This window comes from Narcine bancroftii, chromosome 12 (assembly GCF_036971445.1).
Source record: "Narcine bancroftii isolate sNarBan1 chromosome 12, sNarBan1.hap1, whole genome shotgun sequence".
NCBI classification, from domain to species: domain Eukaryota; kingdom Metazoa; phylum Chordata; class Chondrichthyes; order Torpediniformes; family Narcinidae; genus Narcine; species Narcine bancroftii.
This window is the reverse complement of record NC_091480.1, coordinates 76,378,661-76,522,839: the sequence shown is the minus strand read 5'-3', so window position 1 is coordinate 76,522,839 and position 144,179 is coordinate 76,378,661. Positions and strand designations below refer to the sequence as shown.

The 144,179-nt window shown below is 43.0% G+C and overlaps 1 protein-coding gene, 2 long non-coding RNA genes, 2 other non-coding genes and 1 pseudogene across 7 annotated transcripts; 3 read left to right on the top strand and 3 right to left on the bottom strand.

Annotated features, from left to right (window-relative positions):
- The first annotated feature begins 49,204 nt into the window (after positions 1–49,204).
- LOC138747331 (ferritin heavy chain pseudogene) lies at positions 49,205–53,753 on the top strand (annotated as a pseudogene).
- An 18,571-nt stretch (positions 53,754–72,324) lies between these two features.
- On the top strand, positions 72,325–79,514 carry LOC138747106 (uncharacterized). Its single transcript, XR_011347310.1, has 3 exons — positions 72,325–72,403; positions 73,812–73,939; positions 79,255–79,514. It is a non-coding gene; the product is annotated as an uncharacterized lncRNA (long non-coding RNA).
- A 13,742-nt stretch (positions 79,515–93,256) lies between these two features.
- Positions 93,257–93,328, bottom strand: trnac-gca (transfer RNA cysteine (anticodon GCA)). The gene has a single exon. It is a non-coding gene; the product is annotated as a tRNA-Cys (tRNA).
- A 12,613-nt stretch (positions 93,329–105,941) lies between these two features.
- On the bottom strand, positions 105,942–131,127 carry LOC138747105 (uncharacterized). The gene is made up of 3 exons (XR_011347309.1): positions 131,003–131,127; positions 110,120–110,235; positions 105,942–106,894 (listed from the first exon to the last, which is right to left on the bottom strand). It is a non-coding gene; the product is annotated as an uncharacterized lncRNA (long non-coding RNA).
- Positions 126,833–126,904, bottom strand: trnac-gca (transfer RNA cysteine (anticodon GCA)). Its single transcript has one exon. It is a non-coding gene; the product is annotated as a tRNA-Cys (tRNA).
- An 818-nt stretch (positions 131,128–131,945) lies between the features above and the next one.
- Positions 131,946–143,683, top strand: swi5 (SWI5 homologous recombination repair protein). Of its 3 annotated transcripts, XM_069906053.1 has the most exons (6): positions 132,033–132,121; positions 133,675–133,761; positions 135,532–135,580; positions 136,536–136,645; positions 140,785–140,879; positions 143,395–143,683. In XM_069906053.1, exons 2-6 carry the CDS (start codon positions 133,742–133,744, stop codon positions 143,457–143,459), a joined length of 339 nt encoding a protein of 112 aa, XP_069762154.1. In that variant the 5' UTR covers positions 132,033–132,121; positions 133,675–133,741; the 3' UTR covers positions 143,460–143,683. The 3 variants fall into 3 exon arrangements, with proteins under 3 accessions (XP_069762153.1, XP_069762152.1, XP_069762154.1); XM_069906052.1 differs by lacking the exon at positions 133,675–133,761 and having other exon boundaries at positions 131,946–132,121; positions 143,398–143,683; XM_069906051.1 differs by lacking the exon at positions 133,675–133,761 and having other exon boundaries at positions 131,949–132,121.
- Positions 143,684–144,179: the final 496 nt, after the last annotated feature.

Sequence of the window (144,179 nt, the reverse complement as noted above, 5' to 3'; positions counted from 1 at the left end):
CATTTGGAGCAGAAGTAAAACAAAACAATGCAGAAACTCAGCAGGTCACACAGTGTACTTTATGTAGCAAAGATAAAGATAATATAAACAACAGTTTGGGTTTGAGTCCTTCATCAAGTTATGAACAAAATCTGGGTGGTCGTCTGAACAAAATGTTGGGGTGGGGGGCACAATGACATAGGAAGGAGGTAATAGGCGGGTAAGGGAAGGCGGGCACAGCAGCAAACAAGGGGATAGATTTTGGTCCCATTCAGAAAAAATATTTTTCTCCTTTTACCTCCTGATCCTATATCGAGTACGACAGAGTTGTATTCACAACTCAGGCCATGATGCAAATTAGCCTCCCCTCCATCATGTATACCTTCTGTTCTCTCAGGATAGCTGCCAACATATTAAAGGACAAATCCACCATAGTGATACTCTCTTCTTCCCCTTTGTTATGAGGCTATTAGGATCTCAAATCTTCCCTTACTATTCTAATCACAAACTACACTGGGACAACGAAAATACTTCATTATTAAACCACCAGTTTTTGTTTTCTTGCATTAACTGTAACTGTGAATATTTATTTACAGTATCAATCTAACCCTTATATTTATAATCTCTTTTGTTCCATATGGGATAATTTAGTCTTTACTAGTGTTGTTTCTTTAAAATACCTGTTTGGCTGGAGCAAGAAAGAATTTTGTTGCATATGTGAATTGTACTTATGGCAATAAACTCATCAACCTGGTCTTTCCCTTGGGCAAAAGGCACATCACGACCAGGACCGGGTGGTAAATCTGCGTTCTGAGCATCGGTAGCTCAGATGGGCGGGCAGCCGGGGCCTGGGCGAAAGTCTGTGGCCGTGGCATTGGGAGCTCTGGTCGGTGGGTGACCAGGGCCAAAATATGGGGGTGGGAGGGGGTGGGGGCAGTTGACATATGTACACCATATATAGCAAATAACAGTTTTTGGGGCCAAATATAGCGAGGTTACATGGTGTCGACTATTGTACACATAAATACAGTAAATGATGCCCTTACACTGTTTGAACTGTACTTTTCTCTACACCTTACACTTTGTCATGTAACACTTTTCCCTGCACTCTTCGACACCACATCCTGCACATCTGGGATATTATTCTATTGATGTATTGTCTGGCTAGCACATGGAATAACACTTTTCATTGAATCCTAGGTCATGTGACAACAATTCTCTCCCTTGCTTGGAGAACGCTCGGCTTTCATATAAAATTGGACTGTGAGCCTTTGTTTTTCAATCATATTGGTTTTTAAAATAAATAGAGTATAATGAAGAAAAGGGAACAAAAATGAAAATACAATATCACACACACACTCAACCCATCTAACCTACTCTATTAAAAAAAAAACTCACCCCAAAAAAACCATCTGAGCATCTTATCCTGAAGGATACATAAATTTTGTAGCTTTTGATTCAAACTGTGAATCAAAAAACAAAGGTAAGATTATATCTCATCTGGAAGAGTGAGTACATCTAATCACATTAAAAACATTTACATTAAATGAAAATAAGACATAAAAGGTTGCCCTGTATCTTCAAATTTCACCAGTGAATCAAATATATGATATCTAATTTTTTTCTGAACTTAAACAGGGCATAATGAGAAAACAATTGAAACCCTGTTGGAGGGCTCGAGTTTTTCCATTTGAATAAGATGGCTCTTCTAGTCAACAATGTAGAGAAGGCCACAACCTGTTACACAGGTACAGAAAAACTCCTTATGTCTTGGTCAATAACCCCATAAAGAGGAGTTATTGGACTGGGTCATAGTTCAACCTGAATTACAGTTGAAAAAATATTAAAAATTTATTTCCAATAGATTTCTAAGGATGGACTAGACTAAAACATATGTGTCAATGTAGCAATAACAGATTTGCATCTATCACAAGTAGGGTTAATATTAGAAAAAAATACAAGCCATCTTGGACATGATGCACCACTTTGAATTGGATTAATGAATGCCGGGAACATATTGAAGATGTATTCACCAGTTTAAGAATCTTATCCCTTGGTTCATAACTAATATCTAACAAGTACAAAATGACCATTTCCCTTTTTCTCTGCTCACATGGAGGCTACTTGGGGTCCTGTAGTCTCCAAAACAAGGAAGGCCAACACCACACCTTCAGCCAGAGAATGGTAAACCTGTGGAATTTGTTGCCACAGGCGGTTGTGGAGGCCAGGTCATTGGGTGTATTTAAGGCAGAGATTGAAAGATTCTTGATTAGCCAGGGCATCAAAGGTAATGGGAGAAGGTCGGGCTCCTGGGACTGAGTGGGAAGATTGATCAGCTGAATGGCCTATTTCTGCTCCTACATCATTATGGTCCTTATACAAAGCATGCAGCTAAGTCATAGAGCGACACAGCAAGAACCAGACATTTTGGGCCACCATGTCCATGCTATTGAACTTCTATAAACCAATTCTGTTTTTCTGCAGTTGGTCCATTTCCTTCCCTACCTACATTCTGACAACCAGCTTGACTATTTCTTATTCCACAGATGCAGTCTGAGTGCTTGAAGTATTTTCTAATTTTATTTCAGATTTCCAGCATCTGCAGGTTTTGATCTTTGATTTTCAAATACTATTTTTTAATTTAAATTTTAGATATACAGCACAGTACCAGGCCATTTCAACCCATGAGCCCACGCTGCCCAATTTACACTCAATTAACCTACACCCTCTGTATATTTTGAATAGTGGGAGGAAACTTGAGCCCTCAGGAGAACGTACAAACTCTTTACAGACAGTGTGGGATTCAGACCCAATCACTGGTGCTGTAAAGGCATTGCACTGTCTGCTATGCCAACTGTGCTACCATAAATGTGGTTGAAATTAAAATAACAGAAACTAGTGGAGATATGGAACAGGTCAGGCTCATGTGTTCAAGCTCACGTATCTTCTATCCGAAGGAAATTAATATTTCCAGTCCCTTCATCAGAAAGGGAAAGAGAGGAAACAAGGTATACAAGAGATAAAACAAGTTAGATCTAGGTTCCAGAGAGGGGAAGGAGAACTTATCAGAAATAGCTATCTTCCAACAACAACCATAACTTTTATTTATTCATAACATCTTTAACATACTCAAATCCCCCAAGGGGTTTCACAGGAGCATTTTCTAGACCAGAATTCCAGGGCTTTTGGAGAAACAGTCATAATAAGACCATAAGACAAAGGAGCAGAAATAAGCCATTCAGCCTATTGAATCTGCCCCGCCATTTAATCAGGAGATGATCCATTTTCCCACTTAGCCCCACTGCCTCGCCTTCTCGCCATAACCTTTGATGACCTGGTTAATCGAGAAATAATGTCAGAGCGATTAAGTTTGGGGCTGATCGTGAATCCATTAGCCCAGTTATTTTCCCCAAAGGTTTATTGGACTGGATGAGGTTGTGAAGAAAGACTGAGACAAACCCTTAGAGAGATGTGTAAACAAACATAATTTTAAAATCAGGGCACTGTTTAATCGGCAGTCAGTGGAAGTGAACAAGCACTGGAATGAGGTGAATGAGACTCGGAATGAGATGACCCCAAGCAGAATTTTGGATGACCCTGTGGTTATAAATAATACTTTGAGGGAGGCCAGCCAGGGGTCCATTGGAATGGAAATCAAAATAAAACTGCAGATGCTGAACTCTAAAGTGAAAACAGGATTTGCTGGAAATACTCCAGACCAGGTCTGACCATGCTGAGTATTTCCAGCAGGTTATGCCCATTGGAATGGCTAGGCCCGGAAGTGTGCAGGGACTCAGCAGCGGACAAACTGAAGTACAGAGAATTGGTCGAAGCAATCGAAAACCAGCTGGAAAATGAACAGCTGAATGGGAATCTCATTCATTAATTATGTAACTTTGTACCAATGCCTTGTAAACATCACACCCACACACAGTGTGACAGTCCTTAGACAACTGGCTCCATTAACAGTGTTACCTAGTAAAACATTGAAAACTGCACTTATAGTGACAAGGGAACGTGAATATTTTTTGAAAAGTTACAAGTCAAGTCATTAATATCTCCCAATGCTTTGTATCCACCCACACGGCACTGGAATAAATCAAATATATAATTCACTGAAAATGTTTGTCAAGTTGTGGGAAGCAATCAAAATCAAACACTCTCGTGTGCTCGTCAGGCCCAGCCTGCTGACAGTTTTGTGGCCCTGCTTGCAATGATGATGTTGGGAGATGTGAGGAACGCCAGACTTGCAGCCCCTCACCAGCCACTGTCAGTTGACAGATTTGTTAAAAAGAAAGACTGGACCATTGATCTCCTTGGGCATACATTAGACTGCAGCCAAAACCCAATCCAACTGGGGCTAGTCCAAATTTAACCCAGCCACAGACAATCTAAGCACGACTCGACCATGGCCAAAGCAAACATGACCCACCCACGGCCAATCCAAACTCTACTCAGCCACAGCCAATCCAACCCAGAGTCCACCACGGCCAATGCAAAGTGACCCAGCGACAGCCAATCCAAACTCCATCCAGGCAAAGTCAATCCAAACTTGACCCAGCCACAACCAAGCCAAACGTGACCAACCTACAGTCAATCCAAAGGTGACCAAGGGAAAGGCCAGGCTGGAATGCCGAATCCCCACTCCTTCGGGTGATGAAAGGGACAAATAAGGTGTCAGGAGCCTATGACCTAACAAAGGGCCAAGTGACAACACACCACCTATTCCATATCTGACCTGCCTATCTTCATAAATATTAGAATCTCAAGCATGTTGGTGAGTTAAAAGAAGAAACTTCAAACATCCATAACGAACAAATGGTGTAATTCAAGAAATGGTTAGCAGGCCCAGGCAGAATCTACATAATGTAGATCTGATCCCGACATCCAGGGCCAAGTCCTGCCTGGCTCAGGTTGGGTTCTCCCACTCTAAATAAATGTTCAATAGGATTATTGTCTGGAGGTGCTGCCCTTTTTACCTCTGGCCTCTTGGCTGTTTCAGTAAGATTCAATGCAGGCTTGAGGAACTGCATCCCATCTTCCATCTAGGAGACTTGCAATTTGATGCCTTTGATACAAAGTTCTCCAACTTTTGGTAACTCACTCTTCCTTTCTCTCTGTATCACAACTGGTGATTTTGCTGGGCATCAGTTTGGTTCAGAGCTTTTTAAAACAAAATTCTATTAGTATAGCCCACAGCTTTGCCTTACTGACACATTACGCACTGGAAAAGCTTAACCTTGATCCCAACCACAACTCCAATTGTTACATGACTTTATTTGGTCTCAACCTATCAAAGATATTCCCTTCTCCTGCCTCCTGAAAACTAACTTGTTTTCTCTTTCAGTTCTGTTGAAGGGTCCTCGACCTGATTGTTAATGATTTCATATTCCCCACAGATACTTCTGGGCCTCATATATTTCCTGTTTTTCTTTTGCCTGGCCACCAAGCACTCTGAGGGAGAGATGGGTGCATTCAATATATTATCATGAGTTGTGATAATACAACAGGACACAAGTTAAAAGAAAGCAAACTTAGGACAAATTGCTGGGACCTTCTACATAATACAAAGAGCATAATTTTGGACACCTAATGTGCTCCCCACCCCATCACCACCATCTCTCAACCAGCAGCACTTCTCCTTCCCATGTTGATACAATCATGAAGAAGGCTCGTCAGCAGGTATACTTCGTGAGGAGAAGTATACCTCACACCCATCCTTCATTCTCCACCAGTGTATGCTCAGTGTTTCTCTGGTCTGATTAAGAAGTTCAAAAGATAAAACTTCTGGTCTGATTTTTTTTTAAAAAGTTAGAGGAAACATGCTCATCCACTGAATCAATTCAAGGAGACATTCCCACTGATGGTCATCCATGGAATTAGTTGAGGAGACTACCCATGGTTATGGACTGAGAAAGAGGCAGATGTCCAGAAAATTGGGTTCACTGATTTTGACCAAGATATTTGAGAGAACTCCCCTTGTCTGCAACCATGAACAGTGAGAGTTAAGAAAGCCTCAACTTAAAACTCAGGATCAGAATTCATTGTGATGAACATGTGCCAAGAAATTTGTTGTTTTATGACAGCATTTTTATGCATAACAGGTGCAAAAATTGCTATAAATTATATTTCCATAAATGCCCTTAAATATATTAGTGCAAAAGAAGAAAAAAGTGAGGTAGAGTCTATGCTTCATTGTCCATTCAGAAGGAAAGAAGCTATTTTTGTAACGTTGGGTGTTCGTCTTCAGGCTTCTGTACCTCCTTCCTGATGATAGCAGTGAGAAAAAGGGCATGGCTTGGGGTGAGTGTCCTTGAGGATACAAGTTCTTTTCTTGAGATGCTGCCTCTTGAGGATGTTCTTAATGGAGTGAAGACTCATGCCCATGAAAGAGCTCACCAAGTTCACAACTCTCTGTAGCTTTTTCCCATCCTGCGCATTAGCACTTCCAGACTAGACAGTAATGCAACCATTCAGAATGCTCACTACAGTACACCTGTAGGAATTGGCAAGATTCTTTGCTGACACACCAAATCTCCTCACGAAGTATACCTGCTGACGAGCCTTCTTCATGATTGTATCAACATGGAGGCTCCAGTATAGATCTTCAGAGTGTTAACACCCAGAAATTTAAAGTATTTTACCCTTTCCAGTTCTGAGCCCTTGATGAGGACTGGTTTGTGTTAGCCTGGTTTCCCGTTCCTGGAGTCCACAATCAGTTCCTTAGTTTGCTAACAATTGAATGCAAAGTTGTTATTGTGACACCACTCAACCAGCTGATCTATCCCACTCCTGTACGCTTTCACATTAGGGCATAACTTAGTGCCCTAATTAAAATCCCTCTGTGCAGCTCAGTACTCCGACAGAACACTGAAACTGCACCTACATAATCTATGAACTGAAAGAGAAGACTGGAGTCTTGGGCTGTTTGGAAACAGAAATTTGGGGTTCAGTTTGATTCATAGAACATTACAGCGCAGAAACAGGCCTGTTCGACCTTTTAGTCTGTGCTGAACCATTTTTTTTGCCTAGTCCCCTGACCTGCACCCAGTCCAAAGCCCTCCATTCCTTTCCCATCCATGTGCCTGTACAAATTCCTATTAAATGTTAAAATTGGGCCCACATTCACCATCACACACCCACCACTGTGAAGAATTTTCCCTCATGTTCCCCCTAAACTTTTCCCTTTTCACTCTTAACTTATGTCCTCTGCTTTTTATCTCACTTGCCCTCAGTGGAAAAGCCAACCTACATTTACTCTGTCTATCCCCCTCATAATTTTAAATACCTCTGTCAAATCTCCCCTCATTCTCTATGCTCCAGAGAATAAAGTCCTAACTTGTTTAACCTTTCCTTGCAACTCAGTTCTTGAAGTCCAGGCAACATCCTTGCAAATCTTCTCTGCACTCTTTCTATCTTATTGTGTGAATTTGTTTCCAAAGTCAATATTGGAGAATTTGAGCAAGTGCGAGACTGTGAGCCTTGATTCATTTGGGGAAAAAAAAATCACTGTCTAAACTCATGGCTAAAGAATGATCAAAGATAAATAGAACAGAACTAATTAACCTCAGTTCAATAGACCTAGGTTTGTCCCAATCAGGTCAATGCTCTGAAAGATCATTGGTGTTTGGATCAGTTTGTGCCCTCCATTCTTCATCGATATTTGTTTGCACAATTTTTTCTGCATGTGTCTTCCATTTGGGTTGGGTTTGGAGAAAACTATAAATATAAAAATAAATAATGCAAAACTGTAAAGGATTTGAAGAACTTTTGGAGCTGGAGGATGGTTAAATTGTGGAATTCATTACCTGAGGGAGAGGTGGATGAAGTAGATACTGTCATAACATTTCAGAAGCATCTGCAAAGCAATGTACTCCTGAATGTGATTAATATCGATGGTCAGCATGAACATAGTGGGCCAAGGTGCCGGCTTCCACAGCGTGGAATATTTATGACTAAATATTTTGGTCAGATTCAGATTGAGTGTGGTTTTATGCCCAAGAAGGACTCTAAAGGCAAGGGATCAAAGCTTGGTCCAATTGATATCTGATTATTAGGAAAGTATTTACTAGAGGTTTCAAAAGAAAAGCAGAAAGAGCAGCCACTGGTGTCTGTCACCAGTGTTCTGGAAACAGGAAACAATTTACAACAGATTCACAAATGACTGTGTTTTAGCACAAAGTTAGTTTATCTTGCACAATCCTTCTAAAAGCATGTTAAAATGAACAGTATACAGAGTTTTTTATAAATCTGAAAAATCCAATAAATGTCCAGGTTAAATAAAAACCAACAGAATGCAATGAGGAGAGGCATATTACAAACAAAATTCAATCTCAGCCACTAACGTTGGTGTAATTCCCTGGAAATCTGTGATAAACGGGGGACTTACACAATTATCTCTACTCTGACCAGAAGTAATGGGATCATTCTCTGCAGGCAAACATTCTGCTGAACTTTCTGCATGCTCTAGCTGATTCCCATCCCTTTTCCCACTGGCCACCTCTTTCTAACAATGCATTGACTCTCCTACCTCGAATTCTGCCTTTTACACTCAGATTTGGTCATTTCATGGTTATGGGTCTGCAAATAAAGTTAACTACATTTCAGAAAAGCTTTCAAATAACCAAAAGCAAGAGACTAGACTATAGATGCTGGAAATACTAATTTAATACTGTAAATTCAATGCATTTATGATTGCCAAAATCCCTGATTCGTACTGGGATTACCTTGGAAATTATTGGTGGAACATGGTTGTGCATAATATTTGGATCTCCTGGGGGCAAGCTGTTTGCTTGCATGAATACAGCTCCAACAAAACTCAGTTTAGCACCTTCCAGAACAAAGTGGGATTGGCAATTCTAAACAATCAGTAACCCCACCGCCTGCACACTATCATCCACATCGAGTGAAACATGAAGAAATTTTTGCAGTGCATCTGCCTACCAGACTGAGACAATCCACGAATTGGAGGAGCAGCATCTCATCTTCTGTCTGGGCACCATTTTACTGGATGGCACTTAACATTGAATTGTCCGGTTTCTGCTAAACCCTTCCTCTCTCCTTATTTCCACCCCCCCCCCCCGTCGCCTTTTCCTCAGCTCTCTCTCTCTCTTTTACCCCGTCTCCTTTCACAAAGCCAAAATCAATTCTCACCTTTCCTCTCATTGTATCCAATTGTGGACTCCTCCCCCAGCCAGTCTTCAGTCTTTATTTTTACACCTTTCTGTTCTTTGCTTATTTTTGAAGGGCTCAGACTTGAAACCTCAGTAATGTATGTATCATTGCCTCCTTCGGATGCTGCAAGACCGGCTGAGTTTCTCCAGCATTTCTGTGTGCTTCTACTATCCAACTGGAGCACTGCAGCAACTAGATGAGGCACCTTCAGTAGTACCTCCCAAACCCACCAGTTCTGCAGAGTAAAGGACATAGGAGAAGTTGCAAGATGCAAGTAATTCTCTACTCTGACTGAAACACATATGGCCTTCCTTCCTGAAACTCCCTCCTAAACAACACTCCGGGACTAACTTCTTCACAAGGACTACAGTGGATCAAGGTGACAGCTCACCTGGAAGACAGAAAAGAGCAGTGAAGTTGAAATCCTATGGTTGGGTGAGAAATGTTGACTGACCATTTCTACCCATGGCTGCTGTCTGATTAGAATCAGAATTTATTGTCATGGACAGGTCATGAAATTCATTGTTTTGCAGAAGCATCAAGGTGCAAACATTTATAGAAACTACTTTACAAAATAAAAAATAGTGCAAGAAAAAAACCTAAATAAGCTATGGCAGGGAGTGCAGGCCATTACAGCCGACAAAACGGCAAAACACTATAGATGGCTGTGATCCTTCTGAAGTGCCAGTTAATGAAGAAATTGAAGGCTCTGTAGTTAACCAGGAATCATGGCTTTTATTAGAAGAAAGTAAGTAGTATAATAATGAATGATAATGGGTGCATACACAGTTATAGCCAAGGGGAGTGTCTTTAGTGGTAGAGAAAATACACGTCCAATGTCAGTAAAGCAGACTAAGCACAGTGAAAGACTGATAGCATGACACAGATTCATCACAGCTTCATTACCTGATGAGAAGATCCACCAAATAGTGCCTACTAGAATCACTGAAAAGGCTGAGGACCCTGTGAAATCTCTCTCTGAGGGTGACATCAGAACATCATTCAAGAGGGTGAACCCTTGCAAGGCATCAGTGTTCATGGACATTTTCAACCTCTCATTGCAGTAGTCAAAGGTTCCCACCTGCTTCAAAAGGGCATCAATCATCCCAGAAGGCAAGAAGGGTAGGGTGAGCTGCCTCAACAACTACTGCCCAGTAGCACTAACTTCTACTGTGAAGAAATGCTGTGAGAGGCTGGTCATGGCCAGAATTAACACATACCCAAGCAAAGATCTGGACTCTCTACAATTCACCTATCGTCACAATAGCTCCACAGCAGATGCAACATTGCTGGCTCTCCACTCAGCTCTGGATCACCTCGAAAAACAGCAATTCATACATACAGCTGTTCTTCATCACCATCAATACCATTATTTCCTCAATTCTGATCAAAAAGCTGCAAACTCTAGGCTCCTTTACCACCACACCCCACACCCACCCCCATGCAACTGGATCCTTGACTCATTGAAAGACCACAGTCGGAACGAATTGGAAACGACATCTCCTCCTCACTAATTATCAACACAGGCACACCTCAAGGATGTGTGTGTAGTGTAGATAAAATCTCACACTGGACCAGAGGGAGAACTAACACTTTAGTTAGCTTAAAACACAGGTAGGGTTCATGAACAGGCTTCAGAGGGGTTCAGGGTTTAGGCAGGAAACCAGGGTTATATGCAGGCTCCCGGGGGAGGAGCCGGGAGGCAGGGTTAGTTTTCAATACAGGACACTTGTAGTGAATCCCAGTTCATTACAGCGTGCTTATCCCACTGCTCTACTCATTATACATCCATGACTGTGTGGCCAGGCACAATTCCAATACCATCTACAGTTTGCCAATTGCACCACAGTTGTCGGCAGACTCACAAACGACAATGAGTAAGTGTACAGGAGGGAGATAGATCAACTCGTTGAATGGTGTAAAACAACAACATTGGGCTCAACATCAGCAAAACCAAGGAGATGACAGTGGACTTCAGGAGGAAGTCAGGGGAACACGACCCAGTCCTCATCATGAGCTCAGTAGTGGAGAGGGTCAAGAACTTCAAATTCCTGGGTGTCAACATCTCTGAGGATCTGTCCTGGAGTCTCCACGTTGATGCAATCACAATGAAGGCATGCCAACAACTATACTTTGTGAAGTGTCTGAGGAGATTCTGTATGTCACTGAAGACTCTCAAAAACTTCTACAGGTGCATTTTGGCTGGTTGCATCCCTGCCTGGCAATGCAGGCACCAACTCTCAGGATAATAATAAACTCCAGAGGGTTGTTAACTCGACCTCCGACATCACAGGCACCAGACTTCACTCCATCGAGGACATCTACAAAAGGCGATATCTTAAAAAGGCAGCCTCTATCCTCAAAAGCCCCACCACCCAGGTCATGTCCTCTTCACTCTGCTACCATCGGGAAAAAGGTCCAGGAGCTCAAAGATGAGCACCCAGCGGCACAAGGACAACTTCTTCCCCGCTGCCATCAGATGCCTGAATAATCAATGAACTAAAGACACTGCCTTACTTTTCATAAATTGTTATTTTTATTTTTTTAATAGTAATGTTGCAAGATGGTTATATTATGGATGTTTGCACTTTGACGCTGCCACAAACCACTGAATTTCATAACTTGTTCATGACAATAAATTCTGATTCTGTATCTCCTTCCTTCCTACCTTCTTTATTTCCCACCCTCCCACCCTATTGGCAATCCGAAGTATCCTCACACAACTACGCAATTATCCAGCTAGCTTGCAGCACGATAAAGTTTGTTCTGAAGAGATCAGCTGAACTGGCGCTGGACCTCATGGAGACCCATAGAAAGATAGCAGTCAGGTCAGCAGTGACGTCTACAAATGGTCTTTGGCTTTAGAAACTGAGGATAATTAGGGTAAATAATAAATGCACATCATTCACTTCTGGTCAGATGCTAATCCTTGACTCATGGCGCATTTTAGAAAACTTCTGTCTGCATAAAGAAGCTGCAATGTTAGATTTCTCCAAAGGCAGCTTTGCTCACAGAGCAGCCAGCTGAATGATCCTTTTCGTATAGCAATCACTGTGGTTCCGAAGAATGAGCAAAGATACCAATGAAACCTTATTTATTTACATGTAGGTTGAGGTGCCTGGATAGCATGCAAAATAAAGCTTTTCACTGTACCTCAGTCGATGTGACCGAGAGCAATTCAATTCAATAATTGGAACCAGACAGGCTAGAAACAGGGATGAAGTTCCTGTCTCGAAGCGAGATTGTAGTGCCAAGATATGGGGCGTCCCTTTTGAAACTAAGATCAGAAGAAGAGCCCGTGGATTCGTGAGCAAGTAACTCAGGTGGAAAGCTCGACTGAACTTTCTACTTCTGACAGCGAGAAGCTTAGTTGAACTGAGTACTTCTCAGCAATATCCATTTTGTGTCAGGTTTTGTGCACCTACAATATTTTGTATAGGTTTCACGGAAGCGACAACAAAGTGATTCTGGTAACAGTGGCTCTGTTGGCAGTTTGTGGGTTGGTATAATTTGGATGTGACCTTTGCTTTAATTACATTACTGTATATTTTACTTCTGAACAGAACCACCTGAATATTTAAACTGTGGGGTTTATTTTTTCTCTCATAAAACTGGGCTAATCTGTTGGCTAATACAACGTCTATGACGGGAAAGTCTTGGGCTTAAAAACATTGAGCCAAACATTAAGCATCCGTCAATAATAAACATACAATGAATCACCCGAAGAGCAGTTGACATTGGATCATTAGCTGAATCATCAATTCCCTCTCCCTCTTTATCACTCAATTTGCTGCTCTGTTTGTGTGCAGGGCACTGCATCAAAGCTGCCTTTTGGAGACAGCTGTGCCACAGGAAACAGCACCATGCTTTGCAGTTTGCCAGAGTTGACATTTCTGGGGAATTTCATGTTGTAGTGTAAATGCCTGTCTAATCTCATAATTGAAGGGTATTGAGTACCCTTCAAATTCAAAAAAAGGGTTGCATGTGATGCCATGCATGAACTCTGACAATAGATCGGAAATCTGAACCCGGAGTATCAGAAGTTTAACCCATCCCAACCACAGCCAGTCCAAACCCAACCCATGGTCAAACCAAGCCCAACAGCACAATGGCCAATCCAAATGGGGCAACACTGTTGGCATAGCGGTTAGCACAGCGCCATTACAGCACCAGCGATTGGGTTTCAAATCTTGCTCTGTCTTCTCCCTATGTCTGAGTGGGTTTCCTGCAAGGGCTCTGGTTTCCTCCTAATGTTCGAAACATGCTGGGGATATAGGTAATTGGGGGACACGGGCTTGTGGGCCGAAAGGGCCTGATACCGTGTGGTATGTCTAAATTTATAAATTTACAAACACAGCCAATCCAAACCCAAAAACGACCACTGCCAATAAAAACCAAGAGCCACCATAACCAATTCCAATGCAACATGACCAATCCAAACCCAACACCACCAAGAGCAAAATGGTGGCACTGCTGGAGCGGCAGCGCTGTTGCTGACCCACAGGAAGTGGAGACACAGCTCCGTACAGGCTTTAAATGGAGCGGATGGCAATTTTATTTAAAAATTCTGCAACCGTAGGGGTCTGGGCCCAAGATGACAGCGCCTATGATTGGCAACAACCACAAGGGGTTACAGACTCTGGGGAAACAGAGGACTGTTGCAGGGCACCACAAAATGTGGAGACCACCTCCCATTTGAGGAGGAGAAGCAGAGGAGACAGCCCATGGGAGAGTAACCATGGCGACCGAACACTGAAGAACACATATGTGGTGGGCTGAAGCGAGGAACCCACGCAGGCTGCGGACGAGGGATTCACACCTGGCTGCTGACTGCTTCAAGACTGGATGAAGGGGCACTAGGTATTGGATCTGAGATGCGGGAGGGTGCTGAGGGCTTCCTGATTGTGTCAGAGGTTCAGATCAAGAGCTCAGGCTGCTGATGGTTTGGACTGGACTCTGTGTGGCTGCAGGTGTGCTGGAGGGAAATCCACAGACACTCGGTGACTTTGGGGGAACTTTCTTTTGCTTCTCTTTCTCTGACTGTCGCAGGCAATCCCAACTTGATCAAAGCCCCTGCACTGATAATTAATTCTATACTCAACCTGTCCTTCACCAGAATTATAACAATATCTAATATCTTAGCAATCTGTTTGAAAATAGTACTCCAACTATTGATCAACGATAAATGGGATATGCAGGGGCATTAACGAAATGATCTTGGTCTGGATGTCAGGTGCCGATTATTGTGGGCAGTTCTGGATGCCCAGCTTTCGGGAGATGTCATTAAGCTGCAGAAAAGTTTAATGAGGATGTTACTGCGATTGGAGGACCTGAGGTACAGGAGAGGCTGGGATTTCTTTTCCTGAAGTATAAAAGTTTGAGGGGGACTTCACAATGGTTTATAAAATCATCGGAGTCATCGCTGCCGCGAATGGTCACAATCTTTTTCCCAGGATAGGGGAGTCCAAAAATGGAGAGGGGAAACATTTAAAAGTGACCCGAGTGGCAAATTTTTTTCCAAATAGATGGTGGTGTGTGTGTGGAATAAAGTGCCAGAGGATGCTCAGGCAGTATGTACAATTGTGACATTTAAAGGACCTTCGGGGATAGGGAAGGTTTAGAAGGATATGAGCCAAAACACAAAGCAAATGAACCATCACGTTCGGGAACAGCTGCTACCCCTCCACCATCAGGCTCAAACTCAGGCAGAACTCTTATTTTTGCACTTTATTGATTTTTTTTCCTCCATATTACAATTTCTTTACGTGTGTAGTTTTAGTTGGGTTTTTTTGCATTACAAGGAAGTGGTAATTCTGCCTCACCTGCAGGTAAAAGAATCTCAGGGTGGTATGTACTCTGACGATAAATCGGAAATCAAATTAGATAAAATACTCAACTCTATGAGTCTGCACCACACAAAAGATTCTCTCTGCATTTCTAGTCTCAGTTTGAAAAACCTATCACTTCCTTGTCACGATAACCAGTTTAAATTTCAGTCATTTTAACTATATCAGTAATGTACATTTTTTAAAAAAAACTCTCAAAGTCTCTTTTTTTAAAAAAAAATTTCCTGATGAATATCTGCATCCCACTTGAAAAGGTCACAAGCAATCTCAGGAAGGGATATAACACCTTCCTAAAATCTGGCAGACTTATTTAGAGAAAATAGGTACCTCACTGGTACCAATCACTACTGGCTAGCCAGTGGACCTCTGTAAAGATCCTAACACTGTGGTATTATTGCGTTTTACTGATTCACTGACAATGGGATGATTTTTTTTGTGTTTCTTTGTTCTTTCTCTGTTTAATAGGATATATAGAGGGGAGGGGTGGAGGGAAGGGTTTTCTTGATGTATTTGGTATGATTGTTAAATATGTTAACAATGATAAATAAAATATTACAAAAAAAACCATCTTCCCTGCTGATTCTTGGAAATCTTTCATCTTCCAAAGCTCAAAGTAGTGTTGAACACAGCCACAGGCTCCAGGTACTGGTCCCAATTTCAGAGACGAGAGCACAGCCTGGAGGTTGCAGCATACCATTGATCCTTTTCCCCCAAGCACTGCAAACCAGAACGATTCATCACCATGTTGTCTGTGGGAACTTGGACGCAAATTGGATCCAACCTTCTCAGCAACAGCTGCTGCGTCTTGGAGATGAAATTGGGCACCAGGCATCCCAGTACAAACAATGCGAGAGAAACTCAGCAGGTCAAACAGGGTGCTTTATACAGAAAAGATAAAGACACAACCAACATTTTGGGCTTAGCCCTTCACCAAGGTACCTTGATGAAGGACTAAGCCCAAAATGTTGGTCATGTACCTTTTTGCTCACACCTTGATGAAGGGCTAAGCCCAAAATGTTGGTTATGTACCTTTTTGCTCACACCTTGATGAAGGGCTAAGTCCAAAATGTTGGTTATGTGTCTTTATCTTTGCTATATAAAGGACACCGTTTTACCTGCTGAGTTCCTCCAGCATTGTGCGTTGAAGTAAAACTTCAACCACAGTATCTACGGACACAGGTTGGAAGAGCTGGCCCTTTGGAGATGACGTTTAATCTGGGTTTCTTCCGATGGGTTGCAAAAAAAAATCACTCGATACTGTTTCGAGGAACAACAGGGGCTATTCAGATTGGTGCAAGAGAGAGAAAATAACACGAGTCCAGCTGCATTTTATTCTCAGCCCCCAGTCCACAGTCTCGTGGATAAAGAGGGTCCCCGTGTGCATAGCACGCCCCCCCCCCCACCTGGCCAATATTTATCAATCAACTAGCATTGATTTTTCTGATGATTATTGTTAGTGGGACCTATCGGTGCACAAGTCGGCTGCCAACGTTCCAGCAGTAATAACACCAATTAATGATTCTTGAGTGAGCCGAAGGGACGTGACAGGTGCGACAGAAATACAAGCTGAAGAAGTTGCTGTGGATAAACTCGGTATTCTTCATTGCACGGGGTGACAGCAATGAGCCAAGATCGAATACAGGACCCCAAATTATTGACACACTCCATACATGTTTGACGACCTACCTTGAAATGTGATCAGGGACAGCCTCATCTCCGCAGACTGTGGGTGTGTATGTGGGGGGGGGGGTGGGGGTGTCTGGGGGGGGGTGGGGGTGTCTGGGGGGGGGTGGGGGTGTCTGGGGGGGGTGGGGGTGTCTGGGGGGGGTGGGGGTGTCTGGGGGGGGTGGGGGTGTCTGGGGGGGGTGGGGGTGTGGGGGGGGGTGGGTGTGTCTGGGGGGGTGGGTGTGTCTGGGGGGGGTGGGTGTGTCTGGGGGGGGTGGGTGTGTCTGGGGGGGTGGGTGTGTCGTGGGGGGGGTGGGTGTGTCGTGGGGGGGGTGGGTGTGTCTGTGGGGGGGTGGGTGTGTCTGTGGGGGGGTGGGTGTGTCTGTGGGGGGGTGGGTGTGTCTGTGGGGGGGTGGGTGTGTCTGTGGGGGGGTGGGTGTGTCTGTGGGGGGGGTGGGTGCTCATGCATATATACGCACATGTTTACACACACATACATGTACACCCCCCCACCACCCCACCCCGGGGAGTGTGGACCGGCCAGTCCCACCCTATACAAAAACCTCGGGGAATTCATTTTCCGCCTTTTCAATCATTTCCAAGGCGGTCTTAAAGATTCAATGAGGCAAAGCCCCCACCACCCCCAAATTCGTCCTATGCCCTGAACAAGCCCTGCAGCCGTTTCACCCCGAAACCGTGAGCCGCCCGGTCCCTTCCAACAGACGCAGCAACTTTTCCGACGCGGGTGTATCAGTCGCCAAGCCGGTTCCCTTGAACGGAGCCCGAGAGCGGGCGGGCGGGTACCGGGGGAGGCGAGCACCCCACTTGCTGAGCATCTTCGTAAATCCAAATGAACCGCTCCTTACACGAGCGGCTCATCATTCCTGCATCTGTCTGCAAAGGGGAGAAGCCGGTGTCTCTCCGCGATCTGCCCAATGCAGTAGGTGATAAGATGATGGGAAGAGGGAGTTGCTCTGACCTGACTGCTCTCGTCCAGCTGCAATTGCGAAAGGTAGAAGAAGGAACACCGTCCAAAGTTCCATGTCGCCCCCGCTCCGGCCGGGACTGTTTTGCAAGCTCCGACAGCAAATCCCCTGGAATCTGAGGCTGAACTAACTGCTTTTCTGCTCCACCTTCCTTGTAGGATTTCCGCCGACTCTCATCAGAAGCAGATGGCAAGGATTTCTTGCGAGACTTTTGGTCTGATGCTGTGAGTCTCCAGATGATTTATTTCTGTTTCCCCCCTCCTCTCTTTTTCTTTCTCTCTCTCCTCTGTTTCTCTCCCTCTCTCGCTCCCCAGCTCGCAGAGAACGCCACACTCTGACTGCCTTTCAATATAACACCAGCAAAGTGGGACACAGACTATCACACCTGAACCAAGTCTTGGAATCAACCTGGTTTCAAAATATAAATAATTGGATTTGATTTAATTGGTGTGAAAGGAATGATCCTAAACTCATTACCTTTTAAGTACACCTTAACTCCTCAACAAATCCCAAAATATGATGTTATCTGCGCAACAAAACAAATCTGATATCAAAACAGAAAATCCATTCAAGGGAAGAGAAGGCTGGTTTGGTCTCACCCTATCAGAGATATTCCCATTGTTCTTACTTATCCCTCCCTCCCTCCCCTATGAACCTATGTTCTATCTTTCCCATTTCTGGGAAAGGTGGGTGAATCTTTTGAACCTGCCATTGTTTTATGTCAGCGATATCAGGACAATTACTTAATGAATGATCCTAAACCCATTTTCTGATTGAGAGCAATCAGTTGGACTACATGAAAAGTCAAGCTGCCCTTAGAAATAGAAGAGTTTGAGAGCTTTTAATCTCATAATATATAGAAGTGCTGAATCCAATATTAGATTTCTTAACCATTGCAGTTCATTCTTGTGGTTCATCCATCTGGGACGAGAATATCTTTCCAGGTTAAGAAAGGACACCGTGGTTAAAAATAAAGACTGGAAATTGGAAATAAAAATGCAGAATGCTGGAAATAGGTGAGGAGGGAAAAGGTTAAGTTTCAGGTTGATCTTTCAGCCCATTGAGGGAATTTTAGAAAGCGGGAAGGTTATAAGTGGCAGAAAAAGGGAATGTGTGATATTTGTGGCGTCAGAGAGAAACTCATGGTGGTGAAGAGAACGAAAGCTTGATAATTGCACCCAATTGCAAATGGGCAGTTCGGATGGACGGTGATCAACTTGTAATGTTAACCAAGCCTTTCTCTCCAGATACCCACCTCACCTGCTGCCTATTTGCTTTGCCCTGTATCTCACGGTTCTAGCACTCTCCTCCAGAACATAAGAAATAGGGGCTGAAGGAGGTCACTTGGCCCTTGCTCCATCACACAAGGAGATTGTGGTTGATTTTTCTTTAGGTCATTCTCTTCCCCTCTCCCAATATCCCTTGATTCAGTGAAAAGTGGAAAATAGGAGCAGGCGAAGGCCATTCAGCCCTTCGAAGCTGCTTTGCCATTCAAAACAATCATGGCTGATCATGTGATTTCAGTGAAGCTCCGAAGGCTCAGTGGTTAGAGCGCTGGTCTTGTAAATGTGAGGTCGTGAGTTTGTTTCTCACTGGGGCCTCATTTCTGTGAGGGGCGCAGGACAAAGTGGCAGCTCTCCGTCTTCCTTACAGTAGACAAAGTTAAAGAATTTCATTATGTTACATTCTAAATGTAGTATTACATGACAATAATGGAACCTTTACCTTTTTACCCTATTTTTGCTTTCTCCATACTGCTTGATCCCTTTAGCCAATTGGGCCACATCCAACTTCCTTCATAATATATCTAATGAACTGGCCTCAGCAATTTTGTGGCTGGGAGATGCACAAGTTCACAATCTCTGAGTAAGAATTATATTCCTCATCTCAGTCCCATATGGCTCCCCCCCCCCCCCCCCCCCACATTGTTGGATCCTTCTGTTATTAACAAATTTATTGATCTCGGTTTCAAATCAGCTTGGCTTCAGTCTATACCTTTATATCAACATGAAGTGAAACATGAAAGTCTGCAGATGCTGTGATAATAGGAGAGGGGAAAGATATATAATCGCCGTTTCAGACCTGAGACCTTCGTCATGGTAAGAAAGAAGGTACAACACAAGAGTGCAGGGGAAACTCAGCAGGAAACTGGAAGAAGCGCAGACCTTCTGCCATCTGAAAGGAGATACCATAGCACTTGGGCCCACACATCCAGATTGTGCAACAGTTTTCCAGGCCATCAGCTCTTCAATTCCTAGAACATACACATACTAGTATATCATGGATTTTATTGTATTGTGTTTTAATATTTAACTCTTACTGATGTAAATTTCCTCCTGGAGAAACGTTATCTCATCCTTACTGTGCACTGCATTAGCACTTCTGGTATGATAGATAAATATTTGTAACTTGAACCACCCCGGGCAATGCATTCCAGGCACTCACAACTCTCTGTATAAAAAAATCTCCCTTAAACATTTTACCTTTCAGGTCTCCACCCATGTCCCAAACATGGGTGAGGTTGGTAGGTTAATTGGCCTGTGTGACTTGCCCTGAGCAGACAGGGGACTGGAGCAGAGGGGCATGTGAGAGAGGGGATGTAAGTAAGTGAGTGGGATGGTTCTGAGAGCTGAGAGGCTCTAATGGGATGAATGGCTTCCTTCACAGAAATTTGAGAAATTTCTTGAAAGTAAAAAGAGATTACTTCTGACAGCGTTATGCAATCAAAAGTAATATGCCAGATCACATCGGGCCTGATTTACTTTATAGGCTGCCTCCCACTTGTACCAGGTGATCTTCAGCACAGCTACAAATAGCTATTACTTCAAGATTTAGTGAATTCCCATCCTCCACATGAAGCAGCAATCTCTGGAAGAACCAGCCAACATCCGGTCTATAAAACATACAAAACATGCTCGTCTGAGTTCAGTAATCCTGTTAACATGCAGCCCACCTCCCAAGCTAATCTATAGAAATAAGTGGTTGCATAAACACAGTCTAGTCCCTTCGTAGGTTAATAAACCTTGAACAAATGAATCCGGGCATGAATGCTCCAGGCTGTAATTTTATCAATTTTAATGCAATTTTCTGGTGTTCACTCCTGCAACCAGCAGAGGTCAATTGATCAATGTTAATAATCCATTGATTTACTTTCCAGTGACCCGTGAGTTTCTCCTGTCCTCTCCCAAACATACATTACCTGACCACCCTGGGGTACACTCTACAGTGCCCGACCACACTGGGGTATACTCCACAGTGCCTGAACACATTGGGGTACACCCCACAGTGCCTAACCACACTGGGGTATACTCCACAGTGCCTGAACACACTGGGGTTCACCCCACAGCACCCGACCACACTGGCGTATACTCCACAGTGCCTGAATACACTGGGGTACACCCCACAGTGCCTAACCACACTGGGGTATACTCCACAGTGCCTGAACACACTGGGGTTCACCCCACAGCACCCGACCACACTGGGGTATACTCCACAGTGCCTGAACACATTGGGGTACACCCCACAGTGCCTAACCACACTGGGGTATACTCCACAGTGCCTGAACACACTGGGGTTCACCCCACAGCACCCGACCACACTGGCGTATACTCCACGGTGCCTGAACACACTGGGGTACACCCACAGTATCTAACAATGCTGGGAGACACCCTACAGTTCATGAGCACACTAGAGTACACACCCCAATGCGTGATCACAGTGGGCTAAACATCACCATGCCTGACCACACTGGGGTAGACCCTACAGTGCCTGTTCACACTGGGGTACATCCCCAGAGCCTGACCGCCCTGGAGTACACCCCGCAGTGCCTGACAACGCTGGAGCACACAGCCACAGTGCCCGACCACTCTGGAGTAAACCCCACAGTGCTTGATCACACTGGAGTACACCCCACATAGGCCCTTCCACTGCAACTCAAATTCCCTTCCCAACTGAGTACTTGCCAATGCCATGGAGCAAATAATGCACAGTAAAATCCCCCAAATGGTACTGTCTTCATGAGAAACTAATCTGCTTTAGTGACAGGGTGAGGAGTCAATCAGGCCAAGAGGAACAGCATTGCCACTATTCAGTACAGAATTGTAATTGCACGGAGTCAAGCGCATACAGAGAGAGATAGCATCCAGTCCAAAAGAAACGTGCAGCTCTCCCACAGCACTGCTCTGGGGTGTCAGCCTTATTTTCATTGCTCATCTCTCTCTCCAGTAGAATTGAACCCTCACTTTTCTCAGTAGAAAGGGACAGAGCCGGGCAAAGCAAACTCGATGGGCCAAAGGGCCTACTTCTGCTCCTATACCAGTGGTTCTCAACCTTTGTTTCCCATTCACATACCACCTTCCGTAATCCCTTACTAACCACAGAGCACCTATGGCATAGAAAGATGGCGGCACTGCCGGAGCCGCTGAAGCAGCAGCGCTGTCGCTGGTGCAGACCCGCGGGGAGCGAGGCAGGGATGCAGCACTCCAACGGGGTCCAGCCACCCAGGTGACTGCTATCGGCTCTGTACGGGCTTTGAATGGCCCACTGAGGGAGCTGACAGTGGTTTTACTTGAAATCCCATGACTGTGGGTCTGCGTCCAAGATGGCGGCGCCTATAAATCAACAGTGGTCATGAGGGGCTGCAGACTCTGGGGAAGTGGAGAACTGGAGCAGGGCACCAGAAAATAGGGAGAAAACCAACTCCCCCACCCTGTCTGAGAAGGTGAAGTGGAGGTGACAACCCATGGGGACAGTGAACATGGTGGCGGGCCAGTGAGGGAGCTCTGCGGGTGAGGGACCAGTGCAGGCAGCGGGCTGCTGGCGACTCGAGGCGAGGAACCCATGGAACCTGTGGGCTGCTGGAGACTGCTGTTGGGAGACTTGCACCGGGCTGAGGACGGCTGGAGACTGGCTCGAACTGGCTGGATGGGTACCCAGTATCAGAACCGGGATGTGAGGGGGTGCCGAGGGTGCTGAAAGGTTCCTGACCGTGTCAGAGGCTCGGATCTGGAACTCGGGTTGCCAGTGGTTTGGACTGGACTTTGTGTGGCTGCGGGGGCTGCGGAAGTGCTGGAGATGAATTTATGGACACTCGGTGATTCTGGGGGGGGGGGGGGGGAATGGTGGGGAGCTCTCTTTTGCTTCTCTTTCTCTGACTATAGGGCTGACTGTAAGACTGTATGAGGCGCTTAGGCAATTCCTGCCATGACAATTCTGTCTGCCTTGTAGCAGGCAAAAAGAAATTTGATGTAATATGACACTGTTTAATTACTATGATAATAAATTGAATCTTGATGCTTAGTAAGGGATTGTTTAAGGTTGTACGAGAGTGGGAAAAAAATGGTTGAGAACCACTGTCCAATATCTTATGGTCTAAACCAGACCTCAAATGGAATGATTGTGTGAAGAAACACAAACTTTGCAGACACTGGAACCTTGAGTAAACATAGAAGCTGGAGGTTCTCAACGGGTCATAAAACTGGTGTGCAAATGTTTCTGGTCAATGAAGGATGCCAATCCGAAACGCTAACTAACAATTGCTAAACATGGATGCTGTCGGAGTTGCTGAGTCCCTCCAGTTTCCCTTTGTGACTAAGACTATGCTTAATGCTATGTTTCTAAATTGAGAGCATATTAAAATGAAACCAGAGGAAGAGAGGGTAATCTCTTCACTTGTGAATATGTACAAGGGATTAACATAAACACATTGACTGATTTGAAGTTATTGAGTCCAGTTGCTGTGTTCCTTTCCTTCATAATTTTGGCAGTAACCTCTGTTAAAACTGCAGCAACTAAGGCAGGAGAAACCCTAATAATATTCATGCCTCTCGAGCCAAGAACTAATATCACTGGGTCTAATCCCAAGATGAAGCTTTATTTAGGTTTTCAACCTCTAGTGATGGATATCTGGGAAGAAATTGCTCATTGTTAGTTGAGCTGTAGACAGAGGTAAAAGGGGCCAGATTTACAATGCAATGTGAAAAATAAGGACATGCTGGAAATATAAAATAAAAGCAGAAAAATCTGTAAATACTCAGGAGGCATCTGTGGCAAGAGAAACAGCCCTAATGTTTGTTCATTAATCAGACCTTTCTGCTTTTCTTTTCTGTGTAATGCTATGACTGATCCTTCTCTGCATTACAAGTTCCATTATGTTGAGCTCCACATGTACATGCACATGTGTAAACTTGATATATACGTGCGTATGTGTGTGTATATTTATATACATATACATATATGTGTGTGTATATCTATGTACAACCGGCATATACAGATGCGTGCGCGCGCGTGTGTGTGTGTGTGTGTGTGTGTGTGTGTGTGTGTGTGTAAACATACATACACGCAGATAGGTTCAGATGTACATATATAGATGAAAGTGCAGGTGGGCTGATTATTAAGTTTTCAGACACCACAAAAGTTGGCAGTGTTGTGGACAGTGAGGAAAGTTGTGAAAGGATTCAGGAGATATGGATCAGATGGAAATATCGGCATGGAATTTTCAGATGAAGTTTAATCTGGGTAAGTGCAAGGTGCTGGTCTTTGGGAGGTCAAATATAAGAGGAAGGTATACAGTAAATGGCAGGGGCATTAGGAAGTATTGATATACGGAGAGATCTTTGGGTGCAAGTTCATAGCTCCCCAAGTGTGGCCACACAAGTAGGTGAGGTTGTAAAGAAGGCATACGGCGTGCTTTCCTTCATTGGTTGGAAAATAAAATTCAGCAAGTTGCGTTGCAGTTGTACAAAATGTTGGTTGGGCCACATTTGGAATATTGTGCAAACTGCTGGTCGTGACATTACAGGAAGGATGTGAAGGCTTTGGAAAGGGTGCAGAAGAGGATCACCAGGATGTTGCCTGGATCAAGGCTATAAAGAAGAGGAGATTTAGAAGGCAAAATTTGTTTTCCTTGTCATATGTAGGAAAGATATAAGCAAATCAAGTAAATCAAAAAAGGATTTGGGGATAAAAATTAGTATTGATTGGAAAAGATACAAACATTTAAGTAAAATGTTCATTTTAATAGAATTAATACATCCAATCATGGAACTAGATAAAGGTGACCATCTTGATAACAATAATTTAACCTGATTAAATAATACAGAAAATTTTTCCTTAAATAGGTGTTTATAACTCCTAGTAATTGTAATACCAGGATAGGTAAATTGATCCTTCACAATCTTAAAAGGAAAATTAGAATATCTGATATAGAACCATTTAAACGTAATAGTTCACTTTTATCCAGATTCAATACCAATTTTTATCCCCAAATCCTTTATTGATTTACTTGTTTTGTTTATATCTTCTTACATATGGCAAGGAAAACACCCTCGCTTGAATAAAGCTCATCTTCAAAATAACTAAAAGGAATGGTAATCTTTCGTTACATTTCTCTTTCAATCTTTTTATTAAGTTTTATAGATTTTTTGTTACATTTCGATAAATTAGTTGGCTGCCCTTCATGAGTGGAAATAGAACTGAAAATTTTACAATGTTGGCAATTTTTGGGTCTTTTTTTTACCCTCTTCTTTATATAAACTGACTGATAATCCGATAATGAGACATAGTTTGAGAATATGGGAACAATTTAGAAAGTTTTTGGGGATTTCAGAGTTTTTCTCTTGCCAGTTCTATTACATCTAACAATCTTTTTCAACCTTCTTTACTAGATACTGTTTTTAAGGACTGGCATAGATTGTGTATTAAATGTTTTAACGACCCTTTTATTCAAAACAGTTTTGCTTCCTTTGAACAGTTTTGGTTTACATAGAGAGTGGTTGGTGTCTGGCACACTTTGGCAAGGGAAGCAGTAGGAGAGGATATGATACCAACTTTTTATAAGCAGGGAATAGAGGGCTATAGACCACATGCAGATAAATATGCAATTTAAATTAGCATTGTGTCCAGCACAGATATTATGGGTCAAAGGATCTGTTCCTGTGCTCTACTGTTCTGTTTATGATCTCTGAACACTAGCCTACCACAGGCATCCAAATTAAAGCAACCATTTCCCCATGTACCTGAACTGGCCCATCCCTGTTTTAGACTCACTCTCTGAATCTTAAAGCTGAGCTGCAGAGCCCCTTTGACATGAACTATCGACGGGAGGGCACCTGCTTCATCTTTTGCACAGGCTCCCATGCAAGAAGTTGCTAAGAATGACAAATTTCCCTCGAAATTCTGAAAAAGAACCTGCACACATACCAAGAAACAGTAAAGACCAAAAGAACAAAATAATTTGCCAACCTAATTTCCAACAACTTCCAAAATCCCAAGGCTCAATACCATCAACTCAAACATTGGTCCCGCACCTAACACCAACTCTGATGCTTCCCGTACCAAATGAGAAGAATGTTAAAAATTCTTCAGAAACAAAGTCGAGAACATCAGGACCAACGTTCTCCCCTCCACCCACAACCTAACTGCACCACAGCTCTGTTCATCCAACCTGGACTGTTTCAGCCCAATCCCACTGCCCACCCTTAGAAAGATTGGGTTCGCTATGAAGCCAACAACCTGCCCCTTCGACATTATCCCCACACACCTCCTGAGGGATGTTTTTGATGCAGCGGGTCCTATTATCCTCTATTATTAACCGTTCCTTAGCATTGGCATAGTTCCAATTTGTTTCAAGCATGCTGTGGTCCAGCCCCTCCTGAAAAACCCCAACCTGGACCCCTCCACACCCAAAAATTACAGACCTGTTTCTAAACCTCTATTCCTGTCAAAAAAGTTGTTCTCAGCCAATTGTTGCCCTACCTACATCAAAACAACATATCTGAAAAATTCCAGTGAAGTTATAAGGGCCACCATAGCACCTACTTGCACCCCCCCAACCCCAACCCCACCAATGAGGGTGGCAACTTATCCAGCCTCATTAAACCACACATCAAATCCCTTGGTGTGATATTCGATTCCACCTTCGTTTGACAAACAAGTTAATGCAGTAGTAAAAGCTTTTTCCAGCTTTGCACTATGGCCACAATCAAATCATTCCTGTCATGAAGGACCTCGAGAAAGTTATCCACATCAACATTTTCTCCTGTTTAGGCTACTCTAACTCTCTTTGCATGGGAATTAGTCAGTCGTCATTATCCCATCTGCAACTGGTGCAGAATGTTGCAGCCAGACTCCTGACAGGAGCCAAGAAAAGGGTCCATATCACCCCTATTTTTGCCTCCCTCCACTGGTTAACAGTATGGCTCAGGATAGATTTTAAAGTTCTCCAGTTTGTTTACAAAGCCATCAATGGACTAGCCCCCTCTTACATCACTGATCTCTTAACTCCCTACAAGACCCCTCAGATTGGCCAATTTAGGGCACTTGGTTGTTCTGTGCTCAAATCACAACCTCAGGGGAGATCGTGCCTTCGCGATAGCAGCCCCCAAACTGTGGAACAATGTTCCTCCCTCCATCAAATCAGTCCCTTCCTTTAACTTTTTCAACTCCAGGCTGAAGTTGTATTTTCACTCACTCGCAAGAGTTTGGAAGTAATGGTTGATTGTTACCGTGTTGTACGTACAATTCTAAACCTCGGGTGCCCATTTTATATGCACTTTAAGTAGCTTAAGTTAAGATGTAATTTATGATTTGTACAGCACTTTGGTCAATGGGAGCTGTTTTAAATAAATAAACTAAACTAAGAACAAAAAACAAGGAGAAAGATTTGAGAAATGGTCAAACCATGGGAACAAGATTTTCAACAGCCATTTTCTGAAACTACGTGGAATTCTACTCTGAAACAAGTGCATTCATCCTCTCTTTGTGCCCGACGCTCATTATTACAGTTTAAGGTCGTACACCAGGCCCACTATCCCAAAGTCCAATTGGCCAAATTCTCTTCTAATCTCTCTTCTAAATGTGATAAATGCATAACTGAAGAAGTTTCGCTGGATCATATGTTCTGGTTATGTTCTCTTTCCAATTTTTGGGAAGGGGCATTTTGTACCTTGTCTTTAGTTCTTAATATTACTTTGACTCCAAATCCTTTTCTTGCTCTTTTTGGGATAAATGGGGCCAACGGGTCTGATATTAATCCCATGTCATTGTCCTCACCTCCCTCATCACTAGAAGGGCCACATTAATGAGATGGAAAGATGCCGACCCTCCCACTCACACTCAATGGGTGTCCGATGTGATGGCATGTCTGACTTTGGGAAAAATTACATGTTCCACGACTGAAATGAATCTTAACTTTGTTTCTTTATGAGCTTCATTTCTTAATTACTTTCAAAATGTGTAAGATTAATTAGTTTTTGGTTTTTGAACCCAATGTTTACCTTCCTTTTTTTATTAGTAGAGGACTGTTTGTGTTCATCAGTCGCCTCCGAAGGAAGGGGATTGAATTAGTTATTTAGTGTCGTGCTTTTCTTTTTAATGTAACATAGGTTTCAGTACTATTTGTATTGCTGCACGAGATTTGTTAATACTTTATTTTATTGTTATATACCTATGGAACATTTATTTGATAAAACCAATAAAAAATATTGAAAAAGAGGAATAGTTGAAAAATTAATGGAATTCGTGAAGAATGAAGAGGAGAGAGCTGAGTCACTGCCACGTGATGGGATGAAACTCATCCGTTGAGCATTATCCATCCTTCTTAGCACCGTTAAGTCACTCTTACCTGGGCTACAGATCACATGGGTTATTCACCACAGTTTGTGGTGACATTTTCTGCTGAGTTATGAGGATATGGGTTCCATTCCCACTACAGAGACTTGAAAACGAAAAGATCATCTGATAGCCCAGTGAAGTTTTCATATCGTATTCCCTTATGATATAAAAGCAGGCCATGCTGCCCATCGAGTTAATGGTGGTAATCCCATCAACTTCACCCTAATTCTCTTGCCACTCACCCACACTAGGGGTTATATACAATAGCCAATTAACCTATCAAGCCTTTGGGATATGCGCGTAATGTGGATCACGCATGGGAAACCCACATGGCCACAGAGAGAACATGCAAACTCCATACAGCTAGCCTCAGAAGCCAGCTTCAAGCCCCAGTTGAGGCAGCAGCACTTCCTGCTGTACCACGATGCCTCCCCATGCAGAGGCAGGAGTGCTTGCTTTCACATGCTGCTCTGTGCTCTCTAAAAAAATGTCCTATGATGCCATTTTAAAAGACAGCACAGTGTCCTAGTCAATATTTATATCTCATCTGATTTCTAATACCTTGAATTCTGTGGGAGTTTACTGTATACAAATTGGTTGCCACATCTGGGACATTTACAAGGAGATATGGAAAGCGCTATATGAATGTAATTCTTTCCTTAGTTCTTCAGATCATCCCAAAGTCTGCAGGAACTAAAGACTAATCCAAATTACATCCTGGAGAACAATCATGGCAATTGCTATGGAAGAAAAACAGTTGTGAACATGTTTTTGTCCTGGTTAAAACAAATATTGCTCGGTGGTAAAAGCTGTTTGATAATATTCAGGCCTCATCTAATAAGATACAAAGAGCCTTGCAGCTTTCTGATTGGCTGTGGGAAGCGAGGAAACAAAGATGGATATTTGCAGCAATCAATGGAAAGAACTTGGGGGCGGGTCTGCTGGAGGTAGCTGGTCACTAATTCAGATTTTCCTTATGTCTCCATCACTGCTGCAGTTAAGGAAGCAAAACAGATTTGAAACATTTGGGTTAAAATTGCTGTTTAAAGGAAATTGGAGAAAATGTGAAGAGAAATCATTTCAATTGCAATTTGTACAAATGGATTTTATGTGTAGCATTTATAACATTTAGGTTGAGGGAAATCAAGGTTATATCTGATGCATGCAAATTATCAAATGCCTGCAGAAATCTTACCAACAAAGTGGTTTGACAATATATAGACAGATGAATGAACAAACTGGTGGTTTACAGTGATTGATTAGCTGATGGCAATAATAGTTCGACGTTGGCAGTGTGGCTTCGATTTAAAAATAATCAAAATGAGAAAATGCAGAAGTAATGACCTTTTCTGTCAGAATTAGTAACAAATGGGAAAAGCTGATCTCTTAAAAAGAAAAATCAACCTATCCTCAATATCCCCTTCATGCATAATACAGCCAGGCAAGTTTTCTCCTTTGATGCTCGGAATGGATGCATGCTCAACATTTAATCAGGATCTGAAGGATTCGTTCTTTTGGCTGGACGTGGGAAATCAGGCAACCATTTCATAGAGACATAAGAATAGACCATTCAGTCCTTCAGTCCTGCTCCACCATTCAATACAACCGTGACTGAGCTTCTACCTCAATACCATATTCCCGCTCTCTCCCTACGCTGCCTACTTCTTCCAAAAATTGATACATCTCCTCCTTAAATATATGACTCCTCCGTGAATCTGACGCAATTTTCTGGTTTCCTGGTTAGCAAGGGATGGGTCCATATAAGAACTCTGCGATGCCACAGTTCATTAAATGAATCCTTGATGTCAAGGGCAATTCCTTACTGTTTGCCTCTGGAACTCAGCTCATGTCTATATTTTGATTAAGGGTGAATGAAATAAGTTCTGCAGCCAAATGGATCTGCTATCACCTGACTGAGTAGGCTATGGTGAGCAATTGAACGTGTTGACAGTGCCTTCCATTATCTTGCTGCTGTTTGGAGAGTAATTACCCCAGTTTCTCTGGCTTTGATATGGACAGACATACCTGAACAATCTCCACATTCCTAGACAGTTGTAATAATAATAGTGTATGAAAATAGTGGATGAAAAGTAAGGCAGAGTCTTTGGTTCATTGATTATTCAGGAATCTGATGGCAGCGGGTAAGAAGCTTTCCTTGTGCCGTTGAGTGCTTGTCTTTAGGCTCCTGTACCTTTTTCCTGCTGGTAGCAGAGTGAAGAGGGCATGGCCTGGGTGGTGGGGGTCCTTTGAGGATAGAGGCCACTTTTTAAGACACCGCCTCATGTCGATGTCCTCGACGGAGTGGAGTCTGGTGCCGGTGATGTCACAGGCTGAGTGAACAACCCTCTGGAGTTTATTCTTGTCCTGAGAGTTGTCTCCTTCATGCCAGGCAGTGATGCACCCAGCTTGAAAGCTCTCCACGGCACACCTGTGGAAGTTTACGAGAATCTTCAGTGACATTTCAAATCTCCTCAGACACCTCACAAGACAGATCCTCGGAATTTGCCACTGAGTGCTTGTCTTCAGGCCCCTGTACCTTTTCCCTGATAGTAGCAGAGTGAAGAGGGCATGGCCTGGGTGGTGGGAGTCTTTGAGGGTAGACACCACCTCATGTAGATGTCCTCGACGGAGTGAAGTCTGGTGCCTGTGATGTCGCAGTCCTCAATAATTCCACAGAATCGATGGAAATAAGTTTCCAATCCTTTGCTCCTAATGAAAAGTTTGTGCCTGTGTGCCCAACTACAAGCTTGCTTGGACATTCTATTAGGTATTTCAAGCTGCCAGAGCTCACAATCAGAAATTCCAGTTTAAGTGCCACCTACTGGAGAGAATAAATAAGTGTTGTTACAGCCTTCACAAAGACCGGCTTAACACCTCAACAGGAAGCAATATTATTCTGACAGGAAAAGTGTGGACTATACTGCTGTTGTTCCTGAATCTCTGGAATAGTTTATCCCAGAGGTCTGTGGAGGCTAGATGATTGATAGCATTTGAAGAGGAAATAGATATCTTTTTGAAATGCAGGGAAGTGGACAAAAAAGTTGCGATGAGTCAGCCTACAGGAGGGAGATTGTAAACTTGGCTGAATGGTGAACCCTGTACTCAGTGTCACCAAAACTAAGGAGCTAATTGTTGACCTCAAGGAAGGGAAAACCAGAGGGGTATGATTCAGTGATCATTGTGGGAGCAAATTTAGGTTCTTGGGAGTCACTATCTCTGAGGATCTTTCCTGGACCCAACACACCAATGACATCGTGAAGAAAGCACGTCAGCAGCTCTACCTCCTGAGGAGTTTGTGGGGCTTTGCTATGACATTGGAAACTGGCAAATTTCTACCAATGTGTGGCGGACTGGCTGCATCATGGTCTGGGAACACCAATACTCCTGAGCGTAAAGCCATGCAAATCGTAATGGACACAGCCCAGTACATCTTTTCCCACCATCGAAAAAAATCTGCCAATGGAGAGGCAGCATCAATCATCAAGGATCCACACCACCCAGCACGAGCTCTGTTCTTGCTGCTACCATCAAGAGGTATCAATGCCACAAGACTCACACCACCAGGTTCAGGAATAGCTGCTCCCCCTCCACCATCAGACTCCTCAACGACAAACTCAATCAGGGACTCTTACTTTTGTACTTTATTTATTTTCCTCTCTGCATTGCAGTCGGTTGGTTTACATTTCTTTACTTGTTTACATATGTAGGCTGTGTACTGGTTTATCTGCACTACCAACCAGTGGTAATTTTGCCTTGCCCACAGGAAAAATAATCTCAGGGTTGAATATGATGTTGTGTATAACCTCTGACAATAAATGTGAAATCTGAAGACAAGGGGAATTGGTACAAGAGAGGAATGAGGCACGGGGCAGATCAACTGTGATCATATTGAGCGATGGAGCAGGCTTGGTGGGTCATATGACCTACTCTTGCCTCTATTTTCTTATATCCTATATTCTTAAGTAAGGATATATGGTTGGTCCAGAGGGTTTGGCTCTCAATCCTTCCAACCTGGGACAATCAGGCAGAACAAGAAAGAATTAGTCCATACAAACATCATCTCCTTCTCTTTTATAAATGTAAAAGTTTAGCTCAACAAATAAAAATAACAAGTTTAGAGTAAGCAAAAGTAACAACTCAGAAGCAGGCCATATGCATGCTTGAGTATATCAAGGCACCCAGCAGAGCAATCCCATAGGTCCAGTTTCCCAATGTCCTCTTTGTAGCCTGCACCCCATTCTATCTCCTCTCCCCATGAAACATTCTCCTTGCCACTTATCTACAAGGGGAACTTACAATCAGTGGTGAGAGAAATCTTTTGGCACCCACTACTCTCTGTGTAAAAAAAAACTTACCTCCATTATCTCCCCTAAACATCCCTCCCTTCACTTTGTGTGTGCGTCCTCTGGTGTTTGCTGATCCTGCCCTGGGAAACAGGTGCTGGCCGTCCACCCTATCTATGCCTTTCATAATCTTGTAGGCCTCTATTAGTAAAGTATTTAACAAGGTCCCTCATGGTTGGCTGGTTCAGAAGTCACGAGGTACCCAGTGAGTTGATGAATTGGATCAAAATTGCCTTGGCCACAGAAAACAAAGATTGGTGATGGATTGGTGTTTTTCTAACGGGAATTCGATCACAAATTGCATTCCACAAGGAGCTCTGCAGGGTTCTTTATTGTTTTTAACACATGTTAATGATTTGGATCAAAATGCGGGTGATCTGATTAATGTTTGCAGATAACACAAAAGTTGGTGGAGATATGAGTAGCATGGTAGGTTGCAAAAGGGTGCAGTCAATTGGAAATTGGTTAAAAAAATGGCTGATGGAGTTTAATTGTATGTGAGAGGTAATGTTTTTTGGCAGGTCAAATGTAGGAGGAAAGTATCCAGAGAATGGAAGGACCCTGATGCTTTTGATACAGGGACAGATCTTGAGGTACATCATTTTCTCCCTGAAAGTGGCAACACTAATGGATAGGGTGGTAAAGAAGGAGTACAGCACACCTGCCTTCACTGGTCAGGGTATTAAGTATAAAAGATGGGAAGTCACACCATAGGAAAGATGAGGAGGTGTTGGACATGGCTCAACTTCACCGAGATGTTGCCTGGACTGAGATGTATTAGCTATAAGGAGAGGTTGGATTGGGATTGTTTTCTCTGGAGTGTCAGAGGCTAAGGGACAACCTGATAGATGTATACAAAATTATAAGAGGCACAGATAGGGCAAATAAGAGCTTATTTGTGAGGGCAAAATGTCAGATACTAGATGGCGTAGATTTAAGGGGCAGGGAGAGGAGGGGGGGGGGAATAGAGAGAAAAAAATGAATATGCAAATAGGTGTCATTGACTTCGATACCCGTGTGGACAAGTGTGTGCCCATATGCAAATACTGGGTGTTCCCCAACCAGAGCCCTGGATGAATTAGAGAATCGGCAACCTGCTGAGGCCAAGAACAAGGGTGTTTAAGGCCAGGGATCAGGATCTTTACAAGAAGTCCAGGTACAACCTGTGGAAGGCCATCTTTGAAGTATAGTGCAAATTTCGGAGAAGCTAGATACAGAGACAGATGCACACTAAGCTATGGTAGAGAGTGCAGGACAAAGTGAGGGTGCAAACCATAGATGGCTATAATGCTTCATTACCTGATGAGCTGAACATTTTCTACACCTGCTTTGAGAAGAAGAACCAAACAGTCCCTTCTAGAATCCCTACAGAGGTTGAGGACTCTGCGATATTTGTCTATGTGGGTGACATCAGAACATCATTCAAGAGGGTGAACCCTTTCAAGGCATCAGTCCCTGACAGTGTACCTGGCAACTAACTAGCTGGAGTGTTCATGGACATTTTTGACCACTTATGGCCGCAGTCAGAGGTTCCCACCTGCTCCAAAAGGGCATCAATCATCCTGGTGCCCAAAGAAGAGTAGTGTGAGCTGCCTTAATAACTATCGCCCAGTAGCATTAACTTCTACTGTGATGAAATGCTTTGAGAGGCTGGTCATGGCCAGAATTAACATGTACCTAGGCAAAGATCTGGACCAACTGCAATTTGCCTATTGTCACAATCGCTCCACAGCAGACACAACATCGCTGGCTTTCCACTCAGCTCTGGATCACCTCGAAAACAGCAACTCATGCATATATGCATATGGCTGCTCTTCATAGACCACAGCTCAGCCTTCAATACCATTATTCCTTCAGTGCTGGTCAAGAAGCTACAAGAAGCCTCTGTACTCACCTCTGCAACTGGATCCTTGACTTTCTCATCAGAAGACCAGAAGTACAAATTGGAAATAATGTCCCTTTTTCTCAATGATCATCAACACAAGTGCACCTCAAGGATGCGTGCTTAGCCCACTGCTCTACTCGTTATACACCCACGAATGTGTGGCCAGGCACAATATCTACAAATTTGCCAATGACACCACAGTTGTCGGCAGAATCGTAAATGGAAAAATGTTGAAGTGTACAGGAGAGAGATAGATCAGCTCATTGAATGGAGTAATGACAACCTTGCACTCAAAGTCAGCAAAACCAAGGAGATGATTGTGGACCTCAGGAGGAAGTCAGGGGAACACGACCCAGCCCTCATCAAGAGAGTCAAGAACTTCAAATTGCTGGGAGTCAGCATCTCTGAGGATCTGTCCTGGAGCCTCCACGTTGATGCAATCACAAAGGCTCACCTTTGTGAGGTATCTGGGGAGATTCAGGATGTGACCGAAGACTCTTGTAAACTTCTACAGGTGTACCGTGGAGAGCATTCTGGCTGGTTGCATCACTGCCTGGTATGGAGGCACTAACTCTCAGGACAAGAATAAACTCCAGAGGGTTGTTAATTCGGCCTGCGATATCACAGCCACCAGACTTCACTCCATCGAGGACATCTACATGAGACGGTGTCTTAAAAAAGCAGCCTCTGTCCTCAAAGACCCCCTACCACCCAGGCCATGGCCTCTTCACTCTGCTACCACCGGGGAAAAGGTACAGGAGTCTAAAGACAAGCAGCACAAGGACAGCTTCTTCCCCGCTGCCATCAGATTCCTGAATAATCAATGAACCACAGACACTGCCTTACTTTTCGTCCACTATTATTTTTATTTTTTATAATAATGTTGTAAGATGGTTATAATATGTATGTTTGCATTATGATGCTGCAGCAAAACACTGAATTTCATGATCATAAATTCTGATTGAAAGAGAGAGAGAGATTGAATGAAGGAGAGATTTAAAAAGAGAGAGAGATTGAAAGAGAGAGAGGAAGATTGAGATAGAGAGAGGGAAAGAGTGAAAGAGAGAGATTGAAAGAGAAAGAGAGAGAGAGACAGAGAGTATGCAGGGAAATGGGATTAGTTTACACAGGCATCATGTTTGTTGAGGACAAAGTGCCTGTTGCTGGGTTGTACTGCTCCATGTACTACAACAGCCCAATATTCCAATCAGCACTACCTTGATATATGAGATGGAATCAGAACCCCCACATGGTGACAGGGAGAATGTGCAAACCAGCACACAGACAAGAAGTCAGGCAAGAGGTCAGGAATCAGGACCAAACCCTCATCCCTGAAGGTGCAAGGCAGCAGATCTAATTTGTTTGTATTTCCAATGTAGTCAGAAAAGAACCACCCAGTCCAATCGCACGTCCCAGCGAAGGGTCCGAATTCTGTCACTTATGGCTCTTCAGATGCACATCCAAGTACTGTTTAAAAGTGGTGAAGGGTTCCCCCCCCCACCCCCACCACCCTTCCACAGGCTGGACATCTGGGGGAAATCCACATAATCACAAGGGGATTGAACACTCAGCACCAGAGTTCAGGGTCATGGTCCTTGGAGCTCCAAGGCCACAGTGCTCATCGGGCTCACAGTTTCCATTCTGGTTGAGAAAGGGCTGTTATCTCTATTCAGGTCTGTGACCTTCGGACAGGTATTTCATTTTGCCTTATTGCATCCCACAAATGCACTACCTCAAGTATAAACAAATTAAATTCCACTTTACTACTTTTCTGCTCAGCTGACTAGACTATTCTATCTTCCTGTATGCCAAAGCTATCCTCCCTCACCATCAACCACACAGCTAATTTTGTATCATCTGCAATCTTCTTTCTTTTACAATCTTTTATATTGGTTTTTATAATAAATACAGTCCAATGAAGAAAAGAGAATGAAACTGAAAATACTATATCACATATCAAGATAAAACTTCAAATAGTATAAACCCAGTCTCCACTGCTCTGGGTGAAGACAGAAAAGACATCAAAAATATTATATAATATTTTTTTCTAAACTTAAACAGGACATAATATTAAGTTAGACTATTAATATTGTGTTACAATTAACAGGGGGGGGTTATTTTGTGTAGTTTTCTGATGTAATATTGTAATCATACCTTTTTAAATTCTTTTTTTCTATTTTTATTTAAATGTAATTCTTTATTGTATTCATGTTATAAAATTTTAAATAAAGTCTTTAAAAAAAAAACAGGACATAATATGAGAGAACTATTGTAACACTGTTGGAGGGCTCGAGTCTTTCCATTTGAATAAGATGGCTCTTCCAGCCAACAATGTAGAGAAGGCCACAACCTGTTGTGCAGGTACAGAAAAACTCCCTACGTCTGGGTCAATAACCCCGAAAAGAGTAGTTAGTGGATTGGGTCATAGCTCCACAGTTGAAAAAAATATTAAAAATTTATTTCCAATAGATTTCTAATAATCTTCTTTATTACGCACCCTAGGTCTAAATCCTTAATATATTCTACAAAAAGTGAGGGCCCAAAGCCTGAGTTTTAAAATTCTGACCCAGTCATAAAATTCCAACCTATATGGGGATATAGTGATCGTGCTCTCTGCACCTAAGATCACAAAATCCCTAATTGTGTGACTTAATAGAAGTCTTCAAGGAGATGACTTAATAGAGGTCTAAAAAATTAGGAGAGCCATAGATAAGGTGGAGAGCCAGCATCTTTTTCCCAGTGCGAGAGTGGCAAACATCTGTACAAAGTGAAGGGAGGAAGGTTTAGGGGAGACATCAGGGGTAAATGTTTTACACAGAGAGTTGTGAGTTCCTGGAATGTATTGCCAGGAGTAGTGGTGGAAGCTAGAACAATAGAGGCATTTAAGAGACTTAGACAGGCATATGAATGATGGAAAATAGAAGGTTATGAGGTATGATTTTTGAGATATATATGCACAACATTGTGGGCTGAAAGACCTGTACTGTGCTCTGATGGTCTATATTCTATGGTCGTGTCCTGTTAACATAGTTAAGCTTATAGTGCTACAAGGCATTTATGTTGGAATTTCTGTATGCATGAATCTACTTAAAAAATCTGCTTAATGAATAGACAGAAGCCACAAGAGACCACAGATGCTGGGAGAAAAAAAACCAGATAATAACCATTTTGGGTTAAAACCCTGCATCAGGACTGAGAGTGGAAAGGGAAGATAGCCAGTGCAAAAGAGTGATGGGGAAGGGAGAAGCAGGATCCCTCCACAGATGTGGCCTTGACTTGCTGAATTCCTCCTGAAGTTCGTTTAATCGCTGATTATTGAATAAATCTCTCAGGTCCGCTTGACAAGGTACAAGCTATGGACTCAATGTCCTATGAAGCTTTCAAAATGCAGGATGCTCAGCTGCACATCTGTGGAAATATCAACATCAGGAAAATCCATTCCAGAACTAACATTTTTTTAAAAAGAAACTTTTCTTCAAATAAACCACAGGATCATTGGGCTGTTTAATTTAGCGATGAGGAGATGGGAACAAAGATACATTTTAAATGAACTTGAACCCAAAACTGGCCTCAACATCGAGATGAAGAACTTGTTCAATTATTTGTTTTACTGGCAATGCATTTATCTCCACTCATCTCTGGTTTTTGCCATGGATATGCCTAATTTTAATTTTGTGAGAATCAGCCCCTCTTGAATTTAAGGTAGAACATAAAATGTTACATGTCAGACAGCATCTGTGGGGAGAGAAACAATGTTTCAGGAGGAGGATTTTCCTTTCATCTGATCTGAGAAAAGTTAAGCTCAAAATTCAAAGTTCATTATCAGGTAAAGGATTAGCAGACAAGAGCTTCAGCACAGAAAACAAAATTGAGACTGATAATCTCCATAAAAAACAGCAGGGTAACGAAAGGCAAATTTATAGCCCTTTTTCCACAGGACAGCTTTAGCTGAATTACGGTGTTTAATCACAGCTTGACTCAAATCAGCATTAAAAAAACCCCTGTTATTCTTAACAAGCCGTGGTCCCTGATTATTTCTCGCATTCTGTACCGCAAGTCTCAAAATCAATTCTCCGTCCTGGTAACACAAACAATGAATCAAAATAGAACATGGCGCTTGACCAGAAAGCGGCTTCCTTTGCTTTGCCCGATGAACCCTGTCCAACTCCAGACCATTCGTAAAATACATCATTCTCAAAACCTCAGGAATCCACTTTTGAAAAAACTGGACTGCGTCTGGACCTTCAAGATCTTCTGGAAGACCAACTATCTTTACATTATTCTTTCGACTTTGCTCCTCCAAAGCATCAATTTTCTTCAACAAATCAATCTTCTGAATTTCCCAACCAGTAAATGAATCCTCCATCTGTCCCACCTTCTCTTTGCAATGATCAACATCATCTTTACAGTCAATAAATTCTTCTTCAATCTTCTTAAATTTGTCCTGAACTTTATCAAACATTTTGCCACATCCATTTTAATTGAAGCTAATTCCCCCTTCCTTTCGGCAAAGTGATCTTTCATAATTGAAAATCCTTGACTTATTTGCAAAGCCAAATCAGCAGTTGAAGGCAAATCTGACTGGTGAGGATCAGACTTAAACTTAGAAATCTGCTTCACCATAGGCCTACGCTGAAATATTGCCTCTTCCTCTTTCATCTGATATTGTTCTTCTTCCTCCTTCACTCCAATGACGTCCTCTTCTTCCTCTGTCAGTACAAAGACCACTTCAACCCGACTGCGGGTGCAGATGCCCTCCCCCACCAGCCCAGAATTACTGGGCCGAGGGAGATCGGGACCCCCCGCAGCCTGGACAATTCGGGTGATGTGTGTGTGAATAGTTTCCTGAGATGGTGGAAGACATTAGTCAGTAAATTCTCTTCTGTTATTTGAATCTTGCATCTCTAGGTTATTTAAGAAGCTTCCCAAGTGACCCAGAGACGTAACATGGTGGCAGCAGTATAAGAGAAGAATAATAAAGCCATTCAATTGATTGTAAGTCACTGAAATACAAAGGGGAAAAGGAGAAAAAACATTACTGAAAAAAATGGCTGGAGCAACAGCAAGTGATGGGCAGGGAGGCTGAAGACATTGTTGAATCATTTAAAAAGTTTCAGCAAAAGTACAATTTAGCATTCAAAAGCTATTTTTAAACTGCAACAGCAGGAGAGAAGGTCATTTATATACCTCTCTGGACAACTTTGTATTTCCGCATTCCATCAGGCTACGTCCAGAAGAAAATCAGACTTCCGAGTAACCGCGATACATTTCCTGGCCATCGCCAGTCCAATTTAAGGAAATTCTAATTGATGTTTGGACAGTTCCATTTTAGATTTTATGTCCACAGTACTTCCTAAGACAATTATTGGACCATTCCCAATAATTTAATTTAATAAAATTCTTAAATTTTCCCAAAAGGGTTTCACTTTAATGCACAACCAGGTGGAATGTAAAAAGGTTTCTGTTTCTTTACTGCATCTAAAACATATATCTGATATATTAGAATTTAATTTTTGCAACTTCTGCAGGGTAAGATGTAGCTGATGCAAAAAAAAATTGTATTGCAGCAATCTATATCTTACATTAATTGTACTAGTCATGCAGTCCTGACATAAATCGGACCAGTTTTTATCACCAATATTAATATTCAAGTCAGATTCCCATCTTGTTTTTGATTTATATATCTACTGCTTAGGGAGTAAAAATGCATTACAGATGTAAACTTCCATATGTTCCCCCTTCAAATCAGAATTTCCATTTCACTGCACTCTGGCAACATCATGGTTGGTCCTAATTCATCTCTGAAAAAAGCTCTTAATTGAAAGTAGAAGAAGATTGTATTATTAAGACAATATATATTTTTTAACTATTCGAATGTTACCCTTGCATATAACAATCTTCCACATATCTGACCCCTTTATGGGACCATACATGTAGAATTTTATTATCCATTGTGAAAGGAATTAATCTATTTTGAGTCAAGTGCATTTTTGGAAATATTTTTGATCCAATTAAATTATTCAATTTTTACCAAACATTCAAAATATGCTTTGTTTAAGATGCTTCCTTTTCACCAGAGATGGATTTAATATCTCATTCATATATAAAATCTTCTACTATTCTCTCTGACTTTGTGCAGTTCAATTTCCATCCCTAAGGCTTGTCTCTTCTATCAAAAAGGGAAGTGACAAATTTCATCTGGGCAGCCCAATAGTAAAATTTAAAATTTGGGAGTTGCAACCCTCCCCCCCCCCCTCCCCCCACCCACCCCACCCTCATATGGTATTTTTCCATGGAGATTCTGACTAATTTACCATTCCAAAGAAACTTCCTAATTAACTTATTCAAATTTTGAAAAAACTTCTGAGGTAGTGGTATCAAAAGAGACTGAAAAAGATAATATATGCACGGAAATACATTCATTTTAATACAGTTAATTCTTCTGATCAAAGTTATCAGAAGAGTTATCCATTTATTTAAGTCTTCCTCAACTTTTTTTAAGCAAGGGGAGGTAATTCATTTTATACAATTTTTTCAGGTCATTATCCATTTTGATCCCCAAATACTTAATCCCATTCTTTAGCTATCTAAATTGCATATTTCTTTGAAAATTTGTATAATCCCCATCAATTAATGGCATAATCTCGCTCTTATCCCAATTTATTTTGTACCCAGAAACCTTCCATAATCTTCCAGTTGTAAGTGCAACCTTTGCAAAGAAGTCTCAGGTTCTGTCAGATATATTAATACATCGTCTATGAACAGACTAATCTTATGTTTATCTTGGTCATTTCTGAACCCCTTAAAATTTGGATCCTGTCAAATAATTTCCACTAAAGGTTCTATAGCTAATACAAAAATAGCCAGAGATAGTTGACATCCTTTTCTGCTAGATCTGGATTTTGGGAATTTTAGAGATCCTTGATTATTCGTCACAACTCTGGCCTTAGGTTCATTATATAGGGCTTGAATTCAGTTTATAAAATTTTGACATAATCCAAATTTCTCCAATACTTTAAATTTAAAAAAATCCCACTCCAATCTATCAAAGACCTTTTCTGCATCCAAGGCAACTGCAACACTTAATTCACCACTTTTCTGGGCCAAATGAATTATACTAAGCAATCTTGTTACATCGTCTGCTGATTGCCTTTTCTTAACAAATCCTGTTTGGTCCTTATTTATCAATTTTGGAAAAAAAATTCTCCAATCTGTTTGCCAAAGCTTTGGCTAGTATTTTATAGTCTGTATTCAACAAGGAAATCGGCCTAAATGATGACGATTTCAATGGATCCCTACTTTTCTGGGAATTACTGTTATTGCTGTTGAGAAAGAATCTGGAAAATTATGTGATCCAACTGCTTGATTCATTACCTCCATTACCTCCAGAAATCCTTAAATTCTCGTGGAAAATCATCCTTGGCAGGAGATCTATTAACGTGCAATGAATTCAAAGGTGTTTGATGCCATTCCAAACCTCTAGAAACTCCTGAGGAAGTTTTAGAGCTAAGTTTTGAGAAAGGGAGGAGGGAAAGGAAGAAGGTAAGATGAAGTGTAGAAAACTTAACGGGGGCCAACTGATAGAAGGAGGTAATGGGTTAGTGAATAATAAAAGATATGTCTTCAGGAAGACATAGGAGTGAGGATATTTCACCTCATCTCAGTCCTAAGTGGCAATTCATTATTCAGAAATGGTGTCCTCAGTTCTTGACGCCTCAGCCAGGAACAACACCTTTCTTGCATTCAGTCTGTCAAAAATCTTGATTGTTTCATTGAGATCCCTCATTCTTTGGAACTCCAGAGAATACAATCTCATTTTGCTTGGATCAATGCTTTAGAACTCTGCTTGCTTTTCCAATACATTTGCCACTACACTACTGTAATCCATTAGATCAGGGGTGGCCAAATTTATTTGGTGTGGGCCTCATGCCGAAAAATATAAGGAGTCATGGACCAAACAATATTGAGCCCGGCAGTTTTCAACCAGTGCAAGAAAAATGGTGTTTTAGACCAGAAACACCCTGTATCATCAAAAATTTATTTTCAGTCAAAACAATTGTACAACATTCCTGAAAAATTTAACTATTGACATAAAATTTATTGATGTGTTCACATATTATCGTCGGCATTTCTGGATCTGTTGCTCTCAAGTTTAATTTAAATGAATACAATAAAACTCTTTAAAATTCTCATTCAAAAAAGCAATGCAAAATAAAAATTTGGGTGCAAAATAAGAACAGGAGAAAAGATCAAAAAAAGGGACAAGGGCGTGTCCAACATTCTTCCACATCTCTCAGTGAACATAGTTCATGGGCCAAGTGTCAACCTTTTGATTTTGATGCAATGTGTAAATCTGTAGATAGGCTCTTAAAGTGAACAGATTCTTTGCAAACCAAACAAATGCACTTCCCCTTGACTTTTGTGAAAAAATATTAATTTTTCCCACCATATCTGAAATTTTCAGCACTCCTTTGTTATTTTTTGGTTTAATCAACAGAGGTGTGATAGTACGGATTCTATCTCTGATGTATATATGTGTATATTGTAGTATAGGATGGCTGTGATTGGGTGAGAGCGTAGCCACGCCTACTGGTAGGTCTTAAAGTGTTGCTCCTAGCCAGACCCAGATCATTTTGGGTCGACCTACTTGTGATACGCTCCAGTCTTTTGTTAATAAAAGCCTTGGTTTGGATCAACACGTCTTTGATTCTTTTGACGTGCACTACAAGAGTTAAACATTTTTTTTAGCTGAGGTAAACATTTTCATCGATGAGTAACATTTCAGAAGTTGTTCTGGTAGTTGTTCAAAATGGCAGCGACATCTAGTGTTGAAACCAATGTACATAGAGTGTGATTTATTGTCAGAGACTATGTTCTAATGGCCCATATTCCATTTTATGTTTAAAATTCACCATGTGCCACTTAATAAATGGCAACGGCCCTCAGTCAGCCCAGGGCTGTAGTTTGGCCACTCATGCATTAGATTCATTGCAATACAGCCTGTGTATTTAATTTAGACATAGTCATCTCTCTCAATATTGTTGAGTTTGGAGGAAAGGTCCCAAATCTGAAATGTTATCTTTTTTTCCTCTTTCCACAGATGCAGCCTCACGTGCTGAGTGTTTTCAGCATTTTCTGTTTTTATTATACGAGAGTTAATTTGCAGTTAATTTAACAGAAGCACTGAATGGAATGATCTGTTCATATGTTCAACGTATGGTTTGACCACAAACATCAGGCAACCATTCAACATAAGCTGATGTACATTCTGAAACACGATATTACCAGCATTATTGTGTGAAACCTTATTGGGGTTATCTGCAGAAATGGTGTTGTGACTGTGGGACTAATATTCAGCAGATGGGAATCTGCCAATGGTTGGTTTGATTAAAATTTTATACAGTAGCTATTTCAAAAAGGTTTAATCCTCTTGGTGATATGATATGAGATTTGTTTATTGTCATATACATAAGTACAATGGATGACAACTGGTGAGCGTTGGGAGCTATACTTTGTTTCAGGGGAATTTAGAAGGGAAACAAATTGAAAATTGGTGGGAATCTGTGCTACAGAGAGATCCAGCAGGTAATAAAACGAAGGGAAGCTTAAGTGGAGAGGCCAGCAAGGAGCAGCCCAGTGGAGAGTTAGAGGCTTTGGCTCAAGAGGCTTTGGCTCGAGAGGCTTTGACAAGCAGAGGCTAAAGACGTGCTACAGGTAAGATCAGGAAACCTGTTAAAGTAGTAAAGATGGATGCTAGAGCAATGGTATGCTGCAATTGCAGGATGTGGGAAATCTAGGACAGCACAAGTGTCCCTGATGACTACACCTGCAAGAGGTACATCCAGCTCCTTCTCCTGATAGACTGTATTAGGGAACTGGAGTTCCTTCAGGAGGCAGAAGGGGGTGATAGACAGAAGCTATAAGGAGACAGTCACAGCTAAGATGCAAGAGGCAGGTAACTGGTTGACTGTTACTGTTGCTAGAGGGGAGAGGAATGCGTAGTCAATGCAGATGCAGTGCCATTCCTCTCAGCAACAAGTATACTCCTTTGGATATTACTTGGGGGGTGGGAGGAGGAGGTAATGAATGAACTATCTGGGCAAGGTGGCAGTCAAACCAATAGCACTGTGGTCAGCACTGAGCCTGAAAAGGGAAGAGTGAAGTCAGGCAGTGTGATAATCATAGGGGATTTATATTTCAGGTTTCAGATCTATTGACAGAGTACATACATGACATCACATACACCCCTGAGATTCTTTTCTCTGCAGGCAAGGCAGAATTATCACTAATTGGGAGTGCAAAAAAAAACTGTACACCGTGTATACATGTAAGCAAATAAAGAAATGTAAACAGATAATGAATGTAAACAAACTGACTGTGCAATACAGAGAGAATTTTTAAATATCAATAAAGTGGACAAGGGTCCTTAAATGAGTCCCTGATTGAATTTGTTGTTGAGGAATCTGATGGTGGAGGGGGAGCAGCTGTTCCTGAATCTGGTGGTGTGAGTCTTGATTGTGAGGAGAACAGTTAGGAGATTCTGCAGCCACAGATTTGGCCAGCATGGTTAGTGTAGTGGTTTGTGCAATGCTATTACAGTTCCCACAACCTGGGTTCGAATCCAGTGATGTCTGTAAGGAGGTTGAATGTTCTCCCTGTGTTTGTGTGGTTTTCCTCCAGTGCTCTGGTTTCTTCCCACCTTTAAAAAACATACAGGGGTTGTAGGTTAATTGGGGTATTTGGAAGGCGTGGGCCAGAAGGGCCTGTTACTGTGCTGTATGTCTAAATTAAAATTTTAAAAGAGAAATACAAAATAACATTAAAAAAAAAGATTTCAAGACAGTGTCCCCAAGGTTCTTGGGTCCAGGATGTTGCAGAATATTCTTAAGGGGGAGGGGGATCAGCCAGAGGTCGTGGTATATATTGGTACCAATGACATAAGCAGGAGGTCCTGCAAAATATGTTTAGGGAGTTAGGAAAGATTTGAAATACCATGGGCTAGGTCAGAACAGGAAGACAGTGCAGACAAATGAGTAGCTGAAGAGATGGCGCAGGGGGTAGGGTTTCAAGTTCTTGGATTATATAACCATATAACAATTATTCTAAATCAATGGAACCTTTTCTAGGGAAGGGGTGACCTGAACCGGAGGGGAACCAATATCCTGGCAGGGAGGTTTGCTCTTGCTGTTGCGGGGTGAGAGTGGGTTTAAACTAGATTCATGGGGGGGGGGGGTGGGAACCAACTTGAAGAGGCAGAGGAAGAAGCAATTGGGGAGTATGTGTGGAAGGACAGACAGATAGGGCAAAATTGCACCCATTGGGAGGAGTTGCAATGCAACAGGGACACAGAGTCAATAAAGGTAACAAATACAGGGCTAAAGGATTTGGATTTAAATACATGCAGCATTAAGAAATAATGTGGATGATCTTGTAGTTCAGCTACAGATGGTCAGGAATGATGTTTGTAGTAATCACAGAGTCGTGACTAAAGGATGGATGTTATTGAAAGTTCAATGTCCAAGGATACGCAGTGTATAGAAAGGATAGGCAGGTAAGCCGGTGGTGGTGGAGGGGGGGGTGCAGGGCTCTGTTGGTAAGGAATAATATTAAATAATTAAAAAGAGGTGACATCCAGAAGAATGAGGCAGGAGGCAGGACCACAGTTATAGGGTAGGCCGTCCTGTCTCACGCCCAAGCTCCATCCCATCCCAATCCAAAAAAACAAAGCCATGGATAGGAAACTGAGCGGGTCACAGGCCCGCCGGGGAGTAGCAAATCTGCATATCTCTGATTTATGTTTTTAACTTTTGTTGTGTCTGTCTTGAATGTCATATGTAATGCAATCGGTTGTGTGTAATAAGGGGGGAGGGAGGGGTAGAAAAAGGGCCTGGACTCATTGGTGAACCTTATACAGGAATGATGACTGTAAGCTTTGATGTAAGCTGACCACTGTATGAGTTTTGAGTTTGAAAACTGATAAATAAAATATTTAAAAAAAAGAATGAGGTGGGACTTCATAGAAGAATTTTGAATGTTGAATGGTCTGGACAGAATAGATGTGGCAAAGTTGTTTCCCATAGTAGGGGAATAAAGGGCAAGAGGACACACTTCATGATTGAAGGGCATCCATTCAACACAAAGATGCAAAGGAATTTCTTTAGCCAAGAGTGAGGGAGCCTCTGTAATTTACTGCCACGGGCGGCTGTGGAGGCCAGATCATTGGGTGTATTTAAGGCAGAGATTGATAGCTATTTGAATAATCAGGGTATCAAAGGTTATGGGGAGAAGGCAGGGGAGTAGGACTGAGTGGGAGAATGGATCAGCTCACGGTGGAATGCCAGAGTGGACTCAACGGCTGAATCACCTACTTGTACTCCTATATCTTATCATTTTATGGTCTTAACGTACAGATCCACGGTGGGGGTGGGGGGGGGGGATTCTTTCTGTGGCCACACAGTTGCATGAAATACACCAACACTAATAGTATAAATTAACACAGTATGCTGTAAGACTGAAGAATAAGTATAAAAGGATAAATAGATAGACAGGATAGATAGAGAGATAGAGATAGATAGATCGATCAGTAATAAAGTAGCAACAAGAAAGGAAAGAACCCACATGAATTAATCAGAAAGTGACAGCCTATTGAAGACTAGTTGTGATTTTTGGGAAGTTGGTCATGAAAGGAGAGTGAAGAGAATGCTTGAAGATACTCAGAGTCCAAAGCTTTGATTTCCCTGGGGCTATTTGAAGGATTTGCAGGTGAAATTTTCATCAGGGAGTAAAGGTACAAAGAGGGAGAAACTCATTTTCCAAGGGTTGAGGACAATATGCAAAGGAACATCGATAACAACTTAAAACCAAATATTCGAGGAGTGAAATTAAAAACAGTGTACATACAGAGGCAGAAAAATTTGGAACTCTTCCACAAATGGGAAGTATTATTCTGTCAACTGTTCATTTGAAATCTGAGAAGGATGGATTTTTGTTCACATGAACCTTCTGAGAGATATGGGAATTTAGAGGAAGGTCACAAATCAACCATGGTTTCATTTTTGAATGGGTGGTTGGCTCAAGAAGTCGAATGTCCTTTGTTCCTATGCCTCAGGATGGGCACCCTTCCCAATTTATAGATTTCAATTTTGTCACCCCTTGTGTTGATGCTAAAGAACTGCCAATACAATAGCATATTAATTCCTTTGTTTTGAAAGATTAATGAAAGATCTCTTGATGTAAATGAATATTTTTGATTACAATTTGAATTAATCTTTAGTAATCATACTTCCATTACCTTTTTAATTGTAATTCCATGAATAACAGTACAATTGAATGTTAATTGTTTTATAATTGCTTTTTATTAATAGTGAAACCTGGAAAGAATTATTGCCTAAAATTAATGAAACATTGGAAGAATAAGCAATCTTTAAACCTGATGTCATCCTTAATTTTGACTCCAAGGTACTGGAACTCATTCCATTCAAAACCACAGGATAACTGACTCCCTGACTGATAAGATGCTCTCAGTTTCTGTATTCAGTATATAATTGATCCTGCCCGGTCTTTGTATAACAAAATCTATCTTCGATGCATAAAATAGAGCTGAATAATTTTGTGAAGAAGATAAATGTCCCTTAAAAATATGCAATATTTTTCAGCCATTAACAAAAGACACAGCTGGAATGAGATTTAAGGAAAGGAATTAATGTTCAGATGAGAAAGATCTCATCACTTGACCTGAAACGATCTTAATTTACAAGATTGAGGAAGTAATTAATGAAGCAATCAGGTTGGCACTGATACAGATTCTAAATATAGAAGGAGCAACATTGAAGCTTCGGGTTTAATGTTTCTTGTTCCTGGGAGATATTTAACAAAGGCCAAATAGAGAGACTATTTACAACACCAGTGACCCTGAAACAAACTTGAGTCTAAAATCACTCGATAACTTGAGAGAGAAGTGACAAGAATGCTTTTCCACCTTGATGAACTGATGTGTCTGCCTCTCAAGGCAATTAATTTTCTGTAATTATATCATGTGAATAGCTAATGTACCATTCAAGGTGGTAAAGGTTTGCAATTAAGTTAGAGCCCAATTGAACCCAAGATACAGGCAGTGAGTTGTATTCGAGGGCTGCATAATAAGATTTCAGGCTTATTGTCAAAGTGCATACAGGTACACAAAAGTGCATACAGGTACACAACATCACATACAACCCTGAGATTCTTTTTCCTGTGGGCAAGGCAGAATTACTATTTATTGGTATTGCAAAAAAAATCTACACAGCATACACGTAATCAAATAAAGAAATGTAAACAAACTGACTGTGCAATGCAGAGAGGAAAAAAAAATCAATGAAGTGCAGAAGAAAGAGTCCTTAAACGAGTCCCTGATTGAGTTTGTTGTTAAGGAGTCTGATGGTGGAGGGGGAGCAGCTGTTCCTGAGCCTGGTGGTGTGAGTCTTGTGGCATCTCTACCTCTTTTCTGATGGCAGCAGTAAGAACAGAGCATGTGCTAGGTGGTGTGGATCCTTGATGATTGCTGCTTCCCTCCAATGGCAGTGTTACCTTGATAATGGGGAGGATTTTGCCTGTGATGTGCTGGGCTGTGTCTACTCCTTTTTGCAGGGGTATTGGTGTTCCCACAGTAGACCATGAGGCAGCCAGTCAGCACACCTTAATAAACACCTATTAAAACAATGATCTCTTCAAATAATAATGGGTTCTGATGTAATGCTGATGTTCCAAAGTCCCATGGATCATCAGAAAAGTATTACTAAAGACAAAACAAAATGGGCACTGGACCACTTAAGGCCATAGACTGGTAAAATATATGTTACAAAACAGAGAGGCTTAAAAAGGAGTGAATTCCAGCAACTGACTGAATGACCACGTGAATTAGGAAGGCTAAGAGTGTTCCTGCTTTAACAGAGTTTGAATGGAACCTTCATTCCCAACTGCTTTATCTGGCCACTCTGCAAGTACCACCATGGCATCTTCTGCTATCTACTCAACATCCCCCTCCTCCCCCACCCACCTTGCCAATTGAAATAAGCTCACAGGTAGACAGAACTACCGCCCCGACTGCAAGGCAGCCATCAGTCGCCAGATCGATGTGTCCTACATCGACCTCTCCATGTCCTACTATTTAGACCGTGATGACATTGCATTGAAGAACTTTGCCCACTTTTTTCTGGAGCGGTCTCATGAAGAGCGCGAGCAGCCTGAGAAACTGACGAAGCTGCAGAACCAGCGAGGAGGTCGCATCTTACTCCAGGATATCAAGAAACCAGATTGTGAGGAATGGGGAAGTGGCTTGGATGCATTACCCTGCTCTTTGGAGTTGGAGAAGACCGTGAATCAGTTGCTTTTGGAGTTGCATAAACTGGCTACAGATAGGGTTGACCCACATCTCTGTGACATTTTGGAGACCCAATACTTGGATGAACGAATCAAGTCCATCAAGCCACTAGGAGACCACGTAACCAACTTGTGTGCGGAGAGTGGGTGCCTGTTGAAAATGGCACGGCAGAATATTTATTTGACAAACATACCTTGGGTAAAGAAAGCAGTTAAAACCTTGAATTGTTGTCCATCTGCTGTGCTTTCAGCTCTGTCTATGATCCACAGTACACATTTAGCTTATCTGTAATCTGTCCAGTTTTCGCACTATTATGTAATTATGTAAACGAATGGATTTTATTAAGATGCATTCTGGCAGATTTATTGGAGTGTACTTGTTTTAAAAAAGTTATTTGATCTGAATAAAGCAACCCAAAAGTGAAAAAAAAATTGGGGCTTGAATTTTTCTTTTTTTTCCAGGCTGTAACTGTAGGGGTTGGGGGTAGTAAAATATATTAAAAATGTCACGAGAACTCTGCACTACTAATGCCTTTTAAAATGTAGTCAGGCATTTGCTTCAAGAATGCAGCTTTTAAAATAAGGACACTTGGCAGAAGGCATAGAATTATACTCCACAGAAATGGGCCCTTCAGCTCGCCAAGTCCATGTTGACTTTTTTTGCCCACCTACACTAATCCTATTGGCTTATATTTGGACCATTTCCTTCTATGGCTCACCTATTTAGGGTGGCACATTTAGCGTAGTGATTAGTGGGTTTGAATCTACCGCTATCTCTTAAGGAGTTAGTTACCACACTTGCAGTATTGTGTTCAGTTCTGGTCACCTCATTATAGGAAGGATGTGGAAGCTATGGACTGGGTGCAGAGGAGATTTACCAGGATGTTGACTGGATTGATAAACAAGTCTTATGAGGCAAGGTTAGCAGAGCTGAGACTTTTCTCTTTGCAGCGTAGAAGGATAAGAAGTGACTTGATAGAGGTCTACAAGATTATGAGTGGCATAGATAGGGTGGACACCCAGCACCTGTTTCCCAGGACAGGATCAGCAAACACCAGAGGACATAAGGGAGGGAAGTTTAGAGGAGATATCAGGGGTAGGTTTTTTTTACACAGAGAGGTGTGGGTGCCTGGAATGCCTTGATGGGGATGGTGGTGGAAGCTGAAATATTGGGGACATTTAAGAAAAATAGAGGGTTATGGGGTAGGGAAGGTTTTGTTCAGTTTTTTAAGGAAGGAATATATGGGTCAGGCTCAACATTGAGGGTCGAATGGCCTGTACTGTTATTGTTCTATGAGTTTGTTTGTTCTCCCTATGTCTGCGTGCATTTCCTCCGGAGGCTCCGGTTTTCTCCCACCATTCGAAATGTTGGTTAATTAGAGTATTTAAGCAGTACGGGCTCATGGGCCAGAAGGGCCTGTTATCGTGCTGTATGTTTAAGTTAATTTATGAATTAAATTTAAGTGTCTCTCTCTAAGTGCCTCTTAAATATTCGAATTGTACCAGAATTCACTTCCTTCTCTGGCAGCTTGTTCCAGATACCAACCCTGCTCTTGGAAAAAGACTTACCCCTCAGTTCCCCTTTAAATCCCCGACCTTTCACCTTAACACTATGCCCTCTTCTTTTTGATATCATTACCATGGGAAAGATTTTCTTCTCACTTCTCATGCTTCAATGCTGCTCATAATCTTATGTACTTCAATGAGATCTCCCCTCAAGCCTCCTTTAAATGTTTAAAACTTAAATTAAATTTGAATTGAGACATATAGCACAGTAAAGGGCCATTTCAGCCCATGAGTCATTGCCACCCAATTAACCTACAACCCCCGGTACGTTTTGAATAGTGGAAGGAAACTGGAGACCCCGGGGGAAACCCATGCAGACACAGCGAGAACATATAAACTCCTTACAGGCAGTGCAGGATTCGAACCCCGGTCCCAATCGCTGGTGCAATAAAGGTGTTGCGCTAACTGCTACCCAATTGTGCCACCCTTTGGTCCAGAGAAAATTAAAGCCTGCTGAACCAGACAAATCATAATTCAAGTAAAGTTTGCACAAGTACAACCTGACGAAACATTGTTCTCTGGTCCTCAGTGCAAAACCTGCAGACACAACCAGACATAACACACACAGACAAACAATACATATGCTGGACAAGTATTCATACACATGAACAAATAAATATTGTTTCATGAATATGAAAATCTCAAATGGTTAGTGGGAACAGTTCCTTTGGTCGTTCGACATTCTCACTGCCCGTGGGAAGAAGCTATTCCTCAGCCTGGTGGTGCTGGCTCTGATCCTCTTTTCTCTTTCCCAATGGGAGCAGCTGAAAGATGTGCAGGGTGGAAGGAGTCCTCAATGATTTTGTGCACCCTCTTCAAACAACGATTCTGGTAGATCACATTGATGAGTGGGGGGGGGGGTGGTGGGGGGACGGAGACTCCAGTGATCCTCTCTGCCACTCGTGGTCCTGTGGATTGACATCCAATCCATTTCTCTGCAGCAACCATACCACTCCAAATTGACTCCAGATATCAGAGAGAAAATTCAACTCTGTTACATGACTGAGAAACTTGTTTACCCTGATTGTTAGTTGAGAATCTAGGTTGATGGAGTTGAGAGGTGACAGCTCCTCATCCTTTCAGCCAAGCTTTCTGATTGCCCTCATTATTGTTAAGCTTTATACTTTTCAAGGACCGTTTACTGATTAAGACTCAATAAACACCTAACTGAACACCAACATTGTCGCTGGTGTTCTTTGTGAATTGTGTAATAAATTAATTTGGAGTGGGCCCTTATCGTGAGACAAGGAAGGGAATTGTTCATTGATTTAATAATGGCAGACTGTTATGAGCTGTGCAGAGAAATTATGGCTTGAGTTTCAACAAAGGGATAAAGTTCTTCACCACTTTGTGGAAATCAATAAGATTTGAAAAAAAAACTGAACGATTAGATTATTCTTGGCTCTCTGATCCCAGCATTTCTAATCTCATTTCAGGCTCGTTCTCACCAATCTTATTGTCCATGAGCAATGCTGTCTTCTGACACGGTACACTGAAATGAACCTGTCTGTAATTCTCTTTATTTTATTAATGGAAAATAAACTCTTCCTTTTTGCAGCAATTTGTTCTCTGAAAACAGATTCTTCCATTATCTGACCAAGTAGCAATAATTCTCAGAAAGATTTTAAAAATATCCTTCTTAAGGATCCATAAATGAAATATTCTAATTCAACAACCACAAAATGAAATTGCTGTGCCCTGATTTAAAAAAAAATCTTTCAAGTTTATCAAAGTCATAGATTCTCGAAGGAGATTTAAATTTTTTTAAGTGACCCAATTGCCAATTAGTTTTGGAATAGGATTCTCGACCAGAAACTCATGGCCCTATTGGGAATTGTTTCTAAGTCAAAACACATAATGTAGCAGTGATGGGTTTTACTAATTTATGTATAAAAAACTGGGAAAATGTTGATGAAATATATTTGTGTCAATCTTTACACCGATTGTTTCACGTATGACTGAATGTGTATGCCTGCTGAGTTACTTTACCCAAATAAGTAAATTCAGTTTTAAAATTCTCCCCTTTGATTTCACATTTTTCCATGGCTTTGGAATCATCAAATTACACAGCATGGAAATGGGCCCTTCGGCCCATCTTGTCCATGCCAACCAAGCTGTCTACCCAAGTTCGTCCAATTTGCCTGCATGTGCCCCATATCTCTGAATCTTTCCTATCCATGTACTTGTCCAAATGTCTTTGTGTACCCATCTCTACAACTTCCTCTGGCAGCTCATTCCACATACCCACCTCCTTCTGTGCAGAAAAAGTTGCCCCCTCAGATCCCCTTTATATCTTTACTCTCTCATTTTAAATCTCTGCCCTCCCGTTTTAGACTCCTAGGAGCATTCACCCTCCTATGTCTCTCATGCTTTTATAAATCCATATAACGTCTCCCACACTTGAGGATTTAAAAAATACATTTGACCCAGAGTCCCTTTACAATTCAGCTCTCCCATTCTGGAGACATCATTGCCAATCTTTTCTGTACTGTCTCCAACTTAATGATGTCCTTTCTACAGCTGGGTGACCGGAAGGACACATGGTAGTCCAAGTGTGCTCTCGCCAATGTCTAGTACAGTTACAACATGATGTCAAAACCCCCATAATCAATGCCCTGACCCTGACCAATGAAGGCAAGCATGCCTTCTTCAGCATCCTCTCTACCTCTCTTCTTGTTGCCTTGTAGATGCCTCCAGCCCTAAAAGTCTCCATGATATTCCACAATCAAAGGAAAATGCAGATGCTGGTTATCTGAAATAAGCACAGAAAATGATAGAAACACTCAGCAGTTCAGGCAGCATCTGTGGTGAGAGAAGCAGTTAATGGTCCAGATTGGAACTTTTTCCAGTTCATATAATTTTCCTATTGTGAGGATCATTCAGGAGTCTGATAATGGCAGGAACATAGAACATTACAGCACAGTTCAGGCCTTTCAGCCCACGATGTTGTGCTGACCTAGATATACCTACCAAAAAATACTAAACCCTTCCTACCTCACAACTTACCTCATCCATGTGCCTGTCTAAGAGTCTCTTAAATGCCCCTAATGTTCCAACCTCCGCCACCACCCCTGGCAAGGCATTCCAGGAGAGGAAGGGGCATTGAAAAGATGTGCTCTTAAAGCATTTTCTCAGATTAGTTACAAATGCAGATGAATGTACTATTTGACTGGCAGTTATGAAGCAATCATTTGATAAGTAGTTTCTGTTTGGGCGCATTGGCTGGTGGGAGGTGAGATGGGGTGAAGAGAGCACGGGCAGGGTGGGATGAGTCTTTAGATGCTTTTGGAGACAGGATTCTTGAATCAGAAACCTTTTCCATTTATTAAAATTAGGCATTTAGATGAGCATTTGTAGAGAAATGATCTGCAGAACTATGGACCTGGAGTTGGAAAATTAAGCTAAAGCCATACTTGGTAGTCAAAAGATTGTCTTTTCTGCCTCCAGTTTCAACAATTCCATATTGCAATTTCAGGTCAGTAATGGAAATGAAATAATATTTGGCTTAAGCTTCTGTGAAATTGCCTTTTAGTCATTTGGTTGGAGTGTATCGAAAAGAACACAGAAAAAAAAGACTTGCGTTTACATCTGTATAACCTAAGGATATTTCAAAGCCCTCTGCATCCAATTAAGTATTTTTTTCCAGTGCCCGGTGCTCATGTTGTGGCCTCCTCTACATTGGAGAGGCTGGGCGCAGATCGGGAGATTGCTTAGTTGAGCATTTTGGCTCAGCCCGCTGCAATAGCATGGATCTCCCGGTGACCACCCATTTCAATTCCCCATCCCATTCCCTTGCTGACATGTCTGTCCATGGTCTCGTGCACTGGCAGACTAAGACCCCTGGCAAATTGAAGGAACAACACCTCATCTTCTGACTGGGCATCCTCCAACCAGATGGCATTAGCATCCACTTCTTCACTTTCCATTAAACACACCCCCCCACTTCTTCCCCCTGTTGCCTCTCCCCCAGCTCTGTCTGTCTGTTTGTCTCTCTCTCTCTTCCCTTCTCTCTCTGTGTCCTTTCACCTCTCCTCATATCACATCCAATTAACACCTTTTATTGGTCTGGACTCCTCCCCCCTCCCAGTCTTGTCTTTATTCTGATACCTTCCTGTTCTTTGCTCAGTCCCAAAACATAGGTAATATTTTACATTCTATGGATGCTGTGAGTCCAGCTGAGTTCCTCCGGCATTTCTATGTATTTTTTTTCTAGTTAACCACCATTTTATTGAATGGCACTGTGGCTACATGGAAACTTTGGGAGCACGGAGAACAGATCTACAAGGATGGCACTAGAACTGAGAGAGCACATTGAACAAGTGGGGCATGTGAAAGGTCTAGTTCTTTATGTGACTTCCATCATGTTAGGCTGGACCACATTGACAAAAAAAAGGTTTTCAGATTCACATTTCAAATTTATTGTCAGAAAACTTACATGACATCACATACATCCTGAGATTCCTTTTCCCGCAGGTGCACAATTACCACTAATTGATAGTGCAAAAAATAAACTGTACAGTGTACACGTGTAAACAAAGAAGTGTAAACAGATAACAAATGTAAACAAACTGACTGTGCAATACAGAGAGAACAAAGAAAATCAATCAATAAAGTGCACAAGTAAGAGTCCTTAAATGACTCTCTGATTGAGTGTCATTGAGGAGTCTGATGGTAGAGGGGTCAGGGTAGTAGTTTGGGGAAATTTCCAGGTGAGTCATTTGGAAATGTTTCCACACATCAAAGAGAAGCTGACCCTTCATCTAGTGGGGTCACTGGAACAATATTCTGTGATATATCAGGCCCAAAGACGTGTGCAAGAGACAAGACTCACACATGCCTTGTGGAGCTAGGCCAAGAAAAGAGATGGGCCAAACTGGCTGGGGAAGTGATGGAAGGTGGTAATGTGGAGAAATGGGATGTGAGGGGGAAGAAGGGATGATGCATTATGGTGTTCATAGGAACTTAAAATAGTGAAGGATTTGGCTGAGTTCAGCCCAGGGTCTCTGAAAGTCGGGTGATTTCAAACAACAGTAGCAACAGAAAGAGCATATCAGGCAGTAGCAGGCTCCGCCGTTTCATAAGACTACAGTTGTTCTATCTTATCCCAAACACTGTTTTCCTAGTCATTCTCCCAAACCCCTTCACCCCCTTGTAGTCCAAATATCCATCAACTTCACCATTGAATATATTCAATGACTCCACCTCAACAGCTCCCTGGGGAAGGAATTCCAGAGATTCAGGAGGCTGGTGGGAGGGGGTGGGGGGGGGTGGTGGAAGAGAGGGAGGGGAGAGAGAGTGGGAAGGGGGGAGAGAGGGGAGAGGTGGGAGTGGGAAAGAGAGGAGGGTGAGATAGGAGGAGAGAGAGTGAGAGTGAGAGGGGGGAACAGAGAGAGAGGGAAGAGAGGGGAGAGAAGTTTGTATTTGTGTCTACATCACTTGATAATGACAATAAAGTTCAGATGCATCAAAATTCTTACTTGCTGCAGCCACACAGATATGTAAGATACACCAACTAAAATAGTAAAAATTGAATTACAATATAGCAAGACAGAAAGTGTCATCATAAATATAATACATATTCAGGGTTGCAATTAGTGGACAAAAAAACTGTGACATTTCATAGGCTTCCTCTGAGGGAAGAAATTCCTCCTCATCTCTGTCTTAGACAGGCAGCCACTTATTCCGAAGCAGCACCCCTGAGTTCCAAATAACCTCATAAGGGAAAGATCCTGTCAGATCATGTCAATCCCTCCTCATAACATCTCATTCTTGTAAACTCCAATGTTCATCAGCTCAACTTTTCTTCCCACTCATTCCAGGAATCAACCAAACTAATCATTCCTGCATTCCCACCCATGTAAGCCCACCTTCCCTTAAATAAGGAGCACATGCAGACAAGAAGAGCAGTACCACAGGACGTGAACAATCTGGAGGGAGATTTCCTGATGCAGTGTTTATTATAACATGTATCAAGATACTGATTTCAGATTCAGATTTCAGATTTATTGTCAGAGTACATACATGACGTGACATACAACCCTGAGATTCTTTTCCTTGCGCAGAATTACCACTAATTGGTAGTGCAAATAAACTGTACTCAAAGTATATGTGTAAACAAATAAAGAAATGTAAATAAACTGACTGTCCAATACAGAGAGAATAAAAATCAAATAAAGTGCAAAAATAAGAACCCTTAATTGAGTCCCTGATTGAGTTTGTCGATGAGGAGTCTAGTGGTGGAGGGGTCGCAGCTGTCCCTGAACCTGGTGGTGCGAGTCTTGTGGCACTTAAACCTCTTTCCTGATGGCAGCACCGAGAACAGAGATGTGGATGCTTGATAAATGCCACTGCTCTCTGACAGTAGTGTTCCCTTTAGATTTTCTCGGTGGTGGGGAAGGTTTTGCCTGTGATGTCCACTACCAGGGCTTTATGCTCTGTCCCCATACCAGACTGTGATGCAGCCGGTCAGCACACTTTCCCCCACACTGTGTGAGCTTCCTGGCTATTCAGACATGCAAACCATAGTTAAATATACTCTTAATAATAAAACAATAGTGCAGGGTATAGTGTTATAAGTCAAAGAGTGCAGGGTACAATATTATGCAAAGAAGAGGGCATTGAGAAAAGTACAGTTAAGCACTGCATTTTTACTAATGAGAGGTCTATTCGAGTATCTGCTAACAGCAGGAAAGAAAGTGTTCTTGAATCTGGAGTTCACTTTTACAATTTCACGTACCTTCTGCCCGATAGAAGGAAATTAGGATATTTGTATTAGATTCAATGGCCATCTGCAACATTAATGCAGGTCAAAATGGTCCTGCTAAGAGTTGCATCTATGCAGAACTGAAATAAGCAGAAACAATATCAAGACATGCATTGCACATGATGCTGAGTTTGCTCCATAATGCCCAATCACCTCTGGGCATTGTATTATAGTCAGTTGAGTACCAACTAAGTGCCCCACACTCTAAGAGCAAAATTGGGCTTACATTAACCAGCACTCTTTGTGTTCTGGGGAAAGGAATTTCTATCACTTGTAATCCATAAGGGAAAAGTGACAAATTTTCTTTCCTCAGTATTGTTGGAAGGTGGAAGCTGTTTCAATAATAAACAGTTTGAGGGAAGTAGTTCTTCAAGACACCAGATAAAATTTAATGTGGAAGTGTTACTGCCCGAAATCACTGATTTCCCAGAAATAGGATTTCTCAGAAACGGTTACTGGTAAATTCACCGAAAGCAATTCACCGACGGGAAATTCACTGACGTAATTTCACTAAGCAACAGAAAAGTCATTGACTTTCAAATTCGCCCCAAGAAAATTAACCGGCTATCAAATTCACCAACAGAAAAATCATCACCCATCAAATTCACCGCCTTAATATATATTTGTAAGTTATTGTGAACTGTTGTTTAATAAGGCTTTAAATTAGGGGTCATTGCCCCTGTGGCTGTCCATGCTAATTCTATCCCCTCGTTGTCATGATAATGAATATGTATGAGATGTACCGGAAGTCACGTGGTATGAGAGGGAGATAAGAGCACAAGCAGGAGAACAAAGGAAACGGGAGAATAAAGACACTGAGAAGTTTACCTGATAAAACTTGTGTTCGATGTTTTATTAACTTCACATTTCGGGCCACAAATGTGACATTGGCGACGAGGATGAAAGAAGCTTGAAGAAAATTAAAGACTAAAGAAGATTACAGAGGATTACACAGAACTTCAAGGTGATAAGAATTTTCTCTTTGACTCAGTACTTTTGGGGCTTGAATATTTCCTCATGGCTGGGGCAGACGGTGACTTTCTAACACAGAGTGGAATTGCTCATTTTGACCCAACGGGTGATGCAAGCTCTGTAAGTGTGAAGTGGAAGGCATGGCTGGAAGAATTTGAATCCTACGCCGACAGTCGTGGCCTATTTCTAGATACCGGTATGGTTGAACAAAAAGCGCAGAGAAGGGCGTTACTTCTTTTCACTGCTGGACCCGCAGTACGGGAAACATTTCAGACACTTTTGAATACTGGAAGAAAGGATGAGTACCGGAAAGCAGTAGATGCATTAAATGCACACTATGTAGTGACACCGAATGCTACATTTCAACGCCATTTGTTTCGGAGAACGAGACAAGAATATGGCCAGACAATTGCTCAGTACGTGACGAGACTACGCCAGCTAGCTGTTGGATGCAATTACATGCCAGCTGATTTGGACAACCAATTATTGGATCAAGTCGTACAGCACTGTAGATCAGATAAACTCAGAAGACGTCTACTGGAAAGAGGGAGTGAGTTGGATCTCACCGATGCTTTAGCCATTGCTGCTGCATTAGAGGCTGTTGAAGGGCAATTTCATACCATGACCCTGAAAGACAACTCAAGCCAGCAAATTAAGAGGCTCTCACATCGCCATAACCAGCCAAGATATACATCGACACAGGACGTGGAGTGTTATCGATGTGGAAACCGAGGTCACTTTGGAAAAGACCCATATTGCCTGGCCAAAGGCAAAGTTTGCAGAAAGTGTGGAGGTAAGGACCACTTTGCAAAGAAGTGCAAAAGCAAGTCCAATGCAGACCAGAAGAGGAAGAGTACAACTTCCAAAGGCAAAGCCTGGGGGAAAGGAAAGTATCCTGGAAAGAAAGATACCATTCGCCAGATAGACGGTGACGATGATGATACCCAGGAGGAACAGAGTTGTTACCAATTTACGTTGAATGAAGTACATCATGAGAAGGTCCCAGTGATCATTGGTGGATTGACAGTGCAGGTCATTGTAGACTCAGGTAGTGACAGTAATGTGATTGATCGACATTTATGGGAGAAGTTGAAAAGGAAAAAGATCATCTGTACCTCAAAGAAGTGTTCCAAGAAACTGTATCCATACACAGCAACCAAGCCATTGCAGACCATTGGATGTTTTACTGCAACTGTTGAAGCTGGAGATAAGTACACCGAAGCAGAGTTTATGGTCATAGAAGAGAGGGGAGAACCATTGCTGAGTAGAAGCACAGCGCAAGACCTGGTAATACTTCATATTGGAGCTTGTGTCAATTCAATTCAGTCATACGAGGATATGAGGCAAGAATTCCCCGCAGTCTTCCAAGGAGTAGGAAAGCTGAAAGGTCGACAATTGAAGCTAGCGGTAGATGAAACGGTCAAACCCAAGGCACAACCAGTGCGCAGAACTCCGTTTGGACTTCGTGGGAAAGTCGAAGCCAAAATTAAAGAATTGATCGAACAAGACTTTATTGAACCGGTGGAACATTCGACACAATGGGTCAGTCCGGTAGTGATTGTGCCCAAACCAAAGGGTGACATAAGACTATGTGTTGACATGAGAATGGCCAATGAAGCTATAATTAGAGAACGACACCCTATACCAACAGTGGAGGAAATACTTCAAGAACTAACTACCAGCAAGGTATTCTCAAAAATTGATCTGAAATGGGGCTATCATCAATTAGAGCTGGATCCAGGTTCCCGAGATGTAACAACATTTGTGACTCACTGTGGATTGTATCATTACAAGAGACTATCATTTGGAATTAATGCAGCTTCGGAGATCTACCAGTATGAAATCCATCGAGTGATTCAAGGCATTCCTGGAGTTGCTAACATTTCTGACGACATCATAGTCCATGCACCAACAAAGGAAGAGCATGACAAACGGTTGAGGCGTGTACTATCTAGACTACAGGAGGCAGGCCTTACTGTGAATGGAAACAAGTGCCAGTTCGGTGTGTCAGAAATGGACTTCATGGGACACAGACTTACACGAGAAGGACTAAACCCTGCAGAGGCCAAGGTGAAAGCTATTGCAGAGGCATGTGCACCTCAGAACGCAACAGAGGTGAGGAGTTTCCTGGGATTGGTCAATTTTTGTGCAAAGTTCATTCCTAATTTCGCTACAGTGGCAGAACCGCTAAGGAAACTAACCAGGAAAGGTGTACCATTTCATTTTGGATCTGAGCAGAAGAAAGCGTTCACAGCGCTGAAGCAAAGCCTGACAGATGCAAAAACTCTTGGATATTACGATCCGGCGGCATCAACCAAAGTCATAGCGGATGCCAGCCCAGTTGGTTTAGGAGCCGTGTTGGTCCAGATGCATGATGGAGGACCAAGAATCATTGCCTATGCCAGCAGATCGTTATCAGATGTGGAGAGAAGATACTCTCAGACAGAGAAAGAAGCACTCGGACTTGTATGGGCCTGTGAGAGGTTCCATGCATATTTATACGGCATTGAATTTGAACTCATCACAGATCATAAGCCATTAGAAGTGATCTATGCACCTAGATCCAAACCATGTGCCAGAATAGAGAGATGGGTACTCAGACTACAACCCTACAAATATAAAGTAATCCACATTGCAGGGAAAACAAACATTGCAGATCCGCTGTCCAGATTGGTGAAGGTTGGTGGTCCACAATCCAAGTCAGAATTGGGAGCAGAAACAGAGAGCTTTGTACGCTTCGTAGCTATTCAGTCGACACCGAAAGCTGTGACTACGAAGGAAGTCGAGAGAGAATCCGAACGTGATCCAGAACTCATGGAAGTAAGAGAATGCATACAGAGTGGACAATGGGACAAGTGTACTCACAAGGCTTACATTCCCATTCGAAACGAACTTTGTTGCATCGGACAGTGTGCATTAAGAGGTTGCAGATTGGTGATACCGCAAAGATTGAGACCGAAGATCGTATCCTTAGCTCATGAAGGACACCTAGGTATTGTTGGTACCAAGCAAAACCTCAGGACCAAGGTATGGTGGCCAGGTTGTGATAAAGACGCAGAGAGATTTGTTAAAACTTGTCACGGATGTCAAATCACAAGTAGGAGTAATCCGCCAGAACCGATCCGGAGTACGCAACTCCCGACAGGACCATGGATCGACGTAGCTGTTGATTTTCTTGGACCTTTACCGACGGGTGAATCAATTATGGTAGTGATAGATTACTACAGCAGATACTATGAGTACGTGATGTTGAAGTCCACAACCACTGAAAAAACAATACAAGCATTAGCAGAGATATTCGCAAGATATGGATTACCTGTTACATTATACTCTGACAATGGTCCACAATTCATTTCAGAGACATTTGCGGAATACATGAGGACCACAGGTATCCACCATCATAAAGTAACCCCGAAATGGCCGCAAGCCAATGGAGAAGTAGAGAGACAAAATCAGTCCATTGAAAAACGATTGAGGATTGCACACGCAGAAGGACAAAATTGGCGAGAAGCATTGCTATCTTATGTGGCTGTCTATTGAGCAACGCCTCATGCAACCACTGGAAAAAGTCCTGCAGAAGCATTTTTTGGGAGAAAAATCCGCACAAAAATGCCAGAAATAAAGGAAATCCGAGATGACCAGGAGATGAGGGACCACGATGCTGAAAAGAAAGGGGCAGCAAAGCTGTACACAGATTCGAAACGTGGAGCCAAGTACTCAGACATCATGCCAGGAGATAATGTTCTAGTGAGGCATGAAACTGGTGGTAAGCTAGACACACCTTATTACCATCAACCCTATGCTGTCGTATCCAGAAGTGGCAGTATGGTGACAGTCAAGTCTCCGACTGGCGTCCTGTATAAGTCTCCGACTGGCGTCCTGTATAAGGTGTAAAAAGGTACCAGTCCAGAGATACATCGAGCGAAGAGGTTGAAAGGCCAATACGAGATGCTGAAACTGAGAGACCTGATGATGTTCCAGAGGCAGTTACCAGCACTCCTGATGAAGTGACTAGAGTGCCAGAAACACCCGAAGCCGTGGCGAACAGTATTTCCGACGCTGAGAGTTAACAACCGAGAAGCGACGACAATATTGCAGGCAGGCCGAAACGAAACCGGAAAGCGCCCAAACGATACAAAGACTTTGTGCCATAGTTTTAATAAGAACTTTGGGACAGTATTTTAATCTTATATCATAAAGTGCATGTATGAGTGCTGTAGGAAGTAAATTTTATGTAGTTGAGTTGTAGTATTACCATTAGTTACGATGTTTGTAGGTTTCCGAGGGATATTGGTAAGTGAAGGTAAAGTTTATTTCTGATTAAAGGAGGGATGTCATGATAATGAATATGTATGAGATGTACCGGAAGTCACGTGGTATGAGAGGGAGATAAGAGCACAAGCAGGAGAACAAAGGAAACGGGAGAATAAAGACACTGAGAAGTTTACCTGATAAAACTTGTATTCGATGTTTTATTAACTTCACATTTCGGGCCACAAATGTGACACTCGTGTCCCCACCCCCCACTCTTCCGCATGGGGAATTCGCCCCTCCTGCTCCCCTCCACTTGGGGATGCACAGTTGGACACCAGATTCGGGCTGATTTTGTGCTGCGGTCCTGGTCTCCAACAATCCCCCTCCCTCTCGTCTCTGCAGTCTGGGGTTGGAGGAGGAAATGGAAGCCAAGCCCATGGAGGAGCACCCTGCTGGAGAGGTGGTGGTGCGAGGGTGCACCGAACACAGGGTGGAGCTGGCATACTGTTGGTGAATTTTTCAGTGGTGAATTGAAGCCAGTGAATTTTCTGTCGGCGAATTGACGTCGGTGAATTTACATTTCTGCAGCACTTTTATGATTCTACTAAAAGCACTAATCAGTGGAAATTTCCACTTGTTTCTGATATTTCACTCCTTATAACAAGAGGATTCACTAAGAGTTAAGCACAAAAGTTACATTTGATTTCTGTTCAGGTTAATAGGAAGGAAGAAAAGGCTGGATTTTTTTTTGGAACCTAAATGATTACTCCCAGTATTCTGTTTTTTTTTTTAGAAATGGTTTATGAGATTATCCAAACAATTACACTCCTGTGGCTACAGTCCCAGCCTCCCAGATGTGTATTTTCCCTTGGCATTTACTGAGATTTGTGTTTGAAACATCATGGAATATGATATCAACCCAACAGAAAGAAAATCAAGGGCCATTTTTAAGCTACATCAATTCATTAAATGTACTAACAATCCGTCAAAACCTCAGCACATAAAACACTGTTCTCTGGGTTTTGATGTCAGGTAATGATGTATTCACACTCCAGAAAATCCGTTCATCAGCGCAGAATAGATTGAGCTTCATCGAAATGGAAAAGAGCCAAAAGCTTTCAGCTTGTTGCTTTCTTAACTCTCACTGTTAGAATACAGCGCAATGATCATCAAAACTGACCCATTCAATAATCCTCCTCTCATCCCCACATCTCCAATCTCTCTCCAAGGAGACCTTGATGTCTCTTTCAGTTTACACTTTGTGACTTAATGTATTTTCTTCCTGTCTCGGATTCAAAGCCAGTTTCTCAAGATTCCAAGTCCCCTAATCCCTTGACCATTCCCTTTCTATTATAGCCCATACCGATTGAATTATAATTTACAATAGGGTCATTTTTAACTGAAGATGTAATTGGGCAGATGCCAGGTGTAATTCAGGAAGGAACACTACCCTATCCCCTTACCCATCCCATTTCTTCTCAACACATCTCCCTCTCTCAATCCTAATGATCACCACACAACTCTCTTGAAAAATCAATATTTAGTCTTTGCTACTGGGAGAAGAAATTCAAAAGATCATAAGATTACAAGATATTAGCGGCGGAGCACCCACACAGACCCAATCCCTGGCTTTCTTCCTGCAACCTTTGATGTCCTGACTAATCAAATGCCTGCCTTAAATACACCCAATGACCTCACTTCCATAGCCACCTGTGGCAACAAGTTCCACAGACTCACGACTATCCGATTAAAGAAAATTCTGCTTCTCTGTTTTAAATTGATGCCCTTTTATCCTGAAGTTGTGTCCTCTTGTCCTAGACTCCCCTCCCATGGGAAACATCCTTGCGACATTTACTCTGTCCTGGCCTTTCAGCATTCAAAATGTCTTTATGAGGTTCCCCCCACAACCCCCCCCCCCCACCCCCCACATCCTTCTGTACTCCAACAAATGTAGTCCAAGAGCCAACAATCATTCCTGGCATCATTCTTGTAAATATTCTCTGAAGTCTCTCCAAAGCCAGCACGTCTTTTCTCAAATACGGCACCCAAAACTCTACACAGTACTCCAAGTGAGGCCTCACCAGTGCTTTACAGAGCCCCAGCATTACATCCCTGCTCATGTATGCTAATTCCCATACAGAAGATCATTGCACGCACAATTGTAACACAACATGGCGTACTGTATACCCAAAACAGCAATAATATGAAGCAGTTTGTTGTTACAAGGCATGGTGGGAGAGGGGCAAAATTCTGCCTGGGTTATCCAGGGGGAGGGGTATTCTTTTCTTTGCAAAATGAGAATATATCATATATGAGAAGTATTTCTACAGCCTGGGCTGTTTATTTCTTGATACATAAGAACATGATACATACAATATGGTGATTTTTTTTCAGAAATAGTTTGATTGAAACTTCACTTTAAAAAAAGTCAATGAAATTACAAGGTACACTTAACAACTGGAAGGATAAAAATGGTTTTATTGCAAGAACATTTGAGGGAAAAAGGGTTTGAGTAGAAGACGGAGACATTGTGTTCCAATTACATAGGTCAACCTCGTTGTGTACAAGTCTGGACTCCCTACATAAGGAAGAACAGAATTGATAGAGGGAGTGCAAGAAAGGTTCATCAGATTGATTCCAGGGATGGCAGGTTTATCAAACAAAAAGGATAAGCAGACTAACCCTGCATTCTCTAGAGTTTTGATGAATGAGAAAAGATTGCAATGAAACAAACTAATCTTCCAGAGCATGACTGAGTAACTGAATTTATATTTCCCCTGGCAAAGGCATCTAGAACCAAGGGTCACAGTCACTAAATAAATACTCGGCAACAGTGAACCTGTGAGATTCTCTACTGAAGAAAATGGTGAAGGTTTACTCATTGAGCATCAACATGACAGATTTTTATGAGATATGAGGGCATGTGGGGCTAGTGTAGGAAGTTGAGGGAGATCAGCCTTGCTTCATTTTCTACTGTCCTCAATTTCCCTTCCCTCACAATCATACCGTTTCTCATCCCCACAATTGGTCTCCTTCGAAATCTTACCTCTCCACTCTCCTTCCCTATATCCTATCTCATTCTATTCCACAAATCAGCATTGTCAACTCCCATCCCTTCTTTAAACAAATCATGGCGTTCAACAGCCTCAATGGGGATTCTGACCCACAAGGAACGAGCACAACAGGTGAGTTGAGGCCTGAAGCAGATCATGCTAAGTGATAAGACAGATTCGGCGACCAAGTGACCTACCCGGTTCCTATTTTCTCATGAAAATCTGCAGACACCATGATTGAAGTGAAAACACGATGCTGGAGAAACTCAGCAGGTCAAACATTGTATGTTATGTAGCAAAGATAAAGATACATGACTAATATTTCAGGCTTGAGCCCTTCATCAAGGTCTGAGCAATGTAGGCAGGTGCCTGAACAAAGAGGTGGGAGGGAGGGACGGGGGGAGGAGCACAGATCCGCAAGCAGGGAAGGAAGTGGATAGCTGGAGGAAAGAAGACAGACGGATGGGGAAGAGAGGAAGAAAGGGGGAGTAGGCTAGTAGAAACCAGAAAAGTCGATGTTAATGTAATGACACTAACATCGAATTCTCCGGTTTTGGGTAGACCACTCCCTGATTTCCCTCTTCCCCAGCTCTCCACCCCTTCCTTCATTCACCTAGACCCTTTCTTCCAGCTCTCCAGCCTTTCCTTCTCCATTCACAGAGCTATCCCCCCCTCCCTCTATTTTCTGGTGAGCCCTCCCTCCCTTATCCACCTATTACCTCCTGCCTGTGGGCCTGTGCTCCACCTCCTTCCCTCCCCCCCCCACCATTTTGTTCGGGCACCTGCCTACTTTTTGCCCACACCTCGATGAAGGGCTCAAGCCCGAAACGTTAGTTATTTATCTTTGCTATATACATTGTTTGACCTGCTGAGTTTCTCCAGCACTATGTTTTTATTTAGAGGAGTCGTTAATGCCCAACTCAAGCCACTTTTAGATGTTCCCAGGAAGATTATGTGCCATGATTTATTTAAAGAAGAAATGGGAGTTGACACCGCTGATTTGTGGAATAGAATGAGATAGGATATAGGGAAGGAGAGTGGAGAGGTAGATTTTCGAAGGAGAGCAGTCGCAGCTAGGGGAGTTCAGCTGGCACATTTAAGTGGCCACAGAGTGGATACCTTTTTTGCACTTGAACGTGCTAGTTGACTGATAGCTGTCTAGCAGTGAAAGCCGGCTATTCAGGACAGTGGCCTAGTCCTGCCCACATTGCCTTGACATTATTTACAGCGTGTCAAGGCATGACTGACAAATAACTCAGGCGTGACTCGACTCTCGCTGCCGGTCTCCCACCCGCCTGACTCCCGCTGCCGGTCTCTCCCTCCTTGCCTGCCAGACTCGCGCTGCCAGACTCCCCCCCGCCCATCCGACTCGCGCTGCCTGTCTCTCCCCCCTCACCCGCCTGACTCGCGCTGCTGGTGCCTCACCCTCGCTCCCCCGACTCACTATTTGAACCAAGAGTCGATGGCTGACAACGTCACCAGCCCACCCCCTGGCAGTCCAGCTGCTTTTAGCTGCAACAGAGGATACTCCAAGCAGGATATTATACCTCCTGGAGAAAGGTTAGGTGAGTAGACCTCCTGGCTGGCTTCTCCCATTTCAGATGGCCACAATACAGCCGCACAGGAATATAATGTGTGGCTTTACAGTGCCGTCAGACTCCACAATAGTGCACCAGGTCAGGTCAGAGACAATTCATCCAATCCAAAGCTGTCCTCAACTCCCCAGAACGTGGCTTCAAATCAAGTCTATGGTATGAGCCATGCACCAACGACCAGATAACAACTGGCCACAAGGTTTTAGGTAAAAATCCATGTGCACAATGTGGGGTGGACAGGGTAGGGGGGTGGGGGGGGGGTCCATTCCAATCAGGCTAAGTCGAGATGAATGTAAGAAGCCTGGAGGATGGGCATTGAGCTCCGTCAGACCCAGTGGTTAATGCATTTTTCTTTTCTAATTTGTTATTTGTCCTCAGTCAGTGGTGTCTTGTTTTTTTTATGTTAAATAAGTGTTTTTGCCTTTTAATGTAAGTTAAGCTTCTTTATTTAAATCGTTAATGTGTTCTTTTTTATTTATTTTGTGTTGTGGGGGTGGAGGGGGGGGAGGCTAAAACCAGACGCAGTAGAAGAAATGTAAAATATACTTGATGATGGTTGTACTTTGAATTATTGGAACTGTCTGAGTTTGGAAAAATCATAAATATATTTTTTTAAAAATACATGTACAAAATCTTACATTGCACAAGAGAATTTCTAACTACATACTTTATCCTGACCATACCTCAATTGCTCTTAACCAGCCTTTTTAGTTCTCCATCACATTTAAAATGCTGGTCCAACTTTAATGGAGATCCTGTTTGAGTGAGTTGGATTGAAATCTCATCTCATCCATTTGCTTTCAGCTTTAGTGGTGCATTTTTTGGTGCTGCAATCTCCATGGTTAAAGACGGGGCTGAAATCACTGGGCAATGAGTGAAATGCACCAAGACTTGCCTTAGCATTCACAAAGCAACAAAGCAACCTTCAATTTGGATGAGGCTAATCCAATCTCTCTTTCTATCACTGGATAAAATGAAGGAATTGAATTGGAAGGAATTGAATTTGAAGGAAATGTATCTTAGACAAAATAGAATATAAGTAATGGTGATGAATGACCAGATCTGTGGAGTTAGAGGAGATTTCTTGATCTGAGTGAGTATGGCCTCTGACAGTCAAGCAGCCTTCTTTCTCAAAGTATCCACAATGTTTAAATGAAGCCTCTGCCTTCAATTTACAATTCCTAACAAACAATAGCCTCTATCTTGAGCCCTTTCTACGGATTTATACAGGTCATTCAACAGTAGACTGGCAAATACCAAACGTGCTTACATGGCTGTACAATATTTGTAGAACCAGTCATGTTTCCAGCCACGTGACCTGACATCAGTAGCCATTGCCCAGAGGTTTCTGCTAAGCCCTGCTTTTAGTGGATCTATGGAGTTGCACCACACAGGTAGAGACCATTTACCCTTCATCCTTGTGAAAGCTCCATGGTAGAGTTGCTCAGTTAATCCCTGCAGGCCTTGTGTAGCATTCGCTCATGCATTTTTATTCAATTGCCTCAGTTGTTGATGAATTTGTCTCCACTGCCCTTTCAGGTAGCACATACCAGACCACAATTTGTTGCAGAATTATTTTTCCAATGTATCTGCTCTGCTATTTTGGTTCTTGATCCTTGAAGCCCAGTCCTCTGGTTAACAAGATGTCTATTGCAGCAAACAGGACCTTCTTCATTCCACTGCAAATATCGTCCATGACTGAACACCTCTTTTGAATCTTTTCTGAACTTCTACTTTCAAAAGACTAGTCCCCTTGTGTCTCCAATCTCTCTCAGGGCAACGAGAGATAACCGACAAAACTAACAGAGTCACAGTAACAGACACATTCAACGTACACGCTCTAGGCGATCGTACATGCCCCCACCCCTTGGTCAGTATGGGCGCGGCTCTTGCTACTTAGCCCCGGGACTCACCCCAACCCAGAATGAAAGGTGATACTCACGATCCACGAGGAGCACATGGTCCTTTTATGGTTCTGGGGCCAATCATACGGCTAGTATGGGCCCCGTTGGTGGCTGCGTCCAATGGCTCAAGGCCAAGTGCAGGGGTGAACCGAGGTGATTCACCTGGGCCAATCGTGAGGGTCACCTTGATGACTTGGGGTGAGTTTGTGACCTTGATTGGCAGGTAGTGTGTCCAATGGTGGACGCTGCCTCTCCATTACAATGCACAAGACAAAGGAGGTGATTGTGTACTTCAGGAGGACCAGGATTGACCACCCTTAACTAGACATTAACTCTGTCGTGGAGAGAAAGGTGTTCACTTAACTAGTGACCTATCGTGGACACTAGTTACTTGTCAGGAAGGTGCAACAGCGACTACACTTCCTGAGAAGACTGAAGCGGGCAAGGCTACCAGCCACCATTATGCCATCCTTCTACAGGAGCTCTATCAAGAGTGTCCTGGCCAGCTGCCTCACCATGTGGCATAGTGGGTGAAGAGAAATGGATCGGAGGTCAATGAACAGGACCATGAGTGCCAGAAATGATCAATGGAGTACACCACACCTCCCCCCTCCCCCCACGACCCATCGACATAATCTACCGGGATCTTTGTCTGAAGAGGGTGCACAAAACCATTGTGGACCCCATCCACCCTGCACTGAGCGGGAAAGGGAGACAGGAGTAACAGAGCCGCAGTTGAGTCTGCCTCAGCCTCAGTTACAGGGTGAATGTTCCACATCACATCTCTTCACTATAGGAAACATCTGTTCCTCACATCACAGCTGCATCTCATCCCCATTGGCAGCTCCGGTATGAATCACAGATGTGTCACTGGCAGTGATAACCGCTCTTTGATCTGCCCACATCACTCTGGAAAGTTAATCCTCTTTCTCTCTCCACAGATATTGCCTTATTAGTTGAGTTTATTCAACAACATCTGCTTGAATTTGCGCACCACTTCTCCAAATACGCAACTAAGTTAAATTTATTGTCATCTGATTGCTCAAGTCCAACCTGACAGAAAAGCGTTTTCCGGTCCTCGATTCAAAACACTCAGACATACAACAGACATAACGCACATACATACAGCCAAACAATACATACATAGGACAAGGATTCACCTACACAAATAGATAAGTACTATTTCAGGAAGATGAGAGCCTCAGGTGGTTAGTGTGAGCTGCAGGTCGATCAACATTCTCACTGCCCGTGGGAAGAAGCTGCTCCTCAGCCTGGTGGGGCTGGCTCCTGTATTTCTTTCCTGACGGGAGCCGCTGAAAGATGTTACGTGCAGGGTGGAAGGGGTCCTCAATGACATTTTCCACCCTCTTCAGACCCCTGTCCCGGTGGATCACGTGGTTGCGGGGGAGAGAGACTCCAGTGATCGTCTCTGCCACTCTCATGGTCCTGTGGGTTGACCTCCAATCCAGTTCTCTGTAGTAATTGTACCACACTGTGATGCAGCCGGCTTAAATGGATTGGTAACCAAATATTATCATATTTAAAAAGAATGAGGAAATGATCTAGAAAGCATTGTCCGTAAAGGTAACTGAACTAGGATACAAAGAATTTTTCCAAAGTCAAATACAGTAAACCTCCGATATTATGCTATTCAATTGTTTAATAATCCTAATGGTTTATGATCTGTGTGGTAGTGTCATACATGATGTAAACAGGCCCTTCAGTCCATCTTGTCAATGCAGATCAATTTTTCCACCTGAGCTAGTCCCATTTGCCTCCATTCACCCATATCCCAGTGGTTTTCAAACTGCCCCCAAACTCACATTCCACTTTAAGTAATCCCTATGCCATAAATGCTCTGTGATTAGTAAGGGATTACATAAGTGAGTGGGGAAAAAAAAGGTTGAGAACCATTGCTCTAGACCCAATTGTTACTGAAATATTTGCTTGAGAAAAATTGTCATTGGCCCATTTCCTTTGGAGTTATGAAACCGTGCACATAACGAGTCAATTAGGCACAATTAAAACAGTGATTTTCAAACCTTTTCTTTCCACCTTAAGCACTTTGTTCTAAACTTTTCCTATTCATTTGTCTAAATGTATTTTAAATGTAACAATTGTCCTGGCCTCTACCACTGCTTCTACCTGCTTATTCCTTATACCCTCTAGGATGGTGAAAAACTTACTCCTCAGATGCCTTTAAAATCTATGCCCTCTAGTTTTAGCCTCGAATATCCTGGGAAACATACTGTGACTATTTACCCTCATGGTTTTATAATCCTCCAATAATGTCCTCTTTCACTCTAGGATAGAAGTCTCAGCCTATCAGAATCAGAATTTATTGTGATGTCATGATATTCATTGTTTTACAGCAGTATCACAGAGCAAATACTGTATTGCTATAAATTACATTTCAAAAATAAATAAATAATGGAAGAAACTAGGATAAGGTGAGGCAGTGTGTGTGGTTCATCGTCCATTCAGAAATCAGATGGCAGCGGGGAAGAAGCTGTCCTTGTGCCGCTGGGTGCTCGTCTTCAAGCTCCTGTGCCTTTTTCCTGATGGTAGTAGAGTGAAGAGGGCGGTGGGGGGTCCTGAGGATAGAGGCTGCTTTCTTTAGACACCACCTTTTGTAGATGTCCTTGATGGATTGAAGACTGATGCGTGCAATGAAGCTGGCCGTGTTCGTAGCTCTCTGGAGCTTTTTCCAGCCTCTCCTTACTTCAAGCCTACCAGTCCTGATAGCATGTCCATGAATGTTTTCTGCACCCTTTCCAGTTTAATGGGATCATTCCTGTGGCTGGGTGTCAAGTGTATTCTCACCAAGGTCGTGTGCAGTTGTAACATGTTGTCTCAGCCCTTGCACTCAATATGCAATCTGTTCAATGGGTTTGGTTTCTCTCACCTCATTGAAACTCAACAGGGCCCTAGTTCCAATGCTTTCTTTAAATTCAGTGGGGTTTCATCTCCCATGTTCCCTTTTAGCTTACCATTCATTGGAAAATTAATTTCATACAGAGTAATAGCTCAAAAAATGAATGAAAATGCATTGAGTGTTAATAAGAAAAGCATCCAAATATCCAGAGGAAGTGCCAGTTTGGCACCACAGAAGTCCTTCGGGTGACAATCGGAAAAACACAAATGAAGGAAAGATTGGGTCATGGGATTAAATTTCAAATCCTTCCAGAAATCAGACACTGCCAAGTCCATCATGGGCGGCAGCCTCCCATTCATCAAATACATCCACGTGAGATGCTGCCCCATGAAGGCAGTCAACATGATGAAGGAGGCCCCAGCAACCCTGTTCACAACCTCTTCTCGCTGCCACCTTCAGGTAGAAGGTACAGAGGCCTGAATTCTGGCATTTCAACGTTCAAGAGCAGTGATTTCTTCCAATGTTATCAGGCTGGAGGATCATGTGACCTCCCTAGCAGGAACCTGATCGATCAAGGCCACCCGGGCTGAGCACTCACTTTGTCATTGGCCTTTGCGAAGGGTCACACACATTGCCACTGGCTCAGTCAATCACCTGGGCCGACTCCACTGACCAGCGGGGCGGGGGCGAGGGGGGGGGTGGGTATGAAGCCCAACGCGCAGAGCAGCTGGGTCTCTTTCCCCTGAGGAATGAACCCGAGCTTTTCTCCAGCACACGGGTCAGAGGCGACGCGGCAGAATCGATAACAAGGTAACGGGTGCGGGGCTTTGTGGTGCATCACCTTTTCTCAATTAATGTTAGTGCCGCACCTGCACTGGATGGAGGGGTGGTGGACACTGTTGTTGCATCTTCCCCTGCTTGATATCGAGCGTGGTTTATAGCTGGTGTTTGTTTAGTTGGGTCTGATGTGATTTCTCTCGCAGGCAAATAAATGTTGTTACAATCGCTCTGGGTCCAGGCTCGTTGCTTCTCAGGCCCATCAAACTTGCTCCTCGCACGACAGGCTCTTGAACCACCTGAACCAAATCACAACTCCAGGACCACCAAAGAGGTGACCGCACTCTATTGAAACACTATTGCATAGTGAACATTTATCCATCCTTTTATGTCTATTATTTTTCACACGTTGCGTTAATTTTAATTTATATTGGGGTTGTTTTAAGTCTGTTTCACGTACGTGTGTAGGTGCAACAAGAAAAAAAAATGCCATTGCATCTGTAAACATGATGATAACTTCTCATCTCATCCCAAAATCGAGCAGCGACATATGCTGCAAGCCGTCCTTCTGTCCGTGAACAAATTGAATTGTCTTTCCCAATAATCAATATGTTGGGTGTAGAAGAGGGAGAGGGGACTCAACCTTTATGGCCTGGGTCACATGGGAGGAGACCAGAGAGGAGTCAAGGAGAGGATGTCATCAGGAGGCCGGGCCAGCCTGTACACAGAGCCATAATCACTACACAATACCTTTGTAGTTTTGTTAGAATAGGAAATAACTTTCTGCTCAGCCCGACAAAATCAAGTCCTGGTTAAACCACTGGTCAGAGCAACAGTCGGCTGTCAAAGCGTGTGTGTAAGCAATATCACAGCGCTCGATAATCTGTAAGATGGATGTTAAGTATCATATCTGGCTTATAAGCAGCTGTCCATGTCAAACAGAATGTAAACTGGCAGATAAGAGTGCAGAAAATGTGTTCCGGGGTATTGTGTTTTACTTCTCTCTGAATTTGATACGCTGAATAGATTTCACAGCTCAGAATGCTGTCTTCAGCTGCTGTCCCACATGAATAAAGTTGCATGGGCAAATCAAGAACTGTGTGCGCTGTACCACCAAACACTAACTTTTGCAGTAATGTGGCCTGCAAATGAGATGCAGGGCCTGGTCCACAGGGAACCCGACAAATTTAATGAATTAATTTGATTAATCGATCTCAATTAATTCTGACTTCATGGCGACACGGTTAGAGCATCAGCGACCAGGGCTCGAATCCACCACTGTCTGTAAGTTCTCCCCGCGTCCGCGTGGGTTTTCCTCGGGTGCTCCGATTTCCTCCCAAGTTCCAAAAAAAGACTTACTGGGTCAGGAGGTTAATTGGTCACACACGTATATTTGGGCCCATGGGCCAGAAGGGCCTGTTACCGTGCTGTATCTCTAAAAAAAAATGCTTTAAAGTTTCCTGAACCATGCTTAATCAGGATTGAATAGGGCTGTCCAAATTGTCAAAACTGTGACAGAGAAAGGCATAGGGAAGGTGCCAAGCTTAAAGTTGGTTGTTTGCTGTATTGAGTTAAAAATTAAACTTCAGCCGCAGGTGCCAAATAGCAATTTAGTTACATTTGTAGTAAAACACAGAAGTCTGCAGATGCTCTGATTGTAAGTAAAAATATACAGTAAATGCTGGAGGAACTCAGCCAGTCTTCAGAGTCCATAGGAGGTAAAGATATATTGCTGACGTTTCAAACCTGAGCCCTTCTTCAAGGCATAAGCAAAATGTAGGAAGTCAACTCATTGAGAGAAAAGGGGGGAAGAATGGGAGGGGGAGAAGTCCAGAGTAACAAACCAAAGGTGTTAATTGGATACATAGGAGGAAAAGTGAGATTGGATTTTGGCTCTGAATGAGACAGAAAGGGGGAGAGTAAAAGAGCTACAGGAAAGGAGAAGGGAACAAAGAAGGGAGGAGGGGAAGGTTTAACAGAAAGTGGAGAATTCGATGTTAATGCCATCTGGATGGAAGGTGCCCAGTTTCCAGGTGGTCTCAGTCTGACAGTGCATGAGACCATGGACGGAGATGTCAGCAAGGGAATGGGATGTGGAATTGAAATGGGCGGCCACTCTGAGATCCACAATACTGCGGCAGACAGAGCCAAGGTGCTCAACAAAGTGATTTTCCAGTCTGTGACCAGCCTCACTGATGGAGAGGAGATCACAGCAGGAGCACTGGATGCAGTAGATAACCCCTGCAGATTCACAAGTAAAATGTTGCTTCACTTGGAAGGAGTGTTTGGGGCCTTGAATGGTGGTGAGGGAAAAGGTGTGGGCAGAAGTGTAGCACCTCCAGTGGTCACAATGTAGCTGCAATGAGAAAGATTTTTTGGGGAGGGAGTCATGGAGGAGTGGTCCCTGCAGAAGGCAGAGAGGGGAAGGTGTCTGGTGGTGGAAATGGTGGAGGAGGATATGTTGGACATGGAGGCTGGTGGGGTGGTAGGTGAGGAAAAGGGGAATCCTGTCCTTGTTATGCATGTGTGTGGAGGGGGCCAGGGCAGATATGTGGGTAATGGAGGATAACTTGGCGAGAGTGGAGTTGGAGATGGTGGTAGAGGGAAAGACATCTTATTTGAAGAAGGAGGATATTTTTTAATAATTTGGCATGGAAGACCTCATCCTGGGAACAGATGTGATGGGGACAGAGGAATTGAGAGAAAGGAATGGAATCCATACAGGGGGAAGGGTGTGAAGAGGTGTTGTCGAGGTAGCTGTGTGGGTTGATGGGTTTGCAGAAGATTTCTGTCAAGAGTTGAGATTTTTCCCGAGATGGAGACAGAGAGATTGAGAAAAGGGAGGGTGTTGCTTGAGATGGACCATGTGAATTTGAGGTTGGGGTGGAAGTTGGCAGCAAAGTGGATGAATGAAACTGGAATGAAGCATTCTGCTTTTGAAGTAGGGCTCAGGCTGAAACGTCTAAGAGCTGTCATCTGGCTTTGGCCAGATAGAAGTCAGTGTGACAGACCACCTTTGTCTGAAGGTTTTATGGTAAGGTTGGGATTGAGTGGAGGGCCAGGCATTCCGAGGGCGGTGAGATTGGAATGAGTGAGAGGAGCGGTGGAGTTGATATGGTTGATGACTTAGCAGCAGTAGGTAATATGAATGTCTAGAGCAGGCTGAAGACCAGAGCAAGGTGTCCAGGAAGAGGAAGAAGGTTTAAAGCAAATGATTCAGGGCCCCTAACAGTCCTTCTAAGTGATGCAACACTTCATTCGTCATCTACTTCATCCAGTGCTCCTGTTGTGGTCTCTACTTCGCAGAGACTGGGACATTGCTTCAATGAGCACCTCGGCTCTGTCTGCCACAAAAGTGTGGATCTCCCAGTGGCCACCCATTTCAATTCCCATCCCATTCCCTTGCTGGCATGTCTGTCCATGGTCTCAGGCACTGCCAGACAGAGACCACTCGCAAATTGAAGGGACAACACCTCAACTTCTGTCTGGGCTCCCTCCAACTGGCTAACATTGAATTCTCCGCTTTCTGTTTAAATCACCCGCCCCAATCTTTATACCCCTGTCTCTTTTCCTCTAGTTTTCTCTCTCTCTCTCTCTCTCTCTCTCTCTCTCGCTCTCTCTCTCGCTCTCTCTCGCTCTCTCTCTCTCTCTCTCTCTCTTCCCTTTTCACTCTTATATCCAATTGACATTTGTTGGTCTGGACTCCTCTCCCTTCCATTCTTCCCACTTTCTCTCTGCCTTTATTGGGACACCTGCCTGCTTTTTGCTTAGCCCTTGAAGGTCTCAGGCCCAAAACATTGATAATATATCTTTACCTCCTATGGATGCTTCGAGTCAGGCTGAGTTCCTCCAGCATTTCTATGTGTTTTACGTCTATTTGCACATCGAATGAATGGATGAGAATGTATTGCCATTGTACACAAGTACAATGTAGAGATAAAAGGAAAGTATTATTTGCCTCAGCTTTTGAGTTGTGAAAGACACAGACACAAATTTAATTGAGATGTCATGAGAGAAAAGATACTCAATATAAAAGGAAGATAAAATTAAAAAAACAAATATTAATAGTTGGTTGATAATGTAAAAATGTGATGTCAGTGATCTTTAGAGGTCTTGGAGTAGTTTTATGGTTGAGATGAAACAGGAAGGTTCAAGATCTTGAAAGCTGTTGGGAAGGAAAAAAATTGTCATACACCACCTCTGAAACTTGGTTCTATTTGCCTCATGGAGTGAGCAGGGGGTGGGGGGTGCGGGGTGGGGGTGTCCTGATCACAGGAAATGAAATACTGATCTATTGTGTTCCAATTTCTGAGGCTCTTCACTCATAAAACAGCAGCTCCTCGTTGCCACTGTTCAGCCCTACATCTACAGCAATGCGTTAATGTACAGCCAGGCAATTGTGTGTCCACTAATATGCGTGTCGCAGAGTTGTGTTCAGTCACAAGCTTCAGTGCTGAGTTGTTGCACACATCCTTTTGCAGTCCGTGAAACAAGGGGCTGGTGAGAACGGTTACGGAGGGAGAGAAGAATAGAAAGTATAGAAACTGAAAATGTTGGAACATGTCAACAGAGCTGATAGTTATGGTTGAAGATTGATGTTTATTTGTCACATTATTACCTGGTATGGTGAGAAGGGTTCATATGAGAAAAGCTGGGAGCAGCCTCATTTCAGGAAAGACATTTGAGTTGAATGGCTTCTTTCTGTGCTGTACATTCAACGTGACATGGAGTCTTATGTTTCAATTACTTGTTGCATTGAGATCTGCAATCCGTGAACAGAAATCTCTTCTGAATTTCCCATTCGAGTCACAGCTGGAAACATTTTCTCTGTCTAATCTGCCAAACTCTTTTATTGTCAAAGACAACAATTATGTCACCCTTCAAAGTTGTGTTTTGTAGATAAAATAGCCCTAATCTGTGCAATCTTTTGTAATAGTTATAACCTTTCAGTTCCGCTTTCACGCTTGTGAATCTCCTTGGCACTGTCCACATGGCCTATGGGAGTTTATTTTAAACTGGAGACTAATCTGTGTTCCAAGAGTAGGGAACCAAAGTTTCTGTGCTTGTTTACCAAATCTTCTCTGCTTTTCTGGAATTGTCTGGAAATGAACCCAATGTTTGGCTTTGCTTTTTTTTTAGTGAACATATTAAACTGTAGAGCCTTGTTTAATAATTTGTGAATGCTAATCCTGGTACCCTTTTGCATTTCTGCTGTATCTCAGTAACTGGCTGATGCTGAGGTGAGTGGGCCAGCAGCGATCCACGGTATCCCGCGCATGTGGCCTTTTATTCCCATACTGTGATAGTACAGACCTATCACCAATGTACATAGTTACAGTATCTGGAGTGTAATGACTGTGCTTACAGCGATTGGCTGAGAGCTTAGCCATGCCTACTGTCTGGGCCTTAAAGGGTTGTGTCCCTAGCCAGGTCGGATCATTCCGGACTGGTCGGCCACCTGTGAAGAGCTCCTGTCTTTTGTTAATAAAAGCCTTGGTTTGGATCAACAAGTCTTTGGTTCTTTCGACGAGCTCTACACATACATTACAGAGTAAATCCTGTTGAAAATCACCTGTGTGACTGTGATGTGATGATGCTTGAATATTCTTATTTTACTTTTATGGGCTGCCACTGGAACCTGAAATTAAGATGCCAGAGATTTGAAATAAAAAAAATGATGGAAACACTCAACAGGCCAGGCAGCATCTGTGGGGAGAGAAAGCAGCTTCACTGAAAACAAAAGAGTCAAGGTGTTGGAATCTGGAACAAAAAACAGAAGTTTTGAAGTACTCTGTGGGTTAAACAGCATCTGTAGAGGGAAAACAGCATGAAACAGACTGTGGTTGTCATGGATCAATTACCGGTTTTCTTATTTCAGCGAACTATTAAAAAGATAATTGGTCTGATAATCGGAGTACCATCATTGACCTCCTCTCTCTCATGTTGTTTGCTGGACCTGCAGGGATTTTGAGACCTTATTTTTTAGACATACAGCACGGTAACAGGCTCTTTTGGCCCATTTACACCCAATTAATCTACAATTCTCAATGCTTTTAGCGGGTGGGAGGAAACTGGAGTCCCCCAGGGAAAACCCACACAGAGAAACGGGGAGAACATTACGGACCATGCCACCCCAATGCTCCCTCAGCCCTGTTCATAAAGACAGAGGTTGTTCTCATTCATTTTGATTTTTGCTCTTAACTTGGCTTGTTACAAATAAATTTAGAACAATACAGCACAGTACAGGGCCTTTGGCCAGTGGTGTTGTGCCAACCAGTGTAAACCGGGTCCACAAAAGTTTTCCTTACCTCATACCCATAACCCTCTATTTTTCTTACATCTATGTGGCCATCTAGAGTCTTTTAAATGTCCCTATTGCATCAACCTCCACTACCACCCCCAGCAATGCACTCCAGGCACCCATCACCCACCAAAAACCTACCTCTGACATCTCCCCTAAACTTTCCATCACTCACCTTAAACAGAGGTCCTCTGGTATTGGCTATTGTCACTCCAGGAAAAAGGTGTTGGCAACCCACCCCATCTAAGCCCCACATAATCTTTTACACCTCTATTACAGTGGTTTTCAAGCATTTTTCCCCGTTTACATACCACCTTGAGTAATCCCTCAGAAATCACCAAGCACGTATGACATTGCTGGAGTTGGTGGTGGAGGCTGATACAATAGGGACATTCATAGGTGCTCTGTGGTTAGTGAGGCATTATTTAAGGTGGTATGTCAGTGGGGTGGTGGGGCGGGGGGGATAAAATAGTTGAGAACCACTGCTTATTAAGACCTTCATTTTTCCAAAGAGAAAAGCCCCAACTCTGTCAACCTTGCTTCATAGCTATGTGCATACAGGTAAAAAGCTTTCAGTTTTACCATTTTTCCTGGCCTGACTCTAATTAGAGACACACTCTTATATTAGAGCACATTAATCCTTCTTTAGAGGATCTGGTTATCATTTTTCAATTTACTTATCCTAAATTATTGTTTTGTTTTCAACTTTCTAAATTTACCCTGGCCCAACTCTGCCCCACTAATCCCTTACTATTTAATTTTAAGTCTCATCACGATTCAGTTTGTCATCAGCCCACGCCCTACTCTGGAAACTTGAACATAAAACTCCAGGCCGATGCTCTGCCTGTGTATCGAGAGGGCCATGATTTTTAAATGCAACATTAAGCTCTACTCTGTCTGCTCCCTTGACAAAAATGTGAAAGATCAGGATTCATCCTGTGTATTCACTTTCTGTAGTTATTATTACATTAGTTTTTGGAATTTGCAGGACAAAAACTGGCTGCTATATTTGCTCACATGACTATGCTGTTTTATATCAAGTCAAGTTGAGTTTATTATCTTATTGCACAAGAATAACGCGATAAAAAAAATGTTCTCTAGCCCTCAGTGCAAAACATGCAGACACACAACCAAATGTAACACATACAGACAAACCGTACATATGCAGGACATTATTAATATGTATAAATAAATAGTTTCATAAATAAGAGAGTCTTGGATGGTTAATGCAAGCTGTTCCTTTGGTGGTTCAGCATTCTCACAGCTCGTGGGGAGAAGCTGTTCCTCAGCCTGGTGGTGCTGGCTCTGTATCTCTTCCCTGAAGGGAGCAGCTGAAAGATGCTGTGTGTGGGTGGAAGGGGTCCTCAGTGATTTTGTGTGCTCTTTTCAGACAACTATCCTCATAGATCACCTCGTGGGTGGGGGCAGGGGGGAGGTAAAATTTTGGACAGTCATGGTTCAGTGGCGTGGCCAGTAGAGGTGCCATGGCCCCAAAGACAAAGGTTCAATCCTGACCTTGGCTACTGCCCATGTGGTGTTTGCACGTTCTCCATGTCATCACTTAGGTTTCCTATGGGTCCTCCGGCTTCCTCCACATCCCAAAAATGTGTAGGTCGGTCGGCTAATTGGATGGTGTAAACTCACCCTAATGTGTAGATGAGCAATAAATTCTGGGAAGAGTTGATGGGAATGTGGGGAGAATTTTAAAAAGGGGATTAATTTAGAATTAATGTGACTGGGTACTTGATGGTCAGCACTGATTCGATGGGCTAAAGGGACTGTTTCCAGGCTGTATCCCTCTATGACTATCATGTTACTCTGCATTGTATAAATACAAGTTTTCCTTTCAAATAATCCTCAGCAAAACCAGGAAGCACTCAATGGGCTGAATGGCTTTCTATATTGTAACAATCAAGGTCATTTATCCACCCACTTTTTAAATTATTCCATGTGGACATAATTTCCACATTTTATTCACACAATGGGTCAAGAAATTTCTATGAATTCCTCATTGAATTAGTTTTGATCTCAATCGTACGTCTCTTGGTTTTGAACTAAAAGGTAATTTACTCAGCTAACAGTTAGTATAGCGGTTAGTGTTACACTATAACAGCGCCAGCGACCCAGGTTCGAATCTGGATTTGTCTGTAACGAATTCTCCCAGTGTGTGCGTGGATTGTAGGTTTATTTGGGTGTAATTGGGTGGCAAGGGTTTAAATGGCCAGAAATGGCTTCTACGGTGCTGTGAATAACATTTTAAATGAAAATTTAATTTAAAATTTAAAAAAATTAAATGCCTACTTGCATGATGTGTAAAATGAGACTTGCTTAGAACAATATAACAACCTGGGAATCAGTATATTTTCATGTTACAAGCAACTGATCAAGAACATGTAATGTCTTTGGCCTAAAAAGCAAATAAAATCAAAAGAAGATTTTGCAAATCCAGTCCCAGAGCATGAAGGAACACAATATCCAGTGTTAACACCGGAGAGTATTTGGCTCCAGGCCAGCTATCTCTGCTAAGCTAATCACTTAATGAATGGAACAAATCCTTTCAGCACCAGGCTTTATCTTGCCAAGAACGTTGGAAAATGTAAGGCTTCACCTGTGAGGTGAGCTCGTACAAGAAATGGAAAGGTTTATTTGCAGTGATAGTTAAGGACAACCCTTTGACATGGCTTAAAGCATTTCTGTTCTGGGCAAGAGGATAACTGGACCTGAATCTCTTTATAGACTCCCATACGAAGCTTATTTGATGGCCCATTAAAGGTATAACTTTAAGTTGCAGCCAACAATGGGTCACATGGTTGGCATAGTGGTTAGCGCAACGCCTTTACAGCACCAGTGTTTGGGACCGGACCGGGGTTCAAATCCTGCACTGCCCGTAAGGAGCTTGTAGGTTTCCCCTGTGTCTGCATGGGATTTCTTCAGAGGTTTCAGTTTCCTCCCACTGTTCAAAGGTTAATGGGGTGTAAATTGGCTGGCATGGACTCATGAGTCAAAATGGCCTGTTACTGTGCTGTATGTCTAAATTAAGGCAGGTCACAAGAAAGCTCCAATTGATTTCACACTTCAGAGGTGCAGGGTTGAACTGCAGCACAGATGGTATAGCTGCTCCCTCAAACCTCCACCACCCCCCCCCCCCCACATTCAATCCTGACATCTGGGGCTGCCTGTGTGGAGTTTGCATGTTCTCCCTGGGTGCTTCAGTTTCCTTCCTGATCCCAAAGATGCTTGGCAGGTTAATAGTCTACTGTAAATTACCTCCAGTGTATGTGAATCAAGCAGGAGATGCAGGAGAAAAAAAAAAGGGATTCACATAGGATTAGAGTAAAGGGTTGCCTGATGGTCAGTACTGACATGAGGTTGGAAATGCATGATGCAAGGAGGGAAGGCTGTGCTTACCAAGTCAGAAGGCAAGGTGCTGATTCTCAAACTCACATTGCATTTCATCAGCTAGAACAGAGCATGGGAAGTCAAACCTTGCAGGGTTAAAGGAAGTGCAAAACCTACTCAGTGAGAGTAAAAGAAGCTGAAAACAGAGCTGGTGGATTTTAAGGGAGTGGGAAATGGACTTGGTGAGTTTAAAGGGTGTGGGAAGCAGTCTCTGAATTTAAAAGGAGTGGAACCAAACAAACCATTTGCTGAACCACCGGCTTTACCAAATTGGATCACAGATACTCAGAGATTTACTTGTAAACTCTCTCCTCTTAGACTCCAGACATTTTCAGTTGTTCTCCAACTTTTTTGGCAAGGAAGTGCTCTGGCACACTCTGTGTGAAGAAGCACTTCCTGTCATCGCTCTGGGAACCTGCCCTCTTACTTTAAAGGTGAGGCTTTCTTTGATTTCCAGTCTCTCTCTCTCTACCTACCTATACGATCTCTCAATCATCCTAACAAGCTAAAAACATCCACTACTGTGAGCTCTAAGTGTTAATGGGTGATGTACTCGCTTCCAAGGTTCAAGGTCCTATGTCTGGTGTATAAAGTAGGCAACAAATTTCTACCTCCTCAATTATTCAATACATCCTTGTAAATCTCTTCTGATTTGTGTAACTTTATAATAAAAAGGAAAGTACATAAAGCCTGCAGAAAAAGATCCCAAACACAGTCCTTGATGATCTGTTACAATGTTGAGTAAGAAATAAGGAACAGCGAAGACGTCAGGGCTTGTGCTCTTACTTTTTCTGATAATTGTTTTGCCAGATTTGTTTATTACCATTCAAGACAGTTTGATTGGTACAACTGGACCTCTAAAAAGGCTGTCAAAACACAGAAATGCTGGAGGAACTCAGCCGAACTTGCAGCATCCATCGGTGGAAAAGATATTTTAATTTTTTCTAAATTTTAGACATACAGCACGGTGTAGGCCATTTTGGTCAGAGCGGCACAATTACAGCGTAGGTTCGAATCCCGCGCTGTTCTCCCCGTGTCTGCGTGGGTTTTCCTCGGGGGCTTCTGTTTCCTCCTAACATTTGAAGCGTACTGGGGGTGTAGGTTAATTGGGTGGACTCGTGGGCCAAAATGACCTCTTACCGTGCTGTATGTCTAAATTTAAAATTCAGAGTAGGGACTTTGAAATATGATTCAGTGTGTGGTAGAAACCCATCCTTTTGTTTCCAGTCATAGTAGAATGGGTTTTACTTCCTAAAAGGATGGTTGTCATTACATTGTTTGGTCATGCTGAACACTGAATTAATCTGAAGGAGCATTGGTTTATAACATGAGCTTTTCTTCCACACATGTTAAAATATAGATCCATTCAGAAGAAAACCACTGGCATTGTCTTCTCTGATTCAACTGCGTCAAGAATTAGATTTCACAAGGTCGAGGTGCAACAGAATTCAGATCACAATCTGACTGTGTGATTCTTTCTGTGAATGTAATTTTACCCATTTTCAATCTAATCCCCAAAGAGCCACAGATGAGGTAGGTCAGTCACATTGTCAACTTGCTCCATTCACTCCCCAGCCACCTCTCAGCCGCTTGTCCACACCAACTAGCCAGGAGCTCACTGTCCACATGCTGGTGGATACTGGCTCTCATCAGTAGCAGTCACAAATCCTATCATAGAACATAACAACACAGTACAGGCCCACGATGAGGTGCCGACCTACTCCAAAACAATCTAACGTTTCCCTCCCTCACACCCATAACCCTCTATTTTTCTTGCAACCATGTATGTGCCTATTTTGAATGTCCCTATTGTGCCAGCCTCCACCACCACCCCTGGAATGCATATTCCAGGGACCCACCACCCTGAGTGTATTTAAAAAAAACTTAACTCTGACATCTCCCCTAAATTTTCCTCTGCTCGTCTTAAACAGATGTCCTCTGCTATTTGTTACTGTTGCCCTGGGAAAAAAGATGCTGGCTGTCCACTCTATCACAGGCCTCCTCAACGCTTCTGAATAAAGAAGGACATGTATTTATTTATCACCTCATTGCAGAGTACAGGCTGAGTCAGGAGAATGTCCATGAAGTGCTTCTCCATTCTGCAGTGATGTTTTTAACAGAAGGAAATTCAGAATTACTACCCCGTTGCCCAAGATGTATATCACTCATGTGGACCAAGGATCAGTTTCCAGAATAAAGTGCGATCCAGGCTGTAGAACATCTCCAAATTTAAAAAAGAACCAACAATATGTCCAGAGTTATTGTATGTTCAGATTTATTGTCAGAGTAACCCTAACCCTAACCCTAACCCTGAGAGTCCTTTTTCCTGCGGGCGTGGCAGAATTACCGCTAATTGGGAGTGCAAACAAAATAAACTTTACACAGCGTAAAACAAATAAAATAACTGTAAGCATAATGAATGTAAACAAATTGACTTCAAAACAGAGAACAACAGAAAATCAATAAAGTGCACAAGTAAGGGTCCTTAAATGAATCCCTGATCGAGTTTGTCGTTGAGGAGTCTGATGGAGGAGGGGGAGCAGCTGTTCCTGAACCTGGTGGTGTGAGTCTTGTGGCGCCTAGACCTCTTTCTTGATTGCAGCAGTGAGAAGAGAGTGTGTGCTGTTTGGTGTGGGTCTTTGATTGCTTCTGCCCTCCGACGGCAACTTTTCTTGTCGATGTTCTCAATATTGGGGAGGGTTGTGCCAGTGATGCCCTGGGCTGTGTCCACGACTTTTTGGAGGGTGTTCCCATAGAAGACCATGATGCAACCCGTCAGCATACTTTCCACTCTGAAGAAATTTGCCAGGATTTCTAGTGTCATACCAAACCACAAACTCCTGAGGAAGCAGAGGCGCTGATGTGCTTTCTTCACCATGCCATTGGTGTATTGTGTCCAGGAAAAATCCTATGAGATGGTGACTCCCAAGAACCTAAATTTGCTCACCCTCTCCACCTCTGATCCCCCAATGATCACTGGACTGTACACCTCTGGCTTTCCCTTCCTGAAGTCAACAATCAGCTCCTTAGTTTTGGTGACATCGAGTGCAAGGTTGTTGTTGGTGCACCATTCAGCCAAGTTTTCAATCTCCATCCTGTACGCTGACTCATCCCCTTTCTTTATACAACCCACTACTGTGGTATCGTCAGAAAATTTGTAGATGTTGTTATTGCCGTACCGAGCCACAGTCATAGGTGTAAAGTGAGTAGAGTAGGGGGCTAAGAACACAGCCTTGTGGTGCTCCAGTACTGATGGAGATTGTGGAGGAGATATTCTTACCAATCTTCACTGATTGTGGTCTGGAGGTGAGGAAATCCATGATCCAATTACACAGTGGGGTGCTGAGTCCCAAGTCTTGGAGTTTGTTGATCAGTTTTGAGGGGCTGATGGAGTTAAATAATGAACTGTAGTCGATAAAGAACATCTTGATGGAGCAGATGATCCAGGGCTTTGTGTTGAGCCAATGAGATAACCATATAACCATATAGCAGTTTATGGCATGGAAACAGGCCATCTCGGCCCTACAAGTCCACGCCAGTTTACTCAAACAACTCCGCTAGCTCCCCCCGCCTATTCTCCCCCCCATAACCCTCTAACCCCCTCTTATCCATGTATATATCCAGCCTCCTCTCACCTGCCGTAGGCGAACTGGAATATTCTTCCTGTGTCCATGGCTTTCATCCAGGTTTTCTGGTTTCTTCCCACATTCCTTTCTTTTTGAAATATTTTTGAATTTATACATACAGTCTACTAATATAGCAAAAAAGCATGTCACATCATATACATATTACAAATGAATATAAATGTAACTCAAATCCATAGATAATTGTTGATTAAACATCATTTCTTTAAAAAACTCTGAATAGAAACTGAAAGAGTTACAATATACAGTACAACTCCAATTATCTGAAATCAAATTCTCCAAAATCCTCATTTAGCTGAATTTTAAAAAAAATTTCAGATAAATGAGCATATTCAAAACAAATCAGAAATCCTCATTTATCTAAAGTTTTTTCAGAACCGAACTGACCTCACAGATTGAAAAAAAATTCACTTGACATTAGAATGACGATTGTTCTCATTTCAGGTAGCTCCTTCCCTTTTCTCTTTCCATTTCTTCTTTACCTTCCCCTATTGACTTTTCTCTCCAACTCTCCCTCTCAAACTGCATTCCACTATCTCCCAGCCACAAGCAGTCGGAAGAACCCTTTGTCCTGGTGTCATCAAGGAGAGCAGCCTCCTGGGCAGGAGCGGGACCTCGGGCAGTGGCATTCCTTTCCCTTCCAGCCTGCCGATTCGCCTCGGATCAGCGGCAGCGGTGGGTTTGTGTCGGGGATTGGTGGCTGTGGTTGGGGTCATCTCGGTGGCGGCATTGGGCTCGTCTTGGGGATCGGTGGCGGCCAGCATTCTTTTGGTGAGAATTAAACATTATTTTAATGCTTAAAAAGCCTTCCCTTGCTGTTTAAACATTGATACAAGAGATTTGCTGTTGCTACTGGGTTGTGTTTTTTATATAAAAATGACCAGCTATCCAAAAAATTCAGTCATCCGAAATAGGCCCAGTCCCGACCACTTCGGATAATGTACAGGGTTAGTACATTTAAATATTTTTTTAATTTAAAAAAATCGTATTTGCATCTTTAATGATACAACACAATAGAAGGCCCTTCCAGCCCATGAAACCTGTGCAGCCCAATTAGATCCTACCAACCCCATACATTTTGGAGGGTGGGAAGAAACCAGAGTCCCCAGGGAAAACCCACACAGGTCACAGAGAGAACATACGCTGGATTCAAACACTGTTCACGGGTTCTGTAAAAGTGTTGAGCTATTACGTTAATTGCTTGGCACAGGCTGTGTCTGTAAATTAAATTAAATGTGGTGTAAATATAAATTTCTTGAAATGTAACCAAATTGTGCAAGTTTACAAGTAACTAACTTAGGAAAAGTACATTTGTTGTTTTATTGATGCAAATCTTCAACCCCAAGGGATTGCCTGAGAATCAGATATAAACCTCCAGTGTAATTTTATTTAGCATATTGTGAAGCATAGTTCAGTTTTTATTGCTTCAAGGGGAAGTGCAAGGATGAACATCAGTTGCCTGCTAATAAAACCTCTAACTTCATGCTCTGTAAACTGTGATCTTCTACTTTATTCTGTTGTATGAATGTTAGTAATAACTGATCGACTCTTTGCTGAAGGACCCGTCTCACTGTACAATGCAACAAATAAACTGTGCTCTCCAGTCCTCAGTGTGAAACGCGCAGACACACAACTAGATACAAAACGCATACAGACAAACGATACACATGGAGGACAAGTATTCATATACTGTATAAAAATAAATATTGTTTTGTTAATATGAGAGTCTCAGATGGTGAGTGGGAGCAGTTCCTTTGGTTGTTCTCCATTCTCACTGCCTGTGTGAAGAAGCTGTTCCTCAGGCTGGTGGTGCTGGCTCTGAGACTCCTGGATCTCTTTCCCACCAGGAGCAGATGAAAGATGCCGTGTGCAGGGTCTTCAATGATTTTGTGCACCCTCTTCAATGGGGGGAGAGGGAGGAGGGAGACTCCAGAGATCCTCTCGCTGCTCTTATGGTCCTGTGGATTGACCATTTCCCTGCAGCAACCATACCGGAGAGTGATGCAGCCCCAGGATGCTCTCGATAGGCCAGCATCATTCTGTAGATGCTGCCTGACTTACTGAGTTCATCCAGCAGCTTGTTTTTTCCCAACCATGGAAAGTTGGGTTGACCTGATGCTCCATATCTAAATTAAGTAGATGATATTCAAAACAAAATCCTAACTGGCAACTACATGATTTCTTGTCCAACCCTCACCCATTCTAACTCAGGTTTTCCAACTCTATAGAAATTGACCAATGCAAGTGAAACTGGGGAGAGATGTGAATCAGGGCTCTGACACCCAACACCATCTCCCTGTGTGACAGAGCCCAAGTGTAACTGTGAACCCAAGTGCATCTCAGAATTGTATGTGCAAATGTGCAAAGAGTTGTATGCAAATTAAGAAAATACATGTGTGTGTCCACATGACAATGAACTGACAAGTGTAATCGTAAATGTGCCGGTATGTGTGCAAATGAGAATTGGCATTAGTCAGTTTACATTCATTCTTTTTTTTTAAACTTTATTGATTCGTTCAAAAAACAAACATTCTTGAATACTCTTGATATCAATTATTTGGCATCATACATGAAGGAATCAATTTCATCTGTTGTACAGGGAACCTGCAGCTGATGAGTAATTTCAAATGCACTATATCATCCCACTTTCAATGGTGGCTGAGATGGATTGAGACTGATGACCATTTTTGCTGCAGTTAATTTTTCCTGTGCACATCAATGCTTGAATCGGTGGGGAGTTGCCAACTCAAGGACTTCAAGGATAATGGCAGATAAAGGAAGTTTTACAAGCATGAAACCTTTCCCATAATTTAATTCTGAAGATGCCAGCAGCTGCTACAGTTCCAGCTGGCTCATTTTGAAGCATTTTCTGCTCTTCACACCCTGACAGGTTTTTGAAGGATGGTTTCACACAGAGAAAATGTTCAGTGACATTGAGCTTGTCAGCTGGGAGTGGGTCACTTCAGTTTTGGCTCTTGTCACTGATTCCCAGCTCAGTCATGTGCATTAAATCATTTTTCCATACAAAGAATGACACAGAAGGGGATTATTCAGCCCATTAGTCCAAGCAAATCCCTTGTTGAACAATCTCATCAGTCTCATCCCCCTTCCTTTTCCCCACAGCTCTGTTCATTGTACCCACTCAAACATCCATCCAAATCCCTTCCAAACGTCCATCCAATTCCTTCTCAAAGGCTCTCATTGATTCTGGCGCCATATTCTGCAAGGGTGTTGGGGCTCATAAGATATTTGGACACAATCACATCTCACTGCTCTCTTCAGGCAGAAGGTGCAGAAGCTAGAAGTCCAGCACCTTTGCATTCAATTATGGTTTTTCCCCCAACAGTTATCAGGCTCGAATCTCCCTGAACTACACTAACCCTAACCATAAACTACCCGGGAACCACCAAAAGAATTTAAATCTCACTAACTTCAACTGAATATATATTTATCCTTTTTATTATCTATTTTATTCTTGTGATGCATTACATTTACTTCATATATATTTTTATTCGTATTTTACATCCCTGTGTAGCTGCGGCAAGGAAGAATTACATTAAATCTGTGCATGACAAACTCACAGCAACATCATCTTGACTGGATTGTCTCCTTGTCATGGTGGAGAAGCTTGTCCTGAGATCCCAAGAGTGATGCCGTCTGGAGCTATGGTCCTGGTAGGGCCACCCTTGTCGAGGGTGAGGTCCCTGACAAAAGAACAATCCAACCAACACGTCAATGGTGGAACAGGCAGGTGAAGTTACTTTGAACTCGATGGCCATGAAGGCAGATGAAAGCTGCAACAAATCCATCATGCCATTGGAACTAGTTGGGTGATTTGTGAAGTATCATGTGCTTCTTGGAGTGCAACATTAAGTTCACGTCAACAAATGCATGCACAGGCGTCTTTGCTCTGTGGAAAATGGAATTAAGTCCATTGTCCTTGACCTTGAAGAGATAGCCACGACCGACCAACTAAGAGGCACTTCAGGCAATTTCTGCCAATGGCAAATGTCTGCCTTACGGCAGATGAAAACAAATTTCTTGTAATATTGCACTGTCTTTATTACATGATAATAAAATGAATCTTGAATGCAATGTCAATTTATTCTTTCTTAATTCAGCATGGCTTTGTGCATGGTAGGTCATGTTTAATGAATATTATGGAGATTTTCAAGGAGGTTACCAAGAAAGCAGATGGAGGAAAGGCTGTGGATGTTATCTACATGGACTTTTGTAAGGCCTTTGAGAAGGTCCCACGTGGGAAGTTAGTTCAGAAGGTTCAGACACTAGGTATCCATGGGGAGGTTGCAAATTGGATTCGAAATTGGCTGAATAGGAGAAGGCAGAGTGGTAGTGGATGGTTGCTTCTCAGACTGGAGGCCTGTGATTAGTGGTGCGCCTCAGGGATCAGTGCTGGGACCATTGTTGTTTGTTGATTATATATCAATGATCTGAATGATAATGTGGGAAATTGGATCAGCCAGTTTGCTGGCGTTGTGGACAGTGAGGAAGGCTTTCAAAGCTTGCAGAGGGATCTGGACCAACTGGAAAGGTGAGGCAAAAAATGGCAGATGGAGTTTAATGTAGACAAGTGTGAGATGATGTATTTTGGAAGGACAAACCAAGGTAAGTCATACACAGTAAATGGTAGGGCACTGAGGAGTGTGGAGGAACAAAGGAATCTGGCAATTCAGATACATAATTCCCTGAAAGTGGCGTCACAGGTAGACAGGGTTGTGAAGAAAGCTTTTGGCATCTTGGCCTTCATAAATCAAAGTATTGAATACAGGAGTTGGGATGTTATAGTGAGGTTGTATAAGACATTGGTGAGGCCAAATTTGGAATATTGTGTGCAGTTTGGGTTGCCAAACTACAGGAAGGATATCAGTAAGATCAAAAGATTACAGAGAAGATTTATTAGGATGTTACTTGAGTGTTGAGTTACGGGAAATATTAAACAGGTTGGAACTTTATTTCTTGGCTCATAGAAGAATGAGGGGAGATTTGATAGAGCTTTACAAAATTGAGAGGTACAGACAGAGTAAATGCGAGTAGGCTCTTCCCACTTAGACTAGGAGAGTTAATACAAGAGTGCATGGCTTTAGGGTGAAAAGGGAAAGGTTTAGGGTAACATTCTTCACTCAGAGTGGTGAGAGTGTGGAATGACCTGTGGTAAATGTGGGATCACTCTTAAGTTTGAGGAATAAATTGGATAGATACATGGATGGGAGAGGACTGGAGGGTGATGAAATGGGTGCAAGTCAGTGGGTCTAGCAGAATGATGTTTAGGCATAGACTAGAAGGGCCAAATGGCCTGTTTCCTGCTGTATTGTTCAATGGTTCTAACTAACACTGTGCATAGTATTTGCTCTCATGGTATGTACATGACTATACGACTCTTCCTTCTGCATCATGTGGAACCATGATGAGAAACATGAGATAGGCCACAGGTCAGCAGTGGTCTTAGGTGAGGCAGGAGGGTACATTTAAGGGGGACGGGGGACAGACTGAAATCATAAAATATTTTAATGTTATTTTTATGTACTTGGTAGGAGAGGAAAACAACTAATCAACTGCTTCACAGGGAAGGGAGCTGATACACTTTGAACAGAGAAAAAAAAAGATTGAGGATAACTGTTCTAGAAAGACTGAAAATCCTACTGCTCAAATTCAGGTTTATTGTCACGTGCAGACTGGTTACCTTTTACTTCCCACGGATGCTGCGTGACCTGCTGAGTGCCTCCAGCATGTTTCGGTTTTGCACTTGATCCCAGCATTGCAGATTGTCTTGCTCAACACCATTCTACAATGTTGAGGGGCATTCAGGAAAGATATTGTGCTTGAATCTGATGCTGTGTGATCTCACACTTGCAAATCTTCTTTCTGACAGGAGAGGAGTGAAGAAAGTGTGGCCAGGGTGGGATGAATCTTCCAAAACATTGGCTGCTATTCCGAGGCAGCGGGAGTTATTGATGGAGCCAATGGCCTGAGCTGCATTCACATCCTTGTACGGTCTCTACCTCTACACAGATAAAGAGTTTTATTTTTGGAATTATATTGTCTGGTTGGGTGATAGTCCGTCTTCATATCGATGTGTGAGAAGACAGCCTGTGGATCCTGTTGACCTTGAGCAGTGCTGGAGATTGTCTGCGTGCAGACTGAAAGTAAATTATGTGAAACATTAGGATTTCACCGAGTATGCTGAAATGCTCACTGAGCCATGCTCCCTTTCAAAGACTTTTTTAAAAAACCAAATGTCATAAACAAGGAAAAATAAATAATCAGCATTGTGCATGGATTAAGAAAGAGGGGGCACCTGGATTTGAACCAGAAACCTCTTGATCTGCAGTCAAATGCTCTACCACTGAGTTATACCCCCACATTGGGAAGAGTATGGGGGGTGTAGATGTTTTTTTAAAATATTATTGGATATTATTAATATTCCTGTACAATTTTTACAGATGTTATACAGTAGTATAATATATATATAAGATAATAGTATAATAAATTTTCCAATCAACATCATCTATTTAAGGGGAGGATGAGAACCAGAGCCCAGGTGTGTTTATAGGGAGAATGGGAAACACGGCTCCAGTGAATTAAATACCAAACCATTGAAGCAGAGAAGGTTGGAAACATTCATCAATTAGTGCTTGAAGAGAGGAAACAGGATCATTGTGTCAGTAGTGAACCTACCATTAGAGCTGAAGAAATGGACTTCGGTTTGGTTGGTTTTATTTCCTGTGCACTGAGAGTGAGTGAAAAGGTTCTTTTTTGCGCTATCCAGGCATAGCAAAGTGTTGCAGACTGGCAAAGAATCACAGAAAGGGTATGGAGAATGGGACGAGATGTTTGACGCAGAGTAGATAGGCTGAAGGGCTTGTTTCTGTGCATTATTGTTCTATAGCTTGGAAGGATGGCTATTTAGCCCACTGAGACCATCCTAACTATAAGCAAAAGAAATCCAGAGATTTTTCTCTGGGTCCTCTTTCCAGAGCCCCATCTTTCTTACTCTTTATAGTACATTGATCCTCTCACCTATCACCCACTGCAGCTACTCCCAATCTAAACTCTAACCTCAGGGTGGGTAAAAGTGTTTATTTTCCTGTTGAAGATGCTCCCTGACTTGCAAATGGCTTCCACAACGGTTTGTGAAATTCCGTTACAGCACCAGCGACTTGGGTTCGAATCCGGTGCTGTCTGTAAGGAGTTTGTATGTTCTCTCCTGTCTGCATGGGTTTCCCCTGGGTCTTTGGTTTCCTCCCACTGTTTGAAATGGAGCGGGGATGTAGGTCAATTCGGCAGCACGGCCTCGTGTTGTTACCATGCTGTGTGTCTAAATTAATCTTCGCTGCAACTTCTGGCCCAAGTGTCAATATGTGCCACTCTGCGAGAGGAAGGCAGACAGTCGGGGAACCACACAGAGAAAGTGACCATCACCACTCCACAGCCCCCCACCCACAGGCAGCACTATCATTGTCAGGTGTCACCCACTCCCTCCCTCTTGATGGCTGAGGAACAACAGCAGCTACTCCTAATTGCCGGGGGTGGGGGGGGGGGGAAGAAAGTATTCTTTTTTTATAAATGTTGTAACTTTTTAATATCAATTCAGACATACAGCATGGTAACAAGCCATTTTGGCTCAAGAGTCCATACCACCCAATTAATCTACACCCCTAGTACATTTTGAATGGTAGGAGGAGATGGGAGGTCCCGGGGACAACCTACATAGACACAGGGGAGAACAGACAAACTCCTTACAGACAGCATGGGATTCGAACCTCAGTTCTGATTGCTGACGCAGTAAAGGCATTGCGCTAACACCACGTCAACCGTATTGTTTCCACTGCTCCAGCGCCACTAGATCAAGTTCATTATCTCTATACATGACTGTATAGAGAGGGATAAAACCAGATGAAACAGAGTTTATCTGGACCACGGGACACAGCTATTGTTCCAAACAGGATCCTATCATCTCCACATCACAAAGCGTTATTTCACTCCTACACATCTTTTCTGTACTTCATAAATCTATCAACTTAGCTCCTTCAGTTTAAAGTATGAAGAGTTTATTCAACTTGCATTTCCCTCATGTCTAAAAATCCATCAATAGATTTCCCTCCCCCCCCCACCATTGACGGAATCATTGTCTGAAGAGGGCGCACAAAATCATTGAGGACTCCTTCCACCCCGCACACAACATCTTTCAGCTGCTCCCATTGGAGATCCAGGAGTCTCAGAGCCAGCACCACCACGGGCAGTGAGAATGTTGAATGACCAAAGGAACTGCTCACTAACCAAATGAGACTCTCATATTCATGAAACAATTTTTATATATAAATACTTATCCTGCATGTGTACTGTTTGTATGTGTGTTTGCGTGCTTTGCACTGAGGACCAGAGAACACTATTTTGTCGGGTTGTACTTGCACATCAGATGACAATAAACTTGACTTGACCCTAGACTCAGTCTGGTCTCTCCTAGAGTCACAGTAACATAAACCATGGAGCTTGTCCCTGTAACCCAATTTGTCCATGCTGACCATTGGGTTTCTGGGCTAGTCCCATCTGCCTATCCTTCATATCCTTCCTTTAACCTTCTCTGCTGATTGTAAAAGATTCCACAAAGCTCATTTGTCTTCAAAAATGGTTCTTCCAGCTGCCTTGGCCAACATATACCCCTGAATGCAAACCACTAAAGTAAATTATATTGTCATTGCTTTTGGTAGCCAGGCCTTGAATCCCAGCAAGTTGACTTATGCGTTTCCTAACCTACAACACTTACAAATCTGTAAAAACATTAAATTGCCCATAAAATGTTGTGCAGTGTCCTGAAGTGTGAAAGGCTTTTATATTATTTTCTTCTTTCAGCTTTCATTATTATTTGTCTTTATTTTCCAAAAGATAGAAAAGGGCTGATTTGGAACAATTAAGAATTCTAGGCCTGACAGCAAGTTTTGAGAAACAGCTTGGTTTTGAGAGGCATAATTTTTATTCTGGACCCGACCTCCTCCAGCTAGTTTGACACAGTAATATAGTCCTGGCAGAGGACTGTCTTGTCAAAGAGGCTGTACTTTGAAGGAGTAATTAAGCCTTGTCTTCCTAATGGCTGTAATGAATGGTCCCATGCCACTATCTGAGAAAGACAGCAAGGTTTTGTGGCCAACCTTCTCCCTCAGACAGCTTCATTGAAAACAGTTTAATTGATTATTTGTCATGTTTGCTCTTTCTGGAACCTTGCAGTGAGCAAGTTCATTGTCAATGTGCATGCACATCAATGAATAGCCCTTCATTAGGCAGGGGTTCATTTGTGTTGATCTGAATATTTCTTTATGTTCTGTGTAAATTTCCCTCCAAATTACACAATGCCCTAACTTAGAAATACATCACTGTTTTTTTATGGTTGAAACCCCCCCCCCCAGAGCTCAGCCATGAAAATGGAATTCCTTCTAGGTACTCAGTTGGTCAGCCAAAAGATGTGGATACACCAGCAATGTTTTAGGTTAATGACAATTCATCAATGTTACAACATTGAGGCAGCAGGTCACCATCACTTTCTCTATGGCATTTAAGGATAGAATGCGGAACACAGAATAGTACAGGAATGGCCCTTTGGCCCACATGTCTATGCTGAACATGATGCCCAAGTTAAGCTAAAACTCCTTGGAAAGATGTATTTGTGCCACAACTCTTCAGGAAAGGGATCTAGGTGCCGCAAGGCTCGCACCACCAGATTCAGGAACAGCTGCCACCCCTCCACTATCAAAATCCTCAACAACAAACTCAATCAGAGACTCATTTAAGGGCTCTTTCTTGTGCACTTTATTGATTTTCTTTGTTCTCTCTATTGCACAGTCAATTTGTTTAGATTCATTATCTGTTTACAGTTCTTTTATTTGTTTACATGTTTACACTGTGTATGGTTTATTTTTTGCACTACCAATTAGCAGTATTTCTGTCACGTACGCAGTAAAAAAAAATCTCAGGGTTGTATGTGATATCATGTATGTATTGTGACAATAAATCTAACATAATCCACATTCCTTGCACATTCACATACCTAACTCTCGCCCTCTTAAATGCTACTGCTGGATCTATGGCCTGTTCCAGATTCTGTCTAAAAAAAAACTTGCCCCCCCACATCTACTTTAAATCTTACCCTCCCTCACTTTAAAAGCGTGTCCTCCAGCATATTGACATTCTTACCCTGCTATACAAGATTCTGACTGCCTACCCATCAATGCCTCAAAAAAAAATATTTCAGGTCACTCCTCAGCCTCTGACCTTCTAGAAAAAACAACTCAAGTTGGTCCAACCTCTCCTTGTAACTCACACCCTCTATTCCTGCCAACATCCTGGTAAGTCTCTACAGTACCCTCTCCAAAGCCTCCACATCATTCCTCTTTTGCTTCTCTTCTCTCATTATTGGGGAGACCAGGCAATACCTCCTTCTGTGCCTTTTTAAAAATTTAGACCAACAGCACAGTAACGGATCATTTTGGCCCATGAGTCCATGCCACCCAATTTACACCCAATTAACCTCCACCTCCAGTATGTTTCAAACGGTGGGAGGAAACCAGAGCCCCCAGGGAAAACCCATGCAGACGTGGGGAGAACATACAAACTCCTTACAGAGAGCGCGGGATTCGGACCCAGGTCCCGATCACTGGTGCAGTAAAGGAGTTGTGCTAACCACTACACCCAACTATGAATTGGATGAATTTTGTGGACTATTAAATTTTGTGTATTAGTACATGACAATAAAAGCAACCTCATCCAATCTAATGGGACAACCAGAATTAGCCACCCTAAATGCTGACTTTCCCGAACAGCTGATACATTTCAGCTCTTTCCTGTGATTCTCAAAGAAGCCAGTCTTCAGTAAATTTGACTCACACCATGAGAACAAAAGAACATAAGAAATAGGAGCAGGAGTCGGCCGGCCGACCTGTCAAGCCTGCTCCGCCATTCAATGAAATCACACCCAAACTGATGATAGGCTCATGTCTACCTACCTGCCTTTTCCCCATATCCCTTAATTCCCCTTGTTACGTCGCAGACCAACAGCAATAGAAATTCACCAAGAGACTCTTATTGCTTTTCTTTTAAAACAATATATTTATTTATAACTACTAATAATATAACATCTCACTTAAATTAACCCCAACTATGCATGATTATATGTGTGTGCATGCGTGTTCGTGAGTGTGGGATACTCAAACCATTATAGCTTAGGTACAATTCTGGGAAGTCATACCAAAATTCAAGTCTTAAAAAATCCTGTGTTGAAACTCAGACATAAGTAATCCTACTGGTGGGCCACAGCATGTCTCTGACATCACAGAGACTTTCCAGCTCAATGAGGTCAGGGTGGGTCTGAGGTCATGTCTCGGTTCTCCCAGGTAACCTTGGGTGGGATGGTGAGAAATCTGCCACTGAGGTCAGTGAGGTCATCTGGCCATCTCTCAATATAAGCGGCTTAGCGCTCAGCACTCAGTCACAGTTCCTATCAGACACAAGACAGATTCAGTCTGATTCAGAAGTGTTTGCTTTCTGTCTTCTTGCTGCTTGTTATTTTCCATTTCAGTCAAGACTCAAGAGGCTCCTGTTTATAAGGTAAGACACATGACATATTTCTCCTCTAAAATTGGATAAAAGTTTTGCAAAAATTTTTATCGAAGGTTTACCCTGGATAGGATTGTGTAACTGTTGGATACCTTACAAGTTTACTTGGCTATTGCGAGAATGAATAACCTTCATCGTTCAAGGAAACATCCCAACACCATAGAAATAAATTAAACATAAACGAAAGTGTATGCATGCTTAATTATTCAGAAGAGTAGCCTTTGACTTGAAAATATTGCTCAGTCATTGCCACTAGGGGGCCATGACATGTTAGGGTGGAAGCCAGGTGAGCCTAGACTGAGAAAGGTTGAGAACCAATAAACTAATCAGCAAGGTGATGTAAATTGTCATAAAAAGTGCAAGTAAATGGCACAACAACAGACTTGCTGATGCTCACTTTGGGTCTCACTGGGACATCTCAGCTCCAGAGCTCATCATAGCGTTGGTCCAAAGATTGGGTTCCAGAGGTGAGGTGAGAGAGCCATTATATCAAGGCACTAATGAAACGTGACATCAAAGAGCGAACATTCCAGTGCCTGGAGTCAGACCTATCCTTACAGAAGGTAATTGTGGTTGTTGGAGATCAATCATCTCAGATTTCAGATTTCTTGTCAGAGTACATACATGACTTCACATACAACCCTGGGATTCTTTTTTTTGCGGGCCAGGCAGAATTACCACTTATTGGTAGGGCAAAAAAAAATTGTACTCATTGTACACATGTAAACAAATAAAGAAATGGAAACAAACTGTGCCATACAGAGAAAGAAAAAATAATGAAGTGCAAAAGTTAGACTCCTTGATTGAGTTTGTTGTTGAGGAGTCTGAGGGTGGAGGGGCTGCAGCTGTTCCTGAACCTCGTGGTGTGAGTCTTGTGACACCTGTACCTCTTTCCTGATGGAAGCAGCGAGAACAGAGTGTGTGCTGGGTGCTGTGGATCCTTGATGATTGCTGCTGCTCTCCAAGGGCAGCGTTTCCTTTAAATATTCTCAAAGGAGGGAAGGGTTTTGCCTGTGATGACCTGGACTGTTTCAACTTCCTTTTACAGGGCTTTCCTCCCAAGGGTATTGGTGTCCCTATACCAGACCATGATGCAGCCAGTCAAAACACTTTCCACCAAACATCCATAGAAATTTGCCAGGGTTTTTGATGTCATACCAAACCTCAACAAACTCCTGAGGAAGTAGGGGCGCTGAAGTGCTTTCTTCACGATGCCATTACTGTGCTCGGTGTAGGAAAGATCCTCAGAGATAGTGACTCACAACAACTCTCAGCTTCAGTAAATCACTGTAGGAGTTTCTCAAGGCCGTGTCCCAGTACTAACCATTTTCGGCGGCCTCTTCCAGGATCTTTCTTCCACCACACACAGAAATGGGCTTATTGGCTAATGATTCGTAACTCCTCAGCAGGTTGAGGGCATGCTAATGGTGGGCTCTAATGCTGGAGCAGACCTGAAACATCAACATCTGAAGGACCCAGGCCCAAAACATTGACTGCTTTTTGCTTTCCATGGATGCAGATGCTGCGTGACCTGCTGAGCTTCTCCAGCACTTTTTGTTCTCCTTATCAGATGAAGCAACACTGAGACAATCAGGAATGGGCTGACAAGTGGCAAGTGGCATTCACTTCACAGAAGTGTACAGGAAATGAAAAACCAACTCCATCCACCAAGGTAGAATTAATTACTTCTGCTTGACATTCATCAGTACAGCAAAAGCCCTTGCATCCGGCTCCTCTGGGGATTGGTAGATGCTGGATACAAGTTTTCCAGTTGCTTGAGACTCACTCTTACAATTTCAAATGAATATAGCATCATAGGGAATAAACAGTTTAAAAGACAAAAGACAGTGTAAAATTGTATTGTAGTCCGTAATTATGTAAAGTTCACTTTAATCGGGTAATTCCCGTAATTTACAAGAGTGAACAGGGAGAACGTACAAACTCCTTACAGACAGCGCCGGATTTGAACCCCAGGTTGCTGGCTCTGTAATTGCATTGCACTAACCTCGACATGGACCATACCACCCCACCTTAATTAGTTTTTTCAAAATCAATGAAATAGAGCATTTTCAGTTTACACTGAACAAAGTGCACTTGCTACTGAAAAACTCTTTTTCGAAAGAATGAACCTGAGTAAAAATAAAAATAAGAAACATCAACGGCAAGGTCTTCAAGGTTAGCAGCTGATGTGGATGGGTGTGGTTCTGGAGGAGTTGATGTGGATGGGTGTGGTTCTGGAGGAGTTGATGTGGATGGGTGTGGTTCTGGAGGAGTTGATGTGGATGGGTGTGGTTCTGGAGGAGTTGATGTGGATGGGTGTGGTTCTGGAGGAGTTGATGTGGATGGGTGTGGTTCTGGAGGAGTTGATGTGGATGGGTGTGGTTCTGGAGGAGTTGATGTGGATGGGTGTGGTTCTGGAGGAGTTGATGTGGATGGGTGTGGTTCTGGAGGAGTTGATGTGGATGGGTGTGGTTCTGGAGGAGTTGATGTGGATGGGTGTGGTTCTGGAGGAGTTGATGTGGATGGGTGTGGTTCTGGAGGAGTTGATGTGGATGGGTGTGGTTCTGGAGGAGTTGATGTGGATGGGTGTGGTTCTGGAGGAGTTGATGTGGATGGGTGTGGTTCTGGAGGAGTTGATGTGGATGGGTGTGGTTCTGGAGGAGTTGATGTGGATGGGTGTGGTTCTGGAGGAGTTGATGTGGATGGGTGTGGTTCTGGAGGAGTTGATGTGGATGGGTGTGGTTCTGGAGGAGTTGATGTGGATGGGTGTGGTTCTGGAGGAGTTGATGTGGATGGGTGTGGTTCTGGAGGAGTTGATGTGGATGGGTGTGGTTCTGGAGGAGTTGATGTGGATGGGTGTGGTTCTGGAGGAGTTGATGTGGATGGGTGTGGTTCTGGAGGAGTTGATGTGGATGGGTGTGGTTCTGGAGGAGTTGATGTGGATGGGTGTGGTTCTGGAGGAGCTGATGTGGATGGGTGTGGTTCTGGAGGAGTTGATGTGGATGGGTGTGGTTCTGGAGGAGTTGATGTGGATGGGTGTGGTTCTGGAGGAGTTGATGTGGATGGGTGTGGTTCTGGAGGAGTTGATGTGGATGGGTGTGGTTCTGGAGGAGTTGATGTGGATGGGTGTGGTTCTGGAGGAGTTGATGTGGATGGGTGTGGTTCTGGAGGAGTTGATGTGGATGGGTGTGGTTCTGGAGGAGTTGATGTGGATGGGTGTGGTTCTGGAGGAGTTGATGTGGATGGGTGTGGTTCTGGAGGAGTTGATGTGGATGGGTGTGGTTCTGGAGGAGTTGATGTGGATGGGTGTGGTTCTGGAGGAGTTGATGTGGATGGGTGTGGTTCTGGAGGAGTTGATGTGGATGGGTGTGGTTCTGGAGGAGTTGATGTGGATGGGTGTGGTTCTGGAGGAGTTGATGTGGATGGGTGTGGTTCTGGAGGAGTTGATGTGGATGGGTGTGGTTCTGGAGGAGTTGATGTGGATGGGTGTGGTTCTGGAGGAGTTGATGTGGATGGGTGTGGTTCTGGAGGAGTTGATGTGGATGGGTGTGGTTCTGGAGGAGTTGATGTGGATGGGTGTGGTTCTGGAGGAGTTGATGTGGATGGGTGTGGTTCTGGAGGAGTTGATGTGGATGGGTGTGGTTCTGGAGGAGTTGATGTGGATGGGTGTGGTTCTGGAGGAGTTGATGTGGATGGGTGTGGTTCTGGAGGAGTTGATGTGGATGGGTGTGGTTCTGGAGGAGTTGATGTGGATGGGTGTGGTTCTGGAGGAGTTGATGTGGATGGGTGTGGTTCTGGAGGAGTTGATGTGGATGGGTGTGGTTCTGGAGGAGTTGATGTGGATGGGTGTGGTTCTGGAGGAGTTGATGTGGATGGGTGTGGTTCTGGAGGAGTTGATGTGGATGGGTGTGGTTCTGGAGGAGTTGATGTGGATGGGTGTGGTTCTGGAGGAGTTGATGTGGATGGGTGTGGTTCTGGAGGAGTTGATGTGGATGGGTGTGGTTCTGGAGGAGTTGATGTGGATGGGTGTGGTTCTGGAGGAGTTGATGTGGATGGGTGTGGTTCTGGAGGAGTTGATGTGGATGGGTGTGGTTCTGGAGGAGTTGATGTGGATGGGTGTGGTTCTGGAGGAGTTGATGTGGATGGGTGTGGTTCTGGAGGAGTTGATGTGGATGGGTGTGGTTCTGGAGGAGTTGATGTGGATGGGTGTGGTTCTGGAGGAGTTGATGTGGATGGGTGGGGATGAGGATCAGTAGGTGGACTGGCTGCCTTTTGGGCTGCCTTCTTGAATCCCGTTTGAGTGTTAGCTTGCTTGAAAGCCATTCTCCTCTCATGCAGAGTCATGTTCTGCATGATGTACAGCTGCATAACATGTTGCGATTTAAGCAGCATAGCATTTTTTCATCCTCTTCCACCTCTTCATCACTTTCCTCCTCTGCTTGATTTTCTTTTCCCCGATTCTCAGCAGCGTGAATTATGTCATCCATATTTAATGAATGTGTAACAGGAACATCATGATCAAGGTCACTTTGTGACAAAGGCATCTTTTCACGAGCAGAATCGACCAACTCACACACTTCATCACAAACTTATTCCATGAACTGAAAACCCTCATCAGCATCTCCTTAATGCTTCACAGTATCCCAAGCACAACAAACACTGTGAATAGCATCCTCTGAAATGCCAATACTGTGCCGTCAAAGTCAGAATGTGAGTCTTAAAATGTTGACTGAGAGAGAGGAGGCTAACCGCATTGCATTCTCTTGTTTTTAATTCAGCAAAGATAAGGCTGATTATGAATTTATTTGGCAAAGACAGTAAAAGACTATTAACCATTGGGTAAGGGACACGACTCTGGTTTACGAATCCCAAGAGAATTTCAAGAAACATGCATTTATATGGTGGAAGCTTATTTGATGGTTCTGTAAAATTGGAAGTTTGCCTGAATATATAACTTATAAGCAATGAGGTAGATTCTCTTGGAGTGAGACTATCTGCTTGTGGCAGTGCTTCTTGCTGTCACAGAGTTCTCACACTTTGCAAAGTGGATTACACAAAGTTTGCCGCTGTCTTTTGTTTGTTTATCAAGCAACCTCCGGTCCACTTTAACAAAAGTTTGTCATTTTTCACAATGAAATCACGTCTACAACATTTACACATTTTGGATCTCCTCGTGATCCATGGGTTGAATTAGGCTTGTCACATTTGGAGGGAGAGAGCACACAAAAATGCTAACATTTATAAGTTCCTCAGCAGGAAGATGAACATGATGGACGGCAAACTTTACTGTTTTTTGACATACTTCCTGTGTAAATTCACTTTGACACTGGGGTCAAAGATGTGATGAAACCACTTGGTAAAGATGTCAACATCCATCCAAGCATTGATCTGCGACTGCTAACCAACAGGAAGGTGAGTGATGCCTTTAAAGCACCTTGGTTCAGCAAATTTCCTAACCACGGTCAGTCACCTTGTGGCTGCCAGAAGCATTTATTCTTTATTCTTCTTGAAACCTCAAGCAACGTTTTCATCAGCTCTATCCAGAGACATGTTAGGCAGACATTTCCACATTAACTCTGTTTTGTCATCTTTGTAAATTTGGTCTGGGGTTAAGCCATTTTTGGCAACTAGCTCACTAAAAACACCATTAACCTATCCTCATGAGCCACTGATTTCTGCTCACCAGACGTCTAGTATATAGATACTGTGACGGATCTTGAATCTGCTAAGCCAGCCGTTTGAAAAAGAACATTCAATATTTATGGAACACCTTTCTTTTTTTCTTGCCTGATATGCAACCACCTTATGACATTTTCAAACTAAACCATACAAAAAGAGCCCGGTAGAGTAAGTCCATCTTGGAGTGCATAATTTTTCTCTCTAATTCCTATCTAATTCAATCACGATTTTCAACCCTCTTTAACAAATAACTATATACAGCACAGAACAGGCCAGTTTGGCCCTACTAGTCCATGCCAGAACAAATTCCCACCCTCCTAGTCCCACTGACCAGCACCTGGTCCATACCCCTCCAATCCTCTCCCCTCCATTTACATGCCAATATTTTTCAGAGAGGGTATTCAAAGCTTTAAGGATCTGTTCATTCTTGAATATTTTATTTATTTGACATATATAATATCAAGAAATTAACAATAATATATCATAGTGACATAATAGAATGTTAACAAATATATGCTGAAACTATATATAAAAACAAAAACTAAAAACTAAACCCCCTATTAACCCCCCTCCCCCAAAATGACTCTAATCCCAAAACTAAAATATATGATATTTCGTTATAAAATGATTACAAATAATTAATTTGGATTGCATCAGTTGACACTGAGAGACCTCAAAAACATCATGAAATTATTAGACCTTCACTGATCAGGAAAAATAAATTAATGAAATCATAATTTTAATTTCATTATTTTAGCATATAGACCTCAAATTTGCAAAAATAAAGAATATTTAAGTATTTTTTTCTAATGGAATACAGCTTTGAATCTCAGTATGCCATCTGTCTAATGTTAATGAAACATCAGATTTCCATGCTGCAGTGACACATTTCCTTGCAATTACTAAAACCAACTTACATTTTAATTGAAAATCTGACAAAGATAATTTAGGAGTGATACTTTGAAAATTTCCTAATTCAGGGTTTAAAGGAAAGTTCACTCCTGTTATCCATTGCAAACATTTACTGATAGAAACCCTAAAAGGGTTGGCCTTTGAACAAGACCACATAGAATGAAGAAAAGTTCCAATTTCTGTTCCACCTCAAAAGCATTGATCCAATAAATCCGATCTCCATCTACTCAATTTGTGAGGATTAAAATATATAGTTGATTAAAAAATTATAATGAAATAATCTATATCGTACATTAATAGCATTTGACATAACTTCTTTACACAAATTTTGCCACTTTTGTTGATCTATTATCGTGTCCAAATCCCATTCCTATCTTTCTTTTGAATTAAACAAGCCTACTTTAGGTGTCTGTTCTTGTAATAATATATCTGCAATTGAAATAAATTTTTTAATTATTCCATCAACCATAATTTGTTCCAAATTTGAAGGATATTTAAAAATCATTTCCAATCCTAGTTTCTCTCTTAAAAAAGGTCTCAATTGAAAATAACAAAATAATGTATTACGAGGTATATCATATTTAATAATTAATCGATCAAAAGACATCAATCTATTGTTATAAAAATCCCACAATTTAGAGATTCCCTTATAATACCATATATTTAAAAAAGGATTATCTTTTGAAAAAATCAATAAGGGATTAATTAATGGTGATTTTAGTGAAAGAATATTTCCATCAGTTTCTAATTTAACTTATTCCAAATGTTTTCATATTTGAGCTTCCTTAAATATTACACTAGATTTAAAATCCCATTTATAAATAAATTCGTCTGGTCTAACTTCTCCTATCTTATCTACTTCAATATCCACCAATGATGGTCTAATTTTAACAAACATAAAAACTAAAAATCTTAATTGTGCTCTGTAATAATTCTTAAAATTGGGGAGTTGTAGTCCTCCTTGTTCATATTTCCATGTTAATTTTTCTAATGACTTTCTTACCATCTTTCCTTTCTAAAGGGATCTGTTCATTAATGGATATTTTGCATTATTTGAACAGAATATTACTAAATTTAATTTGACCAAATCTAAATTCTTTAGATATTTGCAAGTCCAGCATTTTCTTGAATCACATTTCTAATTTCCCAAGAGAATCTGAATCAAATTTTATAGATGAGTTTTTTTTTATAGCTTAATGCCTTCTTGTAAAGGTTTAATATCTATTATTTATGAGAAATTACGTTTAAATCAGACTTTGTTCGTGAAAATCAAAAATGCTTGGGAACAGGCATTTTAAATTTGGATGTGGATTGGGGTACAATTCTTAAGCTCGTTAATAATTTTGCTATTGTCTATTACAATTCAAGGATGTACATAGAGCAGATTTATCCAAGGCTAAATTGTCTTGCTTTTATTCCAGTATGACTCCCTGGTGTGACAGGTGTAAGAATGGAGAAGCATCATTAATTCATATGTTCTGGACTTGTCCTAGTCTAGAAAAATACTGGAGAGAGGTTTTACACACTTTATCAAAAATTTTCAATATAGATTTAACACCGAACCCTTTGGTGGCCTCTTCGGCACAACAGGGAGGAATGATTCTTCTTTGTTTTTGGTTCAGAGTCGCGCCATTTCTTTCGCCTCTCCTTTGGTGAGATGTGTGATTTTACTTAAATGGAAGGATTCTGCCCCACCTACTCATGGTCAGGGGTCATGTGACATCATGTCCTGTTTGAATATGGAAAAGATTAGTTATTCAATTAATAATTCAGATATAGGATTCCAGAAGTTATGGGGGTCATTTATGACTCACTATCTTACTTTATAATTTTACTCCAATGTAATTAAATTGTTTGACTTGTATCTTTTCCACATTCCTTATAATAATTTTTTAAAATCTTGTGTTTTCTTTTAACACTAATCATATGTAACATCTGGAAACGTGGTGAGGTAAGGGGGTTGAGTTTTTTTCCTTTACTATTTTCTTATTTTCATCTTTTTTATATTTATTCAAGATTTAGAATATGAATTATGGAAATTATTTACAATTTATGCATGTTAGTGATATACAAAATATCTTATTTAGTTTGTGTAACTGTCCATGCTATCTTATTGAACTGTACCTTTTTTGTTTGTGTAATTTCTTTATTAAAATCAATAAAAATATTTTAAAAAGAAAGTGTAACTTTGCTCCAGATTTTTATTGGTGCTGGACTTCATATAAAACTGCTTAATTTTCTGAGACTGGGCCTCAATGTCGTAGGCTGTTAATGAGCCAACGTTAAATTCCTCCATAAGCACGGAACAACTTTCACCATTTCCAGTCTCTTACATATCTCCTTCTTCTGCTTAAGGTAAGCACTATACGCTACGTCTGCCTGGTTATTTTTCTCTCATGGTGGGGGGGGGGGGGGGGGGGGGGAGGGGGGAAATGTCCAAAATAATGTCTTGCAAAACAGAATCTCTGTTTGTTTACATTGGTCACAAGGTAGGTTGAAGGTGTCGCCTGGCGCGCGAGTGGTGGATTTGGGAACTAATGGCGAGGCGTGCCAATTTTAAACTTTTGGGTTTTTTTTACCCATTATTTTATTCTTATTTAATTTATTTTTTTTTTTTCCTCAATTTTTTTTGCCAGTTGCTTGAATTTTGGATTACAGAGGTTTACTGTATTTCTGAGTCCTGTTCCACCAACTAGAAGTTCAGTTGGATCAATCATGTACAGTGCTCTCCATAATGTTTGGGACAAAGACACTTTTTTTTTCCTTTATTTGACCCTGTGCTCCACAGTTTTAAATTTGAAATCAAACAATTCACGTAATTAAAGTGAACATTCCAGATTTTATTCAAGGTCATTTGCATACATAGTTGTGCATTGGGTGCTCCCATTATGACCTTCTCTACATCGGAGAGACTGGGCGCAGACTGGGAGATCGCTTTGCTGAGCACTTTTGCTCTCTCCACACCAGTGCCAGGGATCTCCCAGTGGCCAAGCATTTCAGTTCTGCGTTCTACCCCCATTCTCACATGACTATCCATTGCCTCATGTAATATCCACCAAGACCACCCATATATTGGAGGAACAACATCAGATTTTCCAGCCAGATGGCTTAAGATCAAGTTTTCTGGTTTCTGCTAACCTGCTCTCCCCCTCCCTTTCCTTCCCCCTGTCTTCTTTCCCTCAGCTCTCCACCCCCATCCTTCTCTATTCACTGAGTCATCCCTTCTGCCCCTGCTTGCTGCTGTGCCCTCCCTCCCTTCTTCACCTATTACCTCCTGCCTTGTGACATGCTCCTCCCCCCATGCCTCCCCCATTACCTTTCTATTCGGATGCCTGCCGACATTTTTTCAGACCTCGATGAAGGGCTCAAGCCTGAAATGTTGGTTGTATTTTTATTTTTGCTATATAAAAGACACTGTTTGACCTGCTGAGTTTCTCCAGGATTGTGTTTTTATTTGCACACATTTTGGTTTGCAAATAAAAACACAATCTGTAATTGCCATTTTTCAACATGAGGACCAGAGTTGTGCCAGCAGAGGAGTCAAAGAAGCCATTATGAGGCTGAAAAACAAGAATAAAACAGTAAGAAACATTTCCCAAACCTTAGGATGACCAAAATCAACAGTCTGGGACAGCATTAAGAAGAAAGAACGTACTGGTGAGCTCAGTAACTGCAAAGGGACTGGTATTCGAACGAAGATCTCTACTGTTGATGACAAAAGAATTCTCATCATAATGAAGAAAAATCCCCAATTGCCTCTCCAACAGATAAGAAACACTCTCCAGGATACGTATGGATGTATTAACGACTAGTATCTGCAGAAAACTTCATGATCCAAAATACAGAGTCCACATTGTTAGATGCAAACCATTAGTTAGCCACAGAAAGGTTGGCCAGATTACAGTTTGCCAAGAAGCATTTAAAAGAGCCTGTAGAATTCTTGAAAAATATCTTGTGGACAGATTAACGTGTATCAGGGTGATGGCAAGAGCAAAGTGTGGAGGCGTAAAGGAACGGCGCAAGATTCAAAGCAGACCACCTTGGCCATGGTTTGCATCTGTATTTATGTTCATGAAGTCTCCTGTGAACAGTGGTTGTTGACATACACACACCTGTCTCCTGCTTCTGATATGTCGGACATACACTTGGGGATTTTTCTTCATTATGATGAGAATTCTTTTGTCATCAACAGTAGAGATCTTCGTTCGAATACCAGTCCCTTTGCAATTACTGAGCTCACCAGTACGCTCTTTCTTCTTAATGCTGTCCCAGACTGTTGATTTTGGTCATCCTAAGGTTTGGGAAATGTCTCTTACTGTTTTATTCTTGTTTTTCAGCCTCATAATAGCTCTTAGTCTGGCAGTGCATGAGACCAAGGACTGACATGTCAGCAAGGGAATGGGATGGGGAATTAAAATGAGTAGTCACTGAGAGATCCACACTATTTCAGCTGACAGAGCTGAGATGCTCAACGAAGCGATCTCCCAGTCTGCATCCAGTCACTCCAATGTAGAGGGAGACCACAACGGGAGCACCAGATGCAGTAGACGACCCCTGCAGATTCACAAGTGAAGTGTTGTTTCACTTGGAAGGACTGTTTGGGACCCAGATTGAGGAGATGTGGGCATGTTTAGCACTTCCTGTGGACCCAGGGTAAGTGCCAAGGGTTGATTGGTGTGAAGGGAGGAGTGGAGGAGGGAGTCACGGAGGGACCAGTCCTTGAGGAGAGGGGGAAGAGTGGGGATACATGTCTGGTGGTGGGATCCCATAGTAGGCGGCAGAAATGACAGAGGATAATATGTTGGATTTTCAAGTTACTGACTCGTTTAATCTTAAGTTCTGTTACCGATTCTCTTCAATCTGTGTTCTCTGGTTATCAAGGTTTGAAGTACAATGCTTCAGTAACTGGTTCTGGTAAGAGCTCAGGCCAAAAACATTGGTTATATATCTTTACCTCCTATGGACGCTGCGAGTCCAGCTGAGTTCCTCCAGCATTTCTGTGTTTTGACAGCCTTGTTAGAGGTGCAGTTGTCCCAATCAAACTGTCTTCTCAAATGATAATAAACAAATCTGGCAAAGGGCAATTGTAAGAAAAAGTAAGAGCACAAGTACGACTGTTCCTCAGCTTTTACCCACCATCATCAGGCCTTTATCAATGACTGTCTTTGGGATCTTTTGTGTTTTTACTACAATCACAGCATCTATAGACTTTCGCGTTTAACTAACCGGTTCTAAATTAGTTTATGCATTCATCTTGCCAACTGGTTGCCTATTGTGTGAAGCCATGTTTGCATGTGGGTGCAGGTAAGGTGATTCATCTGAGCTTGAGGAAGAATAAAACAATTAAAGAAAGCCTGAAATGTACGGATCTCGACCTGGTTTATAAACCCATCTCGGTGGCCCACTCTGAGAGGATAGGAATTGAAAATCAAAAAGATCATTGATGAATGACCATGATTCGAATACACCACAGAGTTCCAGTCACCACAGTCTGAAATAATTATAGAGTAATCAGGAAAGGTGGAAGTAAAAGTTTATATCACTAGAATTGTGATATAATTAGGTATAGGGACACCAATACCCCTTGCAAAAGGTAGTGGACAAAGCCCAGGACGTCAGAGGCAAAAACCCTCCCCACCATCGAGAACATCTACAGGGACCGCTGCAGTTGGAGAACAGCAGGATCCACACGACCCAGCACATGCTCTGTTCTCACTGCTGCCATCAAGAAAGAGGTATGGATGCCACAAGACTCGCAGCACTAGGTTCAGGAACAGCTGCTCCCCCTCCACCATCAGACTCCTCAACGACAAACTCAATCAGGGACTCGTTTCAGGACTCGTACACTTTACGATTTTTCCTCTCTGTATTGCACAGTCAGTTTGTCTACATGTATACAGTGAGTACATATTACTTTCCCCTACCAATAAGTGGTAATTCTGCCTCGCCTGCAGGAAGAAGAATCTTAGGGTTGTGTGTGATGTTATGTATGTACTCTGATAATGAATCTGAAATGTGAAATCAGAATTGAAAGTTTACACCCCTCCAGAGATGACTGAATTGACAGGAAAAAGCTTAAGGATCACCTAAACGAGGTGAAAGGATTTTACAGGTAGACACAGAAATTTTGTAACAGTAAACTCAGGGAGAGATTCTTTACCAAGTGAGTGTTTAGAAGGTGCTGATAAACCTGGATATATTTAAAAATTAAATAGGTAAGGGAGAAATGTAGCTGAAATTGGATGAAGAGAGGTGAATAATGTGGAAAATAAATACTTGCACAAGAAAATGCGTACATATATATGCTGTACATACAGCACGGTAACAGACCCTTTCGGCCCATGAGCCCGTGCCTCCCAATTACACCCAATTGACATACAACCTCCAGTGCATTTTCAATGGTGGGGGGAAACTGGAGCTCCCGGAGGAAACCCACGCAGACGTGAGGAGAACGTACAAACTCCTGACAGACAGCGCTGGATTCGAACCCAAGTCGCTGGCACTGTAACAGCATTGTGTTAACCGCTACACTAACTGTGCTGGAATCTTAAGTAAAGAATGAAAAGCTGGAGGGATTCAGTGGGTCCCGATGGAGAGAAACAGACAATGTCTCAAAAAAGGGTCCTTACCTGAAACATTCTCACTATGAATCCTGTCGTACATGAAAGTCTGCAGATGCTGTGATTGTTATATAAAAAAAAGGGAAGAATGGGAGGGGGAGAAGTACAGATCACAGACAAAAGGTGTTAATGGGATATGATGAGGACTGGAGAGTGGAAAGATGAGGATTGATTGGGGAGGGGGCAGTTTTGTGCTCTGTGGATGGAGACAGAGGGAGAGAGGATGGAAGGAGACATAAGGAAAGATGGGGAGAGGGGTTAAGAGAAGCCAATGTCAACGATATACAGTTGGAAGTTGCCCAGATGGAATACGAGGTGTTATTCCTCCAATTTGCGGATGGTCTCAGTCTATCGGTGCATGAGACCATGGACTGACATATCAGCAAGGGAATGGGATGGGGAATTGAAATGGGTGGCCACTGGGAGATCCAAGCTATTGCAGCGGACAGAGCCGAGGTGCTCAATGAAGCGATCTTGCAGTCTGCATCCGGTCTCTCCGATGGTGAGGAGACCACAACGCGAGCACCAGATGCATTAGATGACCCCTGCAGAATCACAAGTGTTGCTTCACTTGGAAGGACTGTTTCGGGGCCCTGAATGCTGGTAAGGGAGGAGGTGTGGGGACAAGTGTAACACTTCCTGTGGTCACAGAGGGGTAGGTGTCAAGGGGAGGGAGGAGTGGACGAGCGATTCACAAAGGGAGTTGTCCCTGTGGATGGCAGAGTGGGGGTGTGGTGTAGGGGAAGATGTTTCTGGTGGTGGGATCATGTAGTTGGTGGTGGAAGTAGAGGAGGATGATATGTTGGATGTGGAGTCTGGTGGGGTGCTTGACCTACTGAGCCCCATTGTTGGCTCGTAAACAAGTGTACAGTTCAGATGAATAGATGGCCTGTTTCTTTCTTACACATCTTTTACAAATTTGTGGAAATTTAGTACCTGAAATAAAAATGGAAACAGTCCATGGTGTGAGGATCAGAGTTAACTTTTCAGATCAACAGAGCAGATTTGTCGAGACCAGAAGCCCATGGGTCACTGCCTTCACCATCTACAGGAATGTGTCTTGGGGGAGGAAGGGTGGGGAGACAGCATCAATTTAAGCTTGGGTAGCACCATTAGTGTAGTGGTTAGTGGAGTGGTTAGTGCATCACTGTTACAGCACCAGTGACCTGTGTGTAAAGTGTTTTATGTTCTCCCTGTTTCTGCGTGGGTTTCCTCCGGGGACTCTGGCTTCTTCTCACCCTTCAAAATGTACCGGGGGGGGGGGTAGGTTAATTGGGTTTAATTGGGTGGCACAGGCTTGTAGGTACATAGGGCCTGTAACCGGGCTGTAGGTCTAAATTTAAATTTTAAATTTAATTAATATAGATCTTGAAAGCAACACTTCTGACAGTAGAATATTGTCTTAGTTCTGCCGCTCCAATGACTCAACACTCCCTCAGTAATAGTTCAGCTGAGGATTTTGGCATTGACCTTTCTGGACCTCAATTCATTACTTCCTGATTTGGGACAAAAACTTCACTGACTAAATCACAGCTGAGAACAAGTGAAAGATCAGCTTTTGAGAAGGACAACGGAACTGATGGGGAGTGAAATTAGGAATCTGCAAGCCTCGAGGTCCAGTGTTAGACACACCTGTACCAAATGTTGATTAATTATTTCATTGCTAGTAAATGCTAGATATTTCAATGATGTGAAGACTTCCTGTTTTACTAGACCGTAAATAAACATTGGTACATCTCTGCAAAATAATTAATAACCACTCCATTCAAGATGACATTAATGCTTGGAAATGAACTATCCCTTCTGTAAGTAAGAGAAAATTTATTTAAAAAATAACTATTTTCTTATTACACTGTTTCAGCTCTTCATAATTTTTCCCAATCAACGTTGGCATGGGGAATTGTATATCTACATACGCCCTTTAGTTTTATCTACTGAAACTGGATAGAATTGGCACCATCAGCTTTAAAAATCTCATAAACGTGTGTATCCAATATTCACTTGAGCCAGCATTTCCCACAATCTTTTACCATGATTCATTTATTCTAATTCCAAGAACTACAGATGCTGGAATCAATGTGGAAACAAAGAGAAGTGGAAGGAACTCAGCGGATCAGGCAGCATCCAAGGAGAGAAACAATCAGTCAACATTTTGGGTTGGAACCCTTTATAGAGGTTAAAGTGGGAAGGGAAGATAGCAAGCATAATAGTGTGGGGGGGGAACAGAAGGGCCGTGAGCAGCCGAGGTAAAGGGGTACTAGGTAGAAGAATGTGAGAGAGGTGGTGAGAGGGAGGGAGAGTGAGAACGGGATTAGGTAAAATAACAATTGGAAACAGTGGGGGGGGGTTGCTCGTAATTGGAAAATTCATGTCCGTCATTGGTCTTTATACTACCCAGGAGGCAATGGATGAGGCTGAGGATGGATATGATAAGTGGAATTAAAATAGCTGGCAGCTTTGAGTTCCAAGTTGTACCTACAGACAGTGCACCTGTGCTCTGGGTGAACCTGTCATCCAATCTACATTGGTCTCAGATGTAGAGGAGGCTAATTAAATGGTAGCTTGGGTTCATTAGTGTTCAAATTGTGCCCACATTCTGAGGGAACACGTCACCAATGGACATGCTTGAAATCTCCAAATGAGAATTGCTTTTGATGGTTCTGGCTTGAGTTGACTATTTTACTGAACGTTTTAAGTTGCGTCTCCCAGCTACACAGCAAGCACATTTAAATTAGGGTTCCACCGTGCATTATGTGAGGCTTATGGCAACTGGACTCATCTAGGCACTTTCAATCTGCTGCATCAATCAAGCTGCATTCCCTGTTTACATCTGATTGCTTCAAAGGCAAAGAAATTGAGCTGAAAAACATAGAAGTCAGGGAAGGCATGGCATCAGAGTTGAAGGCAATTGTATTTCAATTGTGTTGCTTGAATTTCTGTCGCTTCTCCTACAGAGCGGCTAACTTTAAAGAAGACTCCCTCTTCTCTTCATTTCGATCTGTTTCTTCCATGTCTGGTTCAATCCCTCTGCTGATGCTTCTTCTAATGCTTTCCAATTTCAGATTTATTGTCCGAGTGCATACGTGACATCCCATACAACCCTGAGATTCCTTTTTCCTGTGGGTGCAGCAGAACTACCACTAATTGGTAGTGCAAAAATAAACTGTACACAGTGTAAACATATAAACAAATAAAAGAAGTGTAAACAGATAACAAATATAAACAAACTGACTGTGCAATACAGAGAGAACAAGAAGATCAATAAAATGGACAAGTAAGGGTCCTTAAATGAATTTGTAATTGAGTTGTTGTTGAGGAGTCTGATGGTGGAGGGGGAGCAGCTGTTCCTGAACCTGGTGGTGTGAGTCTTGTGGCCCCGAGACCTCTTTCCTGATGCTAACAGTGAGAACGGGGCGTGGGCTGGGTGGTGTGGATCTTTGATGATTGCTGCTGCCCTCTGACAGCAGCGTTCCCTGTAGATGTATGCAATTAGTGGGGAAGGTTTTGCCTGTAAATGTTCTGGGCTTTACACTCAGGGGTATTGATGTTCCCATACCAGACTGTGATTCAGCCAATCAGCACATTTTCCACCACACCTCTGTAGAAATCCGCCAGGGTTTCTGGTGTCGTACCAAGCCTCCACAAACACCTGAGGAAGTAGAGGAGCTGATGTGCTTTCCTCACGATGCCATTGGTGTGTTTGGTCTAGAAAATCTCCTCTGAGATCCCCCCCAAGAACTTAAATTTGCTCACCCTCTCCACCTCTGATGCCCCAATAATTACTGGATTTTATATCTCTGGCTTTCATTTCCTGAAGTCAACAATCAGCTCCTGTTTTGGTGACATTGAGTGGAAGGTTGTTGTTGGTGCACCATTCAGCCAAGTTTTCAATCTCCCTCCTGTATGCAGACTCATCCCCTTCCTTTATACAACCCACTACTGTGGTATCGTCGGCAAATTTATTGTTGTACCGAGCCACACAGTCGTAGGTGTAAAGTGAGCAGAGCAGGGGGCTGATGGAGATTGTGGAGGAGAAGTTCTTACCATTTTTCACTGATTGTGGTCTGGAGGTGAGGAAATCCATGATCCAATTACACAGTGGGGTGGTAATTCCTATGTCTTGAAGTTGGCTGATTAATTTTGAGGGGATGATGGTGTTGAATACCGAACTGTGGTCGATAAAGAGCATCTTGATTAATGCATCTTTACTGTCCAGGTGTTCCAGGGCTTCGTGTAGAGCCAGTGAGATGGCATCTGCTGTAGACCTGTTTCTACGATAGGCGAACTGGAATGTATCCATGTCACTGCTCAGATACATCTTAACATGCACTTTTATTGACACGTCCAGTGCTCTCTCTAGCACTGACCAGTCACAATTGAATTCCAAGCTTACATTTTAACCATCTACTTTTGCATCTATAAACAATCATTGGTAAGACTGTGATACCCATCTGTTCTGTGAAAAACAATCATCTATAGGTGTGGTTAGGTTGATGACAAGTTGGTGTGACTAGATAATTTTGTGTATTGGGAGTATAGCTCAGTGGCAGAGCACTTCACTGCAGATTAAGAGGTCCTTTGTTCAAATTCAAGTACTTTAAAGTTTTTTATTATGAACCTTTGGCTTGGCTTCGCGGACGAAGAATTATGGAGGGGGTAAAAAGTCCACGTCAGCTGCAGGCTCGTTTGTGGCTGACAAGTCCGATGCGGGACAGGCAGACACGATTGCAGCGGTTGCAAGGGAAAATTGGTTGGTTGGGGTTGGGTGTTGGGTTTTTCCTCCTTTGCCTTTTATCAGTGAGGTGGGCTCTGCGGTCTTCTTCAAAGGAGGTTGCTGCCCGCCAAAGTGTGAGGCGCCAAGATGCACGGTTTGAGGCGTTATCAGCCCACTGGCGGTGGTCAATGTGGCAGGCACCAAGAGATTTCTTTAGGCAGTCCTTGTACCTTTTCTTTGGTGCACCTCTGTCACGGTGGCCAGTGGAGAGCTCGCCATATAACACGATCTTGGGAAGGCGATGGTCCTCCATTCTGGAGACGTGACCCATCCAGCGCAGCTGGATCTTCAGCAGCGTGGACTCGATGCTGTCGACCTCTGCCATCTCGAGTACTTCGACGTTAGGGGTGTAAGCGCTCCAATGGATGTTGAGGATGGAGCGGAGACAACGCTGGTGGAAGCGTTCTAGGAGCCGTAGGTGGTGCCGGTAGAGGACCCATGATTCGGAGCCGAACAGGAGTGTGGGTATGACAACGGCTCTGTATACACTAATCTTTGTAAGGTTTTTCAGTTGGTTGTTTTTCCAGACTCTTTTGTGTAGTCTTCCAAAGGCACTATTTGCCTTGGTGAGTCTGTTGTCTATCTCGTTGTCGATCCTTTCATCCGATGAAATGGTGCAGCCAAGATAGGTAAACTGGTTGACCGTTTTGAGTTTTGTGTGCCCGATGGAGATGTGGGAGGTGCTGGTAGTCATGGTGGGGAGCTGGCTGATGGAGGACCTCAGTTTTCTTCAGGCTGACTTCCAGGCCAAACATTTTGGCAGTTTCCGCAAAGCAGGACGTCAAGCGCTGAAGAGCTGGCTTTGATGTAATATTAACATTATTACCATTAGCTGCATTAATTCAAAGATAGCAGACTAAAATAAATTTGAGATTTCTTTATTGTCATGGAGGTATAATATTATACAAAATTGACTTTTGTTTGCTGACAAAAGGTTCACCATTGGCAGAAATTGCCCAGCATCCCTTGCAGTCAAAGAAAGAGAAGCAAAAGAGACTTCGTTCAGAGTCACTGAGTGTCTGTGGAATTCGCCATGGATTCACCTTCAATGCTCCTGCAGCCTCTGCAGCCACACTCAGGGGTATTCTGTTATTTGTTATTAAGGCAAACCTGAGTAGAAATGGGTGGTAAGAACCCTGTGGAGCAGCACTGTGTCTCCACTCCCCACTCTCCCTGGGTCTGCACCAGCAGCCACACAAGACCCAGCTATAAACCTCTGCAAAATCAGGAAGCCTTCAACACCCTCAGCACCCTCTCGCTTCTTGGGTTCTGACACTTGGTACCCCTTCAGCCAATAGAGACCTTTCCTTAAAAAGGGATGAAGTTCCAGGGCAGCAGGAAAAGGTATGTTTAGCCAAATTGCTTCTTCTGAGCTATTCTATAATTCCACAGTCATTCCTGTTATGTCTCTGTGTTACTTGGGAAGCTTCTTAAATAACTTAGAGATGCAAGATTCAAATAACAGAAGAGACTGATGCTTTCCACTATCTCAGGAAACTGTTCACACACTCCTATACATACGCCCCACAGTGGGGCATTACAGTTACTACAGTGAGAAGGGTGTATTCTTTTGCGGTTACAAAATAGTTCACATTATCCTGACTATAAGACAATTCCTTTGTATTTTGAGGAGTGTGGCAAAAAAATGGTGGTGCTGCCAGAGCTACTGTAACAGCAGTGCTGCCGCCGGTGCAGACTCAGGAAGAGTGGGGAGCGGAGACACAGCGCTGCTCCACAGGTTCTGCCACCTAGTCCTACTACAGGCGGCTCCGTACAGTCTTTAAACGGCCTGTCAAAGGAGCCAACGGTGTTTTATTTTAAAATCCTGCGAACGCAGAGTCTGGGCCCAAGATGGCAGTACTTGTGGTGGCAGCTTCCTCAAGGGGTTGCAGACCCTAAGGGAATCAGAGGACTGATGCAGGGCACCAGAAAAATGGAGAGAACAGCTCGATTTGAGAAGGAGAAGAAGAGAAGGCGACCACGGGACAGTGACAATACTGGCGGACCAGCGAGGGGCTCTGCAGTTGCAGGACACACAGGCACTGGGCTGTTAGTGACTCAAGGTGAGGAACCCGTACACGCTGTGGGCTCCTGACAGCTACGGTCAAAGGACTCACACAAACTGTGGACTGCTGGAGATTGGCTCAAGGCCAGCTGAAGGGGTACCAGGTATCGGAACCGAGATGCGAGAGGGTGTTGAGGGTGGGAGGAGCTCCCGAGAGGCCTCGGGTGCTGAAGGATTCCTGATCATGTCGGAGGTTTGGACCTGGATCTCAGGTTGCTAATGTTTCGGACTGAAGTCTATGGGCTGCAGAGTCTGCTAGAGACAAATCCGCGGACACTCTTTGCTTCTCTTTCTCTCACTGTAAGCGGCACCTGGCAATTTCTGCTGATAGAAAATCTTTATGGCAGACTAAAGGCAATTTTGTGTGAGATTACACCTGTTTTATTACATAACAATAAAGAACCTTGAATTTGAGCACAGAAGATGTGATGTTAACCATATAACCATTTACAGAGCGGAAACAGGCCATGTTGGCCTTTCGAGTCCGCACCAGTTCACTAGAACAACTCCACTAGCTCAAACCTCCTGCTCTCCGCCAATAACCCTCCAACCCCCTCTCCTCCACGTACACATCCAACTTTCTCTTAAATGAGGGACAAAATAGAGACGAGGCAAGATGATGTCACATCCAAATGCTTTCTGCAGTTAAGTCATTTTTGAATTCACACATCCAGAGATCCCAAGCCTTGTGCTGTAAATTATTGAGCAACTATAATGGAATTGTGATGTATATTTTTGTTTTCCTTTTTGGAGTCCAGATATAAAGAGGCTTTGTGCTACATTTCATCCGACGTAGTTCTATCCTTCCTAAGATATAGTATCCAGACCCAGTGCCACTACATCTGAACCAACCCCATGCAATGATGTGGTACAGAGTCAGAGCAAAATAGCACAGAAAAGGCCCTTCAGTCCAACATGTCCATGCCAGCCACATTGCCTTCCTGAGCTTGTCCCCTTTGACTGTGTTTGGCTTGTATCCTTCTAAACCAGGGGTGACCAAACATTTTTGGTTGTGGGCCACAAACAGAAAAATAGAAGGAGTCACGGGCCAAACAATATTAAGCCCGGCAGTTTTCAACCAGTTACAGTGCAAGAAAAATGTTGTTTTAAGACCAGAAAACGCCTGTGCCATCGAAAATTCATTTTCTATCAAAATATCAATACAACACTACTGAACAGTTTAACTGTTGACACTACAGTTTATTGATGTGTTCACATATTATAGTAGACATTTCTGTATCTGCTGCTCTTTAATTTAAATGAATACAATAAAACTCTTTAAAACTCTCATTCAAAATGCAATGCAAAATTAAAATCTGGGTGCAAAATAAGAAAAGTAGGAAAGATCAAGAAGGGAATAAGGCCGTCTCCAACATCTGAATCGGAATCAGAATTTATTGTCATGAACAAGTCATGAAATTCGGTGTTTTGCGGTAAATAAAAAATAAAAAAAATTGTGCACGAAAAGTGAGGCAGGGTCTTTGGTTCATTGATTATTCAAGAATCTGATGGCAGTGGGGAAACTGTCCTTGTGCTGTTGAGTGCTCGCCTTTAGGCTTCTGTACCTTTTCCCCAATGGTAGGTGAGTGAAGAGGACATGGCCTGGGTGGTGGGGAGTCTTTGAGGATAGAGGCTGCTTTCTTAAGACACCGCCTCATGTAGATGTCCTCAATGGAGTGAAGTCTGGTGCCTGAGATGTCACAGGCTGAGTTAACAACCCTCTGGAATTTATTCTTGTCCTGAGACTTGGCGTCTCCATACCAGGCAGTGATACAACCAGCCAGAAAGCTCTCCATGGTACACCTGTAGAAGTTTACGAAAGTTTTCAGTCACATACAGAATCTCCTCAGACACTTCACAAAGTATATCCATGGGCGAGCCTTCTTTGTGACTGCATCAACATGGAGGCTCCAGGACAGATCCTCGGAGATGTTGACACCCGAGAATTTGAAGTTCTTGACCCTCTCCACTACTGAGCCCTCAATGAGGACTGGGTCATGTTCCCCTGACTCCCTCCTGAAATCCACAGACATCTCCTTAGTTTTGCTGATGTTGAGCGCAAGGTTGCTGTCGTTACACCATTCAATGAGCTGATCTATCTCCTTGCTGTACGCTTCCTCATTGCCATTTGTGATTCTGCCAACAACTGTGGTGTCATCGGCAAACTTGTAGATAGCAGTGGAATTGTGCCTGACCACACAGACATGGGTGTATAACGAGTAGAGCAGTGGGTTAAGCAAGCATCCTTGGGGTGCGTCTGTGTTGATGATCAGATGTTTCCGATGAGAAAGTCAAGGATCCAGTTACAGAGGGGGAACAGAGTCCTTCACAACGCTCAGTGACTGCAGTTCATGGCCCAAGTGTCCACCTTAAATGATTATGATACAATGTGTAAGCCTATAGATGGGCTATAAAAGTTAACAGATTCCTTGCAAATCAAACAAGCACACTTCCCCATGACTTCTGTGAAAAGGTATTAATTTTCCTTTGTCTGAAATTTTTGGCACTCCCTTGCTATTTCGGTTCTGCCATGTTTAATCAACTGAGGTAAATGTTTTTTTTAAACTGAGGTAAGCATCAGTCAAGTAGTTGTTCAAAATGGCAGCGACATCTAGTGTTGAAACTAAGAAGTGCAATGTATATACAGGTAATTTATTGTCAGAGACTATGCTCGAATGGACCTTATTCCATTTTATTTTTAAAATTTACCCTAGGCCAGTTAAAAATAGGTAATGGGCCATTTTTGGCAGGGGGCACAGTTTGGCCACTCTTGTTTTAAACCTTTTTTATCTACATACTTGCCTAAATGTCTCTTAAACATTGTAAGCCACTTCTGCGCATTATTTGGCTCTTTATTCCATATGAGCTTGCAGGTGCTTCAGATTGAAGAGACTGCCATCCGTGCGGTACCGGATGTAAACAGCGTCTTCATTGTTGAGGTCTTTCATGGCTTGTTTCAGCATCATGCTGAAGAAGATTGAAAAGAGGGTTGGTGCGAGAACACAGCCTTGCTTCACGCCATTGTTAATGGAGAAGGGTTCAGAGAGCTCATTGCTGTATCTGACCCGACCTTGTTGGTTTTCGTGCAGTTGGATAAACATGTTGAGGCGCCTGCAAGCTCACAGCAAGACACAAGAGCAACTTGTCCGTGAACTACTCTTTGCAGATGATGCCGCTTTAGTTGCCCATTCAGAGCCAGCTCTTCAGCACTTGACGTCCTGTTTTGCGGGAACTGCCAAAATGTTTGGTCTGGAAGTCAGCCTGAAGAAAACTGAGGTCCTCCATCAGCCAGCTCCCCACCATGACTACCAGCCCCCCCACATCTCCATCGGGCACACAAAACTCAAAACGGTCAACCAGTTTACCTATCTCGGCTGCACCATTTCATCGGATGCAAGGATCGACAACGAGATAGACAACAGACTCGCCAAGGCAAATAAAATAGCGCCTTTGGAAGACTACACAAAAGAGTCTGGAAAAACAACCAACTGAAAAACCTCACAAAGATTAGCGTATACAGAGCCGTTGTCATACCCACACTCCTGTTCGGCTCTGATTCATGGGTCCTTTACCAGTATCTCCGTTGTCTCCGCTCCATCCTCAACATTCATTGGAGCGACTTCATCTCCAACATCGAAGTACTCGAGATGGCAGAGGCCGACAGCATCGAATCCACGCTGCTGAAAATCAAACTGCGCTGGGTAGGTCACGTCTCCAGAATGGAGGACCATCGCCTTCCCAAGATCGTGTTATATGGCGAGCTCTCCACTGGCCACCGAGACAGAGGTGCACCAAAGAAGAGGTACAAGGACTGCCTAAAGAAATCTCTTGGTGCATGCCACATTGACCACCACCAGTGGGCTGATATCACCTCAAACCGTGCATCTTGGCGCCTCACAGTTCGGCGGGCAGCAACCTCCTCTGAAGAAGACCGCAGAGCCCACCTCACTGACAAAAGACAAAGGAGGAAAAACCCAACACCTAACCCCAACCCACCAATTTTCCCTTGCAACCACTGCAACCGTGTCTGCCTATCCCGCATCGGACTTGTCAGCCACAAACGAGCCTGCAGCTGACGTGGACTTTACCCCTCCATAAATCTTCGTCCGCGAAGCCAAGCCAAAGAAAGAAAGAAATTCCATATACCCATCACTCAAAGTGGAAAAGCTTTTGTCTCCATCTCAAGTGGTCTCTGGGCCAAATCGATGTGTTAATTTTGCTTGTGGTACCCAGCCATTTTAGCAGTGAAGCCAATTCATCTTTCAATCCGGTTGTACATCCTGTTTGCTACGATCTGCAACTGCATTAGATGTCAAAATATTGGCTAGTACACCAGCTCCCCCTGCAGGGTTAGTCTGTTCCATGCTATTTAATTGTATTGGTGCGTGGTTCTGTGCATTTGTGCAAATAACATTCAGATTTAGATTTCACATTTAGTGTCAGAGTATATACATGACATCGCACCCACCCCTGAGATTCCTTGCAATACAGAGAGAAACAAATCAGTAAAATGGTGGCGCGAGTTTTGTGGCAGCTATACCTCTTCCCTGATGGTAGCAGCGAGAACAGAGCGTTTGCTGGGTGGTGTGGATCCTTGATGATTGCTGCTGCTCTCTGATGGCAGCGTTCCCTAGATGTTCTCGATTGGGGGGTGGGAAGCTTTACTTACGATGTCCTGGACTGTCCACTACCTTTTGGAGGGCTTTACACTCGGGGTATTGGTGTCCCCATACCAGACCATGATGCAGCCGGCCAGCACACTTTCCACCACAGCTCTGTAGAAATTTACCAGCTCCTGCCCCTCTGCGTCATGAACGGCAGGGTTCTAACTAACGTGCGCTAGTCTGGAAAGGCAGAAGGAGCAAGTGGTATGGCGCACATCGAGCGTCACATCAGGTATTGTACCCATGGCTCAGCCCGGTCAGCAACCCCTCCCACACCTCCACCCATGGCTCAGCCCGGCTTAGGGCTCCAACTCCTGAGGAAGTAGAGGCGCTGACGTGCTTTCTTCACAATGCCATTAGTGTGTTGGATCCAGAAAAGATAGTAACTTCCAAGAATTTTAATTTGCTCACCCTCCCCACCTCTGATCCCCCAATGATCACTGGATCATGCACCACTGGTTTTCCCTTCCTGAAGTCATCAATCTGCTCCTTGGTTTTGGTGACATTGAGTGTGAAGTTGTTGTTGGTGCATCATTCAGGCACGTTTTCAATCTCCCTCCTCTTTGCTGACTCATGGCCACTTTTTATGCAACCCATTACTGTGGTATTGTCAGTGAATTTGTAGATGGTGTTGCTGTCACACCTTGATTGGAACTTTGAGAGGAAGTTGGAGCAGCGATACATTTCCAAGACTGGATGGCGTGTGACCTGAGAACAATTTTCACATGGTAGTGGCCCCATGCTTCTGTTGCCCTTGTCACACTAGCTGATAGATGTTGTGGGCTTGGCAGATGCTGTCCAAGGAATCTTCACGCAAACTTCTGATAGTAGGCATCGAGAGTGGAGTGTCTGAATGGTTGTGGATGAGGTGCCTAATAAGTGGTCTGCTGCGTCCTGTATAGCTAGGAGCTTATTCTAGATCCAAGATTCTTTTATTGTCAATCGTACAGAACATGTAATAATTACACAAAATGTTGTCACCTGGTGCTCCCACCAAGAGAGAGAGAGAGAGAGAAGCATTAGAGAGCACCTTCAGAGTCACTGAGTGTCTGTGGATTTGCCTGCAGTGCTCCCGCTGACTCTGCAGCTGTACAGACCACCGTTCGATTCATCGGCAACTCGAGCTCCAGGTCGAAACCTCCGATGCCATATCGGGAAGCCTTCAGAGGCTGAAGTCTTTCAGGACCCCTTCTTGCCCACAGCACCCTCAATGCATCACATCTGGACAGTAGGAACCTGCAGAGGAGCGTTGTGTCTCCTCTCCTCCTCCCCCACCCCCCCACCCCGAGTGCGGTGCTGTCAACATCACACCCGGGCAGTAGGACCCCGTGGAAGAGCATTGTGTCTCTGCTCTCCTGAGTCCTCATCAGTGGTAACGCTGACTTTGGAAGGTACTGTCTTTTTGTTGGGGGTGCCGGGCCATGCTCGAAGTGCCTTTTTGTGTGCCTTCACAGAAAGCAAAAGTCAACAAATGTTGTGTATTAGTACATTTTGTGCATTAGTACATGGCAATAAAAGAATCTTGAATCTTCCTTGATGCATTTGGGAAAAAGGGTTCCATGGCTAATAAGGGTAAAGAACATAACAAATCCCTTACATCGGGGGTGGCCAAATTATGGCCCTGGGCCAACTGAGGCCTGTTGTTATTTTTTAAATGGCCCAGGGTGAATTTTAAAAATAAAATGGAATATGGCCCAATAGAACATAGTCTCTGACAATAAATCGCACTGTATGTACATCGGTTTCAACACTAGATGCCACTGCCATTTTGAACAACAGCTAGACTGACTATTGAAATGTTAGTCATCAATAAAAACATTGACCTCAGTTTTAAAAAACTGTGACCTCAGTTGATTAAACAGGGAGGAACGGAAAATGCGGAAAAAAAAGCGGCCCTGCTTGAGCTGCTGTAATGGCAGCGCTGCCGCTGGTGCAGACCCGTGGAGAGTAGGGAGTGGAGACGCAGTGATCTCGTGAGGTCCACCCGCCCAGTCCAACTGCCATCAGCTTTAAACAGCCTGTTAATGGAGCTGACAGTGGTTTTATTTACACATTCTGAGACCACAAAGTCTGTGCCCAAGATGGCGGCGCCTATGATCGGCAGCAACCGTGAAGGGTTGCAGACATCGGGGAAGCAGAGGACTGGTGAAGGGCCCCAAAAAAACAGGGAGAACACGCCCCGTTTGAGAAGGAGAAGAGGAGATGGCCCTCAGGACGGTGACCACGGCAGTGGACCAGTGAGGGGTTCTCTGGCTAAAGAACACACAAGTGGCAGGTTATTGGTGAGAAGAGGTAGCGAACCCATGCAGGCTATGGGCTGCTGGCAACTGCAATTGACAGATCCAAGTGGCAGCAGGGCTGGTGCCAGACTATTTTGTGCCCTAAGGCGGGCTGAGCCATGGGTGGAGGTGTGGGAGGGGTTGCTGACCGGGCTGAGCCATGGGTATAATACCTGATGTGGCACTTGATGTGCACCATACCACTTGCTCCCTCTGCCTTTCCAGACTAGTGCGCGTTAGTCATTCATGGCACAGAGGTGTTGGAGCTGTTGGAGTCTCTCTTCAACAGCACCCCTCTGAGGTCTGTGCCCTAGGTGGCTGCCAAGTTGGTCTAATGGTAGCAGACTGACTGAAGAGGTTATTGAAACTGGGAAGTGAGAGGGTGCCGAGAGCGCTGAAGGGATCCTGATCGTGTCGGAGGTTCGGATCTGGAGCTCGGACTGCTGATGGTTTGGACTGGACTCTGTGTGGCTGCAGTGAATGGAGCAGCGCTGGAGGCGAATGCTCGTACACTCAAGGTTTCTGAAGGGACTCTCTTTTGCTTCTCTGATTCTAAGAGGCGCTTCAGACAATTTCTGCCGATGGCAAATCTGTCTGCCTTGCAACAGACTAAAGCAAATTCCATGTTATATTCCACTGTTTTTATTACACGACAAAGGAATCTTAAATCTTGAATAGCAAGGTGGTGGCAAAAATTTCAGACCTAGTGGGAAAATGAATACTTCTTCACAGAAGTTAAGGGGAAGTGTGTTTGATTTGCAAGGAATCTGTTAACTTTATTCTTTCTTCTTTGGCTTGGCTTCGCGGACGAAGATTTATGGAGGGGTAAATGTCCACGTCAGCTGCAGGCTCGTTTGTGGCTGACAAGTCCGATGCGGGACAGGCAGACACGGTTGCAGCGGTTGCAGGGGAAAATTGGTTGGTTGGGTTGGGTGTTGGGTTTTTCCTCCTTTGTCTTTTGTCAGTGAGGTGGGCTTTATTAACTTTATTAACTTTATTAGCCTATCACTAATAGCTATGTGCAGATCATTCCAACTTTTCATCAACATAAAGGAAGCAACTTGAAAATCCAAATTAAAATATATGATTGCCAGCACACAATCAGGTGCCCATTGAAGTCAAGCCTTAGTTAATTTTTGAAAGATAACTGTTCCAAAGTATTTTCCGAGCTAATTCTTTCATTCTCTTCAAATAAAATCAAGAGGTGTTCCTCACTACCCTTACATCTCAGCCATGGTCACTTTGGGGGGAAAGATAAATTTTAAAGGGGGCACCCGGATTTGAACCGGGGACCTCTTGATCTGCAGTCAAATGCTCTACCACTGAGCTATACCCCCAACCTGTTGAACTTCTTAAATATAGTCCTGATCCATAAAATGTTGTTCCTTTAAGTTGTTAATTTTTATGAGAATGATTCATTGCAAAACTTAAATACAGTAAATCCTGTCTCACGTTGTACCGAAAGGAATGAAATGTTTAAATTTAGCTCTCTCTAGTGGGACAAACCTGCACAACAAGACATAGGTGATCGATACTTGTGTTTCATTCCTGATTTAATTTGATCACTTATGTTCAGCAAGCTCCCAGTCATAATGGACCGAAATGTCAATCATTACTTTGCCTCCACAGATGCTGCTTGACTTGGACTTCCTCTGCTCAAGCACTTTATTTTTTTGCTCCAGATTCCAGCATCACCACTCCCTGATGTCAATGTGATAACAATTCAATAATGGGACAGATTGCCTGACTGGCATTCCATTTCCTTTCATGTTACAAAGGTGCCTGCCTGTCCTTCACCTGCTAGCTTGTCCTTCACTAATCCCTACATCCTCAGAGGCCTAAAGTAATTCAGTATGTCCCCGTGTCACTTACCAATTTTAATGGCTGCATCATGGTACAGGAACTATCTTGTCCATTTCAGCAAAAAACTGCAGAGAATTATGATGCAAAACAACCTCCCCTCCTGCTGCCTCAGGACAGCAGCCAACATTTAAAGCATGTAACCCACCCCAGTTGTACTCACTTCTCCCTCCTGTCGTGCAGAAGACACGTGTTTGAAAGTGCCTGCATATCAAGAAAAGTGGTGCATCTCCTTGTGCTGGCCATCTCACAGCAGCATGGCCCTGGGTTCCATCACATCCTTGTCTGCCATCTGTGTGGATTTGATTCAATTCACTTGCTCATCCCTCAATCATTTACTAGTTGCTTCCCATGCCAGCTGGTTTTCTGCCCACTAGTCCCTTGCCCATTCATAGAGGCACAAAAAGAGGCTCTTCATCCCCCCAAAAAATGTTAAAACACCATGCTGGAAAAACTCAGCAGGTCAAACTGTGTACTTTATGCAATAAAAATAAAGGTACATAACCTATGTTTCAGACTTGAGCCCTTCATCAAGGTATGAACAAAAGATACATAACCAATGTTTGGAGCTTGAGCCCTTTATCAAGATAGGAGCAAAATGTAGGCAGGTACCTGAATCTCCATTTGCTGGTGTTCCCTTATCCACCTATTACCTCCTGCCTCTGGGCCTGTGCTCCTCCCCCTGCCCGTCACCCACCCCCCACCATTTTGTTCGGGCACCTGCCTACATTTTGTCCATACCTTGATGAAGGGCTCAAGGCTGAAATGTTGGTTCTGTACCTTTATCTTTGCTGCATAAAGGACAATGTTTGACCTGCTGAGTTTCTCCAGCATTGAGTTTTTATTTCAATCACAGTGTCTGCAGACTTCTGTGTTTTACTCCTTCAACCCAACACATCTATTCCAACCCATTCTATTGCACCCTTCCCCGCACATTCCATTTATCTCTCTCTTAAGCCTTGACAATTTAGCTTCTTGCACCTCCAGGTTCAAGGACAGTTTCCAACCTGCTGTTATCAGACTCTTGAATAAACCTCTCATGAATAAAAGCTGACACCTTGCTCTGTTGAACTGCTTTAACACTGTTCCCTTTACTTTTGTTTTAGTGCAACATTATCGCTTGTACTTCAGTTTTTAGTTTTGCACTTCCTTTAGTCTGATGCACAGGTTGACTTGCCTGGATAGCATGCAAAACAAAGTAGGAAATAAACCATTCAACTCAATTTAATTCACTCGCTCATCCCACACCCCTGCTTTCTAATCTCTCAATCATTCAGAGATTGTTTTCCCTGCCAACTGGCCACCCTCCTGCTCACTGGCCCTTTATTCCATCTTATCCAAGACAACCAGTGGGCCCATCTATGCTAAACCCTTTCACCTGCCTTGGTGATTCATAGATCCCTTCCCACTCATTGTCTCTCTCACCCTGCCCACGGTATCTCACCCAAATGAGAGCCATCCTTCAGTTCACAGCTCCCTCATGCTGATCACCTGCCCCTTGCCCTGCTTGCAGGTCTCTCTCCCAATCACCAGCCTTACCCTCCTGCTCACCAGTCACCCTCTCTCTCTTAGACCCTTCTCTTTGCTTCTCAGAACCTCACAAGGAGATTGTGGAATCTCCCAGTTTTGCATCCATGGAGTCCTGCATGATAAAGTTCTGCTGAGATTTTGTGGCACACTTAGGACTCGAGTATCCAGAAGCTCAGTTTTCAGGAAGACTCCTGGAGGGTCTCAGACCAAAGAATGATTCTGATGAGGTTGGGAAAACTACAGTTCATACTTCTAGAGTCATTGTTGGACATGCATTTAAATAAGTTATTTGCTCACCTACTCGGCTCTGATCAATCCCCCATTTGCACTAATGTCACATTAATCCCATTTATTTAGGAAATCCATGCAGTCACCGGAAGAACATTGACTTTCCACGGAGATGCCAGAGGGGATTAAGATCAAACCCATGCCACTGGCACTGAAGCAACAGCTAGACTAGAAAGGCTCAGTCTGAAACTTCGACTGCTTTTTATTTCCTATGTAGCTGTGTGAAAGATTAAAGGGAGCAGATGGACATTGTTTACCTGGATTTCCAGAAAGTGTTCGATATAGAGCTGTATAAAAGACATATACAAAGGTAAGGATGCATTGAGTTGGGGTGATTCATTAGCACGGATAGAGGATTGGTTAACCAAGAAAAAAGCAGAGAGTTTGGGTACAGGGGTGTTTTTCTGGTTGGCAATCAATGGTGAGCGGTGTGCGCAGGGGTCGGTGCTGGGTCCACAACTGTTCACGATATACATAAACAATCTGGGACATGGGACAGAGTGTAATGTATCTAAGTTTGCTGATGACACTAAATTGAGTGGGAAAGCACATTTGATCGTTTATACAGAAATACAGTGAGTCTGCAGAGAGATATAAATTGGTTAAGTGAATGGGGAAGGGTCTGGCAGATAGCGTACAATGTTGGTATTATGTGAGGTTATCCACGTTGGAAGGAAGAATGGAAGATCTGATTCTTATTTAAATGGCAAGTGATTGCAGCATGTTGCCGTGCAGAAGGACTTGGGAGTGCTTGTGCGTAAATCACAAAAGATTGGTTTGCAGGTGCAGCAGGCTATTGAGAAGGCAAATTGAATGTTGGACTTCATTTCTAGAGGGATGGAATTTAAGAGCAGTGAGGTTATGCTGCAAATGTACAAGATACTGGGGAGTACTGCATGCAGTTCGGGCCTCCTTACTGGCTTTGGAGGCATTGCAGAAGAGGTTCACAAGGGTTGATTCCAGAGATAAGGGGGCTAGCCTGTGAGGAGAGGTTGAGTCGTCTGGGGCTGTACTCACTGGAATTTAGAAGAAAGAGGATCTTATGGAAATATATAAAATTATGAAAGGCATGGATAAGATAGAATTAGGTCCAGTAAGTTGGTTCCATTGGTAGTGGAGACCAGAACCAGGGGACATAGCTTCAAAATAAAAGATAGTAGATTCAAGATAGAAATGAGGACAAACTGCTTTTCCCAGAGGGTGGTGAATCTATGGAATTAGTTGTCCATTGAACCAGTGGAGGCAACCTCAGACAAGCTTGGACAGATATTTACATAGAAAGGGAATGAAGGGATATGGGGAAAAAGCAGGTAGGTTGAGGTGACTCTTTCATCAGATCAGCCATGATCTGGCAGAGCAGGCTTAACGGGCCAGGTGGCTTATTCCTATTCTTAAAACTATAGAACAATACAGCACAGAAACATGCCTTTCGGCTCTAGTCCATGCCAAACTATTATTCTCCCTTCTCCTGCTGACCTGCACCCCGACCATACCCCTCCAATCCATGTAGTTGTCCAAATTCTTAAAAATTAAAATTGAGCCCGCATTCACCACTTCAGCCGGCAGTTCGTTTCACACTCTCACCACTCTCTGTATGAAGAAGTTTCCCTTATGTTCCCTTAAAACCTTCCCCCTTTCACCCTTAACCTATGTCCTCTGGAGACCGGGTCAAAACTGGCTGAAGGGGTACAAAGGGATGCAAGAGGGTGCCGAGGGTACTAATCGCATCGGAGGTTCGGATGTGGAATTCGGATTACCGATGGTTTGGACTGGACTCTGCGTGGCTGGGAAGGCTGCGGGAGCACTGGAGCAAATCCACGGACACTCAGTGACTCTGAGGTGAAGTTTTTTTCAGCTCCTCTTCCTCTGGCTGTAAGAGGCCCTTCAGGCAATTTCAGCCAATGGTCAATCTGTCTGTCTTGCAGCAGGCAAAAGCAATTTTGTGCATTATGACTCATTTTGTGACATGACAATAAATGGAATCTTGAATATATTTACACATTAAGACAGTGTCCTTGAAATAGCAAAGATGTCTTTATTATTATCTTTATCTTTGCTAAATAAAGAACAGAGTTTATCCTTGCTGAGTTTCCCAGCTTTGTGTTTTACTTCAATCATGTTGTTCACACTTTTGTGATTTCCTCCTGAACATATTGAGATTTTTTTCCAGCACCGCCAGTTTAACTTGCATTTGGAGAAGTTACCAAATTTTGCTTCATGAATGTGGCACTCAGATTCCAAGACAAATAGCAAAACACAGAAATCTGTAGACACCGTGGTTGAAGAAAAAACTCAAAATGCTGGAGAAACTCAGCAGGTCATTAATAATAGATGTGATAAATGAAGGTCTTAGGATCTCCCACTGTCCTGAGGCACCAGTTGCTGCTTTCAAGTTATTTAATTTGTGTGCCAGGACATATCTTGCAATGTATAAGATTAATCATTTTGGGGGCTCCAACAGAAAGTAAAGAAGTCCAACTCCATTCATACTGTTCTGAAGCCTGCAGCACACTGCTTATCATAAATAGGCCAACAATCACTGAAGAAAAAAATCTTCACCAGTTTTTTGTCCCAAGACAAATAGGCGACCAACCAGACAGCAACTCTCGCTGATGATGCCCGTGTGGGGGTCCACCTGCAGACAGCACCAAGCTTGGAAACGCGCATGCTCAACAGAGTAACAAATCGCGGCGAGCTTGATTGGCCGCCGTCTGTCACGTGTGCGGATGTTGCTGGAGGCGGGCGAAATGATGCCCAGGAGAAATCGTCATGGCTGAGGATCCGAGGCCAGGGATTGGGTTTACGTCCTCTGGCGAGTCGCCTTGTGCCTCCAGTCCCACGGTCAGCGGTGCGGCTCCGGGCCGCTCCCTCAGGAGGTCGGTCAAACTCCGGGCTTGGGACGGGAGTGCAACAAAATAAAGGGACACATAAGCGTTAGGAAGATGTGAAGGGAAGCCTTTTGTTAAAAAAAATCTGGCAAATTGATTAGGATGGTTTCAAAATAATCCTATTCACGCAGGTTCTCTTAAATCTCTCTTTGAGCAGGCTTGAGTTTTAAGAAGAGGCTGCAACCTTTTTCCCCTGGAGCAGAGGAACTTGGGAGGACTATAAATAAAAATTTGAGTGGTATAAATCTGGAAAACAGTCAAAGACTTTCCCCCCCAACCCAGGATCGAAGAGTCTAAAATAGTGGTTCTCAACCTTTTTCTTTCCACTCACATCCCACTTTAAGTAATCCCAATGTCATTGGTGCTCTGTGATTATTAAGGGGTTGTTTAAGGTGGGAAGGGAAGGGAGAGAATCACTGCTCTAGCCCCAATTGTTACTGAAATATTTTGCTCCAGAACAAATGTCATTGGCCCATTTCCCTTGGAGATATGAAACTCTGCACATCATGAGTCAATTAGGTGCGATTAAAACTGGTTTTCAAACTTTTTCTTTCCATCTACATACCACCATGAGCAATCGCTGTTGGCATAGGGATTACTTCAAGTGGTATTGGGAGTGGAAAGAAAAAGGTTGAGAACCACTGGTCTAAAACTAGAGAGGAGTAGTTCTGTGGCTTGAGGTACCAGATAAAGTGGTTGAGAGAAGTGCAATAGCAGCATAAAAGAGACATTTAGACGGGAATGTGGAAAGAAAAGGTTTAGAGCAGTGGGTCTCAAATCTTTTTCTTTCCAATCACATACCACCACTTTTAAGTAAACTCTCAAGTATCCATAGAACACCTATGGTATGGAGGGATATGGATTAAACCAATGGTTCACAACCTTTTTTCCTACTCACATACCATTTTAAATAACAGAGCGCCTTTAGCAAACAATGAGGAAAAAATGTTGAGAACCATAATGAACATTGACTTCACTGCTTTCCATTAAACCTGCTTGCCTTTTCTCCCCTTTTTCCTGCCTTTCCAGTTCTTTCACCTGCACAGCCCTGTCTTTTCACCCCTCCCCCTCAGTGCTGCCATCCTCTCACCACCAATCATCTCCTGCCCTGCCACCTGCTTCCCCCTCCCACTCTTTTATTCTGAAGCACACTGGCATTTTCTCATAATTTGATGAAGGGCTCAAGCTAGGTAAAGGACCCTGTTTGACTTGCTGAGTTTCTCCAGCATTGATTTTGCTTCATCCACGGTGTCCACAGAATTCTGTGCTTTACCATTGGATTAATGGAGGCAAATGGGAATAGTTCAGGTAGACAACTGAACCATTATGGGCTAAAGGGCCTGTTCACCTGCTCTATAAAAATTATGACACCAAAAATGGTCTCACTTCACCCTGGCAAGCTCATTTGTCTAACAAGAGGGATAGATTCTTCCTATCAATTTCAAACCACTTCATGTAATAAGGTCCCAAATCTTGATCCCTGGCATTCATAATCTTAGGTTCTTTATGCAGCTAATGATTGATGAATTTTTTTACTAAAGGAAAGTTTTGATTGGATGAAGAATTGCTGGAGGAACTCAACAGGTGCGACAGCATCCATGGGTGAAAATGGTCAGTCAATGTTTCAGGTCTGAACCCTTTACCTTAGACGATCTTTTAATCCTGTTGCTGGTGACAGTGAATAATTACACCTGGGTTCCAAAGATTGGAAAACATGAACTTGTCTCAGAAAATTCAGAACACGGTAATCAGAACAGGAGCTGCAGCTTCAATCTGCAAAAGACAAAGTAGGAAGTCATTTCCGTCACCACCAGACACATCTTCCCATCTCCTCCCTTCCATCTTCTGTAGGCACCAGTCCCTCTGATTCCCTCGTCCATTCAACCCTTCCTATTAATCGCCCCCTTGGCACCTTCCACTGTGGCCGCAGGAAGTGCCCACACCTCCCTCACCACTATTTGGGGCCCTAAACAGTCTTCCAAGTGAAGCAACACTTCGCTTGTGTATCTGCGGCAGACACCTACTGCATCCGTTGCTCCCGTCATGGCCTTCTCTACATCGGAAAGATTGGACCCATACTGGGAAATCACTTTGCTGAGCACTTTTGCTCTGTCTGCATCAATAACAGGGATCTCCCAGTGGCCATCTCCATTGCTGACATGTCTGTCAATTGCCTCATGTACTTGTCAAACCAAGGCCATGTGTAAATTGGAGGAGCAAAACCTAATTTTCCATCTGGGCACTCTCCAACTGGAAGGCATTAATGTAAACTTCTCCAGTTTCTGCCAGCTCACTCCCCGCTCTCCCTCCCTTCCCCATCCCTCTGACTTCTTTCCTCCAGCTCTCCACCCCCTTCCCTCTCCATTCACAGCCACCCCCCCTCCCCCTGTTTGCTGGTGTGCCCTCCCTCCCTTATCCACTGTGACCATTTTGTCTACACCTTGATGAAGGGCTCTAGCTCAAAATGTTGGTTTATGTATCTTTATATTTGCTATATAAAGTACATTGTTTGACCTGCTAAGTTTCTCCAGCATTGTGTTTTTACTTCAACCACTGTGTCTGGAGACTTTCATGTTTTACTTCCAGAACAGTAGATCTCCACCTTTTTCTTTCCACTCACATACCACTTTAAGTAATCTCCATGCCAAAGGTGCTCTGTGATTAGTAAGGGATTGCTTAAGGTGGTATGTGGGTGCAAACCACTGTTTTAATCGTAACTAATTGACTCGTTTTGTGCACAGTTTCATAACTCCAAAGGAAATGGGCCAATGGCAATTGTTCTCAAGCAAAATATTTCAGTAACAATTGGGTCTAGAGCAGTGATTCTCAACCTTCCCTTCCCATTCACGTACCACCTTATGCAATCCCTTACTAATCACAGAGCACCAATGATATAGGGATTACTTAAAGTGGTATGTGAGTGGAGAGAAAAGGTTGAGAACCACTGCTTTTGGAAGTCTAGAAACATTTTTTTTTTAATTGTTTATTGTCACATGAAACAAGATAGGGTGGAAAAACTTAATTTTGGGGACTATCTAGGCATTAAAAAAATTGCCATGCTCTGGCATCATTTTGGATTTAAAAATTGCAGAAAACCACAAGGTAAAGAAAGTAAGAAGAATAATTGTGATAATGGTCAAGGTGAGCTTCGAGGTGTTTAACATAAGAGACAAATCAGATTTCTTCATGGTGGTTTCCTGCCATTCCAGTCATTGGCTGGTGGATGGGAATCCCGCACAAAAAGTTGTTCTATGCTGTCAGACGTTGTCCTGATAAGAGCGACCTCCACGGCATTCCATGAAAAAACACCTTGTAGCAGGAAAAAGTGAAATCTTTCCAGGTAGATGAGTCAAGGTGGAAAAAGAATTCTTATGAACCAATGTTTTTCTTATTCACAGGACACCTGTTGGATCATCCAAAAAGTTAAACGCAAGCTTTAAATCTCCAGTGAGTATTCAAAATGTTCCCAAGTGTGTCTACCGAAGTGGTCTCCAAAGTGGTTGATATCAACTCCTGGGGGTTGATGGGACAATCAAAGGGGTCAATAAATGCCAGAGGGTCGAAAGAAGGGGTTAATAAATGGTAGGTGGGGGGGCGATTGAACTTTTGAAAATAGCGCCTCTGGTAGGGGTGGCCAACCTCTCACGAGAGCTGGCCTTGGTGGCCGCCATGTTGTATTTGGCTTCGGCCAAGGACTCTCAGAGTGGAGAAGTAGGAGGTATGTGTACAATTCCCCTTCCACCCCCTGTCTGGTGCAGCCACCCCATCTCTCCCCCCTTCAAAGCCAGCACTGCCACTCCTGCCCCGTCTAGCACCACCACCCTCCCTCCCCCCACCCCCCAGTCCAGAGTCACCAAACCCGTCCTGTCAAGCACCACCACCACCCCAAAGATTCCATGCCTGGGGGTCGATGAGCTACCAAGGATTCCATAAAGGGGACAATGGTTTTAAAAGTTTGGGAACCCCTGATCTACAGGCATGTTCTCGCTTGGGCCTCAATCTTCTGTGAGGGGTGCTGGACAAAGTGGCGGCTCTCTGTCTTCCATAGCCAAAGAATTTCATATAGGTTATATCTTAAATGTAGCATTACGTGACAATAATGGAACGTTTACCTTTATGTATGCAAAGGCAGGTCGAGGTAATCATTAAAAACTACTAGGATTACTTTTGCAGGTTTTTCTTTAATTTTCACGAAGATTCACTTGTCCAAATACTCATCCAATCACTTTTGAAAATGTGATACTACTTTTCATTCAATTCCTCTGTTTACTGTGAGGTGTTATCGAGCGAATCGGCTACTGTTTTGCTCTCTTTGTTTAATTTTTTTTAAATGTGGGAAACTCATCAATACAGGCAATAGTTCCTGTTTAAGGTCTCTCATTGTCTTCTCTCCCACCTGCAGATACTGTCGTCCCACCGGAGCTCAGATGCCACTGATCTTCAAATTGAACTCGAAGATCTGAAAAAGAAATCCAAAGATCTTGACCAACAGATCGCTGAACTGATCTCAGAGTAAGGTTTTGTTTGCCTTGATCATTCAAACGTTTGATCAAGTGCTAATTAAAATACAGTAAAACCCCCAGTATCGGGCACCTATGAGGATTGGTAGATGGCGGATGTGCAAATTTTCCGGTTGCTTGAGACTCACTCTTAAAATGCCTAACTAATACAGCTGCATAAAGAATAAATAGTTTAAAAGGCAAAAATACTAGACTATACTGACACTCAATAAGCTTCACTGGCATGAATATATAAATCTTAAAGCATTTTATTTTATTTTCAGTCAACATATAATTGTTGCTGCATCTCCATGGAGCTGCCCAAAACTCAAACAGTAACATTATAAATAATTAACCCTCCACCCCCAAAGTTTACAGATAAAGCCTAATGTACTTAATAATATACTAATATAGATGAAGACTCTTACTAAGCAGGCAGCCAATGACGAGCAGCATCAATCAGCTCTTCATCGGAGGAGTCACGCGATGGAGTAGTGGCCGGACGGTGAACTCCAGCCCTCTCCAGAAAAGTCGGGAAAAACAAGAGAAAACACAAAGGCACAGAAATAAAAGTTACAGAAAAGTGAGTATAAAGGTGGAAAGAAGATGGCGACAAAAAAAGAAAAGTCGAAAGCAACGGTAAGAAGAGAGGAAGAGAAGACAAAGGAGGGAAAAGGTGAAGGCCTTACCTGTCCGAAGAGGCCCGCTGCGGAGAGAGAAACCCGCTCCCTCAGGTCGGTAAATAATGGACTACAAAAATGGCTCGCAGAGCCGAACAAAAGTGCGCAACCGCGCATGCGCGAAGTTTCGCGCATGCGCGATGCGAATGAAAAAAAACACACCGACGGGAGGGGGGACCAGCTGGGGAGTCGATCTCCACAGCCGGCAACGACAGCTGCAGAACACCTGCAGCAAGAAGAGACCACAGAAGACAATAGAAACAAGATAGAAGAGGAGGAAAGGGCACCAAAGAAACAACAGATGGTCAACCCAGAGGAAGAAGAAGAGGAAGAGTATGGTGAAATAGAAGAAGAAAAGAGAGGCAAGGTAAAGGATATACTTGCTCTTATTAGAGGATACATGGAATCATTTAAAGAATGGCAAACACAGGAATTTAAGGATTTAAGAAAAAGAATAAACAACACAGAGGAGAAAATAATTAAAATGGAGATGACCTTAACAGAAATGGGAAAAAAAATGGACAAGATGGAAGAGCGGGCAGTAGCAGCAGAAATGGAGGTAGAAGACTTAAAAAAGAAATTGGAGAAATCTAATAAAAAAACTAAAGAGACACAAGAACTACTAGCTCAAAAAATAGATACAATGGAAAACCATAACAGAAGAAATAACATAAAGATAGTGGGCCTTAAGGAAGATGAAGAAGGCAAGAATATGAGGGAGTTTATAAAAGAGTGGATCCCTAAGACCCTAGGATGTCCAGAACTACAGCATGAAATGGAAATAGAAAGGGCACATAGAGTAATGGCCTCCAAACCACAACCACAACAAAAACCAAGATCTATTGTAGTAAAATTCCTAAGATATACTACAAGAGAAAAGGTACTGGAGAAGACAATGGAAAAAGTAAGAGAGGGCAACAAACCACTGGAGTATAAAGGGCAAAAAATCTTCATTTATCCAGATATAAGTTTTGAACTCCTAAAGAAGAGAAAAGAGTTCAATACAGCAAAGGCGATTTTATGGAAGAAAGGGTATAAATTTATACTAAAGCATCCAGCGGTATTGAAAATATTTATTCCAGGACAACAAAACAGACTATTCGCGGATCCAGAAGAAGCACGAAAATTTGCAGAACAATTACAAAAATAGACTGAGGGAGGAAGACGGGTAATGAGAGTTAAAATGATCACGACTGATATGTATGTGGGTAAAGACAAAAATAGACTGAGGGATGAAGACGGGTAATGAGAGTAAAAATGATCACGATTGATATGTACGCAGGTAAAGAGGTATAAGAGTGAATAGAGACAATGAGCATACATGAATGTATCTGTACTTAGAGGAAAATATGGATAGTATAGACAAGAATTAATAAGGGAAGGTAATGGAATAGAGAGAATAAGGAGGGAATTAAAAGAGGGACCTTTGTGACATATGAAAAGTGAAATCTTTTCTGGGGGAGGCGGGGTGGGGGGAAATAGCGGTCACTGCAAAATCAGTTGACGCTTGCGAGTGGATTCGCAAATCCAAATGGAGAGGGGAGATGTGGTTGTCCGACAAGGGATAAAGGACAACTCAGGAGGTGAAGGGGAGATTGGGGATAAATAAGATAGAAATAGGAGAATAAGGAAAATGTTAGATGTTGTAGGAATGTTGTCTTATAAAGAGTTGAAAATAAGAAAACAGAAATGGAAAAGGAGGAAAGGTAATGATGGAAAAACGGAAAGAGAAGATAAACAAAATATAAAAGGGCTACGCTGAACTATATGTCTTTAAATATTAATGGAATACATAACCAAATTAAAAGGAAGAAACTACCAAATTTAAATGAATAAATGTATTCCATTAGAAAAAATAACATATTGGTTAAGAAATAACATTGAAATATTCGAACAAGTATAGGAGCCTTACATTAAATACAATAGCGAAAACCTACCGGGGACAAACATTACCTAAGTTGATGGAAGGAGAAGGAAAGAAAAGAATGGACTCAGTAGAATTTCTGGTGTAATTTTGTTGAATGACAACATTGTCTGACTGGCTTAATGCAACCTAGATTGTATACCTAAAATGGATGAGAGGGGGGGGTGGGGGGGTGGTTTGGGAGGAAAGGGGGGGGGGGAGAAAAAGTCACTGTATATGTGTGAAAAGAAATAGTGTATATCATGGCTAATGTGATTTATGGTGTGAAAAAAAAAAAAAATTAAAAAAAAAAAAAAAAAAATCAGCTCTTCATCCTGGGTGACGCCATTTTATTCAGACAACTTTATTCAAACAGCTGCCTCGACCACAACCAAGGAACTACGCTCGCTAAGTATTTGCTCCCATCTTCGCCAAAGTTTTATGTGTTACTTCAGAGAGCATTCACTTCTACAGTTTTTAATTTTTATTTAATCTTATCTATCTTAATTTTTAAAATTTATTTCTTTGATTTTTTAAATGCTGTTGCTTCAGGTTAATGGTTGCCTGAATTCTGGATAACGGATTTTACTGTAAATCCAGAAACCTATTTCAGCATGTATCAACGTGAGATTTCTAATCAACTGAACCCTCTTTACCAAAAAAAAAGCCCTATTCATAGGCAACCACTCTGCGGAATATATCCACTCTGTCCGCAATGGCCATCCTGAACTCTCGGTTGCTGTAATTTCACCTCCCGTTCACACACTGACCTGTTCAGCCTTGGTGTTTTCCATTTCCAGAGTGAGGCCAAATGTAAACTAGAACAACCCCTCATATTCCACCTGGGTAGTCTGCAAGCCAGTAGTATAAAACATTGCTTTTTCCAACTTCAGGTATTCTGTGCACCCTGTGCTGGTTTCTCTCTCTGTTTCATTCTCTCACTGTTGTCATTCCTCTTATGTGGTTCAACTCATCACCTTCCTTTCTTATCTGCATCTGCAGCCTCCTGTGTCTCCCCTTATCACCTTCTAACGTCTGCTTCTACCGCCACCCTCCCTCCCCTGCCTGATCCTATCTGCCCTCTCCTCGTCTTTGTGCCCATTACCCAGCAGCCACTGTCTCCCAATTCCGGCTGTCAATCCCATCATTAACTTCCTCACCTAGTTCCACCTGCTTTACCTCTCCCTCTATCGCCCAGTCCTGATGCAAGGTCTTGATCCTCACCTAGTTCCACCTGCTTTACCTCTCCCTCTGTTGCCCAGTCCTGATGCAAGGTCTCAATCCACTGTTTCAGATTTATTGTCAGAGTATATACATGACATCACATACAATCCTGCGATTCTTTTTCACGCGGGCCAGGCAGAATTTCTACTTCTCGGTAGTGTCCTTTTGGCCCCACAGGTGCTGACTGAACTGGAGGGAAGGATGGTGAATGCTGGGATTTTGAAAAATTACTGTGGTATAAAATGTTTGTCCTTCTAAACTAGTGTTGTGGAGCTGCCTCTGCATTAAAGGTCTGCTCAAAGGTGTGATTGCATATGTCACTTGTATGTATTTCTTTGGTTGCAGAGGGTATACGCTCGAAGAACTTGACCAACACATTGACCAGCTCCACGAGTACAATGACATCAAGGATGTTGGCCAGATGCTGTTGGGAAAACTGGGTAAGAACCTGTGTTCTGTTGAAAACTTAAGGAACTGATTTTGTAGAATCTGAAACAGTGGGTGTTCCTCCCCTTAAAACCTGTTCCTCCACTCAATAGGATCATGGCTGATCTGATTTTGGCCTAAGTTCCCCTTTCTTGCCTACTCGTGTAATAGTTAATACAATTTAAATGTTGATCTCCCTCTATTTTTCACCCCAAAATCTGGTATTTTCCATGTATTGCACGTAAAAGTCGATCCTCCTTATTTTTGGCCCTGGCTGCCCGCCCTCCAGAGCTCCCGATGCCCCAAATGCGGACTTACCACTTACCACCCAGGCCCGCCCTCCCATCTGAGCTCCCGATGTTCCGACCGTGAACTTACCACCCAGGCCCAGTTACCCGCCTGTTCATCCGAGCTCCTGACATCCTGAACGTGGACTTGACACCCTGTCTTGGCCACCCGGCCATACAAGCTCCCGACGCCCCGACCATGGATTTACTACCCAGGCCCGCCCGGCTGCCCATCTGAGTTCCCAATGTCCCGAATGTGGACTTACCACCCGGTCCTGGCCTCCCGCCCGTCCATCCGAGCTCCCGACGCTCTGACCATGGACTTATTACCCAGGCCCGCCCGGCCACCCGCCTGTCCATCCGACCTCCCGTCGACCAGATCGACGCAGGTACTTACCGCAGTCAAAAGTAGCACGTGTGTAATAATTGACCCTGTAAATTTTACTGTAACGATAGGGCCACAAATTTGACTATTACATGAAAATATACGGTAGTTATTTGATAGAAACATGGGGTGGAGATGGCTCTCTTTCCCTGTCTTGTCTATGCTGATCATCCTGTCTACACTAAAGTTATTTGTTTGCATGATACCAGTATCTCTCTATGCCTCTCTTATCCAGGAAGTTGTCTGAATGGCTTTTAAACATTTTAATTATATCTGTATCTACCATCAGCTGGCTGCTTGTTCCAAATATTCACCACTCTGTTTGGAAAATCTTACTCCTCCAATCCCAGTTAAATTTCTCCCCTTGCACCTGAAACTTCTGCCCTCCAGCTCTTGCCTGCCTTGTGCATGGAAGAATATTTTGACTATCTATCCTGTCTTTAAATTTAAATTTAGACATACAACACGGTAACAGACCTTACGAACCCATGCTGCCAAAATATATCTGATTGACCTACAATCCCTGTACGTTTTTTGAACGGTGGGAGGAAACCAGAGCACCTGGAGGAAACCCAGACAGACACAGGGAGAATGGATAAACTCCTTACAGACAGCGTTGGATATAGACCCCAGTCGCTGACGCTGTAACAGCGTGGCACTAACAGCTACGCTAACTGTGCCATGCTTTGCCCTTCATAATTTTATGAACCTCTGTAAGGTTACCACTCTGCCTCCTACGTTACAGAGAGAATAAACTCATCCTATCCAATCTCTCCTTATAACTATAGCTGTTCATTGCAAGCAACATCCTGGTGAGTCTCTTCTGCACTCTCTCCATTGCTACTGCATCAATCCTGTAGTGTGATGACCAGAATTGCACACCAAATCTCCAAATCCGATCTGACTAACGTTTTGCATAACTACAACATGATTGGGAAGTTGGGAAACTCTCATACCCAGTAAGCATGCCAAATATCTTTTTCACTACCCAATTCATTTCTGTTTCCAATTTCAGGGATTAACATCCTAGGTCCTTCTGGACATCAACACTCCTAAGGTTCCTGGCACTTGTTTTGTATGTCTTGCCTGAATTTGACTTCCCAAAATGCATGACCTCACACTTGTCTGGTTTAAACATCATCTGTCTCTGCTCTGCCCAACTGTTCTCTTGATCAATGTCACATTGAACTCTTCGACAACATTCTTCACTTCTTATGCCTCCAATTTTTGTGTCATCTGAACGCATATTAATCAGACCTGCCAGTCCCTACACTCATCTCTGCAGCACAGCACTTGTTCCAGATTTTCAGACAGGAGAATGCCTATCCACCCTGCTCTTGACCTCCCAATCTGCCAAGCCAACTTGCAAACCTGCCTCAGATCCCTGTATACTCCCACAATGTCTGAGACCCTACCTGTCCATACCTTCAATATACTCATTGTGGTATCTGCAGCTCTCTGGAGCAGAGAATTGGAAAGGTTCTCTCTTCATCTCTGTCTTACACACCTCGGGTGTATCAGTAAGATCCCCTTTGGTTCTTCAGAACATCAATGTCTTTCTTCTCTACTTTATAAAGTCTATTCCAGAAAAGAGATCTGTGATAAAATGGGAAAAGAGATGATACCACAGGTAATCCTTCTGCAAAATGGCTCAAGATATTCATCTAAGTTAAAGGCATAGTTTTTGGTTACTATTTGAGATGGAGTTGTGATTCCTACATTGTGAAGGCTTTGCTCCCTTAATTGTTCCCACAGTGTAGCTTTGCTTAAATTGCAATGGATGGTGTTGTAAATGCTGCTGACATCCCTGCTTTATTAAGCCACTCGCTATAATGATTTTTCTCTGTCCTTGTGTAGCAGTGGTCAGAGGGGTCACCGTCAAGGATCTGTACAATGAGTTCAGACTGGAATTGGACGACTAAACTTTATCAAAATGCAGCTCCATGGGATGTGGATGTGGAGCGGAGGCACCTTTATCTCTTCACTGTTTTAGTCACCGTTCTACGAACAAATACGGGGAGCCGGGGAGAAGAACAGTTGTGGTCCTAATGCCCTTTACATATTGGATGGGTGGGTATGGAGTTCGATGTAATGATCTTGAACATGACTGAGTTTAAATAAAATTGATCCAGTGGCAAACCAACAACCATTGATTTTACCGTTGCCACTTTATGCCCGCTGTTCACCTCTCAATGCTCAATTCCTTGTTTACAGACAGCAATCCCTGTTGTGTTATCAGAAGAGCTCCCCAGGGTTCAGTACCTTTACACCAGTGGTTTTCAAACTTTCCCCCTCACCCCCACAAACTCACATAATCCCTATGCCATCGGTGCTCTGATTAGTAAGGGGTTACTTAAGGTGGTATGTGAGTGGGCATACCCCTCCATAAATCTTTGTCTGCGAAGCCAAGCCAAAGATGTGAGTGGGGAAAAAAGGTTGAGAACCACTGCTCTAGACCCAATTGCTTCTGAAATATTTGGCTTGAGAAAAATTGTCATTGGCCCATTCCCTTTGGAGTGATGAAACCGTGCACATAACGAGTCAATTAGGGACGATTAAAACAGTGGTTTTCAAACTTTTTCTTTCCACTCACATGCCACCTTAAGCAATCCCTTACTAATCACAGACCACCTATGGCATAA

Coding starts and splice junctions, on each gene's coding strand:
- swi5 (XM_069906051.1), top strand. CDS start 132,015: ATGGCTGAGGATCCGAGGCCAGGGATTGGGTTTACGTCCTCTGGCGAG. Junction 136,646..140,784: donor ATCGCTGAACTGATCTCAGA/GTAAGGTTTTGT, acceptor CTTTGGTTGCAG/AGGGTATACGCTCGAAGAAC. Junction 140,880..143,394: donor GATGCTGTTGGGAAAACTGG/GTAAGAACCTGT, acceptor GTCCTTGTGTAG/CAGTGGTCAGAGGGGTCACC.